Source organism: Thunnus maccoyii, chromosome 10, assembly GCF_910596095.1.
Source record: "Thunnus maccoyii chromosome 10, fThuMac1.1, whole genome shotgun sequence".
Lineage (NCBI taxonomy): Eukaryota > Metazoa > Chordata > Actinopteri > Scombriformes > Scombridae > Thunnus > Thunnus maccoyii.
In genome coordinates this window covers 17,366,530-17,481,425 of record NC_056542.1, presented here as the reverse complement: position 1 = coordinate 17,481,425, position 114,896 = coordinate 17,366,530, and the positions used below count along the sequence as shown (strand labels likewise).

Sequence of the window (114,896 nt, the reverse complement as noted above, 5' to 3'; positions counted from 1 at the left end):
TCCCACCAACAAATTCGTGTCAAGATTCGTGGATATCGATAACAAATGTGATTTTTGTAAAAATGAAGAAGACACAACTAAACATCTACTTTATGTATGTCAGTATACTACGGAAGCCGAGAACGGCCGTGCTCGCATATTTTTTTTAAAAATTTTTTATTACCGTTATCTCGAGAAAGCAGACTTTGTTATCGGTGGCTCACTAACTATACTGTCCAATAGCCAGAAGTCAGACTACATGGCAGAATCTCTGATACGAAAAAAAAAATACTTAGACTAATGTCTAATGTGTGTTTCCATGACAAAATAACATGTAGTTATATTTTCATTAGGTGCATTATTGATATGATAAAGGCACCTAAATTGTTAGTGGTGTAAACTGAACCATCATGACAGCCACTGGAGTACATTATGCAGTGAATGGTTAAGGTTATGTTTATTTATTTAATATCCTGAGGTTTTGAATTGTCATGAAATGGATGACTCATTCAGGCATTCTCACTTCTCTTGTCAAGTAGACATAGCATACCCATGTATTGATATGGCTTGAAAATAAAGAATATATAGACATCCAAGAAAATATGACCTCTCAGCCTGGTAAACAGTAGAAAGATCAGACCTTTTGTTTTCTCGATTGTCATTATCTCGTTATCTTGACATAACAAAGCTTGTTTTCTCGAGATAACGATCAGGATTCTGGGAGAAAAAAATTTGAGGATTATTTTGACACTCAAATCAACTATTCAATTAAGCTTGAAGCCAATGATGTAATATTATACTATGGAAACAAAAAAGCAGAAAGTTCAATGGACTGTCTATTCATACTTCTATTTATATTATGCTTTTTTGCACACACATAGTTTTTTTTTATCATGTCAATATGCAAGTGCATGGTACACTCCCACTACACAGAAATGTAAATTACTCTCCCCTTTTTTACACTGTTATGTTTTTGTTTATATTCATTGTTTAATATTCATGTTTATTGCTTGTTTTTTGCTCTGTTGATATTTGGACCTGATTGAATTCCTTGTACTTGCTACTTGATGAATAAATAAATCTGATTCTCAAACTTTACTTGTTGCATAAAGAAATGCCAGTGGCATTGTATTTAATTTACAAGCATAACTTTACTCCTCACAGGTTTTTTATTTGGAACAACAGATATTTTGTATAAAAATAAATCTATCTTTTTTCAGCAGTGGTTTAGTAATAATATTTTGCTGCTCAGTCAGTTATTCAATCAACATGGTCAGTTCTATAATCATGTTGAATTTAGTCAACACTATGGAATTCCTGTTTCTCCATTGTCTTTGATGCTGGGCCTTCAGGTATTATTTCACTTTTTGAAGGACTTAAGGGAAATGGCATTCACCCTTCACTGTTAGATGTAACTGAAACATCTGTTGGGAAACAACTTGTTTTTCATGGCAAACTAAGAATAAAAATATGACAATCAACTTTCTCAACAAGACATCATAAGTGCACCCTTTGCCTTATCATATTGGTCCACATTTGTCGGAGGCTATCACTGCGTATATTTATTTATTTATTTATTTATTTATTTATTTATTTATTCATTTAGACTAACTTAGTCCAAGAGATATCTTTTAAAATGCCACACAGGTTTTATCCAACTAATCATTATTTGGAGAAACTCAAGAAAGACATTGATGTAAATTATACATTTTGTGGGAGGTCAGAGGAACAACAAAGTAAGTGCTGATCATAACTACCCTCACTTTACATTACTTTGGAAAAATGTATTATTCACTGAACAAGACAGGAATCTCTGCTCGCACTTCTATTTAATTAATTTTCTTACCATTTAGACCAAACTTTATATTCACAAATCAGAATTCTTAAGCAAAAAGAGCTGACTGTGTATATCAGATACATTTCTTCTATATCTGAATATACAAACAAAGCTGTTAAAACTTAGAACTACTGTAACCTTTACAAGATATTTATTTAACCATTTCTTTTTTATCACAACTTTTATTCCCCCTGGCATATTTGTAGACACAAGCTGTAAATTTGTTGTATACTTGTTTCAGTGAAGAAAAACTTTTTTTTTAAAAGATGTTCCTTGTTAGCAATCAGCAGCCTTGCAATATAGGTGAATGGGCCTTAATTTTGTGGAACTGGGTACTCTTAAATATGAATTTCAGAAGCATGTATTCCTAAAACAGTGTGAAAAGCTGCACATTTGGCTTTTTCCAATTAGTGAACTGACCCTCAACTTAGCTAAAGAGGGCAGAGCTTTGTGTTTTGGTTCCTCTATCTGTGTAAATGTCTTTCTCTCCCCATCTTCTCCTCTCTTCTCTCCGTTCTCACCACCCTCCCACCCCAGAAACGTGCAACTAGAACTGATAAAATAGTGTGATAACATTTCTGTGATTACAGAGCTACTGTCACTCTGCGGAGTACAATATTGACCCTCTTAAACACAACTTATCTCACCTGGCTCTTATTTACCCAACATGCAACATGTTCAGGGCAGGAACAGTTGAGGGACAATGTGACCTTAGCTCCATTTTTACTTACTTCTCCTCTGTACAAAATAATATAATATGATTCAACTACAGCATTTAATAGAAGTTTGCTGCCATGTTGTAGAGTGACTTTGAGTATACTGTCTGGTATAAAATTTAGCTATGTTTATGTGTGTGTTTTGGTGGTATATTTCTTAGCCAACAGGCATTATTAATTATTACATATAGTGTTTTGATGGAGTCACTATAATTTGGCTCACTGTATCTACAACAGTGTACCTTCTTTTTTAACCTCTATAAGTGTAATTCTTGCTTTTTTCAGAGGTTTTTTTCAGGTTTTTGATGTCATGTTGAAAGCGCTGCTGACGTATGTCTGATATAATGGCACCCTTAATAGCCTATCACAGCACAGGTTAGTGCTTATCCTGAATGTCACTGAAACAATAGACCTATTTCACAACAGAAATTTGGACCTGCCTTTGCAGGAAACACACAGGTGTAACTAATAACACTAATCATGGCTTCTCTCCATTCAACTGTATCAGTAAACCATGCCAATAGGCCTTTTTCACACCAGACATTTTGACTTGTCATAGAAGGAAAAGCACAATACGGACCCTAAAACCAAAGTAGCTTAAATGTCTGCTGTGAAAAAAGCCTGTCTTTTTCACATTCTTAGTCAATTGTTCAGCTCATTATTTTGGATGATGAGCTGAACATTTGATTGATTTTTGAGTTATTAAAAGCATAACATCCACCAAAATTCATAATTATAAGCTTTCTGATGATTCTTTTGCAATTTTGTCATAAAAAGTATATCAATAAGTGCTGTGACTCAGTTTTACTGCTGGTAATTGATTGGATGGGAGCAGAATGAAGTCGGACAAATTAAACAAATTCTTTCACACTTACCTAATTAGTCATTATGTTGTGTTAATTAGTGAGTTAAAATAATAAAATAGTAAAACAAACAATCATACTGTTCTGCGAGACTTTAATTTCCTTCACCTGTTTTTCTCCTCAGTCTTCCGACTCTAATCAACTCCCTCTGCAGAGCTGAAGACTGCGCTTTTTTACTCTAGTCAGTAGTTCTCAATCACATTCTACAGTCTTAATAGCTTTCTGTCTTATGATGTACAGGTGTTAATTAGATCAACCTTGCATATAAGCAACAGAGTTGAGAACCGGGGCTCATAAACTCCTCATGAGTTTATTCTAGATATTTCTACATAAGTTTCTACAGAACTGAATGCATGGAGTTAGATCATGGGTCAGATTATCTTGTTTGTAGATTTTGGATGGACTTCTTTTGTGTTGACAGAAATTATTATAGCAGTAACAGATGAATTCTGTTTTTAGGGGGTTATGGTGGTAGAAACATGTGGAGACAGCATGACAAATGAGGTGCAGACACCTGCAGAGAGGAGTTTATAATCAAATGTGGTAGCAGTGTGGGGTACAAGCTGTAGAAGGGGCTGCAGTATTAGAATAAACACACAGCAAGTCACTGCGTCACTTAACCTGCAGGTGGAGGGGGTAAACAACCTCAGTGGACATGCTGACACCATTAACCTGCATCTGTGGAGGCTACAGCGCTGCTGATGAGCTGGGATTGGCATCAGGTGTGATAACTGATTAACTCCAGCTGCAGGCAATTTTCTCCCTGATGTCTTCTCCTTGTGTATTTGGCTTTGTGGTGCTGCAGGGCATCACTGGCTGTCTGGCCTGGTGGCACAGCTGTCAAGCTGTGGATTGGTCATGCTGATTAAGTGCTTCCTGTTTATTTTCCTGTGGGTGCATTTGACCAACTGGACATAGTTATAGAGATGGCTGGTTTTCCCTGGATTAGTAAAACCACAGTTTCCCAGTTGATGCATACTTTAGCAAGGCAACCATTCTCAGTTTAACCTCCAGAATGACTCGATTGTCGATGGAAAACTCAAGCAGTAGTGCATTTGGTGTAAACCGATGCAGAGCAATGTCAGACAGACTGGTAGGAGTGACATTGGTCTGTTTTAACCTTCATTGTTCCTGTGCTCTTTACGCCAATCAGTTTAATCAGAAAAAGAAACGTGCTGATGGTAGATAAGAGATACCAAAGACACACTTGCCTACGCATAGCTTATGATAGGAGTGTGTTTGTATGAATGTGTGTGACCTGGCTAGGGGTGACATTGTTGCTACTTCAGGTACAATTTTACGCAGGGCAGCGTATTAAAGTGCGTATTTAAACATACTGTGTGTGTGTGTGTGTGTGTGTGTGTCCATCCAAAAGTGTTAATGCGCATGTGCAAATGAAAAGGGGAGTTTCAGGTATAAAAGGCTTTTCCAGAAAATTTATTCTGTTTCTAACCATTGTGTCTGTGTGTGAGAGAGAGGGAGAATAACAGGGTGTGTGTTTAGGACTGGAAAGTAACTGAAGGCCAAAATTCCGGGGGTGAAGAAGGATCGAGTGGTCTGGACCTCCATCGATTTAGGAGAGCAGTCCCCTGTCACACCAGCAACCATGAGTAACAAGGTAGGACACCCAGCAGATTAGCTGGTGGCCATGCAGTTTAATTATCACTGGTTGTGGGAGAAGGTAGACAAATCTTTTGTGAAGTAAAAAAAAAGTGTTTCTTTTTGCTGCAGCATGTTAGAGGTTTGAACAGATAAGAGTTATCTTAAGTTAAGTTATATTAAACAGTAGTCATTGCTGCAAGTTGCAGTCTCCAGACACAATAAATGAAAAAGGTTCAGCAATATTTATTTTCCCAGTCAGAGTAAAGAAACAGAGTAGAAGGTTTTAATATTGTTTTCTGATCCAATCCTGTATCAAAACCTTTTTATTCTTATTTTAGCATGAAAGCACTGTCTGGATGATGAGTATGAAATGTTTAAGCTCTACTGGGACTCAAGAAATATCTATGAACTTTAAACCTTCTATAATTAGCACAGCATGAGACCTTCGAATTGCTTTAGGTAGCTCAGTTTAATTTTACAACCTAAGACTGGGCCTTACTTTACTGTCACTTTAATTTACCTAATTAATTTATTTTCTCTAGCTCATCTTACCTTTACGGAGACTACTGTCTGTTAGATTTATTTGTGTAAAGTTTGTTTTTCTCATAAAAGTTGTTATAATTTCAGTCAGCCACTAAAGGTAATTCCATTAATGTCAGTGAATCACTTAATCAATCCAGCCAATCATTTAATTGAACAATATTTGATGAGCTGCTGTTAATAAATGTAGTTGTATACAATTTCAGCCACTTACTTTATTTTTAAGATACCAGAGTTTCACTCTATAATGTATTGACAATACATGTATAATGTCACACAAAATAAGATTGTTATCTCCACAAACCAGAAGTGTTTATGTAGATGAGTTCTCAAATATTTTAATTTCATGAGCTGTTGGCGTGATCATTCATACATAATACATAATGCAAACAGTACATATGTCAAGATTTAAAACTACAAATCTACAAGCATTTTTAAAAAGTACATTTTATTTTACTTTAATATCTATATTGTCACAAATATTTATAATTATGACAAATAAAAGCTACAGGACAGAGATTTCCCTGCATGCATATATGCATTCATATAAATATTTTTCCTATTATTTTCCTGAGTTTAGGACACTTATAACATGTTCGAGATGGATGGACAGGACAAGAAGAAGAAGAAAAAGGCGAAGAAGACCGAAAAACTGGAGGGCATGAAGAAAGAAATGGACATAGTAAGTAAAGACAGAATTAACTGATGAAAATTAGTAGAGTAGGAAGAGAAAATTGTATTGAGTGGTGAGACGAGTATTATGTCATGTTAATTCATTGCACAGTATTTAGTTGTATGTGCTGGCTATCTATGTTTAGATTTCATCAACTAACTTTTTTTTTTTTTTTTTAATTGCTGTAACATGACAACCTATTATTTACAGCTGATAGAATAGAGTTGCCAAGTGGTGTGAATATGTTATGTACGGTGAGGAAAAGTAAGAAGGAAGGCTTGTATTCCATCCTCGAATATATATTTTTTTCATATACTCCTGAGCAAATGGCCATGAATGAGGGGGTTGTTTGATAAAACAACTATGAATAAATCACCTTGATTCACCCAGATTTGCCCTTTTAAAAATGTGCTGAATCAGTGATGTCTCCTCCTGCAGGACGACCATGAAATTACAATTGAAGAACTGGAATTGAGATACACCACCAATGTTACCAAGGTATGACTTTTCTTCTGTAATTACTAATGACAGTGTCCCATTATTCTTCTTAAATGTTTGTTTTAATTCACGTCTTTTTTCTACCCATACTGTATGTATCACCCCCATTTTTCTCCTCTGCCTGGGTCCATTGGATTTCAAATCAATGGTGTTCCATAGTTAGTTTTAATAATAATAATAATAATAATAATTATTATTATTATTATTATTATTATTATTATTATTATTATTATTCAAACAGTACGTTTTTCATCTGGTTTTCTGTTCTCCATCCACAGGGTTTGACCACCACCTTTGCCCGTCAGGTCTTTGAGAGAGACGGTCCTAATGAACTGAAGCCTCCTAAAGGAACTCCAGAGTATGTGAAGTTTGCCAGGCAGTTGGCTGGAGGACTGCAGTGTCTGATGTGGGTCGCAGCTTGCATCTGCTTCATCGCCTTTGGAATTGAACTCTCAAGAGGGAACCTCACCAGCTTTGATGATGTGAGTTATATTTCCATTGACAGTATTACTGCTCTAGTGCACCATGGAAAATGATTAGAAAATGTTGAACAGAGAAACGGGAGGAGAGCAATGAAAACCAGTCATTACTAGCTATCTGTTCTGATGGTAATATCTTCTCTCTCACTCCAGCTGTACTTGGCCATCACCCTAATTGCTGTCGTCGTGGTAACTGGGTGCTTTGGTTACTACCAAGAGTTCAAGAGTACCAACATCATTGCCAGCTTTAAGAATTTGGTGCCACAGGTAAGCTACACAAGATGAAAAGAGTGCAACTCAATGTCAACACACAGTTAGAATTTAAGAATAATGGCTTTCTCTCTATTTTTCATCTTCTCAGTATCCATTTATACATGCCCACCTGCAGTCATGACATTTCTTTTCGTCTCTTTCCTTTATTTGCTCCCTTACCGACCCTCTCGTTTCCCTCTTTCATTTGGCATCTTTCCTCATGAGTTAATCCCTTCACTTTTGCTAATCTAACTTTTCTAACCTTCAAAAATAGCAAGCCCTAGTGATCCGTGATGGCCAGAAGAACCAGATCAATGCCTACGAGTTGGTTGTGGGGGATTTGGTGGAAATCAAAGGAGGAGACAGAGTCCCTGCTGACATTCGCATCATTACTGCTCAGGGCTGCAAGGTAGAACACACACATATATACTGTACATCCATACTGTACATAAGGAAGAAAGTTAGGGCACCTGCTAAAACCTTCTCACCCTCTATTATTGTGTCCAAATATGTAAAACTAATTCAAGCAGACAACAAAATAATTAATAATTTTATCATGTTTAAGGGACAAACGGAACCCAATCCATTATCACACACATTCCCTTTCAATCACATTTTATCATGTGGACATATAATCAATGTTTCAATGTATTTTGTGCCAGGTGGACAACTCATCTTTAACAGGGGAATCTGAACCGCAGACCAGGAGTCCAGAGTTTACCCATGAGAATCCACTGGAGACCAGAAACATTGCTTTCTTCTCTACCACCTGTCTGGAAGGTACAGTAGATCATGCAGTACTTACTCTACTCTTGTCAGTTTTTACTTGTATTTATTTTTTATTTTGGGATAAGGTCAAGTAGAGCTCAAGTTTTAACTAAATACTCCCTTCCTATCCTCTTCAGGTGTAGCTACAGGTGTGATCATTAGCACAGGTGATCGTACCATCATCGGTCGGATTGCCAGCTTGGCCAGCGGTGTTGGCAACGAGAAGACACCCATTGCCATCGAAATTGAACATTTTGTGGATATCATCGCTGGTCTTGCCATCTTTTTTGGGTTTACCTTCTTTGTGGTCGCCATGTTCATCGGCTATGCCTTCCTGGAGGCGATGATCTTCTTCATGGCCATTGTGGTGGCGTATGTGCCAGAGGGACTGCTTGCTACAGTTACTGTGAGTTACTGCAACAACTTTGAATTTCTATCTGTATAACATGTTTATGGTATCTGGTTTGCATAAGTCTGCACTGTACTGTCATTCTGTAACAACATGTGTTTCTCTGAACAGGTATGTCTGTCTCTGACTGCTAAACGACTGGCCAGAAAGAACTGTGTTGTGAAGAACTTGGAAGCTGTGGAGACACTAGGTTAGTATACCAGATATGAGTAGCTTTGTTGGCACAGTCTTTTTTTGTTTTGTTTCTGTTTTTTTTTTCTATTATAGCATGCATATGAATATAATGTATATGTAACCTTTAATCCGTGTGTGTTAAGGCTCCACTTCAGTGATCTGCTCTGATAAGACGGGCACCCTGACCCAGAACAGGATGACTGTAGCTCATCTCTGGTTTGACAACCACATCCATGCTGCTGATACCACTGAAGATCAGTCAGGTAAACAGATTAAAGTTAATCATTAAGTATATACTGTAGATGTTAGCTATAATAAGCTAGCTTGTGGTTTGGTATTAAAACTAAGTGATTTTAAAAGGTCGAATAATGTTTTACATCTGGGTAATTCTCTGTTAATCCTGTGACTGTGTGGTGTCCAGGTCAGAGTTTTGACCAGTCATCAGAGACATGGCGTTCCCTGGCGAGAATTGCTACCCTGTGTAACAGAGCTACATTCAGACCTGATCAGGAAGGAGTGCCTATCCCTAAGGTACAAATTCACTGTTGCAATGTATTACAACATTCTACGTCTGTCTTAATTATCCTGCACTGTAACTCTTTGATGTCTTCAAATGCTCAAACATAAACTAACTCCTGCTACATTCTGTTACTCTTGTGTGTCTTATTGTGTCGCACACACAGAGGCTTGTGGTTGGAGACGCATCAGAGACTGCACTGCTGAAGTTCACAGAGCTCACCGTGGGGAACATTATGGACTACCGTAATCGCTTCAAAAAAGTAGTGGAAGTGCCCTTCAACTCCACTAACAAGTTCCAGGTCAGAGCAGGAAGCCTTGTTATACCCTTATGATCAGTTGTTTCATTGTATATAAGCAGAAGAGTGGGCACATTACTACTTTTTTATATTTTATCATTAGCGGGACCATATGGAGTGTTCTACTTTGACTTTAATGTCCAACTTTATTCAGCCTCTTATCAACTATCCTTCTTCCCTCCAGCTGTCTATCCATGAACTGGAGGATCCCCTGGACCTGCGCTACCTGTTGGTGATGAAGGGAGCACCAGAACGTATTTTGGAGCGCTGCTCTACCATTTTGTTAAAAGGCCAGGAGCTGCCTCTTGATGAGCAGGGGAAAGAAGCTTTCCAGACAGCCTACATGGACCTGGGAGGACTGGGAGAAAGAGTTCTGGGTTAGAGAACACTTCTTATGTTTTTTTTTTTTTTTTTTTTAAAACATACTGTAAGAAAAAGCGATCTGAGTGTTGTGTGACAGCCTTCTTTAATTATTGGTACATAGTGATATCCATTGTGACACACAATATATTGCCTCTTGTGTGTTTTTTAACCATCCTCTCCCCCCTTCCAGGTTTCTGCCATCTCTATCTGAATGAGAAAGAGTTTCCTCGTGGCTACCGGTTTGAGAGCGATGACATGAATTTCCCCACCTCAGGACTGTGCTTTGCTGGCCTCATTTCAATGATTGATCCTCCAAGAGCCACTGTACCTGACGCAGTGATGAAATGTCGTACTGCTGGTATCAGGGTGTGTCCACATTTTTCACACATGCGGCTAGTTTGGACTGGTTTTGAACTCTGAAAAATATAAGCAGTTACTTTAGTCATGCAGAATTTAAATAAAAATAAAAATAAAAGAGGCTGCATTTGCATTTGGTGGCTTAGTGTCTTTTTGTATTCTGTCTAATAATTTGTTTTTTGTATCTTGAAACTTCAGGTTGTCATGGTGACCGGAGACCATCCAATTACAGCACGGGCGATAGCAGCTAATGTTGGTATCATCTCAGAAGGCAGTGAAACGGTGGAAGATATTGCCCAGAGGAAACGCATACCTGTCGAACAAGTCAACAAGAGGTACTGCTGTCCACGCTTTGACTAATGCTCATCTCTGTGTCAGAAACTGGCCGTCCATCCATTCCAGTTCAATCTAATGTTTATTTCTTACTGTATAACTACAACTTAGTTACAACATTCTGAGAGACTGACTTGCCTGTTTTTTTTCTGTATGCATGCATATTTCTGTCTATTCATTGCATGTACTGTAACTCTGTCTATCACTGTCTTGTCTGTGTGCAGGGAAGCCCGTGCCTGTGTGATCAGTGGTGGTCAGCTGAAAGACATGAGCAGTGAGGAGTTAGATGATGCACTGAAGAACCATCCCGAGATGGTGTTTGCAAGAACGTCCCCTCAGCAGAAACTGATCATTGTGGAGAGTTGTCAACGTCTGGTACAGTTAATACACACACAAACACACCTTTACTACCTGTGCCCTCTTAACCCTTCAACTAATGATTGAATTCAGTTGATAATTTTAAAAGTTATGTGCATCTGAAGAAAGTTTCCTACACATATAATTTAAAAGTATCAATATAAACACTGTAAATCTAATATCTTATTTCAATGTGGTCCCCTGAGAGGATGGAGTATGAAGAGGCAGCAGGGGAGGAGATATATGCATGTGATCAAACTACATTTTCAGGCTTCTGAGAGATGTTCTCATCTTTCATCCCCCCAGGGCTCCATTGTAGCTGTAACAGGTGACGGCGTGAATGACTCTCCGGCTCTTAAAAAGGCTGACATCGGCGTCGCCATGGGGATTGCTGGGTCAGATGCTGCCAAGAACGCCGCAGACATGATTCTGCTGGATGACAACTTTGCGTCTATTGTCACTGGAGTGGAGCAGGGTGAGATTTAAAGAAGGGAACAATATGCCACATGGATAGTATGATGATGTCAAAGTAAATTAGCTGGATTATTACAGTTATCATTAATGAATTTGAAGTAAAACAATAAATAGAATGTTTATTTGGTTTTTTTGGGGTTTTTTTTATCTTGGTGGTTATTATACTATATACACATGAAAGTGAAAAGAGTCTGTTATTTCCAGTTTGGGACCATGTTGGAAATAAGAGTTTTCACTTTAACATGTTATCCTTTAGGATTTTTTGTTTTTTTCCCCCCGTGTCTGCAATCCATAAAATCAATCAATCAGTATGAAGTCATTTGTTTGTACATGTATCCCTGTGTGTCTGTAGGTCGTCTTATCTTTGACAATCTGAAGAAGTCTATTGCCTACACTCTGACCAAGAACATTCCTGAGCTGACTCCATATCTGATCTACATCACTGTCAGCGTGCCTCTTCCTCTGGGCTGCATCACCATCCTCTTCATCGAGCTGGCCACAGACATTGTGAGTAATTAAGTCATTAGTACCAGTTCAGCAAGAAAATCAATGGTCACTACATTCTCTATTTATTATAATTATAGGTGGTGATTATGTCTAATATTTGTCTGCATTTCACAGTGACACGTACCTTATCCTACGCGACGGGTGATCTGGTGACATTATTAATATTGTAGGCAGTATATATTGTTTACTTCTGTCTCTCCCCTGTAGTTCCCCTCTGTGTCTCTGGCTTATGAGAAAGCAGAGAGTGACATCATGCACCTGAAGCCAAGAAACCCTCGTCGTGATCGTCTGGTAAATGAAGCACTGGCTGTCTACTCTTACTTCCAGATAGGTGAGACTTTGTGTGTGTGTGTGTGTGTGTGTGTGTGTGTGTGTGTGTGTGTGTGTGTGTGTGTGTGTGTTGGTCAACAAAGCATGTATACTTATAATATCTATATATCTATCTGAAGTAATATATTATTTACTTCATGTGGACACAAAATAGACGAATCTAAAAGTTACCTGAACATATCTCTAGTTCAGTACTTAACCAGACAGATTTCTTCCTTCAATGCCACTAATGGAGTGAACCTTTGGAAGAGTGTTAGCCACTTCTTCCGAAAAAGAGCTAGATTGATATACCACTTCATTATAAAAGACCCTTTTGATCTGTGTTTCATTTCTCCTTTCTGTGTTTTAGGAGCCATCCAGTCCTTTGCAGGTTTTACAGATTATTTCACAGCCATGGCACAGGAAGGCTGGTTTCCACTCTTGTGTGTTGGCCTGCGTTCTCAGTGGGAGGATGTTAAACTTCAAGACTTGCAGGACAGCTACGGACAAGAATGGGTTAGTATGGACTTTAGATCCCTTCCTTTGGACCCTTTTGTCTCTTTTGGGTCTCCTCCTACAGAAAGTGGTTGGGTCAAGGGCATATTTGTATTTTTGCGAGTATAGAAACCAAATAACTCCTCCCTTATGTTGTCTCCTCTACAACAGACCTTCACTCAGAGGTTGTACCAGGAGTACACCTGCTACACTGTGTTTTTTGTCAGTATAGAGATCTGTCAGATCTCAGATGTGCTGATCAGGAAGACTCGACGTCTCTCTGTGTTCCAGCAAGGCTTCTTCAGGTTGGTAAAGACCCATCCCTGATGATCACTAGGCTTATAGCATTAACATTTACAGGCCTAATTCTGTTCCTGTATCAGGGTTTCACTAACACCTACTTTCAACATTTTAAATAGCCCAAGTTAGCTACTTTTGCAGTGTTAAATATTTTAAGTGGTTCTTTAGCAAGTGAAACGAGATACAAACTGCGTACAGCTCCTTTTTAATGAGCAGGTCACAAAGGTATCAGGGAACCAAACCATTAACTGCTTTAAACACCTTAGACATATTTTTTGATCTATGAATGTTGAATAAATTGAGTCTCAAAAAATTGCAATTTTGTTATTTCATGCATTAATTTGCAAATAGAGGCATACAGTATTTTGTTTTTGTAAATCTATTTTATATTGAAACATTTAAATCTGAATTTACCTGCTTCTAACTCTAAGAGTGTTTATCTGTGCAGGAACCGTGTCCTAGTTACGGCCATAGTCTTCCAGCTTTGCTTGGGTAATCTGCTTTGTTACTGCCCTGGGATGCCCAATATGTTCAATTTCATGCCTATCAGGTAAAAACCCCACACAATTTCATTCAGATGGTCATCATCTGAAAACAAAGCTCAGGATGGAAAATGTGAAATTTTAATTAAAACATCATAAATGTAGAAATTACTTCTCTACTACAATCATATTTATGGTCCATATTCTATTTTTTTTAAATGCCAAATAAGCTGTGGCCTGTGGTCTCATGTCACATGTTGTTTTCTCTCCAGGGTCCAGTGGTGGTTTGTTCCTCTTCCTTATGGTATTCTAATCTTTGTCTATGATGAGATCAGGAAGTTAGGAGTCAGAAGACATCCAGGAAGTAAGAAAAGATTCCTTATGCTTCCTTCTAACCATTTAACATCCATTCATCAATAATCATCATCATCTCTTAATCTATCCAGTATTCATTAATCAATGGCCCGTTCTCTCTCAGGTTGGTGGGATCAGGAGTTGTACTACTGAGCGGAGAAACTCTTCTATCCATCCACATGCATGCACAGAATGCTGCAGACCTGGAGGATCTTACTTGATTCAACATTCATCTATTTTACTTTGTGATCCATGTATTTATATCTTAACCTGTCTTTTAATATGAACAAAATAATATTCAAGAGTCTGGTAAAATCCTTTTTAACGAAGAAACAATCATTTCTGAAAGTCATCAGTGAATAATTCATGCAGACTTGTTGTGTTCCAGCTCTTTGGTTGTGGCTGCACTGTATTTGTACTAATAAAGACTTTAAGACTGTTGATGACCACAAATCAATAACAAGTAGCTAGTTTTCTGTATTCTCTATTACTGAAGGTTTTATCTCAACTCAACATGAGTTTACAGTTCACTTTCTTTACCAAAAAACACACTTGTAATCCTTGAATTCACATATGCCATTGTATTTAAATGTTGCACTTCATGTGATTTGCTCTGGACAAGAGTTTATCTCTGTTGTCCAGTTTAAGTGCAGAATTTCTTCCCTGTTAAAGAAGAGCCTGGTTCCTCACATAATCTGCAGTGTGTGCAAAAAGAGCAAATTTCAAAGAGGATTTTGATTGTATTCTTTAAACAGTTAATCAATGCATTATATTTGTCTACAATTTGATTAACTGATATTGATATGATACAAAATATGTAAATGTGGATCTAAATGGATTCAGTCAAAAAGAATTACACCTAAATGCAAAACTCTTGCAAAAACTTGTTTCAAGTGAAGACAGCACAATATGCGAGAATGGAAGGCTGAAAAGGAACAGAAATGCCATAGCATGAGCAGACAGTAGTGTCTGACATCTTAATTCAATATTTTCTTTGAAGAACCCAACTTTTCATGTAAGTTTAATCAAGGTTTCAGCAGTGCCCTGGGTTCATCGCTTTTGAACAGGTAAAAAACAGACTGAAGCACTCAGAGAGCAAGCTGGTGCAGGACTGCACCACAGATGCCCTGCAATTGCAGACCTCCTGATATTTTGGACAATTAACTGATCGGGCTATTTTGATAACACCAGGCTCACACATGACAATACTTGAACAAGAAATTTATTCTGAGTGCTTGGTAATGAAACAAATGGCAGCTATAATGTTGCATTTTAGTACTTCAATGTTATTGTCATCCAGAGTAAAACCAACATACAAAAGGCAATGATTTCCTTTTTCACATTTCATGTGCTTGTCTCTAAGAAGAAAAAAGATCTTCATGGTCCAAGACCAGTGTTAGAAAAAATATCTGTTTTCAATATGTTTTGTTTCAAAGGCTCTTTTGGTTATCTAAATGTCCTATTACCGGTTTTGTCCTACTCACGCTTCCATGGGATGATCTTGCTGTAACATAAATACCCAAAAGGCGAAAGTGTGTCATGTCTTGTGTATCTCCTCTCAAGTAAGCGCTTTTTTTCCTTCTTTACTCTCCCGTGCTCCCTCTTTGTCCTCTCTTGCTTCACTTGCACCCAACTCTTTCCATTCTGCTTCCCTCTCATTCTCTGTTCTCTACTCTACTTTCCAGATGGCGATCTTGCCATCACGTTGTGCAGAGCCGCTTAAGACATAGCGATCCTCAGCAGAGCAGAGTGTCTGGACACTGTCTGAATGGGCCTGTAGCTCTTTTGCCACAGTGTGGCTCTCTGGGTCCACAACCAACACCTGACTTCTCAGCTGACCGTCACACTGACCTCCGACACCGCTACCGCCACAACAGCCCACCCAGATCTGAGGAGAGGAAAAGACATTGAGGAAAGGTGGTGGTGGATAAGTGAGGGTTGAAGAAGGAAAAAAAGAAATGTAGGGAGTCCAGAACACAGATTTAGACAAAGAAAAACACTGAGATTTTATTCTAAAATTCACAACTTAAAAAATTAAACACACAGTTCAAAAACTGCCCAATAGGAGCACATTTGCTATGATGTTCATGTTTGTAATCCTTAAAAGAATTATACTATTTCAAAAGAAAACATTTGCACCACACAAAGGCTTCATTGCTAACGTGATTCCACTTCCTCAAAATATCTCAAAATGTGTTCAAGTCAAATCGTTACCAAAACACACATCACATGTACAAACAAATTAGCACTGAGATGTTATATAATTTTGCCACTTGGCATATATCATGGCTCACCTGGTCCTTGACTCGAATCATACATGTGACTCCTGAACTGCCTGTCAGGGAGATTCTCTTCAAGGGACGTCTGTGGTTGTTAGTCTGCCAGAGACACAGCTCGCCCGAGTCTGCACAGCCTGTCCACAGCTGACCTCGCTGGAACAAACACACACAAAAACTGGGACGTCACATATATACATATAGCATGCACAGACATTTTGTTAACGTCAAACAATAACAAAATGCATTTTAACTGTAGCAAACAATCTTTGGCAATTGACTGCCAGACTTGACTTGCTGATTGAGTAGTAGCCTGAACTGAACTGAACTGATACAGCTGCTAACTTGCTTAAGATTGACATATTGGATGAGGACTGCCAAGTTACCTCTGGGATGACAATGAAGCTGCTGAAGCTACTGAGCATGCTCCGTAGGTCATCAGGAAGTGCCATCCTCCTGTGTGGTGTCCCACTCTTTTTCAGTTCCACAATGCTATCACGGCAACCTGCAAAAACACAGGCACTTTTGACAGGGATATAGGTCCTCAACAGTACACATTAAACTATGATGATAACTGTAAAGGACTAGAAATTGATGGATATAAAATTATAGATGGTTATATTCAGGCAGTGAGCAGCAAAAAAATCAGTGGAGCACAAAACAATCTTACAGGAGCTTGCTGTGTGAATAAGTGGAGCAGGCTGGTTTACCAGAGTGAGGGAGCGGTAATTATACAAATAAATGTACACGTGTATTAAGTAAGACTCTGTTTAAGATTAAGAAAAGCAAAGGGGATAGTGTTCACTTACAGCACCACAGTTTGCCATCGTGGATCTGTATGGAGGAGAGATGGTCACAGTTGAGGTGGAACTGTCGCTTCACTTTGAGACTGGATGAGTCCCACTGCAGAATTGTCCCGTCACAGCTGCAGGAGTACGTCTGCTGACTAGGAAAGAGACAAAAGCCTGATTAAAACACTGCAACAGTGCTGCCACATGTCCACTTACACATTTAGATTGCTTTAAATGTGTTATAACTGTTAACTGAATTAGAGATAATCATGTCTCTACCTGTTATATTGATCTCTTGTGTCCACTGTGAGTCCAGTCACTTCATGTCTGTGCTCTGTCAGCTGTTTGTTACAGGTCATGCTGTGAGTGTCGATGATGTAGATCACTGAGTCCTGGGAGCCAATCCACACCTGCTCCTGGACCAATCCCAGCATACAGTTCTACAGAGAGGACGATGTGACATGTGATCTCAGTTTCACTTTCCTTTGAGAGGTAGGCCAACAAACTTGAAAAGAGTATAATTAATAGTATTATATAGTAGTCTGTCTGTAAATACATTGTTTTTTCTGATAATATAAGAGATTACGAGAAGTTAATTAATGTGAAGCATTTTGGAAGTTAAAACATTCTACTTAGTCTCATCAAAACAACATTAAAGCAAAGCTTAGAACAAAGAATGGAAGCAGCTTGCTGAGCTCTGTCCTACCAAAATCCACCTACCAGTACCTCTTAAACCTAATTAACACTTTATATCTTATTTGTTCAATCCCAAAAATCTACACACATGGTAGGTTATTATCTTAAAGTTGATTATATCAAGTTCAAACACATTAACTTTAAACAAGTGTTATTCTTGGAAATAGAGTACTGCATGATTGCACTCACCAGCTGTGACTCTCCGACCTGGATGGAGTCCTGCAGCATGGACCAGCTAGCTGCATCAAATACAACCACTCTGCCCCCACTGAGAGCCACCCACAGCTTCGGGTTCATCTCACCATCTGAGTCATCGCAGGTCAACTGACCTAAGAGAGAAGTGGATGAATGAGGGAGTCAACTGTATGCATGTATGAAATAAATAGGACAGCAGCATGCATGGTGGTTTAGTGTGAAGGGATACCCCCCCAAAAAACACAGATCCCTTCCCCTTCCCTGTTTATTACAGTAGTGCAGTATTCAGTGAGAATAAAAGTCGACAGGATAACATTTTCTTTCACTGAAACCAGATGATAGAGCTAAATGCCAACATGCTAACATGCTAAAAATGACAATGTTAATATGTTGATGTTAAGCAGGTTTAATATTTACCATGTTCTTTGCTACAGTAGTACTAAAAACAGAGTACATTGTCATAAACCAGAATACTGTATTTGATCTGATGATGGCACTAGATGAAAACTTATGGGATCCTCAAAGTGATTTTATCCTGCTGGGGACATGAATGTCTGTACCAGATGTCATGGTAATCCAGTTGTTGAGGCATTTCACTCAAAAATCATCATATGTCAACCTCATGGTGGTGCCCCCTTTTCGCTGTGTTACTCTCTACTTTATCATTTCTTAAAATATTTTTTTATCTGCTGTATTAGGTTCTTTAAACTCAGTTCAAACCAGATCAGTATCCTCAAGATGCAAGATTTGTTCTCTGTCGCAGTGTAAACTATCACATACCATGACAAGGCGGAGCATCTGTTGCCATACAAACATTTACAAGTACACGTGCATACACACTCCCAGATGCATTTTAACGTTAGCTCCTTACACTGACAGTCTTACATGCTGAGCAACACCGGATTCTTTTACACAGTTTTTAGCTTCTGTAATTTACACAGAGAGAATAAAGCTTATAGAAAATGTGAGGCACATGATAATCTCTCTGCTCAGACAGTGATTCAGTATACGAACACTGATTACCATTAAACACATAAACCGATTATCACTGCACAGAGACTTCTTTGATGCGCTGAACTGTAAATAACTTCACAATTAATAGCAGCGAGAAGACATCAAAGAGGAACACTGTGTGAAACTAGGGAGTTATAAAAATGGTAAACCTGTTACCATGATTTATGTCTGTTCCTTTGTCATTAAGCTGGTCTGATGTTGACAAAATTTACAAGAATTAAGCATCTTTCCAGTGATTTGTAGCATTTACAAAATAAGCTCCAGCAGGTGAAGCTACATTATACAGTATGCTATATGTCAATTTGATGTGCCTATGCAAGTAATCATTGCTAAATATCATTATATTAGAATATTTTTATGCTAAACTACTGTATAATGGCCGAACAAACTATGAAACCAACAAACAAAAATTAATATGCCTGAGAAAATAATCACACTGCAATTGCTCTTAACTGGTACCTGGTGTGTATAGCAGCACATGTACAGTCTGAGGTTCAGCCAGGTCCAGTGAAGGATTGATCTTGTGTTTCAGGGTTTCTGATGTAGTTTTAGGCACCATCATTGGCACTGGTCAAAGACAAACACATTGAATGAATAATTATGAGAATGAGGGTAAATGTAAGAGCAAATGGAGAGAAACAGAAACAATAATTATGTCTCTTTAAGATCATCAGGGAAGTTGGAAAGTAAATAGGACAGTAAGAAAAATACAGAATTACACCAGCTTTATTCTTAAAACAATATATGATATTTTATGTCTGATATAAGAAAAGTAGTAGAAGAAACATCTGAAGAGTGAGCCCTGACCTTCATGTTTGATCTTGTCAAAGTAGGCCAGCTTTGAAGCAGCACTGATGGACCTCTGGGTCTGCAGGCAGCCCATGACTGCATCCATTAACAAGACGTTGGTCAGAGCCTGGGTCATGTACTGAGGGTCCTAAAGAGACGACAAATGAGTTATATGATATCTCGATGTGGTACAGAGCATCATTAAAACTAGGGAGTGAGCAAAGTGACAAATATTTCATTACATTTTTAGTAAAAAAAAAAAAAAAAAAAAAAAAAAGTTAGGGACATGGTGTTACAGACCAGACCAGCCAAAATGTTCCAGGATCCCTTTGACAGACTTCATCTTACCTTGTGTTGGTCGGCCATCTTGCGTCCGGCCCACATCTCTTTGACCACAAGATTCCAGAGTTCAGTCTCCGTCTTCAGGTTGGCCTCAAACATCTCAGTCCTGCCAGAGGTCTGGATACGAAGGGAGGGAATCCGAACCAGTAGAAAGGGAGCTGAGGCAATCTTCACCTCCTGCACAGAGATGGGGGAGTTATTTCATAAAATATTAGAGACAGAAGATGAGATTAGATGATGATTTCAACCAACAAAAGACTAGAGATAAAGGGAGAGAAGACCTGTATATCTCTGAACTTTGTGATTTCCAGGAAGCCCGGCCTTCCCTCTGTAAGCAAAAACAGACGTTTCTGCGTCATGGCGATTTTACCAACACCATGAGAGGTCTTCACACAGGACGACAACTTGTAGACACACTCGCTATTGTCAAGATGGTCAATGACCTCAGAGGGAAGGTTGACGTCTTGTGCTTCAACCTCAGTTTCCTTCCAGAAGGTGTAGAAGACTCTGAAGAGTTCGGGGTCCACCTCCTTTTGCTGACCTGCAATAAAAAGAGTAAAAGTATGTATGCAAGCAGACAGATAAACACATACAAAAAAAAAAAGAAACACACATGGAGGGAAAAAAACACGTGCAAGTACAAGCTGAAAAAATGAACCCAAACAGATTAAGTTAGTTCCACAATGTCGGATATCGCAGAATAGTTGTTATTGTTCTTCATGTGTTACTAAATGAGTGTGTGAATTCACAAGGATCCAGTATGTGTTGTGATCAAAACAGACAATAATTACAAGCTATTCATCCAGTCCTGTAACAGTCCTGTCTGTTTCATCTTCCATCTAACTGTGCACGATTGCCTTTCACATCAGATAAAAATTGAAACAAAGATGGGGAAAACCATGCTGAGAAAAACAATTACTCTAAAAGTGGCGCAGCAGTTGACGGAATACCACACCGTGAGATCACAACTTTAAGTCTAAATCCGTGGCATGACGCTTGTCACATGACATCGCCTCTTTCTTCCTCTCATGCTCTCTGTTGCTCTAAACTGAGACTTCACAACAAGTACGTTTTCCTTTGACTTTCTTATTACACTCACCAGCTAGAAATTTGCAATATTTGATTTTTTTTTTAATCTGTCTTTCAAATTATTATGATTTAAATTATAATGCAACATCTTAAAATTTGTGAGTGTGTGTAAGCAAGAAAGAAGAAAAAGAGCAGGCTGTACAAACTGTACTGTACAGACTATCAAAGGACTGTAACAGATGATTAGACAGCTGCTTGATTCCACCGTGTCTGCAGTTATTAATCGATTCAAAATTTTTTACTGCAATGCTGGTGGCGAAAATAATTACTGTGATGTTAGTCACTTCTGTCGGCCACCAGCCTGTCTAATCAAAAGATTTTTGATTAGACAGGGTCAAAAAATGCCTTGAAGATATACCAATCTTTCATCATGGATTTAGATTTTGAATGAGCACCGTAGAATTTTCAGTGGTGACACTGCTGGTTACAGTATATCGTTTTATTTAAGCCTGAGGAAAATCTGATTCACTAGTGATCTCTAATCTACATCTCATCGGTCTTCCCTTCCTCACTTACCGTCAGTGAGAGCATCGAATAAGCGGTGTATGGTCGCTATATCCTTAACAATCCCGCACTCTTGGACGCAACGCACAAACTCTTGCTGATGCAGACATTTTTGTGGAAGTGTAAACTTCTTAACATGGTCATCAGGCTGCACCAGTGGCTTCTCATTTTCTGTCTTCACCTAACAGATGAGAAAAAAAAAAAAAAAGACAACATCACGTCCATGCTCAATGGAGGTAGAGTTACCACACCACCAAAAATACATCAAAACTTAGGCTCCTCTAACCACCACTTGTAAAAAAAAAAAGAAAAAGAAAACTCCATGAGGGTTAATGAATAAGTGAGCTGACTGACCTTGAGGATCAGTCTCTTGAGTTCAGGTCGTCTGTCGGCTTGCCGCCTCTCGTCTCGGTGCAGTGAGTCCACGAGCCATGTGACCAGCTGCGTAGGGAAGATGGCGGTGTCTGTCTTTTGGAGGTTCTGGAAGTCACTCAGAGCATCCAGGCGCCGTGAGCACAGTGTGTTGATGAAACCACGCAGGTAGTAGAATCTACAGAGAAAAAAAAAAAAATGTATTCAATACTTTGGAGTCAGCAAAATCACTGAGTTTTCTAGTGGAATTTGGACAACAGGCAGAGGAAGAGAGGAGCTTGAGAACATGCAAAGGTGAAAATAATGAACAGATAACAGTGTGAGTAACAGGCCAACAAGAGTTCTGGTGTGTTTGTCGGCTGCGTGCTCGTTTTGCAATATCTCCAAAAAAGAACCCAGAACAAAGATGGTTGTTGTGGCTTTTTCCTCTTATCCAATAACTGTCTAACTACCGGTGGTGCAGTGTTGACTGCATAAATGTGATGCATAAATGATGTGATAAAAGCAGAATACCTGGCCAGCTGAGTTGAGTTCTCATTCTGGACAGAGAAGATAGCCCTGCTGAGCTGCTGGATCAGCTCACTGTAATAACTTTGGACAGAGTGGAGGGACAGAGAGGCTGGGAAGTCTGGAAGCTTAAACACCTTTACAGGCTTAGGAGGCATCCTCAGTGCTGGGAGACAAACAGAGAGGCAAAAATGACAGGAGGAGGAGAAGAACAAAAGGAAGAGTGAGAGTTAGACAAGATGTTGTTTTTGTTTTTTTTGTAATCAAAGTTTTCAACTTTTTCAATATAACAAATATATGACACGCAAGACTAGCTGCTACAGTAAATCAATGAAAAATAAGTAACAGGACAAACGAAGAAAAAAAACAAAATAAATCTGGGCAACCAGAATTAGCTACAAGTACAATAAGAAACGAACAAATGATAAACTGTGGAGACAAATGAAAAATAAAAATAAGTGAATAAGTAGCACATTTTCCTTACAACAACGAAAAAAATTGTAGGAATATTTACTTCCTGTTAGGTTCCTTCCTTTATATACATCAGAAAATTAGACCAAACTTCATAAAACTTTCATTGGTAATTGTTAGTCCTTGTGATTAGAGACTCAAAAGAGGCCATGTCTGTCATCAATTTTAACCATTCAGCAAAATCTGGTTTTGTCTGGCTCTTCCAATGGCAGAGATCAATCTTTGAAGCAGCAATGAGGCCAGCCAGTGCAAGTCCCGGTGGTAGAAGAGACCGGTCTCCTAATAAGCACAGCTGGGGGGATTCCAGCAATGGCCTATGTAACCACTCTCCAATATTTTTAATTACGTCCCCTTTTCCAAAAAGGGGAAACAAAAGAACACTCTCACATCAAATGAAGAAGTAATTGTTTCATTTTTATACTTCCAACTTTAACTGTCATCCATGAGTCCCATTTCCTGAAGTTTAACTGGTGTATAATAATACCTGTGAGTTATTCTGTAGTGTGTAAATTTGCCCACTGCATCTCTAACTGACCACCTGATACCTGCCACCATATTTCTCCATTTAACAGCTTCTATGTTTGAGTTCAGATCTCTTACCCATATTTTCCTTAAATTTTCACAGTTACCATACAGAGTGTTTGCCATCGTTTTACTAAAGACTGAAGCTGATTGTGCACTCCTGGGCAAATTAAAATAGGATTATAGTTTGATCTTCTTTTCACTTCATATACTTCCCAAACTCTTCATGCAGCTTCTTATTTGTAGATACCTCTCAAACTCCCTCTTGTCCACTAAGCCAAAATCATCTTTAAGCTCTTGAAAGGATTGAAAAATGTTTGTGCTTTACAAATCACTAACTTTTCTAATATTCTTATCCACCCATGATTCCCACAGGATAGGTTTTCTTTTCCTACTCTGATTAATGGGTTGTTCCAAATTGATGAATATCCTTGCTTATATTGAGAGATACAGTATGTAACAACTTATGAGCTTTTATCCATGTCTCTCTTAGATGCTCCAAAATTTCAGAAAGTTCATTTTCTATCTGCATCCATGCAAGTTGATGAGTATTTCCATCATTCCAAAGTTTAGCCAATTTTGTCATTTCAAATGATATTTCATACAACTCTACACATGGTAATCCCAGCTCTCCTAAATTCCTTGTAGTGTATAATTTAATAATGTTAATGTTGGGTTTCTCTCCACAGAAAGTCTATAATTAACTAATTAAATGTTTAAAAATCCCTGGAGGAATGCTAACTGGCACCATCATTGAGATATAACTGAACTGAGGTGCAACAACCATTATTATTATGCTTATCTATCCCCATAAACTCAGATTTATTTTAATCCTTAATTGCCTATCCTAATTGTGCTAATCCTACTTGTTTTAATCCTTTGAAGTAGTGGAGACATATTAATTTGCATTATACTGGTAAGATCTGCACAAAGTTTTATTCCAAGGTTTACTATTCCTGTATCTATCCATCTGAATTGCAGTGAACTAATTACTCCCCTGTGACAAGTTCTCAATGCAGGCAGTACCTCAGACCTGCACCAAATAATTTTGTAACCTGATATCTTATATGTTTCAAATAAACCTAACAATATAGGGGCCAAAGAGACAGCTTGTACTCTATTCCTCCAGCTCTAACCCCACCAATCTTTGGGTCGGCTCTAATAGCCACTGCAAGTGGTTCAAGAAATAACGTAAACAATAATGGAGAGAGCGGGTTACCTTGCTTTACACCCTGTGACAGCTTAAAGGAGGGTGATATCAACCAATCGGTCAGGCAGGTATCGACTGATGCCTAGACATGATGTTTTTAACATTTCCGACCACTTTGTCTACATCTTAGTGGTGTGCATCTAATTATATATCAATCAATAAATTAATCAACATTTGAGGCTCTACTAAAGTGAATATGTTGCTTACCAGGGTCAGACATGATGATCCTGGTCAGCAGTGTGTTTCTTTGGAAGCTGATAGTTTGGTCGTCTCCAAGGTTTGGGAGGCTCATCCCCAGTCTCTTGTTCAGTTTGTTCTCTATAACGGAGCTGTTTCTCCGGGCTTGAATCTCCTGCATGGTGGGTCTGCGTGGGACTTCAACCATAGCTTTCATCCTATAGAGGACAGAAGATGGAAATTGCAGGGGTACTTCTAATGTGTAAATAACAAAAAACAAAAAATATGTCATTAGAAAAAGCAAAAAACATTTGATACAGTAGCTCAGTGGTTAGATGGATCAAATCAGGACAGATTTTAATGTACACATCACACAAGAATGTCTTCAATATGTCTGGAGTGAGCATTTGTGATCACGTTTCACTTCCCCGCTCACATTTAATTTTAATATCTCTGTGATAAACATCTGTGTGTCTGTAGCTAAACAGAAAAAAAGAGCTCTGACTGGGTCTCCATGCAACTTCAGTATTTTTTGAGTGGATTTACATCTGTATTTTAGGCTGTCTACACACATTTTAGTATCATGTGTGCACGTGCAAATCCACATGAACTTTGTCTATGTCTTTAAAAATCAATACAAGATACTCAAATGTTCTTTAGAGAAATATATCCACTTAGAAAGCACTCAGTTACTGGATAGCATTTCAGGATCTGACTGAAGTGTTGAGATTTGATGAAATGGATGGATTACATTTACAGCAACTTATTATTTAAGGGCATGATGTTGCGTTTTCCATCACAGTATCCATAAATTCATAATAATAAAGATGAACCTGCTGGAAATGTTCTGGTTGTACATTTGATGCAGGGTTACTCGCTGACTTCAGTTCACAGATCAAGTGTTGAACTTATTATAATTAGTTTAAGGCTTAACGGCTTACTTATGCATCACAGAACGAGTGCTGAGTTCCATGCGAGTGAAATTGTCCATTTTCCTATTCAGACGATCCTTGAGGAAGAAATGGAAGATGTGCGTCTCCAACACCTACAACACAATCATGTTAATATTAATGAATACCCAGACCAGCACTTCATGTCTACATCTCAAAACGCTACACCCAGCAGCCAGCATGGAATATTCTTAATGAATTGCTGATATGGAGCAATTTCATATGAATGTAATTTGTTTAGTTTACTGGAACTGTTGAATTCTTGGTTTGCTGTATGGTGGGAATGTTTGAATGATGAATTTAGAAGAGGATAGTTTGAGTCAGTTAGATGAGTGATTAAACTCAAATGTGTAAATGGATGACAAAATGAAAAAAAAGGGAAAAATATGGTATTTACCTTCTTGTAAAAAAGTTGCTCAGCTGGTTCTCTGGTTTTCAGGAACTCCTCACTGTTAAACACTCTGTGCTCATAGTTCAGATGGCTGTTAACGCCCCTGTAAATACATACATAAATGTATATATTAACAAAATATATTTTTAGGAAACCTTTCCAGTGCTGAATACAACACACACAGCACCTGAATATGTTGACAATCAGTTCCAGTGTAATCCTCTGGATGTCGTGGTTGAGGTTTTGTTGCCACGCTCTTTTCTGCGCCCGCTGCTCATTGATGTCAGTGCAGCTTGCAAGGTGGCACTGATCCAGTTCAAAATGTATATGCAGAGACTGACACCTGCAACGAAGACACTTAACACTGAAATAAATAGTGGCTACATCTCCATATCTCTTTCTTAGGTTGAGAAAAGTTTACTATCTGCCAGTGTTTTGAAGTTTTTATAGTGTTAATCGGAGTTAGTAGTAGTTACATTATTCTTGGCATTACAGTGAGTACCTCTGTGTGAAGCAGTCTGCAGCAGGTGGGGGGATCTCTGGTAGGTCAACAGTCTCAGAACAAGAAGTAGAGACGCTTCCATTATCGATGTTAATTAGGATCAGATCGTCTGTTTCCTGGATGGAGGAAGTCAAGATTAAAATAAATCTCTCAGTTCTCTCTCAGTTTATTCTTTTCGTTTGTAAAAATATTCATTAACTACAGACAACTAGAAAAACAAAGAACAAATTACCTAAAACACAATTAAAAGTCATCAGTTAAACCTCGCATTAACACCACTCATAATAATGTAGAAAACTGTATTTAAACCGACAGTGAGTAACAGATTTTGTTGTCTTGTTGGTGGCCAGACATGTAAAATATAACAGAATCTCAGAGACAAATTGTTGTCCAATTCCTCTGATTTTCAAACTGAAATGAACGATAACCCATCAAACCATGAACAGTCTGAAACCTATATTTGATCATTTAATACTAATTTGGTGGTTTGGTGTACTCACAGCAGCAACCTCTTCATAATGGCTGAGATGGCAGCCCATGAGGAAAGCAGTCGGAGCCATGAGGAAGTCCAGCATGCCTCTGGCCAGGACAGGAACGTAAGGATGCTGCCATGACAGAGGCTGGAGGAAAGATCAGGCAGGCATAGATGGACAAATGAATGTGTCAAGAGATTAAAGAATGCATGGCTTGATGAGGGATTATGAAGCATTCAAAACCTTTCGATGTTTTTTAGATATATAAAGTTTTCTACACAAGACTGTTCTTAAATTACATAAATGTGACTGTCAAAATGAATCAGCAAATGAAAAGAATAATATATTGAGGAAATAAACTCAATAGTAAGGCACCATTTAAAAATGTAATGTAACGGCATAAAGTTGTATTAGATTATTTGTGTAGCATTTACTCTATTGTGCTGCAACTTTTGCAGGAAGTCAGCTCACTTCTCCAAGGCTTAATTTAACACGTCCCTCAAACAACTACAAGCCATGTAGTACTACGCTTCTTTAAGACCAATGATTGCATCTCATTTGATATTAAAGTTAAATTCAATTAAAATCAAGTTCAAGTTTAATGCCACTGTGTTTTTTGCACATATGAAGATGTTTACTTTCGAACAGACCTTCAGAAAAAGCAACAAGCTCTCTGCCACCAGTGTCAGTCTGGCCCAATCAGCGGAGAATAACACCACCCGCTGTTCCTGGAGGAGACAAGATAACACCTGCAGAGACGGGGATAGAAAGACAGACAAAATAGAGAAAGAGACACAAGAGTTAATGTGAGCATCCACCTGCTTCACTGAGACAAACACGATAGGTGTGTGTGTGTGTAATACCTGAAGTAGTGGCTGAGGCCTGAAGCAGAGGAAAGGCAGATGAAGGTCTAAATCTACAGTTGGGTGGTCTTTGTCTTCTCTGGATGGTAATACAATGGTCAGAGGACGCAAGGTAAACATCTGGAAAACATACACAATCTTATGGTTTATAAGAATATGCCCATTTACAACCACTATCTGTAGTGGTGATTTATTTTAGCATTTTGAACATGATAATTCGTAGCTTATTATTGTATGATAGTAAATATTTTAAAAACAAGTGATCCCAGACTGAAGGGATAGCCATGTCATTGCAGTTTTGGTAACTCAGGCTTTTAATGAACTACAAAGGATCACATTTGGTTCTACAGTATGATTAAATAGTCTTAAAGTCTGTCCAAGTCTTAACATTACTTAACTACACACTGCAAACACAAACACACACCAAATGTAGTTGTCCAGGAGGGGGGATCGGCACCAGTGCCAACTTGGCTGCAAACTCCTTCACTCTCTCCTCCATGTCTGATAAACGACACGTTCTCAGCTGGATTAACAGACTAAGAGAGAAACAGAAAGAGACAGGGAGAGCCAGAGAGAGAGAACAGAAACAGACAGAGAGAGCGAGAGAGAGAGAACAGAAACAGACAGAGAGAGCGAGAAAGAGAGAACAGAAACAGACAGGGAAAGAGAGAGAGAGAGATTGACGGAAAGAAGACTTATCCATTAATATATGAAACAAATGGATGGAAAGGTTTTGATAACCCTCCTTTTGCAGATTGTACATATTACACTTTTTTTTTTTTTTTTTACAGCTAATCTTCAACAAAGATAAAGATCATGTAGTGTTTCTGGTAAAATAGGTATTACACCTATGCTGGATCTTAGCACTCATTGACAGAAAAAGGAAGCTAAACTGAAAATAAACAAAGAAAACCAATTTGATTTGTTTTATATGGCAAAGATAAACATTCAGTGCTGGCTTGGTACACAGTCTCTCACCATGACAGGCAGTCTTTCAGTGCTGTGAAGTAAGGATACTTAGATATGACGCAGAAACTGTACGCAGAGAAGAAAGACGTCCCTTCCTGTAAAACACGGGAAAGACAATCAGTGGCTTTCATTTAAGGCCACATTTGTTTGTTTTTTTGCAACATGAGTATGCTATTTATTGATACAATAGTTTTATAATGGACACAGTGACCAATAATTATGGCCACTGCGTCTTATTTGGCTTAACAGCATTAACAGTTTAAGAGCTGGTTGTGTCAGTAAAAACACAGCTGGGATTTATGTTAAATGTTGTGTTTTAAATGTTAGGTTTAGTATTGTGTACCCATAACGGCCGGTAACACTGCATTACTACTCCATGGGTCTTGTTTCCAAAAACATCAGTAAAAACCAGGAAGTGAAACTCTTCATCTCTCTGTTCATTGGCTACTTGGAGCCCACCTGGTAAAAAGAGAAGTTGTTACACATATTAACACATCAATAGGATATACTACAATTACAAGAGGTCAATTCAATGCTATTTAATGGCAAAAATATTGTGATTTATGAATTGAATATGTAATAATGGTGATATTGATATGATGTGATATTTAGGGATAACTATTGGTGCTTTCAGAAGATATTTACAAATAAGAATTTCTTGAGAAATTATCTGAATAATGTGGTCGTGATGACCAAACACACACAGGCTCTCATGAATGTGCTAAATCAGACTAGCTAGGTGAACAAATATGTATTACTTTTCTATAATTAAGAATGTAAGACCATGAAAAGAAAACATGTAAGCTTTATCTCAATAACTAAAATCACATTCATATTACATCTAATATACTGCATATACACAATATCACTATTATTACTAAACTGAATAATATAAATGTTTTACTCTGATCACAGCAGCTATCACCCTGCCTCATATTGAGAGATTCACTGTGTGTGTGTGTGTGTGTGTTTGTGTGTCAGGGAATACCAAATACCAGGGAAGCAGAGTTGAGGCAAAGCCATGAGGTCGATATCTTTAGGAACACTGACATCTTCACTCCCTCCTCTTCCTTCTGATGCACCTCCACCTGCAAAAAAGTGAGGGGCTAAAGCAATATGACACAAAACTAGAGGAATTATCAACGATAACCTGAGCAGACCTTAAGTACCAGACCTTGGTTCGGGGTTGCTGCAGCCGGAGGAGGTTGCTCCCTCTTCTTCCTGAGGAAAGAGCGTCGCCTCTTCCCATGTGACCTCACCACTTCGTTCTCAGCTTGCGGTCTGCTAATGAAGGGAGGCGCCAGGACATGCAGTACCTCCGGCTCCAACAGGAGGTGCTCCAGGGTTCCATTAGGAGTGGACTGAGAAAGGAAGAGAAAGAGTCTCTTATTCTTTTTAGCCATTTTGCTTTTCTAAATTCAAACATTCATGTGGTTTCAATGTTTCGACATTTTGAAGTCAGCAGGGTGCAGTTTAAACTTTCCACTGATGCTGCTTTCTTGTTCGAGAAAGAGAAATCCTTAATCTTAGTGGAATTAGCTTGGTTATGGGAGGTTTATGGGAGTTCAACATATTCATTCAAAAACTAACAAATAATTGATATCTAGGATCTTTAGAGGAGTGACAGTCCAAAAAGACAGAATGGAGCTGCAAATACAAGTTATTAAATCTTCGATGACAATACTGCTACCGTTTTTCAGTTTACATCATTCAAAAAGTACAAAAAAACACATGTGTGTCAGGATGTGTTTAGAGGCAAATACCTGGTAGACCTCCTTGAGTTTCTCACTTGATGCTCCTACCACCACGCAGGCTTCCAGCAGAGCAGGAGGCAAATGGTCTGCCATCACTGACCCCAGTCCACGACCCGGTTGGACTCAGACCTGCTGCATCACAAACACTGAGCTCAGGGGAGGAGATGTGTAGATGAAAGAAACAAGAGAGAGAGAGACACATACAGTTAGAGACAAACATAAGAAAAAGAAGACAAATGTATACATGGAGAGTTGCAAATAACAGAAACATTCTGGCTTGTTTATTGAGAAGGAAAAGAGCTGCTCCATTTCTCCCATTTGTCTACATAAAAACAACATCTAACAGCTAAATAAAGTCACAACACATGACAGACTGGTTGTTCCAGCTCATCATCATCACTGCTGCTCTTCTTATCAACAACAACTTCTGATGTCTAAGTCAAGATTACAAGATGCAGGGTGCAGAAACATGTTCTCACTGATTATCATGGCCACAAGATGTCCACAGCACCTGAATCTGAGTTTAAGCTAATTTTAATCACATCACAGATGACATGGTTTTCTTATATTCTTATATTTTCCACATTGCTTCTTACAGAAATCACACAACACTGTTTAATTCATATAAAATAAAACTCAACAAAACTCAAAATAAAAACTCAACAGCAAAGTCTTCTTACAGAAACAATTTTCCAGTCAGACACATATGCCACTGAAACATAAGTGCAATGTCTCAAAACCTCAACAAATAAAACCAAAACTATCTGCATGGACAAATACCACTAAGAATTGAAATATTTTCTTTTACGGGTTCATTTTCCAGTACTCATACCCAGTTATTATGAAGCTTCAACACATCTAAATATCACCATTCATGACAGACTGTCTCTTTCTCAATACCTGCCAAACAAACAAAACAAAAAAATCACTCACTGAAAAAGGCTTCCCTACATCTGGGTCAATCCTCCGTCATTCTTATGAGTGACCAATGATTAATATCTTTTATTCAAAGCACCTCACAGTATCTACAGTAGCATAAACAGTTTTTTTTTCTCCATAACTCTTCTAGCCCTTCTAGCTTTGTGCTCTGAAGCAAATGTCTCAGTAATCAGGACAGGAAAACAGCGAATGGTAGCATGTGACATCACAACTAATTACTGGAGCTAAAGCTGCCCAGTTGCTCAGAAAGTCCTGAGCTTCCACAAAGGCCTGCAATGGTTGTCTATGTCATGGATACAAAGCATACAATCTCCCCTGTATGGAGAGAGGACAAATGCAGCAATACAAACATTTCAGTCCATGTTTTAACTGATCGGTTTACTCACAAGATTCTCACACTTACCAACAGCCGTCTTTCAGTGTGAAAAGAATCCATATGACGACTTAGAAAAATAACTGAATCAATTAAGCTGTGAGGGGAAAATGTTTGCATGAAACAGGATGTCGTTCATCATTCAATTAGTCTTCCTTTCGCTGTACATCCAGATACTGTGATAAAGCACAGGCGTATTATTCTATTTTTTCTCTATCTTCTTTTTTTTCTGTGACCTGCTGCTCAGTAGTTGCCACAGTGAGGAGCAAATGATTGTTAATTACATTTCGCTGTTGCTCCAGACGGTCTAGTCTCTTCTTGTAAAATTAGGTTCATGTGTGTTTTTGCGGACGGACACACACACACATGCACACACACAGAAAATGACTTGTTACTGGGCCACAAAGAGCATGTAGGCAATGTTAAAGAAGTAAAGAGTCGTGTAGCCAGTTGCAAAAAAACAACACATGACTTTCCTAAAAAAAAAAAAAAAAAAGCACTTTTTCAAGCTAAAAACAACTTCAAGTGCTCTCCCTAGGAAATACACTATGCTTTTATATTCTTAACCATATTTTATTAAGATTTCTAAATTTTGTTTAAGCATTGCAACAACTTGGCATCTAAAATGTAATGAAAATGAACCGTCAACAAGAATGTCCAGCATAACTTTACTAATATCCCGTTAAAAGAGTGTGCCACATGACCCGCTGCTCTCCCTCCATCATTGGTCTACAGATGTCATGACATGATCATCATAAAATACAGCACAATCATATGATCCTTGAAAATCAGGGCAAATTCCACATCAAAGCATAACGACACATTCTTTTTAGATCCGAGATTTAGACTCTTGTTATACTTGTTTCAGTGGAATTTTACATCTTCGAATAACATTATAGCACAAATGAACAAACAAACGCTGTAGAGGCAGTCAAGCATTAAAACACAGGAGACTGTTGTGAAGGCACAACATGAAGGAATGAGAAACTTGCATTTACACAAGCAGCAGAGAAGTTAAACTGTCAGTTTTTGGAGCAAGTCTTGACAGAAGCGCAGAGAAACTGAGACTGAATGACACCTCTGACTTTGCATGTCACTCCTTTGATCTGCTGCCATGCAAATCCAGAAAAAAGTTTTTAAGAGTGACACACTTGCTGTTTAACTCATGGTTATCTTTTCTTTGCTTCTTTCAACAATATGTAGCTACTAATATATCTGTTCTGCATCTCACCTGAAGAGGAAATGCCTTCTGAGTCCATAGGTCACTAACTAGAGTGACAAGAAAATCACCCTTTCAGGTAAGACTACACAGTTATGAGTCGAAGCTTTTTGTTTCATTGCAGCTGTGACACGTGACCCCGAGTCACAAGCTGCACAGGTGAGAAGATGCTTTCAGCAAAGTGGGCTCAACAAACGCGACCACAAGTTAATAAACAACTTTTCGCTTCTGTTTCAGGTCACTAACCTCCTCACAAGCACCCGTGCAGCTCCTCATTCATCCTCCTCCGCATACATGATGACAGTCCGGAGCCGAAGTCACACAAACTGCGCAGCTAACTCCTCCACTGAGCTCATCCCACTGTCCATCATGCTCACTGTCTGTCTGTCAGCCGGCTTCCTGTTTCTCTATGTGGAGGTGCAAACATGCGCACTGGTGATTTGAGGAAGCATCATGCTGTATCACAGCACAATGAAAGTAACCTTTAAATATATCGTGTAGGATAACTTAATTAGACGCTACAGTGCAGCATAATCTATGAAGAAAATGATAGAATAGCCTAAATCAAAACAGTAGCCATGAACAGTTGTAAGACCTATATTTCAATACAACTCAAGTCTATTCTAATGTAATGTTTCAAACACAAATTCTGTTAAGTGACATTTGCTAATTGTCACTTATAGTGTCACTTAAAGGACCAGTGTGTAAGATTTAGTGGCATCTAGTGGTGAGGTTGCAGATTGCAATTGATTGAATACCCCTCCCCCTCACCCTCTAAGCATGTAGGAGAACTAACGGAGGCCGCAAACTCGCGAAAAAAGTGAAAGGCCCTCTGTTTAGCCAGTGTTTGGTTTAGGCTACTGTAGAAACATGGAGGTGCAACATGGCGGACTCTATGGAAGAGGACCCGCGCTCTATGTAGATATGAAGGGCTCATTCTAAGCTAACGAAAACACAACAATTCTTTTTTTTTAGGTGATTATATACTAATTAAAACATACTTATGAATATTATATTTCATTTCTGCCAATAGATCCTCCTTTTAATAATATGATAAAAAATAAAAATAATCTTAAAACTCTGATTGGTTTTCCACCTTAGGGACACAGTTGTGTGAGTAACAGTTAAATATTGACTGTAGAGTAAATAGAATATTTTTAAAAAATGCAGTGTAAATTCACTATTATGGTGGATTTTCCCTTTAAGTTTGATTCTGTTGTAATAGCATATACTGGCCTGCAGGTGGCAGTGACTTACTAATAGCATGAAGTCAGTCAGAAAGCAGTCCACTTGTAAGGTTTGTGTATCTTAGTTGACATGAAACAACTGAATTTAGTTATTGTTTTTGATATGTATTACTGCTAAACAAATAAAAATACTTGCAGATTCAGTAAACTTTATTCAGACTGAAAAAATAGAAATTAAATAACCTTCACCCACACAGAACTGCTGTTCTGTTTTGCCCAGATACAATAATACAACATACACTGATGTTTACAGGTTGGCATCATCTCGTTCATCATCGTCAAAGTATAAATTATTTCATACTACAAATTGATTTTTCACTTAGTTTTACAAACATATGAATGAATAGTACTTCATTTTTGTGGTATTTATATTCTGTAACATGGTCAACTAATTTTCAAATAAATTAGCAGAGAGGTATTATTTTCAAGATACTGAAAATTTGTTATATTGAATTAATTGCACACTCTGTTCAATTAAAGTTTGTTGAATTGTAACATGAATTCATGACAAATTAAGAACAGTACAATGTCATGTACTTGGTGTTAATATGGACTCACTCATAGCATTGTACATACTTGGTGGAGTCTAAACACGTTTGGTTGACTATCCGCTGAATATTTGAGAAGTTTGTTTTCTGTTACTTTGAGAGAAAGATATGCTCACTGGTCAAAGTATTTCTTTGTTTCCTCGCAAGACAAGTGAAACAAAATGGCAATGCAGTCTGATAAAAAGGTTAAAACAAATGTAAGTACAATGTATTGTATTGTGCATACACTTTCTATCTCTTCTAAATCTCACTACATCAAGCTCTTGTAGTTTATTGCTTAAATTAACTTTTAAACTTTCCAATAACTATCCCTAATATTTGTAGAGAAAAAAAAGAAAACAGCTGATGATGAGTGCAGCTAGAAATGTGTAATGTGAGATTATCAATAAAACAGACACAACTGAAGGTGCATTCATTGTCTTATTTTAAATTTTTGGTACAAAAATACCTTGTTCTCAATGTACAAAAGTCTGTACAGCAGCAAAAAGATCCAAAAATCACTTTTAAAAACCACCAGTGATTGACCTCCAAACCAAAACAGAATATTATCCTGAAAGTCTAAAAACATTTGTATAAAATCAAAAACACTTCCAACACACAGCCTGTTTCAAGAAGAAGGTTCTTATCTGGATAACTTTGCTGAACCCTAACAGGTGTTTTTAAAATCACTCCATATTTTCAGATTTTAGTGGGCACTAATCTGAGATATTTTAAAATAATGTAATTTTTTAGATACATCAGCTGTCATTTCCTGCTGTTGTTCAGTGAACCATACAAAGCCAGATGGATTCTTATTCAGTAGTTTGGCACTAATAGTGGAAACTGTCTTCTCCACAGAAAAACAGTTTTGGTGACATCTCTGAAATATTTCAACCAGTTGGAATCAAATTACTCACTGAACTGATGTTATTATTTATTATTGTGAGAGGGATGGAAGCTGTAGAGGAAAAAAATGGCCTTTGATTCACCAGTCCTTTTTTCTAGTCCTATAATAAAAAGGTGAAAAGAAAAGTTTAAGTGAATCTGCAGGTTCCACTATGAAACATTCAATTTCTTTTTGGATTTACAGGAACTTGCCATAATGGACAGTGCCAGTCAAAAGTGAGGACGCGCTTTGTCATTCAAAGGAATGGGAAGGTGTGTCCAAATATTTGACTGGTGCTGTAATTTGGAACCTCGTATTGTTTTGAAAACATAATATTTGAAAAAGTGAACTCCTAACACTAACAAAACTTTGTACCCTAACCTCTTATTAAAAGGTGCTTTTGAACAATTCTCAAACACAACAGCACACACACCATGTCACACACTAACCAAGTGTCTGCATTATTTACAGTTAGTGAGTAATTATATAATGCAATATCATGGCTCTCAACAGTTTCCCTTTAATATGTGATGCAAAAGTCAACAGAAAGAGGATGTTCCCTTTTTTGTGCTTGTATATCAGGCTGTGTGAATCTTGAGGTGCAAAGACCACAATGACAGCAATTATACCAAAGAAGACACTTTGTCATTATAGGCAGATGATGTATCCAGTAGGATACATGGTCCCAGAGTAAAGAAGGGTGCAGTAAGACCTCACCATCAATCAAGTCTTCAAGGAACTTTGGTGCAATGTTTCACAATGTTTTCACTTGTGACATTGTTCCCTCTGTGTTGAACAATCCTTTAAGGAGGAAATCACATAGAGGTGGTCACGTTTCATTTTCATCGGTTCATTTGGTCATGACACCCCAGTAAGGCGATTTTAAGTTTGCATAGATCCTTGCATACAAGTGGCCTTCTCTACCATTTTGTATGAAGCATTACAGGTTTCTGGAACAGTTTCAGAGCATGTGACATTAAATCTCCCCAATCAAACCAAAACTAATAATGCTCCTATTAGTAAGCTGAAGACTGCTGTGGCCACTGTGACCAATTACTGTAAGGGGCACTTAGAGTAACCCTCATATTTAATAGTGTTTAAGATTAACTTTGGAGCCAACAGTGATTAGAGACACTAGATTTAGACTATACACAGGTCTGTAGCGTATTACACAGTCTAAACTGTACTGTTAATGACACTCCTAAATATTATCTTGCATACTTCTCAATGTTCACGATTATCCTCCGCAGATTCTTCTCATATTTGTTATTCTGAGGTAAACTGAAACCTGGAAATAGGGGAGCAGGACACAGTTTAAGGCAGGATTGATCAGAATGGCACACCACGCTAATTTGTAAACAGAGCTGGGTTATTTTGCTTCCTATATAAAGTATAATCAGAAACTGCAAATTTTTGCCAATTACAAAGTATTTCTATTATTTTCTGCGAGGCTGGATATGACAACTATGAACTACATTTTTAATTTATATTTGAAAACACTTTCTAAATTCACACAGTAGGAAGCAAAACAAATGCGAACCTGTAATTTACAGTGTAAACTCTCTGTAACTCTTCATAATGGATGACAGTTTGTAATTTGAATATGATCAATGTAGATAACAGATTAATTAATCTGCAGATTAATTACAATTTTTCAGCTACAATAATAAAATGTTGCTTTTGTATCATGGCATTAAAGGAGAATATGGCATTCTGAATTTTTGTATGTTTCCGTGCAGTGGAATTTTTTTTTTTTCTCAAATCAAACAATGGCACTTCTAACCACACACTAGCCTGAAAAACAGATTGCAATGCCAAAAATGTGAATAAAAACGTGTATGAAAATAAATTGTACTAAAAATAAGTATAATAAAAAATAATTGTTTTGTCTACAACAAATGTAGAAGCTTTTACCTACAGTTTGGAAACTTTCTGGTATGTAAAAAAAAAACAATATAATGCAATTAACAGGCTGGAACACATTTTTACATCTCTGTTCAGCCCTGTAATGCAGAGGTACACAAAGTGACACTTTTACAGCATTATGATTGTCAACTAAGCAGTTATGGAACAGCTTCTGTGAAATGAAATATGCCACTGACCTGCCACAGATGTATTTCATATGACAGTCATTATGTCATTCTGCAGCATCTGTGTTATAACGCTGTTACAAAAGTGAGACAGAAAGTGCTATGTGTGCTTCCCATGAATGCTTTTGCAATAAAAGTTTTTGTTTCAGTAGTCTGAACTAAGTTAGTTTAAACAGTTAGACCAAATCATTGCCAGCTGGCTCTTTGCCTTTCAATGGCTCACAACCATCCAAACATTTATTTGGGTTTGGGTTGAGGTAGCTACAGGATAAGCGGAGAATCCCCCCAAAATTAGATTTATTCTCCTTATCAGTCTTCCAAGAAGATAATCTGTCCAAATCCATCCCACCCGTTTTTCTGTAGATGAGATGTCAATTTTCTGCCACATTTGCCCTCTCTCTTTGTCTCTCCTCCTTCAGCAAGACAGGCTGTCAAATGAGTAAACCAGATGCATTTGAAGTAATCTCCATATGCTGTGGAATGTGCTTGGTGAGGATAAACATAAAACCTTATATCCGTGTTAATGCTTAGACAACAGAGTGATTCTCTGTCTTCATCAAACTATTTCTGTCTGTGAGGTCCAGCAGAGCCAGACTCTGACTGGTCCTTTCCCCATTTGCATCTGAATCTACAGGCAAATCCGACAAGCCCTGGTCCTTCTCTGAGCTGCTGGGCTCCACATCAGGATAAATAACAAGGAAACAGGCAGTAAGGAAGCCAAGGAAGGAGCCCACAGAGGCCACTACAGGGATGACACGTACACTGCCAACTGCATCTATGACAGCTCCAAGGGCTGATGCAACCAGAATCTGGCTGATATAGACCTGGAAATAGAGCAAAATTTTATGATGCAGACAAATATTTGGAAAAATGCATCATGTTATCATAGTCCTCAGCCAAAATCATGCTGTTTGTGACGAGTTCAAGTCCAATAGCAAAATATTACACTTGTTTTGGATGTTATCACTTGACCGAATGGGCATTATCAGTGGTTATCACCCTCACAGATATGGGTTAGGAAGGGCCTGCTACATCTACTAGTAGGTGCATATCAGCCTATTGGAATAGGGTCGTGGCACCTATCAGTAGGTAATATGCTGCTATGTTACACTACACAATAATTATGTTTTATGATGTGCTAACACTTTGGTTAAGGTCTGGTTAGGTTTAGGCACAAAAACCACTTGGTTAGGGTTAGTAAAATATCATGGTTTGGTTTAAAATGATCACTTGAAAAGTGGTTAAATGTGACAACCATCAGTTATGAATGCAGTAAAAATGTCAGGTTAAACGGCAGTATAATGCAGTGAAAATGTCCCAGAGGCGAACAATGGTCTCAGACTATTGTCTCTTTGCATGCAACTTGCAGGTTGCCAGCTAACTATCTAGCTATCCATCCAACCCACTTCCTCCTATCAAGGGAAAAATCATCTTATCAAATCATCTTATATTGACGTCATTGGAACTATGTCACTTCCCCAGGTCATAATTACAACAGCCGCTAGATGGCGTCTGTAACTCAAAGGTGACCTCCACCTTACCAATGGATGATAATGCCCTTCTGAACCTACTAGTAGGTGTGGCAGGCCCCTTCCAACCCATATCTATGAGGCTGATGACCACTGGTAACACCCTTTCAATTGAGTCATAATATTAGAAGTGGGTGAATGTTACCTGGATGGATACTGCTGGGTAAGTTTAGAGGGAATAAGGAGGGGTGTATAAAGTAAAAATGAGTGTAAATGCTCACCTGACAGGATAAGATAGCGCAGTCAATACCAAAACCTCTTCGAGTGTTTGCTGGACTGTGGTGAATGTACTGAGGAAAGGAACATGAGAGGAGACACTTTGACTTCAATTGCAAATTTTGTTTCCTTTAGATGACAGCCGTCAGTTAGGAACAATAAGTGTGGGGTGTGTGTGCGTGTTTATGTTTGTGTAAAAATACCTCTTTGATTTCATGGTACTGCCCAAGTAATGCATAGGGACAGTAGGAGATACTCATTGAGATGATGCCCATGCTACTGATCATCACCATGGCAACATAAACGTTAGGGAAGATCGCCATCACAGCAGTTCCTAAGATGAGGAGGTGGGGAGAGGCTCGCGGTCAAGTTAGTGAATACACAGACACATTTTTTTTCCTGCACACATTAAGACAATATGCAAACTCCTCCCAAATCTACTGTATGACATCTTACTGTCGTTAGCTCTGTATTCTATTGTGGCAACTGACCTATCGAGAAGCTCAGAGTTCCAACGATGTAGATGACCCTAATGCTCAGGTCAAAATTATCCAGGGACTTCTGAAGGATAGCTGGTGGAGAGAAATATCAATTATTGGAGGCAGATATGGGAAGAGGGTCTATTTTGTATGTAAATATGACAGTTAAATGATTTGGAATCCTAATTTGAAAATAGAAACTGAGTTTGTGTGTGCGTGTGTGTTTTACCAGAGCAGACAGCAGCAGTAGCAGCGTAGACCACTAGTCCCCAGCAGCCCATCTGTACTCCTCTGTTATAATTTTGTAGTTCAGTGGAATTGGATGGTGCCTGAGAAAACATAATTATTATAGATATATATTATAGACTAGACTGAGATCACAGTGTCTACTGTCTACACAGACGTAGATGTGCGTAACGTGTTGTGTTTATGTGTGCGTTGTATGTCAACAATGATGATCAAACAACATAACACACAAGACCATGAGGGTGTTTGAGTGTGTGTACCGTGGGGTCTCCATGGTAGATCACTTGTCCCATGAAATCAGTATAAAACACAGCCTCAGCTATAATGGAGAACCACGTGACAAGGTGACACACGCACAGTCTCCACAGCTGCCTCGGCATCTATCGAGAACAGAAACAGAGATGAGAAATCGAGACAAGCAGGTGAACATGGAACAGGACTTTCACAAAAATGGGAGGTTTGGTTTGAAATGTTGTGAATGTGTTGCAGCGCAACACTAAAATAGGAGCAAAAACACCTCAATATTTGAGACATTTCCAATTTACTTCACCTTCAACATGGACAACCAAAGCAGTCGGACAGTTGTGCCCCTGTCTGGTCCCCCCTCACTGCTGGAGCCCTCAGATGACAGACTGCTAGCTGACAGCTGCAACTCCCGCCTGTTCGCAGGCCGCTGGAGGTCGCTCAGATCATTCAGACTGCGGGAGGTGGTGATTGGCCGAGGGCTTGAAGGCCCTGTCCGCCGCAGTCTAAAGCGTTGTGATCCCACTCGTCCATAGTAGGAGAAAGTGAAAGAGGGCTGGAGATGGAAAAAATGAAGATCAGCTTTTTTTACCTTTGAACCTTTTCCCTAAAACACTTGTGATTATTGTTAAAAGTAAAAAAGGTAAGGATTGCAGTTGTACTTGTCTGTAGAAGGTGTGTGGGTGCGGTCGTGTTGAAACTGAGGTACTGGAGGGGCGGCTCGCCACCCTGGAGGAGGCGTGGCCTTTCATTGCATTTGAGTATTCAGAGGAGGACAAGCCAGCATTGGAACCATTGGCAACCTTGGTCTGCTGGACAGGAGAGAAACACATATTAAATACACAAAAAGACACTCAGTACATAGGAGTATATATATCTGAAGCACAGTACTAAGATCATCTGTCTTTGAAGAGTTCCACATTATCCCTATTGCAAAAATTGAGATAATAATCACATAGAAAATTACTCTACTTCAGTTCATTTGCTTGTGTGCAAGCAATAAAATGTGTTTCACAGTACTTTCAACATGCATTCATACAATATCTGCAACTGTAGCAGGTGAGTTGTATATCACCTGGGTTTTCAGACTTGAGTCCTCTGAGCCAGAACTGATCTGAAGGTGAGGAGGAAGACAGTTTGTTGGATTCTTAGACAAGGTGGGATTTCTAGGCTCCAAGACCACCATCCCATCAGTAAGGGCAGGTGGTCCATCGGGAGTATTACTGCTATCCAATGGCTTGAAAGCATCTTCTAGATCCGCCTCTGTCTCTGGTAGAAAGCGGTGCACCTCTGGCAGGAAGAGTTGTGCGTCTGGGTCTAGGTCAGGATCCAACTCAACTGTAGCGTCTGGCATAGCTAAGACTGAATCGCTTTTACTCCGCACTCGCTCCACAGCGAGGAAGTCCATTTCCCCTTCCTCGGAATCTGATTCTTGATCTTGAGCGAAGGCATCCTCCTCTGCGATCACATCAAGTAAAGGTGGCGTGTGGCCAGCAGGCCTGAAAGACAACTGGCTGTTCGACTCCCCGCTTCCTGTGGCTTTAAGCTGGCAGGATGGGGCAAAAGGTCGTTCAGGGATACTGAACATGTGCAGTGTGACAGAGATAATGAAGATGATGCCTGCAAACAGGAAGAGGACCTGTTCCTGTGACTTAAATGCACGTCCCAGAGCTGTGCCAGTCCAGTCTAGACCACCCAGCATGTAGCCCACTGCTCCACCGAGACCTGGAGAGACGGGAATAGAGATAGACACACATTTCAGTTAATGTGCAGTGCAAGACACAGGAACTGATGTAAGGAATTTCTGACACTGTACTGTTTACAAATGTAAAACATGTTTAAAACATTCTGAGAAGGGTCTTGGAAATAATTTGTGCATTATGACGATGTATGTATGTATGTATGTATGTATGTATGTATGTATGTATGTATTACCTATAGATCTTTTCTTCCATAGCTGATATTGTCTATGTGAACAGTGTGTATGTGTGTGTTTGTGTATGCATGTATGTGTTACCAGCAGAGAAGGCATGAATATTAAGGGCCATATCTTGCTCCTCAGTATCAGCAACATCAAGAAGGTACGCTCTAATTGGTCCCTCAGAGGCATCAGCACAGAAGTCCAGCACCACTACACCGACTACAGTAAGGACAATGCCAATTGGCTGGCTGTTGGGGCTATCACCAATGGAAAGGCCTGAAAGAGCATCACAGTATAAATACAGTTGCGTTAAACAGCGATTAATGTAATTTTGTAAAGCAATGACTCTCTCTGAAACTCTCTACTCACCTATTAATGAGCCATTTAAAAACAGTGCCACCCCCAGCAGCACGCCTACACACAGGGCCAGAATGAACGGTCTTCTCCGGCCCCACCGCAGTGTACAGCGATCACTGGCTGAGCCAATCACAGGTGTGAAGAGGAGACCCAGGATCGGACTGAGGAACCATGTTAAACTGTAATATTGCTCAGGAAGACCTAAAACAAACAAACACAAAAACATAGAAAACAGAATATTTATTCAGACACAGTAAAATCAGATTAAAACCAAGAGAGGACTTTGTCAGATTATACTTTTATTCTCAGAAAGGGATTAGGTGAAAGCTTTTTTTTCCCAAAAGGTTTGATATGAAACAATGCTTTACCTCATGTGTCTCCACTTCCCTTGTTACATTTGACAACATAGTTAAATAATAAGCTACATCATTACAGTAACATACTGTGTTGCTGTCTGTGCTTTCACAATATTGTAACCAATAAGTCTTGCAAGACAGCATTTCCCGAGCTACAGTTCAATGAAATAAAAAACACCAGAGGGCACTCCAGTGTTGAAACAGTAACAGTTTTATTTGCTGATGTTATATGATTCAGCAAAAAATAACAGATGCAATTAAGACATAATAAAGGCAGAAAAAGTGTGTGTGTTTGAGCTCAGCACTGAGCATGTAGCTTGAAACAAGCTTTGCTGCATGTAATATAGTTACCTTTTGTGTTCATTTTTACACTATTTGCTTTGTATTTCTGATAACGCTAGAACCATTTTTTTTACTCATCATTTATTTGAAAAACATTTTCATTGAATTTCATTTGTTTTCTTTATCATAAACCTTGTCTAAAAGTCAGGTTTCCCTAACAGTAATAGTTGTTTTGATTCTCAAATTAACCACTGACTCAACAACTGACAACAACTGAATTACTTATATACTGGGCTCTGTTTTGCGCTGTTATCTTGGGAAAAAAATCATTGAACTAATCTATTCATACTTCTGTCATGCATGAACTTGCCAGAGTTACTGAAATGGTGAACTGCTTGGCAGAGAAGCCTTTTCCAGTTTTTTTTCTCCACACAAACAGTTTAAATTTTCCTGTGTTCTGTTGTTTATAAAAGCATAGCATAAATCAGCCCTTGCATTCCGATACATAGCTGTAGAAACATTATCGCTCTTAAACAGCTTCCTCCGGGTTTTCGAGTGGCTGGGACATTTCAGATCATGAGGTGGCCTGTTACAACACCACAGACAGAAATATGCGTCAATCAACCAGGGAAATGGTGAAATCAGCTCCAGTTTAGCCTTTCTAAAGAAAGAAGAAGGCTTCAGCATGCATTAATATCAGCAAACACTCATCATTATAGCAATTTCAATACCAATGTGTTTTGGCAATTTTCAACATGGCTCACATATTTATTACATTTATGTGAGACAATGCACCAGCTCTCATTTCTAGCAACAAAAAAAATGTGATGACAATATCCTGATTTTCTACCCCTTATATAGAAGCAGACCTTTAGTTTCAATGTAAAAGTCTCATTGCCTCGAATCCAGTCAGCTGGCTGGACGAGCTGGCTGGTTCTCACGGGAACAACATCTTACCCACGCTGCCTTGCTCCGCTCCTGCCTTCACTCTCCCATATGTCAACAAAACAGCAGCTACATCTACAGTACTTTGCAGTAGCTGACCACAATCACTCTTGAGGTCACAGTTTGGTTCATACTGGAGTGTCACCTTTTCTATCAGTCAATTGTGGGTCATATTTGATAAATACATTTTTGCTGTGCCACTCTCCACAATGAAAAAATATAACAAATTCTGTTTCTCAGAATCCTCAGGCATTCAATGGAATAATCTGATCCTTCTTTAGGGGAGCTTGCTGTAGGAGATTCTTGCTGAACTATTGTTTTCTTTCTTTAAAAACAGGAAACAGACAAAGAAGGCGAATTTTAAGGGTTTCCTGGGTGTTCCTTTTAAAGTGCAGAATAGTATCACTGCATTATTAGCTAGAGTATGTGAGTAGATATGTTTCACATTCCAACTAAGTACAGCATGTTATAAAATCTTTTACTAAATAAAAAACAAACAGAAATCTCTGTGTAGCTTTGAAGGGGTGATTAGTTATGTTTATGAATAACAGCGTTAGGAGTCACTGCCCTAGACGTGCTTTGGATAAGTGTCCACCTACCAAATAAGGTTCCACAGCATATTTATTTGGAGTTAAGAAGATGTGTCCGTGCAACAGAGCTGCTCCTGTAACAGAGCCTTAAAAATGTGCATCTACTGTACTCACAGATAATCCAAAAGAGAGTACAGCAATAAATACACGTTCAAGCTTGAGGAGCTCCAGGAAATTCAGCTAACTATTATAGATAGACAGATTTATTTGACAATAATATACAAGACTGAAATCACCCAGTCCTGACATACCGTTCAACTGTATTGTACACATACATATATATGTGTGTTTTTACAAGGGTGACTCAGAAGTCAACCCTGTTAAAACCTACTGCTAATGAGTCACCTGCTCAAACTGGTAGTACATCATTCAGGTTTAACATGTTAATGTTTCTGAAGGTGATGTTATCACAACCTGGGAGGTTGTGAGTTTTTAAGCATAGTCTTTCCTACAATATTGTGAACAGGGAGGAAAACAGTGAGACTGAAATGCGCTGTGTTAGACATTCTTGTCATACCTAGCCAGGAGAAAATGCCTTTGTTCCATTTCTGCTATGGTGGCAAACCTGACATCAAGCTGCATAGCCCCTGGGTTAGGGTTACTGCTGGGAACACAGGTTACATGACACAGTGGTGCAGCCAGGGAAAGCCAGAGATCCAGTCTGGCTATTGCAGTGACAGTCAAGTTCCACAACGTTGCTACTGTCGCAGCTGAAGTTAAGACTAGGGGGGCAATGTTCTTGGTAAGGCTGTGGTGGGCATCACCAAACCCAACTATGATGTAGAAAATAAACCAGCAAAAAGATGATGAATCTGGCCCAACTGTCAATGGGCCTCCCAATTTCATGACACTAACCAGGGGCAGACTGCCACAGATATCACCATGATACCTGACAGAGTAAACAAAGATTGATATACACCAGCTTTGCACTTATATAGCAATACTTATAACCATTTCCCTACTACTGATGTTTCTGCTTGCTTTGAACAAAGCATACAGTGTACATATTAGACAGACAGGTGCACTTGGCCGTGGTATTCACTCATCTGTGAATGCAAGTTGTTGTAATACAGGTTCTGCTAATGTCTGTACCCCATACTTATCTCAGGTTGAAAAAGTATTCTATCACAAATTCACCTTGAATACATTAAAATGTGCTGGCAATACAAAAGAATGGAAATTCCTGTGCTGCCCGTATTGCTGAATTTTCATCTTTAGGTACCTATGACATCACCAACAACAGTTTAAGTGTGAAAAGGGCGAGAGTGCGTCTGTCTCCACGACTGTACTGTGTCTCCTTACCTATCTGTAGCAGCACTGGTGTCACCAGGGCTGTTTCCATGGCGTAGCAGAACTCACGGCCAAACATCACTGCCCCGTGCATTACCCAGCGATGCAGAGGGATCTGCATACCTCTGCCCTCTTCAACCATGTCCTCTGCCTCGTCCTTCTCACTATCACTGTCTTTTGCTTCTTCCTTAGGTTTCCTCCTCTCTGGAAGGCCTGAGGCCTCTCCTTCCTCTGCTTCTCCTCCCATTAAGGTCTGATTTAGAGGAACCATTTGTTTCGCTGGATGGTTGGTATGTTGATATTATTTTCTTATATGTGTAAGTACAACTGTAATATGTTATAATGTGCTAATAGAGCATGTAATGTCCATTGTTTTCATCCCGATCACTCCCAGTGAAAGAAGAGTCCAAGATTATTATTCAGGGAGCATCTCTGCTGGTCAGCACCTTCTTGGTTCAAAGCTGAACTGTGACTGTGATCAGTACAATGCCATAGACTTGCAAATAATTGAAGAGGAGGAGGAGGTAGGAATCATCATTATAATGAGATGAATGTGTCCAAAAAAATGATGTGGTAAAAATATATTCCATACATTTTATCCTGTGGCCACCATGCTGATATTTGATCAGTGTACACAATTCAGTAGGTCAGCTCGAGAGCGGTGGTGTTCCTCGCTGTGGCTTGCGCTGTGGCTTGCGCTGATTCAAAATTCAGCAAAAGCAGAGGAGTCCTGGGCTGCTCCAGAGGTATGTAGATGGGAGGAGTGGGAAAGAGCAAAAGAGGTGGGAGGATGGGGGTGGCGATATGTTTGTTATGGGTTTCAGTAACTGTGTGTTTGTGGTGAGCTGCTGCTAGGGTTAGAGTAGGTCTGTGACAATGATCGCTGTGGCTTGTCAGTGTGCGTTGGAGCTTGGTGCACGCAGCTTTTGGATTGTGTAAGATTTGAGTGTGTGTCAGCAGAGAAAGTCAGAGTCAAAGCATGTGGAAACTCCTTGGCAAAGAGTCACACAGCAAGCAACCTGCAGAAAAACAGACACCAGTTAGTCTGTAAGCTAAAGCTACAAAATAGAACAGAGGGTAGCATTGCCTTGCCTTTCAACATGTCTGTACAGATATAGAAAGAAACATCAAAGAAGACAAAGTATATATCTTACTATCCATTTTTTTGTAACTATCCAAAATAGGTCAAGGGAAAAATTCTGGACAGCTTCCACGTTGAAAAATGTTTTAGTGCAGCTGGGTCCCCTGACAGGAAACTAAAATTCTTTTGACTTAGGAAAAATGCTGCCCTGCACTAATGAAACAACAAATGCAAACTCAATTTATTTTACGCTACACAAAACTAACCATTTTATGAGGGAGTTGAGGGAGTAGACATCATGTGACAGAATGAGGTAACAAATGACCAAAGCATTTTTGCCACACCTTACCTATCAGAGATTGCTACACAATTTTCCAATGATGTCTTAACTGAGTCTGTTTCAATTAAGTGACATTACCTGCAGCCATAACCTTTGAACCACATGACTAGCAGACAAAAAAGATCACATGGGGTTTTCATGGGGTAACGGTGTAACCTGTGTGTTATGTAGTAACCACTCTATACAAGTTTTAACCTCCCCTGAACAGGGTTGAAAATGTGTTTTGCACACCGAGGAATGAATGATACTGAGGTGTGTGTGTGTGTGTGTGTGTGTGTGTGTGTGTGTGTGTGTGTCTGGGGGTGGCTTGTTGAACCAGTCGGGACTTGTTTTGTCAGGAGCCACTGTACTAACATTAACAATGACTTACCTGTGCTACCTACCTAACAGTTACCTGCTGTAAAGTCTAAATAAATAATGACGAGGCATTATGAGCGGTTTAAGTGTCTGAGGATGTTGCACATGGCAATAGACACATGTGGTAAGTCCGACTGACTGAAATCACCTGACTGGGTGACTCAATGTACTGCTAACTTTAAACTGGCTAACATTACCTCAGCGAGCTAACCTAGGCTGGGCAATGAATCAGAAAGCTAACGTTAGCAATTTACGGCAAAGAGACGCACTCATAGTGAAAAGAAAAAGACGTAATGTACCTGGAATTTTACTCCCGTACGTTAGAGTCGAGCCATTTCCGCCTTCTGTAAATTTTCGATACCGAAGCAGCAAAACTCTCGATTTGGGTTAGCAACCTGGCTAACCTTTGCCAGCTAACCGAGTGGGCATCTGGTTTACTACACTAATCAATCTCAACGGGTTTCCACAGTAACAAAGCGAGGCGTGGTCTGGGGATAACGCGGATGACGTCAGCAAAACACTCACCTACTGTGGGTCAGAAAATCACACTGATGATGATACTTACAGTATATTCCTCATCGATTAATAATGACACCAGTAGTAATCAATTAAAACAATAATGATTGTGTAGGCTTGTCAACAATAATTAATAACCATTAATTTAAAAGAGGTATTATTTCAGAGGTATATTTCAATTGTAATCATTGGTCGGTAATCATTTAGTTTTTTTTATCCAAATTTCATCCTTCAAATATAAAATCATCAGTAAATCAATTCGTAATACAAAGCAAAGCATTTCACTCGCTTGAACACCTCTTTATTTCTCCCCTAATTCCCCTAATATACATTTAATATGTCTTCTTTCCTGCAAACAGAAGTTCTTATGATGCTACAGCACATAATATCAAACTTTGTTACGATAAAAACATTATTGCAGCCAAACAACTGATGTCCAAACATTCACAATGTGTGTGTCATCCAAGCAAGTTTCATTTCAGTTGTTAACATTTTTCCTCTGTCTCTGATGCTCCTCAAGGGTGAGCAATGTTGCCCTCTGCTGCACAAAAGTGGTTATCATTCCCAAACAATGGGTCTTGAGAAGGGGTCAAGATATGACTGTGAACATGTAATCCAGGCCATAAAACATATCTTTTTGTGGGAAACAGGAACGGGTGTGATCTGTTTTACACTATGTTCCATCTGTATCAATCACCTTATTTTCACACACTTCTTTTGTTAATACCTGCTATTATTTCCTATCCTGTTAAAGCTTTCCTGCAAAACAAAATTCACAGCTATTTACTCCTTTTGCAATGGAAATTGTCGACATGCTCAGCCACAGGATTTATTTAGGGATTACACAACATGATAGGTAACTTTAGTTTGGATATGGCACATAGTCTCTGTGCTCACACACTTTAAAGGTAAAATATGAGTTGAAATATGATTGTATAAAGAATTATAGCACATATGGACGTATGATTCCTACATGCAATAATACTTATAAGTCAGCTTTGTATTGTGTTGTATTTGGCAGCAAACTAGCCCACTAGTTAGAGAGATTGTCCCGTGGATGAAAAGTTGCAGGTCCAAAGTAACAGGATGGTATTGTTTAAATGTAGATTTGATTGTCTCTTGTCAAAGTAATTCATTCAAGTAGTTAGCTCTGTTGCACTGGTATATCCCTTTTTAAAAATGGGTAATTTCTCATTAATAAATTATTAATAACAGCATTGGCTGTCAATCCTGAGCTCTTCTCACTGTGCCATCACACACTAATGCTGTTATCACTGGTCAGAGTCCAAAAATATCGCAGTATCTCCCCAGGCGACTTTCAGCTGTCCTCACCCCATACAAGAGGGGATTTACAGTGTATGATTCTTCCCCAGATTGTCTCTCTGCAGTGAGGTGGTAATCTTGGTCATCATGATCACATTACTAGAGATGGCGTTGACTGTTCCTCCTGAGGCCTTGGAGCTGTGCTGCATGCTGATGATGTCACCACTGGTCTGCTCATGATCTGCACGACGGAAAATATTTTTCATTGTAGTCTGGGGAGAGAAAAGGAGAGGACATTATGAGTAAATAACTGAATGAATAATGGAAGGACAAATTATGGCTGGAGGAAAGGATGGGTGGAGAGATGGATAGGTGGCACAGCAAGGATGTATAGTGGATGAAAAAGGCAAGGAGGGGCTTTTGTATATACACATATGCTGTATATACACACATATATAGTAACTTCAGTTTTACCTGGAAATTGTTTGTAACAAAGCAGTAGACAACGGGATCCATACAGCTATTCAAACTGCTGAGTGTTACAGTCAAGTGGTAGACTATCACATGATGAGGCATGTCGGGGTAGAAGTACACCACCACCTACAACACAAAAATACACAAAAAACACAACAGCACAGTCACATAATTAGACATAATCCTTTAATGTTTGACAAAAACATGTCCATTTCATAAATACAGAAAAACAGCAACATATCTTGTGTTATCATCATCTACCCATCATTAAGTTTATCCTACAACCTTTCCACTGTTAAATCTGTACATATCTCATATTAAAGTCTCAGTGAGAGTTTCAGGGTTACAAAAATATGATGTTAATATTTTATGTAAAACAAAGTGTCACTGTCTCTCACTCACCTGTCTGATGTGGAAAGGTGTGAAGCAGACAGTGAAGATGATAAGCACGGTGGTCAACAGCTGGACAGCCCTCCTTCTCCTCTCCCTGAAAAACACACAGGGAGAGATCCTGCCGTAACATCCCGTCAACTGTATGCCAGCAGTGCTTTCAGTGCTACAACTTTTCATTGTTTCTTGTGCATATATGGTATATTCTTGTACCAAAAGCATGTAAAATGCTGTCATTTTAATTTTTTTCAATATCTGATACAGGCAAATAACTGACCAAAACTCAAAAACTCTTAGTATTCTGGATTCCTTACTTCTTTACTTCAGTCTATGTGTTTAACATTGGTTATACCTGCTTTGCTGCATCAGGCGGCGATCAGCAAGGGCCCACATTATCCGCAAAGTGAAAGCCACAATGACGATGAGGGGCAGAAAGAACTCAGTGATGGTGAGGAACAGGAGCTTTGAGAGGCAGCAGCCCGTGTGCTGGATAGCACTGGAGAGGAAGGAGTAGGTGACCACGATGGCAAATACCCAGACAGAGACACACACACATTTGGCCACACTGGAGCTCCGCCACCGACGGGATGCTTCAACCTGCAAGGACAAAAAAAAAAAAAAAAGTACTTTTAGCTTCCTTTTGTTTATCCAGCATCCAGCATGTTGTGAGGGGATAGTTTACAAGCCCTCACCTGCACTATGGCGAGGTAACGGTCGACACATATGCAGGTCAGGAACAAGATGCTGCAGTACATGTTGACAAAGTAGCTTAAGATGTGCAGGTATGAGCAGGTGAGACAAGCTCCTCCACTGTAGTAAAGCAGGATGCGAGTCGGCAGAGAGAGATTTACCAAGAGGTCTGACACTGCCAGGTTGATGGTGTAGATCACCGAGGTGGTCTTTTGCTTGGTGCGGAAACAGAAAACATAAAGCGCCACAATGTTGAGCACCATGCCCACCTGGAAGAGATTGAATTTTGTCAATTTTGTTGATCAGAGAGTTATTATTCCTTCGATTCACAAAAGGGATTCATGAAATATACCTACTAGGAATATGAGAGAGTTTATGACCATCAGTGCAATCCAAAGGCCGTAGAAGTCATTGTAGAGTCCTTCATCTAAATGAGCTAGTTTTTGAAGATATGCTTCCATGCCACTTCTGTTGCTGGAACTGGCTGTTACAGTCAGGAGGGGAAATGAAGTATTGATAAAAAGCCAGGACTCAGTACTGTTGGAGTTCATTATAATGGTGACTGATGCCGATGTTGATGATAAAGATGATGACGATGTGGATTGGTGAGGACTGGGAGGATGATACAGATGATGATTCAGTGTTGGAGTAGAAACTGTCAGACAAAATGACACAATGTTTAAATTTCAACAAAAGGCTGATACCTGCAAGATATGTAGTCTGTATTTTATTTAAGGATGCTGATGTCCATCCAGATTCTCTATACCCATTTATTCCAGCATGGCAACAGAAAAACACCACAAACACATCTGCCATAGAGCTGAAACAGTAACAGCCAAACTCATTCACACTTACAGGGAGCATCATGGGTTTTGAAATTGTCATTTTCGCAACTTATGTGATAAATGAAGCAGTTTTCTCGTTCTTCTGTTTTCCGACTAGATTGATGCCTGATCAAACCCAAATAAACTTAAATCTTTCTCTCTATCACACACACAAACACACGTCCATCTCAATTCTGCTCTGACGTACACTGAATCCCTTGTCTCTAACCTTAGTTGGTTGTTGCTGTTGGCATGACCACATTGACAAAGCCACTTCGAGCAAGTATTTGGTTTATTTAGACTATCTATTTATATGTAACTGTATTTATTTATTGCTACAGAAATGGGCTCCGAGGGATTATGAGTATATTTATTTCTAGTTTTATTCATTAAGACTAAAAAAAATGTAGATTTTAACTCTTATATGGCACAGATCTTATCCTCATCAGAAACACAGAAAAACCACATTTACGTCCTTCTGGTCAAGATGTGACCTTTAAATGTCAGTCATATGAGGGAAAAGATTCTGTGTGTGGTTTCAGTCCATTTAAATAGCTCAGAGCAGATCAGATCTGTACTACAAAGAGTGGTATAAAGCAATCTTGATCTCACAGCTGGCCTGTTTATTTACCACCAAGATAGATGGGGAATTTTTCTCATAAATCACATACACATACTGGATTAATTATGTGTGTGGACAGGACAACAGTTCTTTTCCAAGGATATTGACAATCTTAAATTTGGTGTCATTTCATAAATCAGTCCATACATTCATATTCAACTTGCAGATGAACATTATAAATGATATTCCACACAACAAGAGAGTAAAAACATTTTCCAGTTTTGAAAATACTGACATAAAATGAAATCCAGCAACTATCCTAATAAAACTGTTCAGTGGATAAAGGTGAAATAAATGCTGCAGTATGTACTGTACAATCGCTACTTACAGGTGCAGATGACAGTTAAAAATGCAGACTATTTCAAAGGTGAACAAGAAAGAGTTAACAGATGTCATTGTGACAAAATGCAACATGTCATTTTCATGTTGTGGTGATAATGTTTTACAGTGCACAATCATAATCCTGCTGTTTATACAATTAGACACTCTAGTTAACTATGTGACCCTATCCATATGGTGTTTTCAGCTTAGGGGAGAAAAATATGTAAATGTGAACTGGAATCTATCAGGTAGGAATCTTATAAACAGCAGAGGGCAGTCTCATGCACACATTTATGTAGTTTTAGACAGTTCTTACTGTTAGTGACTGCAGCATAGTTGACCCATTTAAAACAATGATACCTATAACTGGCTTTATTGTTTTGTGTTGAGTCCATTGACTTCAATACACTAGACTGACTTCAATACACTGAGAAAACTGGAGGTGAAAACATTTTCTCTCTTGTAGCGCCCCAACGAGTGTGAATCCAAAATTGGCTGGAGGCTGGTATGCCACTGTACCCTTCCACGACAAATGTAGTTTAATTGCTCATGTGCATACCAGAATGGAAAAGTTTAGGAAGTGCTCAGCGTAATTGTGTTGGGTATGCTCACGGCTCAAAACTAATCTCTCACAACAAAATAATCATCCAACTGATGAAAAATGTAGTCTATCCAGACTAATGAGAATAACATGCTCAGCTGAGAGTGAGGCATGAATAATGTGAGTCATCTGCATTAACAAGACCAGTCCGGCCAAAGAACATTAAGACCACTGAAGGAAATAAATGGGTGTTTTCACAGTAACATCCTCTGATATTATTCAGCTTACAGGAGCTAGTTCATCATCATTAACAGCGATAATGAGTGTTATGAGCGTTGCTGTGGGGTAATTGTGTGTTAAACCACGTACTTCCTCTGTTCAGACACAAATGATAGTGATAAGTAATACATTCAAGTGGTTTCCATGATGTGTTGTGAACCAAAGCTGGGTTCTGAGAAGATGAACTTTGAACACAAATGTATCTTAATCTGTTATCCAAAGCTACGGACTGTCTTTCTTTGCCAGCTAGGCTTTAGGGTTCATCCTTATTTGGTATTCCCCTGACTTTTCCTCATTGGTGGTTTGTGGACAATGAATTGTCTGAACCACTTTCAGATGGACTGCCATGAAATTTGTTACAGACATTCAAGTCCCCCATGTAATAACTTCTGTTATCCCTTAACTTTCCCTTTAGCTCAGGTCAAATTCTTAATTTATCCAATACTTTGGTTTGTGACCAAATACCTAATGAAACTAATGAAAAAAACATTACAAAAACAATAACATTCCCATAATTTTCAGTTACTTTCGATTTAGTGCTAATTAGCAAATGTTAGCATGCTAACACGCTAAACTAGCATGCATGGCTGTCGACTCTTTTTTTTTTTTTTTTAATTAATCAAAAGCTCATTCCTGCAGTGTGCATGAGGATAAAAGAAAAATCTCAGCCTACATTGATATAGTCTTTCATTTATAATCACTCAAAATTGTTGTAGTTGATAATTTGGCCTTAATAGTGGCCAGCAAAATTAGTTTTGGGCAACATGATAAAACACAATAATGCAGATACTGAATAAAATGCTTATACCAACTGTTGGAAAAACTAACTGCATTACTATCAAATGTTTGATGTAAAGTTGTTTTTCATACAGACATACAGTGTTTGGGTTATGGTAATTTTGAAAGCTTATCATCATAAAATGTGACTTTAGGCGTCCCAGAACATTGTCCTACATGCTATTTCTTTGCTGATAAGACACTGCATCTGCATATCATTGACATTAAATCAACAACTCTGAAATGTTACATGTCAGTGAATCACTTCTGGTGATATAAACATGAAAAGCTACAATGCTTCAACTGGACACCACATTTATTGGAGCTGTTGTAATCCTAGAATCCTAGAATAAACTGACTTCAGAGGCACTAACTGAAAAAAGATTGAATTCTTGAAAACAGGCTTGTGTAGCCTCTGATTTGAGTCTGCACAGATAATATGATATCAATCCAGTGCATCACCGTTGCCATCCTATTGTTGCTCTTCCTCTTTCAACATCAAAGACAGTGGTGATGCAATGACTGTAAAATGATACTGAGAGGAGAGCAGAGGGCTCAGAGGCAGATCACAAATAACACTGTCCAAATAAATTCCAGCAGCGTGGGAGTCCCTTTTGTATGTGTGTGTGTGTGTGTGTGTGTGTGTGTGTGTGTGTGTGTGTGTGCGTGTGTGTGCCTAAGATTGTGTGAAAGAGAGAAATACACAGAAAGGGATAGAGACAGGATGGAAGAACAGAATAAAGATCTCACGCTGTCCGGCATCAAATTATAGCTTTAAAGAAAGCCCCTCAAGGCAAATGGAACATTTTTCTGCTGCTGTAACTCTAATTTTAGTGATAGTTGTACTTACAATAAAAGTTCACGGGGGCTTTTCCATGGACTCTGATTGTTTAACATACTACAAACATGCTCTGGAGAGGAGACTGTTGGAGTATTTGTCAAACACTCTACTAAATTTTCCCTAACTGTATCCATTTGTGGAAAAACTCATGAATGGAGGAGACAGTTGTACTTGCATGCACCCAGGTTTACCGGATGAAATACAACTGTGAAAGCTGATTTATTTTTCTTTTATTTAATCAAGAATAAACTGTACGTAGCCACATTTTACTTGTTTTTTACTTACCTCTAGGGGAAAAAAAACTGACTAGTTAAACCAGTAGACTAACTAGGGAACAGTCAGAAGTTGGAGTTCATCTCGTTGCTCCTAATCCACAGGTCCTTGGTCTGTGTCCAACCAGGTGATGCTGGATCTCGTCCAAGCAAGGATGCTTCAACTTTCAGTGACCTTTGCACACTTGCATCATCTCTTAACATCCACTTATGTCAGTCGCTTGTCTGTCTATAGCGGTTCAGTGAGAATTTCATGCCTTGTCCGTCAAGCCAGTTGGCTGCAGTAATCAGCACGCCTCTTCAGATCTGTGCATCAAGAGGTATCCCTGTCATTTGTCACTTTGTCAGCCTGTCTTCTGTTACTCAGCGTATTGTTTTCTCCCTCTAGATTACTCAAACATCTTCAGATCCTTCTACCTGTTTGTGTTGTATGTCTTTCTCCCTTCAGTGTGACACTGGATGTCTCTCTTTTTCCCTCCATTAGCATCATTTTTAGCCCCTCTCTCTCTCGCTCTCTTCAATGACTCTGTCGTTCTATTTCCCTCCCTCTCACTCTAAATCTCCCCTTGGTTTGGTCTTCAGACAGGAAGTCTTAGTATGTGTTTACATTCTGCTCTGACACACACATGCATGCCCATGTACACCAATGTTAGAACACACATGCACGAAAATGTCCATGTGTTCTGGCACACAACATCATAAACACAACTCATACATTAAATATGTGATATACTGTGCAGGTCTCTCCAGCTCTTTTCCAAACCATTAAATTTTGTTAAAGTTTAGTCTAATAGGACTACTGTAAAACAGAAATGATGGAGGTTCTGCAAGTTCTCTCATAAAATAAAGAAAAACCTCTTTCTAGTGTAGTAGTTTTTTCATTCATCCTCTTTAACATGATTAGTCTCATTAGCGTTCTTCTTATAGCCTTTATATTGTGGAAAACTAAGAGAGAATTATGAAGTTTGATTTCACTCAGTATTTGCCACATAACAAGCTCTTAAAAACCTCACATGGAGCAGGTTAACAGTTGGCTTATCCAAGTTGGTGTATTTAAATTTCAGTCTCTATAAAGGAGAGCTGTCAAACCTATGTAAGTCTATTAAAGGGCTTAGCTTTTGCTTATAGAACTAGGATTATAGTATTATCATTGTTGTGTGAGATACAATTGAATGTACATTTACATTGCAATAGACTCTCATAACAAGAGACGTGAGCAACAAATGATCTCAGACACTGTAAATGAGGAAAATGCAAACATGTTAACCTACCTTCTTTTCATGTTAAACAGTACAAGTTTATATTCAGAAAATAAACATTTTGAAAACCAGTTGGGGATAAATGTACATGTACATGAATGGTCTGAATATTGTTATTTTAAGTCAGCAACCTTGTATCCTTAAAACACTAACATTTACAGTAGGTAACTGTGAGGGGTTTCATTCATCCCAATCTGTAACTTATGATAAATGTGAATATGAATGAAAAGTGATATATGGGAATGTTGTAGAAGATGAAGAAGGTGACTCACAAAAAGGCATCTGTATCTGCACACTGGAGCACCTTATGTTTTTATGAACATGTCTATAGAGCTACAATGATTAATTGATTAATTGATCAGGACTATTTAGGACTATGCAACTATTTTGATAATTGATCAATTGTTTAAGTAATGTTTAAAGCGAAAATGCCAAATTTTCCCAAGTTCCAAACAGTCATTTGTGAGGATCTACTGCTATTCTTTGTCATATATGATAGTAAAGTGAATATCTTTGGATTGGATTTGGACTGTTCGTTAGACAAAAATTGCCTGGGAAACTGTGACAGACACCGTTCACTGTTATCTGGCATTTTATAGGCGATTAATCAAGAAATTATCAGATTGATGAAAACCATTTTTTAACAAAAGGTTTTAGATCAGATATGATGCATTTCAACTGTCCTCTCATAACTGCTTTCACAGTGATATATTAAAGATGAACTCATATTAAAGTAATTCTCACTCTGCTGAGCTCAAACTACAAAACACACCAGGATTATCAAGGGATTTGATTCTCTTTTTATCCTGAGAAATATTTTTACTAACAGTGGGAGAGAGACAGACAATATCATCTTTTATCAGTCTCACAATATGATTAAACTTGTTTCCATCCTGTAATGTATGAAAGAAGTAATTGGAGTTTGATACTGAATATGATAAGAGGAAGAGAGTGAAAACAAAGTTAAATACTGTGTTATGGTTGATATATTTTGCATTGTGGATGTTATAACAAGGAGACAGACAGTTTGACAGAAGAAGAAATGTAAAAAGCGTCTATTTATACAGACTTTTTCAGAAAATGTATGAAAGTGATGTGCAAGAAGTCTGTTTTAGATACATGACATTAAACCAAACTGATGTGTCATTTAATTGCCGCTGCCAGACAGGACTAGGCCTATAAGAAATGTTGTTATTCCTTGTAAAATGGGGGGAATAAATGACTGTTTAAATTTCTTGACAAGCAATACGCTTCACATGTACAAAATGTAAATGTTATACATCAAGCAAAACTCGAATGCTAAGTTAAAATCACAAACACCCGACTAAAAGTTATATTCAAATGTAAGGCTCGGTCTGTCTCTTTATAACTCGTCCCCGGACCTGCACTCCATCCATCTTGCAGAATGAGACAGGTTTGTGTCTCCTGGTTTCCTGTCTAGAGGATCATCATCACTCACAGCTTGTCAGCATTGCTCGGAAAGATCCGGAATAACGGATGTCAGCAGAAGAGCCATGGATCAACCTGTTACTGAGGATGAACACAAAGAGAACGTGCAGGTTGGGAACAGAAAAGAGAGAGAGAGAGAGAGAAGGGGACATGTGAAAAAGAAATTAGACGAAGCAAACAGGGACAAAGACAGAGTGAGTACAGTATGTCTGTCTGTCTGTGTAGGCGTAGAAAAGCCCGAAAGATCACTATATGACATATGTCTGTGTGTGTATATGTCTGTAGGTACAAAAGTGGTGCGTCAGTGTCCAACAAGGGGAACTGGAAAACTTTGTTTATGTCAGGAACAGTCTGAATATTGATGATGGACGAGAGATGACGGGGTTTCTGCACTTTTTTACTCCACTCCCCCCTGTTCTCTCATGGTTATTTGTCAGGAATGAGACGGGGATGGATGGAGGATTACTGCTGTCCTACAGTAAAAACTCTGCTCACCTTTTGGCACTGGTTGACATTTTCTCCAGTTTGATGGGAGCTATGAGGAATAGATTGCTTGTACAAAAAATTACACATACTCTTCTTATTAAGATACAAGAGGAACATGTGAAAAAAGACACGTCTTGCTCTTGTAAAGCATTTCCCACCATTAGAGTATTTATATTCAACAATGTGAGACTATAAGTGTGCACCTGTCAGTTAAATGATCCCTAAAGAAGACTTCTCTATATCTTGAACAACAATGAACCAGCTCATTATCATACAGTCAGTATTTCCCAAACCATAACAAAAAATGGCCATGTGCTAGTTTCCAGTGGGCCCTACATGACTGAAGCTGGGTTCCCCATACACTGTCTGCTAAAACAGAGCATCAAGCCCTTTTGTGGAGTAAAAAAAAGAAACATCGGTATACATTTCTACTGTGGGCTGTTGCTCTATATCGTATTGTGTATCCTGCAAAGCCATGTCTGCTGTCACATCTACGCTCTAATCTCCGCTGACGATTGTTTAACTAAATGTCACAATCACAGAGCACGTACAGATGCGCCCACAGACACTTTGTGATTTGCCGTAGACTTGCTGTTTAATTTACTGTCAGCGTGACAAAATACAGATTCACAGACCTCGCCTCACATCTCTGGATGACAAATCTAAACACACACACACACACACACATAGATTTTGTGCCCCTGGTTGAGATGTCCGGTGGTTAAGTGGTAAATGTGTGCCACTGTCTTAAGTTTAAAATTTAGCCTAATTAAGCCTAAGCCTAATAGTGATGAATATCACTGATTATTGATGGTGTTAAGTCACGAAATGTGGTGTGGTAAAGGTCTTTCAATGTAGTAGAGACATGGTAAATGTCATTTGCATTTTATGTTTGATGATGATCTTGTATTTTAGGTGATGTTTTTGTCCAAACTGACTTTGGTTGGGTGATTTTTACTGTTACTGTTATTACTGTGATCTCAGAATAGCAGGCAAGCAAAAATACCTTGCAAAATAAATACAATAAGGACAGGCAATAGAAGAGACTTTAGGCTTTTTAAAACCAGTTTGATACAGTAAATTTTACATGATTAATAATGTGGGGTTGAGGTGAAGTGATATTTGATGGAAAAAAAAAATGTTCAGCCAACGTTTGCAGGATTGGATTTTGCTTTGGGCAAAGATTTGACTGGAGCACAAGGGTCACTCTCCACCATTAGGGAAGGAGGAGTCACGGCCTGATGAAGCACCAACCTTGATGAGAACCAGAACACAGATTAACAAGTACAGATGTGTAGAGCTGAATCACTGCCTGAAGATATATTGAGGGTATGAATTCCCCCAGAGCCCCCAGCAACATGTCAGTAACCAGTGGCAGAAAGATCTCTGTACAACTACAACACACTGGATCAGTGTTAAGAGGCCAGTATACTCAGCTTTTAAGGGCTGAAAGTAAGGTTTTAGAAACCTGCTAGGAGAAAATGGTAGTTGTTGCTACTTGTACAGGAAAATGCCTGAGAGAGTGTCTTGTGAGGAAAGATCTGATTCACTGGATGGTATAGAGAGCAAAACTGTGAGACTGTGGATAAATAACAGGTCCATAATGATGGCCAGCTTTTCAACTTTTCTTACACCAAGGTTATTTACAGTCTGAGAAGACATCATTGTGGTCTGATTTATGATATTTCAGCATCTAGAGAGGTGTATTTTTCTCAACAGTTCTGTCTGATATAATGCCATTTGTCTAACATGCACTATTCATATATTTACAGGCCTACAAAGTCTGTAAATACAGTCTCCTCCATCTGCACCTATAAGTTTACATGTACAGGTGAAAGAAAATTGGAGCCTGATTGAAAATTGCTTAGTCAGTGACTGGAAAGCCTGAAAAGAGACTAATCTAGACTGGTTTAATATTCAAACAGGCAACATTCACTTAAATAATGTTCAGTTCACAGTATCAAATATCTGCTAAAAACACCTTGAAGTAGACTGTGGACTACTGAATGGAAAACTCAAATGCAGGAGGAAAAGGGAATACTGTCCAATCCCATATGGATGATAATTAACCATGAACTGTGACAGGGTTTCACACTGGAGCAGTGTAGCTCAGACTCACTTACTTATATATGGATCAGGGACTCTCCTCTAAAAAATAGTTCACCAGATCAGTTATGTGATAACTTCTCAGTGCTTGTTCACCGAATGACTGTTGATGCTCCGGACCTGTAACTGACTGAAGTGACTATATGGGAGCTAAGGAGATGCACCTGCAACCTTACACACTTTATAGGACTGCAAGGCACCAATGGGCTAAGTGTACTTCCCTCACCTTGTCTGTTTATCCATGTAAAAAATATTGGAACTGTAATCTGGTTTACTACACATGGTACATGCATTTACAGTCCCTCTATTTTTACTGTGATGGGTTGACTGATCTTTTGGTTTCATTTTAGTTAAAAATGTTTACTCACATGAAAAAAATGCTTATTGACATGAAATAACAGACACTTAATAAGAAGACTTAAATATAACTCTTTATTTTCAGACACATGTTGTATTTAGATAGACATCATTACTTGGCAGCAGTCCACTGGGATACTAACATAAAAAAAAAATGTGCGTACCATGCTTTTTTTGTTTGTTTGTTTGTTTTTTTGCTGATCAAAAAAAAAAATTTTAAGTGTTGAAGTGATTGTATTTGAGCTGTATTAATGGCACTTCTGGTAGACACACACACACAAAACATAGACATAACATTGGTCTTTTCATGCCTGACAAAGTGAAACATCATTGAAATAAAAATCATACATCAATAAAATCCTAACTGCATACATTCATTTTTTCTATTGATGTTCTTCCTCGCAGTAAAGCCTGATGGATTAAGGCCCCTTGGCTCGGAATAAAGGAAGGAAGAAACACAGCAGAGAATATATCTCTATCATAACTTCTACCAAGGCACTTCTATCATGTTGTCAACTTCACCTTACTGTCCACAAACTGAAAAGGAACAAAACCTATATTGTAAAAATCAACAAAACGCTTCAGTCTGCAGTTTTTTCAGTACAAAATACAAATAGATAGATTATCCATTCAACTAACATTTGAGCTCAAACTGACCGCCTGAGGATTTTTCCAGGACGCTGGAAGAAAAATCACCTGAGTAACACGCTGCCATATTATTGTATATCACTTGATACAGAAGTGAAACCTTCCTCTCTAAGTTACAGTAGTGCTTCAAGATTAACCTTATTGTTTACACTGTCCACTTTAAATATTATACCATTTATCTTTCCCAGCAGGGTGAAATTTCGATCCAATGTAAACAGGTTTATGATCAGGATGTAGCTAATCCTGCCATATAGAAACTGTTAGTTTGCACTTGATTCTAGTGATATTTATGTGTCTGTTTGTTTGTTTGTGTGTATAAGAGAGACAGATAGAAGAAGAGTTTGTTTGTGTGTGTGCATCAGTCAGCCTCCAGTCTGTAGTGCAGGACATAGTAGTCATGGACGTACATCAGGACAGCGAATGGCTGGCCAATGATGAGTGACATCCACACTGCTGCATTGCCGTAGTTACCACGCAGGAAGCGGCTGACAAACCAGGCTAATGGAAGCTGAGGAGTAAATAAAAAAGGTAATTAATTCATTAATTATTCATTTATAGAGGGTGATTGTGTTTTGAATGAATAATTAGAGTCTCATATGTATATGTTTTATTTTTTCAGATTTCTGTTGTCCGTGTTGTGCGACTCAGCACAATACAGTGAATAACACAAAGTCAGCAAAGAAAAATATGCACTTAAGTTGCCTATTGTCCTGCAAAAGTACCCCATGATACATCAAAAATGCCCTCCTATGCTTACCAAGTCATTAATTAAGTTAATGATACTGGGGGCAAGGCCAAATACTGAGAACACCTTTTAAAATGTTCCATAGGATTCAAAAGGAACATCATCCACGTCTTTGTACACAAATGAACTATTTTTGCCACACTACCCTTAGATAATGTAAAACCCCAGTCCAATTTTTCAATCTTTTCAAACATTAAGGTGGAGTTACTAACAAAAAATGCTCTAGCTCTATCACAATTCATATAGCACAGTTGTCAGTGAGACATTTTTAGCACAGTGCAGTCCTAATACTGCTGTATTTCATAAGCGATACAATCAGTTGGGTCTTACCTGAGCCATCATGCCCATAAAGGCCCACAGTCTGAACATCCTCAGAGGAACACTCACCAGGTACTGAGACAGACAGACAGACAGGAAAACCCAAACTATTAAATCACTTTAACTGAAAACATATGAAGTTCAAACAAAGGTGAAATTCTAATATTAGAAAGATGGTGTTGACAGCTTGAAGACTGAACGTACAGCATTTACTACATTGTTCACATAAGCAGAGAGAGCGGTCTTACCTCATGGAAAAAGGCCGACAAGAAGAAAACTGCTGATTGGCTGACTATTTTACTAAACCCCCTCCTCAGTAGTGGCTTGTAAAAGTGGCTATAAGACAGACAGAAGAACAGATGATGAAATTTGTGGATGCATAGATAGAAAGATGAGTGGATTGATGGGCATATACACCAGAAAGTCAAATACACTAATTGCAAAACTGTTATTTAGTATTTGTTTTATTATTGTGTAATAATGTATGTTGAAATGTCTTACATTAACATTATCTCTTTAATGCTGTGTTTCTCCCCCCGGTAAAAACTTAAAGTAAATCGGTTTTAAAGCCTTTAAATAGCCTTTCATTTCCTTTGTCTTGTTCAATATAACCTCACTGCATTTACTCCTGCTGCCGAGTTAGTGTATGTGGATCTTGCTGCAGGCAGGCGCTGTATTTATTACTAACACTTACTGACACAGTCAGATGAATCGGTTTCCCAAATACATCAGTGTGCCTTGTTAAGTCTGTCTCACTGTGTTCACTTCTATGAATTTCATTGCTCCGTCTCAGTCTGTTAGTGTGCAAATAACTCACCGTAGACACCACTTGTGAACAGGGATGTTCCAGTTCTGCCAGAAATATGTCACCGTCTCAGAGTTCCTGAAAGAAAAGCATTACAGTGTCTAAATAATGGATCTGAGGCAGTTTCATTAATATTCATGAACACGAAAAAGGTCTAGAATCTTTACTGTCATACATGATAGTAAATTAGTAATTATCCTAAAGTTATTATCCTATACTGACATATTAATATCAGCAAATAAAAGTGCAATACACAAGCCAGCCAATCCCACAGACATGCAAAATTTGCTCCTTAAAAACATGCTTGACTTTCCCCATCTATCTGTTTTCCAAAGTACTGAAATAATGCTTCACATGTGCTTACAGACCAGTACACTTCTCAAATTTTCATTTACAAGTATGCACGCACATCCAGGCATCAACCAATTCCAACCTGCAGACATCCAGAAAGTCCTTCCCCACGCTCCACCACACCTCATAAAATTCATAAACAACACAGACACAACCACACACAGGTACGCACCACCAGTCATTGTAGAACTGTCTGTCTCCGAAGCGCAGCAGCTCAGCTGAGAAGTTCAGAGATGAGTGGAAGAACCAGTAGAAAAACATCAACCACAGCAAGTGGTTAGGGACCTGGATATGGAGAAATGTTACTGAAATAAGGATCCACATAAACAGGAATAGGATATATGACTGCTGCAACAGAAAAATAGGTGGTGATGCTCAAACTAGCTACAAGCAAAAGCCTGGAGCAACTTGTTTCCAACCCACACTGTCAACATAGTGCTATATACATGGCAATATGCAAACTATGGTTCAAGAAATGCTGTCATTTGTGTAACGGTAACATTAAAACTAATTGTAGGTAAATGCTAAGTCAATGAAGGTGAGAGTGATTTTGATAATATATATATTTGCTGTAACAGTGACAAACGGTCATTGGAAATGAATATGAACAATATTTATATATAAGTCCAAAACACTAACTATCAGAAGAGGTAAAATTCATCCTTGTGGCCTTTTCTTTGTCGTGATTACTGACACTACTGTTGTGGTTTGTCATGTCTTACTGTATGTTTGCTGTTTAATCCTTTAACGTGCTTGTCATCAACTAAAGACAACAGATATTAGTAAAAAGGTTCTTGCATTGTTGTGTGTTGTGTTTTTACTCACAGCTAATCTCAAGAGTCTCTCAGTCATCCTGGACAGATCCATGTCCTACAGGAGGGCAGTGGAGGGGAGGACGGAGGAGGAGAGGGGAGGAGAGGAAGTGCGACATGTAAATTAACAAACAACACACAGCAGCACCTCACATTTGAAAACAACATGACACCATGTTGGTTTGTGCAGCTCAAGCTTCTCTGTCATTCTGTCGTCCTCACCTCAAGTGGTTTCATGGAGCTTTGAATGATGGGAATCATCCACTGATAGTGAGAGAAGAAAAAACAGTGTTCAATTGCCTTTAAGCCGTGCACTGTAATCTATACATTTTACATGTTGTCATCATCTTTTAAAGGGACAATAAAGTATTTTTTTCATAGCAGCCATTGCTACATGTTACAACATTTCAATCACAACTTTATCCCCATGTAATGAGGTTTTAGTCACATTTTAGTATTGATTGAAATTAAATTTTAATGGATACATCAGTTTTGGTTTACATCATAAAGCCGTACCTGTTGAGTAAGACCAACTAGCATCTGGATGAAGAACAGCTAGGGACAAAGACACAGAGAGTGAGTGACACAATCTCGAATTAGCCTATAAATATTAATATACTTTTGTGGGCATTATGTATTCACTCTCAAAGTCAGTACACCAACATTTTGGAGGTATGTATCATTACTAGAGACAGAGATGGTTTACATGTCTGGCAGATCATGAATGATGCCCAAAACTACAAAAATAAGACCCAGTATTTTCCCTTAAATAAGAAATTAATTCATCTTTCTTTTCACCATCATGGACAGCAAAGTTTGAGCTCTCAACAGCAGTGCGGCTGTACTTTTAAGTATAGCCTCAAAAAACAAGGCTCTAAGTCTATGCTGACTTGACCACACAACTACAGTAAAGGTAGTAATCCCTGGCTGACATTTCCTCACCATCTCAAACAGTCTCCTCAGCAAGAAACTCATGCGAATCTTGGGGGAGCGAGGAAAGTTGAGCTCGTAGCACAGAGTCGGAGCAAAGACAAAGTAGTACATGTCTATAGAGATGGAGAGGAGGTAAATGTGACAGAATTAATCAATGAAATTCTTGAGGCAGTGGTAAAAACATGATGAATTTCATTTCATACAAACACTACAAAGATGTGTCTGAGTACCTCTGATGGTGAGGTTACCAGGATAACACACCTTACGGTCGCCTCCATTGAAGTGCTGTGCTGAGGGACCTGATGGAAAAAATTCAAACATGCAGGCAAATTATACTACATGATATGTTTTATTGTACTTATGACATTTAGATAGACAGAAAACAGGCCAAACACAAAGCATTGTTTGTTTTATAGTCACAGGAGTCAAAACAGAACTGTAGTGGTTACCATGTGTTTAACTGTCCTTTTTTTTTTTAAAACCTACTAGCTGCAGTAACAAGTGTCTGCCATTAGATGTCACTGTAACAACATGAGCAAAGGACTGACTGATCATCTAGAAAGGGACTTACTCATTTTCAAATAGGCTGAAAGCATACACAGAAACTGAACTTAAAATTTGGTCACTAAAGTTATTTATTATAATTGTAAGGGGTCTGTATAATTCCCATACCCTTATCTACTATACATATGTATGTGTGTGTGTGAACTTGCTCTCACATGTGTTTGTGTGTATGTGTAACTTACAAGACAGTGATCTGGCCAGTTTCTTGGCCTTGACAGTGCTCAGCTCCCTACACCACATGTTGACGTCCTTATAGGAGTACAGCTTCAGGAACAGAATGGTGTAAGTACCAAGTGCGAACGCACCACCAACTGATGGAGAGGGGGAGAGAGATGATAGTTAACACTGTGATGAGGATAAAGCTGTGGTAAGAGACCATGTAACCAACTGATAAACAAAAGGTATTCATAATCATCAAGCTTTATTTCTGTCTGCAGCACATAAAGAAAAACGTATATGTTATCAAACCAGAATACAGACCAAAAAAGATCATTTAACAAAACAGTCAACAAATCCTCTTAAATAAGACAGAAAACATGGAGGCTGAAGCCAAAGCTTATTATGTCTTTCGTTCTACTCTTCCACATTCACCAAGACACCAAGTAGTTCATTGTATTTGCCACTTCATACTCATTCAAAGTAAGGTAGAGCAGCATTAATGAAAATAAATCAATAAATAACTGGAAAAATCTTCAAACCAAAGATAATACTATTACACTGAACATTGTAATGTCCATTAACACAAAGTACCATGTTAGATCATACTCCTGTACTTATTCAATACATTATTTTTGAACATTTTCTTATAGAACATAATGATTGTTTTACACATTTTTAATTCATCCTTAACTTTGTTCCATAAATTTACCCCTTTAACAGAAATAGGCTACATCTGTTTCTCAAATTTGTTCTGGCTCTGGTTTGAGAGTTGATTGAGCGGTGATTAGAAAAAAAAAATGAGGAAAGGCAAGTGAAAGGAAGAACAGATTGAGGAAGAGTTGGTAGAAATGAAGAAGGGGAGCAAATGAACAGGAGAAAAAGTGTGAGACTGAGGATGGAAGACGAAGACACAGGGATAGACTGGAAGGAAGGGATGAGAGTGAAAAAGGAAGGGATAAAGGGATAAAGAAAAAGAGAGGTTGTCATTTCATCTTGAACAAACAGTTAAACAAGTCCAATAAAATAAATCATGTCAGCTCAAAGTCCACACACACACGATACTTACATACAAGCACACAAATACAGACCAACTGAGCAGTTTGCCTACAAGAGCTTTATCAATAATCACCATATGCTTGATAGAAAAGGATCATGCCGAACAGAGAGGAAGAAACACACCAACCTTTACTAACACACTCATACACTAACACAGGCACACAGAGACACACAAATAAAAAATGCCTGTTGTGCCAACAGGGTGAGGTGGAGGTCAGCACACCTGGCATCAAACCCCAGCAGATCTTATCCATTAACCATCTGTCTCTCTGGCTTAATGTAGCTCCTAGACAGCCACTGGAGATAGTGATCATAGAAAAAAAAACACACACACGCACACACACGCACAGTAGAGGAGCTTACTGTAAGTGGTAAAAAAATGCCAGAGGAGCCAGCCATCAACCACTCACAATTTTCCACCCAAATCATAATATATGTCTGTGAACTCACAAACACTTACTCTGATTTTTTAAGAGTCGTAGCTATGTTGACTGCACGCTATTTGTTGTTTTGTTTTGTGAACAGAGTCTGCAATGGCAAGAACCATAATTGTAATGATTCATAGATTAAAATCAATATGCTCACAGTAAATATAAATGCTCTTAGTAAAGACAAATCTTTAGTAATGAGATTTATCTTTCTTTCCTCTGTGGAGAGTCCTCTGATCAGAAAAAAAAGTTCAAACAGGTTCCACAACATGAGATGCTAGGTCCGGCTGAACCAGGTAACATGATAGTTGTGCCTTAGATTAGCCAATTCGACACACCTAGCTTTCAAGAATGTATAGGTTTGTCTCTAATATGTGAACTGTTTGAGTGCCTCCATCCAAGCAAACATATGCATTTGTCTTTTATTTAGAGTCCTTTCCCAAGATTATCCCACATATTACACTTACTGCTCTGTGTGTGGGTGTGTGTGTGTCATCAGGTGCGTCACATACCTGCAACAGCAAGCCTTATTCTATTTGGTAAAGACAGGAAATGTACTAAAAGTGTGCTAGTGTGAGTGTTCCTGCTTGTCCCAGTCTTATATAACTAACATCAAGAAAGGTACCAGACTGTTCAACAGCTGTGCACCTGCACGGTTGAAGTATGCAGGACTTCACTGTGACATCCAGTTTGTATGACTAATTAAATATTTTACTGTCAGTTTGCAAGATTTCTAAACAGGATTTATTATCATTTTAGGCTATATATTAGGCTATATTAAATACTGTATCATTGAGTTGAATGCTTTTGCACTGGATCATATTGTTTTATTAAGCTTACAAAATATGTATACTTTCGTTTATGCACTGAATAGTTTATACTGAGATGTGCATAGAATCAGAACCAGATATACATAGCTCTTTCTATTTTTTATTGTAATCTCAAAAATCCCTTGTAGCAGACTAGTGCACATTACAGGACATCAAACGCAGTGGGAATAATGAAATAATGGCAGTAGAGAAAGTAGAGAGTAGAAAAGAGTTTCCTCTCATTGCTAAAGTATTCCTCAAAAGAGATCAAATAAGATTTTTAATTAAGTTTGAGATCAGATTCTTGCACTGTGCTTTATGAACAGATTGAATACTGGTTGCATAAGAAGAATCCAGTAAATGTAATAGCTCCCTTCACACACTAACACACACACACACACACACATACACACACACACACCTGCCCTCTGTCATTGCCCTTCCTGTGTGAACAGCAGCGCTGAGAGGAGAACAGACAGACAGATGGACTGACTCCTTTACTCCTTCACCTCCCAGTGAGAGAACAGATGAGAGGAGAGGAAGAGAAAAGAGGAAGAGGAGAGGCTAACAAAGTGAAAAGAACAAAGAGAAAGAAATAGATGCGACACATTAAACCTTTTATAATACTTGGGCTTTAAAACAATGAGTCTCTAGGCCAAGTCAACATTTAAAAGTCTAATAAATTCAAGAGGACAACTAAATTAACACTGCTTACACTTGAAACTCACTATCTGTCTCATAACATTATAAACGTCCCCACTAAAGCATAGAATAAAGGACAGAGGCCATGCCAAAAATCTGAACTAAATATACTATGTTAATGGTGTGAAACACTCCTACTGCAGAACGTTTGTAGGTTAAGTGACAAATGTGACCTTGTCAGTGAATTATTTTACATTTTCAAGTTCATTATGGTTAAGGACACAAGAGAAGAGCATAAAACCATGCAAGAGCATTGGTTCCCAACCTAAGGGTCGGGACACGTGTGGGGTTGTAAGAGGAATCTAAGTGGTCACAAGATGATTACAGGAGGAGGGGAATAATAAAGAATGATATTCTACTACATAATTTTAGTTTTTTTTTCTTCCTATGAAATGCTGTATAGTTTTACTTTCATCCTGTAAAAAGGGGTCACAAGTAGTCAAAGCTTGACATGGTGTATTAAAGGGTCATCAGCACAAAAGGCTGGGAGCTACTGCGATGGAGGACAAAATTGATCAGATTTTACCACAATATAAGCAAGTTCGCCTGGATTAATGCTGGAAGTTTGATGACTACCCGTCACACCTGTAGTACGCACATTTTCTTAATCATCTTAGTACCCCAAAACGAGAAATGTGCTTCATTTGGGAAATAAATAATTGTTGACATGCCAGTAGAATTTCCTGTTGAATGCGACGAACAACTATTTTTTTTAAATATAAAACAATGTACATTAGGTAACAAGGTTTTCAAAAATTGAATCTATATATTGACATGAATGATGATTGAATGATGATGAATGAGGCACATAGCGTGCTAGTGCATCATGTAGTGTACAGTATGGCGAATTTATCATGCATGAATTGTATGGTTTGTGGAGGGCGGCCATAGTCTCTGTCAGGCAGCCTGATGAAGACAGAAGACTGTGACCCTTGGATGACCCTGTAATGTAAACCACACCCACTTTGGCATCACTCTTTTTTCCTCTCCTCTCTTCCCCTCCCATTTCCTCCCCTCTCCTCTCCCCCTTTCTTCCCCTCTCCTCTCTTTCCCTCCCCTCTCATGTCCTTTCTTCTCCTCTCCTCTCTTCCCTTTTCCTCTCCTTTCTTCTCTTCTCTCCCCCTTTCCTCCCTTCTCCTCTTCTCTCTTCCCCTCCCCTCTTCTTTCTTCTCCTGTCCTCCTTCCCCCTTTTCTCCTCTCTCCTCCCTTCTCCTCTCCTTTCTTCTCCTCTCTCCCCCTTTCCTCCCCTCTCCTCTCTTCCCCTCCCCTCTTCTTTCTTCTCCTGTCCTCCTTCCCCCTTTTCTCCCCTCTCCTCCCTTCTCCTCTCCTTTCTTCTCCTCTCTCCCCCTTTCCTCCCCTCTCCTCTCTTCCCCTCCCCTCTTCTTTCTTCTCTTTCTTCTCCTCTCCTCTATCCCCCTTTCCTCCCCTCCCCCTCATCTCTTCTCTCCTGTCTTCTCCTCTCCCCCCTTTCCTCTCCTCTCCTCTCCTCTCCTCTGAGCCAGCTGGATATAATCCAGTCATGGACCAACTGGTCCATTACCACTAACAGACTCCAATTATGACTGGGTATAAGAGATGTCTTTTAGTGCACTATCAAACTCGTTGACTGTTTCTCTGAAGGGCAAAGATATGAATGTCCTCTTAATCTTTATTACAATGACACTTCCTGTTTATACACATGGCTACATTTTCAAGTATAAATGAATGGAGAGTAGTTTAGCAGTGTAATATTTAAGTCAACTGTTTGTCTCTTATGCACAGTAGTTAGTAGTTAATTGCAAGCCTACAGAGGTAGTATTTTAAACATTTTACCTGGGGTCATAGAAGGGACCAATAGTACCACTGCAGCAGGGAATGTTAGCATGATGGCCATGTTGATGCAATGGACCAGAAAACCCACAAGTTCACTAAATGAACCCTGAAAAGAGAGAGAGAAACAGTAAGTTGTCCCATTTTCAACCATCACCACCCAACTAACTGCCACTACTTTGGTTGTATTTTTTTAAACTTCCCTATTCACTTGTTCTTCAGCTTATTCTAAAATACAGCAGTTTAACATTAATATTTTAAGTGCTTGTTTACTGTGTGTTTGAGCAGATCTCTACAACAGAACTACATTTTGAGTTACGGTGGCCTAGTAAAGTTTTTAAAGGTTCATGATGTTCCATATTCATAACTGAATATGCCCTAAAAATGCAGATGGTGAAACTAATTTCTCATTTTACCATTTTACTGTAACATTTGCAGATGAATTTGGAGAGGGTCAGCTAGTCACTCAGTTTCAGAGGACAGTTTTAGAAAAATAATCCCTCCTGGGAGTTGTGAAAGTGCTCTGAATTCAACAGTTGAGTTCAAATCCAAAGTGGTCTGATGTTTAAGTAGGGTTTCTCCACTCACCTTTGACAATTGCCTTTCTGTGTAAAGAGCCACCAGAATGAACACATTGCACACTGTGAAAACACAATGAGAGATTCATGTCAGTTCCTCTTAAACAGTCCATGTTTACATCTTTATTTTCCTTACAAGCTCACTTCTGAAGGATCCCTGCAGGGTGAGAGTATGAACACGAGTCCAAGAAAAAGAAAACAAATCTGAATTTCCGTTCAGTATAATATATTTATAACTGTAAATGCAAGTTTTTCATCCTCCAAATCATGAAATTAAGTGTCAATTGGTCACATTACATCAACATTACAGACATTACTGGGAGGAAATGCGTGCGGCAGAAAACAGACACATTGTTGTGAAAGTCACCTATCAACTTCCTGAGACAACTATATTGACAGTGATATGTTGTCATCTGTTGGATGAAGACCTTGTCTTTCCAAACTCATTCATTAGCCTAAGACTTAAAGTAAACACATAGAGGAACATGTGTCAAGTGAAAACATGACTTTTACCGAACTGGATCAACAAGCTTCTTATGTAAATATACAGGGGAAATAGTTGGTATCTGTGCTAAGCAGAACATAGGAATTAAAAACATGTGGCAGAATTAATCTTTCTTTGAGACATGAACTTATTAATAGAATGAACATTGTTGGTTTCAAGTTTTCGACTGGTTTGGTCTCAAGTTGAATTTTTAGGTGAATTAAGCTTTTCTCCTGCTTTTTTTAGCAAGACTCTGCTCTCTCACACACAAACAGACACAGTCACAGACTCTCACACCATTAAACAGCAACACCTGATGAAAGAAATGAGGCAGCACTAACAGAGCATATGTGTTGCACAGCACACACCAACTGCTAGATACATGAATGTGCGTACACAAAACATATTTCATTGTTGCTAATTTGGTTTCCTGCACAGAGCTTGTTTTATATAAACTGGCATTTAACACTTGTGTCACTTGTGTGTAAAATGTGCAGATTAAATAAATGGATATCAATTGCACAAAAATCAGTTTTTCTTAATTTCTTATTTCTATGGAGCAACTGGCTGCAAAAAGAATCTCCACAGAGCGTCTTATAAGCCTCATAATCAAGAGGGTGCTGTAGTGAATGCAAGAAAGAATATGAATACAGGGTTTGCTTTGCATTTAAAGGACTAGTGTGTAAGATTTAGTGGCATCTAGCAGTGAGGTTGCAGATTGCAACCAGATGAGTAGCTCTCCCCTCCCCCACCAGGTGTGTAGGAGAATCTACGGTGGCTGTGAAACTCACAAAACGTGAAAAGCCCTCTCTAGAGCCAGTGTTTGGTTTGTCCATTCTGGGCTAACTGTAGAAACATGGCAGTGTGACATGGTGGCCTCCATGGAAGAGGATCTGCTCCCTATGTAGATATAAAGGGCTCATTCTAAGGTAATGAAAACACAATGATCCTTATTTTCATGGGATTATATACTTATTAAAACATACTTATGAATATGATATTTCATTTCGGCCAAGTCCGTTCCACCAGATGCCACTAAATCTCACACACTGGTCCTTTAACACCTACAATATTCACATTCTTAGAAAAAAAGGGCTAATTTTCGACATATTTAGACCAAAAACAGTGTTTCTCTCTGATTCCGTGTCAAGCAAATTAGGCTCAATTGTATATATTTTACCATGTTATCTGGCAGAAATGCAGGGTAACTCACAGCAGAGCAGACTTAAGGGAAGCTCTGGTATGTAGATTGCTCATTATCTTGACTAGACTAGGCTGGGACACACTGATGGCACATAATTGCAGCAATTGTTCCATTTTAAGACCCTAATCAGGTCATTAGCATGTCAATCCATCTAATCTAGAGTTAACAAATGTGTAAACTGCCAGACATTTAGATTAAAACTATCCATCAGCATTGCCATACCAAATAAACTTGTTTAATGTTTAAGTCACATGCTTATTTTGGACTTCATGGTATATTTAGTGCTATGAAGACACAAGACAGTTTTAAAAAGCAACAAATCCCTTGTAGGAAAAAATCTTTTTCATGTGACGACAACCACAGAAGCACAGTATTTAAGCTAATTATGCACACGTGAAAACTGTGAAAAAGTGTGTTAGTGAACATTTCATTCAGTCTTTCGTCATTTGCTGTTGGTGTGATATTAAGTAGACCTCACTTCACCAGGTTTTGCACCGATTTAGTATTTTATCTGTAGTTACATCTCAGCAAAGCAACTCTTTTAACCGGGTGGTTTTTTATGTAACTCACATTTTCAAATAATATATAAATCACAGTAAAACATTCTTATTTTTTATTTCTAGCACACATTCTAGCATTATTTGTTGCACTGAGAAAAGGTCCAAAAATAAAAGAAAAAAGAAGTCAACCTCAGTTTCTGCAATAGGACTGTGTATGACATTTTACTGAAGTAAGATTTGGATGATGTGTTTCTATTTTACTTTATTTTAAACAAATGGCTTGGTTGCCAAATAGCATGAAATTGGTGACACTGGTCCAACTTTGGTTTCCCTGGGCAACTGGACAAACTAAGGAGAGGGTTGTTCTTTGTCACAGATCAACACTCAACCATATGAAAAGCAGAGACCACGGGAAATGCATAATATACTTCTGCTATTGTGCTTTCTGATCTGTTTTGGAAACAGGCCTGTTAAGCATCTTTAACAAACAGTAACTATTGAGGCTGCATGTGCATCAAACTGGAACAAACAGCACAATTTACCACCTGTTTTAAAACCTTTCATCAGGTATCTACACAGCAGCTTTTGGGAGATATTATGGAAGCAACAGACTTGTACCGTAATGAAATACCTGACATCAGTATAAATTTCATTTCATTTTGGTCACTCAACTGGCCAGTTGCCTAAATGAAAAACTGTCTAGTCTTGTTTTCCAAACTTCACCCACTTAGCTGGCTATCACAAAATGTAGGCTTCTCACTTACTCTGTGTTGCAGTATTTGTGTGTGTGAGCTGCTGCAGTAACTCTAAAAAGTACTGAATGCCCTCTGGGAATGAGCTGCTTTACTGTCCATGCTACTGTAAACAGACTCCCATTCTCACCTGTCTGTTACCCATCGTCAGTGCAGTCATTTACCTTAACTCCATCCATCTCTCCCTCCCTCCCTCTATTCTTCTCTTGTCCTTTGTCAATGCAGCACTTTACATCGGCTCTCTCCTTTTTCTCTACCCTGCTCCTCTCTTCTCGTCCCTGCATTCTTGCCCTCTCTCTAACCAATCACTTCATTTTCTCTTCCATTCACTTCTTTCCCAACGCAGCTTCTCTCCTTTTCCTCTACTCATTTTTCGCTCTCTCCGTCGCTTCCTCACGCTGCAGCACAGTACCAGTGTGCAGTATATCAGTATATAGGGCAGGTGACTGCCCCCCCAGAGACAGTGTGAGCTGCACCACTGCAGACTTGCACTGCGATGTACCATAAAAATACTGAAAAGACTTTGAATACAGCATGTACAGATAAACATGTTAGTTCGATGGTTCAATCTTGCTTTTATCATCTCAGAAACATTTCAAGGAATAGACCATTTATTTCTGCCAAAAATCTGGAAACTGTTATTCACGCTTTCATAACCAGTCGATTGGACTACTGTAATTCCCTGCTCTCTGGCATCAGCAAAAAATCCTTCTCCCGCCTCCAGCTCATCCAAAAACTCTGCTGCCAGGATTTTTACTCCATTGAGGAAACATGATCACATTTCACCAATCCTGGCTTCCCTTCACTGGCTACCTGTTGCTTTTAGAATAGATTCTAAGATTTTGTTGATTACTTACAAAGCCCTGAGAGGCCTTGACCCAAGTTATTTATCAGATCTCCCATTGCCCCATGCCCTGTATGTTCCTGCTCCCTGAGATCATCGGATGTGTCGCCTCTTGTTGTTTCAAGGTCCAAATTTGTACATAGAGGGGATGGGCTCCTAGACTTTGACATGACCTGCCTCAGAAGATCAGGGCTGCAAACTCTTTCTTGTCTTTTAAATCACTGTTAAAATCCCACTTATTAAAAATTGCTTTTCGTTGAGCTTGTTATATTTTATGGCATCTTAGTTCATTTTACTTTATTTGTATTTTTATAATGTGCTTAGTTTGTATGGCTTTCAGTTTGTTTTTGCATTTTAAATGTGTTCTGTTTTTATTATTTTACTATTATTATGCTCCTTTGTGTGTCTTAAAACAAGGAATGGCTTGAAATGAGGCAAATAACATCACCTATTTAAGGACAAAAAACAAAAAAAACTTGAAACATGTTCACTGTTTTAAAAGGAGTTCAATTAATTCATCCAGTTATCTAAATGTTATGATTTATTTTCAGAAAAATCTGATTTTCATACTCAAAATTTTAAAATTGTGTGTGTTTCATGAGTTTGAAGTGGGATTGTATGAGTGTACATCACTTGAACTGGTTCAATGATTTATTATTGTAAATAATCTGTACTGAGTTACATAAAACTGAATCTGACATATTATTTTTGGACACTTTTTAAACTTTATTCTTTTCAATCTACTGTAGTTTAAATAATGGTCACATTTTCCACCCCCACCACATTTATTCATTAAGTAATGATTAAGTGTTCACAAATTTGACCTGATATTCAACAGTTTTCATCTTAATTGGTGGAGTTATGTTGTTTAATTATGTCACTGTCTGTAACTGTGTTATTACTTTAATCACAGGTGACTTATTTGACGATGACTTTTGCCTCCCTCCTAACCCTCACTGAAAAGTTTCCTTAAATGTTTACCTACCAATTACAAGGCATGCTGCCGGCCAGCTATAAGGATCCTTCAGAAACAAGGAAACCACTTGAATGGGGTCCACCAAAATACCGTACCTGGCAAATCCAAAATTGAAAGGACTGATTAAAAACTGAGATCAAAATTAAAGATGCACTAGTCATACCAAACTAGCTAGAAAAATACATTTCAAAAATGTAAATACACTTTCTTTTCACTGCAGACAGTTCGACTTGTTGTAACAGGGAAAGCACAGGTGTGACTAAATAACATTAACAAATGGTCAGTTACATTAAATGACAGTGAGCCAGCTACACAATAGACCTTTTTAACAGCAGAGCTTTTGAGCTGTCATAGCAAGAAAAGCACAGGGGTAACTGATAATGCTAACAATGGCTGACTTCCTTTCAAGTGTCCAAGGAGGCAATTCTGGTGAACCATCATCATTGTACCGGGGTCGTGACTTTGGAAAAGCTAAATGGGATTCAGCCATCATTAATGTTGTTAATTGCACCTATGCTAACCCTACTTTGACATGTCTGCTGTGAAAAAGGTCTGAAATTGGCTCACCTAAATGAAATGCAGTTGGTTATCGTTGTATCAATTACACCTGAGCTTTTCCTGCTATGATACGTCAAAACGTATAAAGTGAAAAAGATCTATTGTCAAAATAAAGTAATAAAGAACAGTTCAAGGATTAGTAAAAGCACTCTTGTAATAGCAAGAGGAAGTTTGTGACAATTTGAAGACCTGGTATTTCTGTTTGGTATAATTTAAACCCCCTAATTCTAACAAACAGTACAGGAAACCTCCTGGAATAAAAGGTAATAATGTGAAAAAGGAATAAAAATAAATAAATAACATGCTCCTCAAAAGACTCCAAACTTACTTACCTTAACAGGTTTTCTAAGAAGAGGCGAGCATTACTCAGCACCTGTAATAAAAAGCAGGCGTTACAGATATTTATCAGAATGTCTTTCAGTTTGTTGCACAATAATATTCCCTACTCATTTCTCCCTTTTTATGCTTCTCTTATCATTCCCTTTGTCACTTCTTCCCTCTTAATTGAATAAACGCATTACTTCATATCACCTCTCTCCTCTTTTTCTTCCCTTTCCCTCCTCTCCCTTTTTCCCCATCTCCTTCCTCCCCTCAATACTTTCATCCTGTCCCTCTCATCATCCTTTTTTTTTTATCTCTCCTCCTCACTCTCCCCCTTTCTAAATGGACTGTAATATCTCATTACCCGACACAAAGGCTCTATGCCTGGGGATGGGGAAGAAGTTCAGTGGGAATGAAGGAAAACCTCTTGCGATGAACACAACGATCTGTGTTCAAAGCCTGGATTAGCAGAAAGCAGGCTTTGCTAGCCTCGTCTCCTCTCCTATTCTCTCAAATTCTGTCGCTTCTCCCAAGTATGGAGGAGGAATTTCTGCAAAAGGTGTTGAGCTTGACATAAACTCATGATACTCAATCATATTACATATAATCATACATTTTACTATAGTTGCACATCATTTGGATATTTTTGAGAAAATTGACATTTGACAACAGGGTTTTATGATTACTCAAGATTTTTGTGTTTTGATTATTTCTTGTAAAAAGCTTTTTATCTTAACCCCCTAGAAAGCATCTGCCTTCACTGTAACATGTTTAATTTAAACTATCTTAGCATAAGGTTGATATTTCAAACAAAACGTCATGCTGAGACTTACATTTTTGTGTTTAAGATGGCAGGAAACCAGATTTGACACAGAATCAGATACGGTGAGTCTGCTTGAAAACAAGTGGGTATTTATGGAACATTCTGGACTAATTCTTCTTAATTTCATTTCATTTTGATTTATTCAATTTTATCAATCCGCGCCAGTGGATTATCTGTTTAGTGTCCATATTCTCCTTCTATTCTATAGTCGAATCTATGATGCAAAAGACATGATGAGAACCAACTGGATACAAATTGAATTAAACCAATAATGCTACACAAGTGATGATTTGTTTTCACGTTTTTTTTCTTACGAAAATCTAAATGAATGACACGAGTGTACGTGTTATATACACATGCATTACAGTGTATTAACCTGCAATAATTTAAGCCTAAAATATAGTAAATTACATGATTTCCATAGAAGTAATGAGTAATGTTGTATAAAACATGTAATGTAGAACAAAAGAAGGCACAAAGATACAGACAAAGAAGGGACCTGCCAGTGTTAACTGGAGATTTCATGAAAATTATCTCATTTTTGTTAAGTAATATATTTAAAAGTGCTGTCAGATTGTTTTCTAAAAAGACAAAGAACTTTAACAAATGGTTGGATGTTTGGTTTAAGCAGGATAAGATCTTTCTCTGACTCTCTCTGCAGTTCCTTATCTTATGTTTTAATGAGGGCCGCCCCCTAAACGTTGATGATTCGAATCATCAGTTGAGAAGCCCCTGAGTCAACTTGCATTTTGTCAGACACTTGACTGACTCATGTTATGGGAGTTTAGTGTGGGGTGGTGTGCTGGATTGTAGGCATCTGTAACTGGGTGGGAGCTGTAATTGATATATTTCTCATAGCTGTAGATAAGGTGTATTAGAGAAAAAAACATCATTAATAATGAATGAATATTTCTAAAAAAGAAAAATAACTATAGATAGAAGAAGAAAAAGCATGAACCACAAAAATACTGAAGTTGCCAGACAACAGAAATATATGTATGTATTGTGTGGTAGCAGCTGCATTGAAACACAAAACAAAAAATCAGTGAGTCAAAAGCGAAAGAAACTTGGCTTCTTAACACAGCTAACAACAGGAAGAAACTTAAACATTCGTCTAACTTTGAGAGTGTCTTCCAAAAGCTGTTTTTGTTATGGTTATGTTTGCAGTCTGACTCTGTGTCCCTAGATGCCATTCTCCACCAGTCCTCCAGAGGCCCTCAGACTTTTTTCCCCTTTTTGTTTGGACTGGACTGAGTGGGAGAAAGTTGATTTGAGTTGTGTCTTTAAAACACTATCTTGCATGATGATTATTCGGGTTGCCTATAATGGTTGGTCTGTCTTTGTTTTCACTCCGGTCTGAACTCACACAGCATGTAGTCTGTCTCAGTGATAAAGAGGATTGTGTGTGTTTTGAATGTGCTCTGGGTTACAAGTTGTTTGTGATAACTGCTTGTGCCTTTTGTGTTTCTTTGTGTAGTGCTCGAGCTTGGTATTGTTTTTTCCTCTGAGTCCAGGGTTTTCTTTAATTTTATCTCTGCTTTGCTTTGGTATTATTCTTGTCAGTTGCTAACCTCTTGTGTTCCTGTAGCCCTGCCCAGCCTGCTTTCCCCTGCTCACCTGTCCTGTGTTAGCCTCATAAAGCCTTGACCTGTGTTTTGCCTGCCACACCCTCCCGATCACCTTGTTACGCAATCATCATGCGCTCTCCTTATTCTGGTCCCTGCTTACCCCAGCTGTGCCTTGTTTTGTGATTAGTCCCTGTGTATAAATACCTGTCTGTTCTCTTAGTTGTTGTTTAGATCGTTGTCTATGTTTGAGGTGTTCCAGCTTGTCTTTGTTGCTTGTTTCATGCCATCCTGTTACCTGACTGCTGAACTCAAAGTAAAAGTCTGAAATCAGTAATTCTGCCTTAGTCTCTGCATTTGGATCCAGCTGCTCCGCTACCTGTGGCATTTTTCAGTCGTCAACAATATATGTTCAGTGTAGATGGAGAGTCAAAACAAATGTGTTTTCAAATGTATCCTTGTGTATCCAATAACTTGGTTTTGTGTGTGTGTGTGCTTGTAAGTAATTTTTTTTCTTTTGTCTTACCAGCATCACCACACACCAGTTGAGAATTCCTCTGTAGTTGTTGTAACCACTGGCTGAACTCAGCAGGGACTCCTGGGTTTTGTGACAGCTTGAGAGGTAAAAACAGTAGATGGTTTTGATGGAACAATCAAGATTAGTTAAGTTTATTTTGCACAACAAATGAGGAATATTATTAAAAAGAGGAGACCAGTAGAGCTGCAAGGATTAATCAATTAATTGCCAACTATTTAGATAATTGATACATTGCTTTTAATCAATTTATAAGAAAAAAATGTCCAAATTCTCTGATTCCAGCTTCTCAAATGTGAAAATTTTCTTGTCTTTTAAGGCTTCTATGAAAGTAAACTGAATATCTTTTGGTTGTGGACAAAACAAGACATTTGAAGAAGTCATCTTGAGCTTTGAGAAAACAGTGATCAACATTTTTCACAATTTTCTGACTTTTTATGAACCAAACAACTTATTGATTAATCGAGAAAATTAATCGTTAGTTGCAGTCCTTGAGACTGGCAAAAACAATTGTCTATGCCCTGCAATACAATTGCAATGGTGACAGCAGAAAGTTCAAGAAATTCAAATAGAGTTACAAAGTGGGAGGAGCTATTTTGAGTGACCCTCGTTCAGAAAGTAAAAATCCCATTCATTTTTCCCATTGACAACCTTACGTGACTCACAGTTTGAGCATTTCTATGGCTTGGATCGGTATGCAGCCTAACTCGCTGAGTAAAATCATCATTACAAAGGACGAAAAGTTGGAGGTACAAGACTGTGTACAACATAATTTAAGGTAGAAGTTATAACTACAACTCCCAGGGTGTATGTCAGTAAAAAACAGCCAATCATCAAACTTACAATTCTGTTACGTGCACAGCTAACAGCAGGTTGAATCTAAAGATTACAATGTTGTGAATCAGTTCAGTTTTAATTTCTGGGTCACTTTTGAGTGAATACAGCAACTATGGCGCCACGTCTTGTTTATAATTTCAAAGACGAAGCGTTTTGAATTAATTACCACTTCTAATTCTCCATAGTAGTGGTGACCAAGGCTCATGGGTATTGTAGTATTCTTAGCCGTCCACAAGGGATGCCATGGTGAGGAAATTTTCCCGCTGGTTAATAAACTCATGGCGGCACCGTTGTCCACCAGTAGATCTGTAGTGTGCTTACTTTTATTTTTAACCTTAGATCTTTAGATCTTCTTCTTATTTCTTATCTTCTTCTTACTTCTTATTTACGAGTTAGGGACAGCAGGCTTGAGGCTGGTGATGGTCAGGATCACCAGCGGGTCCTCTCCTGTGTACAGCTGGGCTGCGGCCCACACAGACATGGGGACGAGCCAAAAGATGACCACTGCTAAGAACTAGAATCGGAGCAAAACGCATTCCATCTGAAGAGAGACACACCGAGTTTCTGCCGAAAACAAATACCGAGACCCGGTGAGACATAAGAGCAGCTGCTCGCTAACAGCTACGTGTGTTTACAGCAGAGAGCAGGAGGGAGGACAGACATTCTCACTCTGAAGGAGTTTTGTATTTCTCTGTAATGTAGCACAGTGTTAACAATAATTAATATAAAGTCAACTCTGGAGCGTTCTTTCTCTCCTCACTCTCCACAGACAGAGCAGACACTTGCAGTTCATAACTAAGTGTTAGTATTTTACAAATTAGTTTTTTATTTGATGAACATGGGCGCTGATACATGAAAATGAACTAAATGGGTTTTATTTCTATTAAATAAAAGAAAAACAACAGTGAGGGTTGTGGGTAAGTAATGTAACTGGTGTATATCCAAACACCAGTAACACCAACTACTGCAGCAACCTACCATGCCCCATGTCAAAATCACAGACAAAACATGATTTCGTAATTGAAACTGGTGGTCATAATATAAACTTACACGATTGTGACATTTTCTAGGATTGTCATGTGTTTCTATGTTAAGGAATACTGAGGATATCGTTTAAAGAAATAAATGAAATGGGACTACAGACTGGGGAAAAAAACACTTCTGGAACCAGTGGCAGCTCCCACTTTGCAACTCTATAAGAAAAAAATGTTCACGCTATTAGTGAAGTTTTCACATTTGAAATTGATGCAATTTTTCAAACAGGTGGTTTAATTGGTCTCCCTTGACACAATAGCAAAATACCAATGTATTTGTATTGTTTTAGTGTAAGATACACAGTGCCCCCCCCCCCCCCCCCATTAGAAACACCCTTGAATAATCAGCCCTCAAGGCACAGTTTATTACAGACACACACATTCGTGGTCTAGCCATGTAGGTTAAGTGCTGAAGTTTTTCTTACTCTATCATACAGTAGTGAAAAGTATGACACAAAATGAGAATGAATGGGTGACAACAGAAACAATATCAACAGGTTTGTTTGGTACGACTCCAAATGACCCTGGCTGTCAACCCTTCTCTGTCTGCTGCACGTTTAAACTAGCTAGCAAGTTAACGTAGTTTACCACACTAGCTTAATAATACGATAACACTAACTTAATGTAAATATAACCTGCGCCTTTTGAGGGTCAAGGTATAGCATTTGGACAAAACAAACATTCCTGAACTTTCCCCTGGGGAAACCACACCGTGGTAAGTTTTGAAACTCACCTCAGTCCTTCACCAACGTCATTCCTGCGTTTCTTTTTCTCCCTTTTTGTTTTAGACCGGGTTGTCTCCAAAGAATGATCCCGTTTTTTCAGGCCATTGTCTCTGTTAATGTCAGCGGTCACTGTGCTCTGACACACCGCCGCAGACCTCCCGTTCATCGGCTGCAGACACGCACCTCTCCCCGCCGCCGACGTAGCCCTTCTCCTGCGAGTAGAGGCCCCGGCTGCGTCCGAGTTATCCATCATGACTGAGAGAAAAACACAAATATAAATCCAAAACTTCACCTCAGCCGCTGACTTGGGATAGTTGCATGCCTGTTGCTACTGATTGTGTCACACAGGCGTAATAGCCTGCATGAGGGGGAAGTGAACTGGTTAAACAATCCGCCCAACGCTCAGATTTCCGCACTGTTGACATGGAGGGAGTGTACAGTTTTCATGACGCCACATCCAGAGAAAGCAGCGTAGTATTACTGTAATCTGACTGTTGTGAACTGTGACCGACAGGTGAGTCAGACCCTGAAGGTTTACTCAATGAAGACATACGTGGAACTAGTATGGATGCAAGAATAGAATAGAAAACAGAAATGCATGCAGCTGATGCATGGTGAATGCCAGCAGGTTAGAAGAGAGTAAAACAGAGCTGCAATTATTATTAATTAGTCTATTAAATGATTTTGGAGCACAAATACCAGAAATTCCCTGGCTCAGGGATATGCAGTGGTGGAAAGTAACTGAGTACATTTACTGAAGTACTGTACAGTATTTAAGTACAATTTTGAGGTACTTGTATTTCATTTTTTGTGCTACTTTACACTTCCACTCCACTACATTTCAGAGGGAAAGATTGTACTTTCTACTGCACTACATTTATTTGACAGCTTTAGTTAATTTTCAGTTAATTTTTTGACACAATGGATAGTGTAACAAGCTTTTAAAATACAACACGTTGTTAAAGATGAAACCGGTGGATGAGGATATCATGATCAGAATTTTTCATGATTTTTTGACATTTTATAGACCAACCAGTTAATTAATAGAGAAATGTAACCAGCAGATTAATTGATAATAAAAACAATCTTCAGTTGCAGTCCTACAGAATAGAAAAGAATAGTTGACAAAGCAATCTCTCCTCAAGGTCCAGTAGCAGTTCTGGAGCTTATGATTATATCGCACAATCTTCATTAGCATAGGTTGTTTGTTCAATTGTCATAAATAGTAGATGTTCAAATTTCCAATTTCTTTGGAGCACTTTAAGGACTTCTCATCTTTATTGGATTTAAAAGCTGAGTTTCAAAGTAAGTAAGTGAGCAAACTCTATCTGCTGATGAAGATCATGTGATTTGATTGAGGACTCTAGAACAGCTACTAAATGGACCTTGAGATGAGACTGTTTTGTCAGCTAAAAAAAAAAGAAAAAAAAGAAAAGTTTCTATTGTTTATCCATCTATAGTTTTCCAGTGTGTAATAAGCTTTGCAGGGCCACCAGTGTGACTAATATGGACTGTTAGTCTCGGTAAAGATGCAGATTTCCTTCAACTGTATGGCCAAATGACCTTAACAGTTCAATTTTAGGGATTACTATAATGTCCCTTCTGTCTATTCCACTTCTGTGTGCTTATCCATACCTTGGTGGGAGCTGATCAGTGGCATTGATCCAGCTTTATCAGTCCTTACTGTCTATAAGGTTGTCTTTAAGAGTAATGAGCCTGTCTGCAGTTGTTGGGATAAGAGACCTTGGGAAAGGGATCAATAACAAACTTATGACTAATTGTTTTAACTCTTAAACACCTAGCTGGACTTCATTTCCCTTTTTCTTTCTTTGAAACTTTTTGTGAATTTATTAAGCTCCATCTCAACTTTACTTTTTGATTGTCATCTTCTTTTACAGTTTCTTCTTTGTGGACACTTTAAAATTATATAAAAGCTAGTCCATTGTCTGATTATAAGGGACAAAGTCTGCATTGCTCCCCCACATTCAGAGATTCAGCATTTTGTCTGGAGTCTCTTTTCCAACAACTTATAATAATCTTCCTCAGGGAGGCTGTGCAGTGTGATTCCACTGAAAAGATGTCTCAGCCACGACAGTGCAGTAATATCCACAGCCTTTTCTATCAGCCTGCTCTATGAACCAGTAGAGGGAGTCCAAGGCTTAAATCCTGTTTCTGCCTTTTGGTCAGTCAGGCCATTGTTTTGTATCTTATTTGAGCATCTTAGCTGAAAAGCCTAAAGTGTGCCTAAAGTGTAAAAACTTAAGCATCTCACAAACATTATCTGCCTCATGCCCTGGTGATGAGACAAAACATTTATTATTATGATGACAAAATGCAATAAATGCATAAGTGTCAGAAGTTTTTTCATGTCTTGATGAGCAGTCAAGAAGCTTATGTGGGCCAGAAAGTTAGAAAAATATGAATCTAAGTTCAACTTTGGTCCAATGCTATAGCATAGAGGCCACTGTTGCGTGCGAGCCTCCTAATGCTCCACAGATCAGGTTATTTTTGATAACAGCCATTTAAAATTTAGAGAATACGAGGTTTTAGCCATGCATTATTCATGCTTTCTGTAGGGCCTCAAAAAGCGCTCTGTCTCTGAGCCTTTAGCTGCAGGTGGGAACACAACAAATGTCTCTCTTCATATGTGTCTGTGTCTCTGGCTCGCTATAGAAACATGAGCTATAAATTACATATTTTTACCTTGTATCTCTTCATGTGTCTATTTACACTATGTAGCCAAAAGTATGTGGACATCTGGATATTATACCTATATGTGACTGTTGAACATTTCATTCTAAACACATCTGCATTAATATGCTGCTATAACAGCCTCTACGTTTCTGGGAAGGCTCTCCACAAGATTTTGGACCCTCACAGTTGAGTTTAGGTCTGGGTTTCTAGCAGGCCAGTCAAGTTCTTCCTCACCAAACTTGAAAAACAATCTTTTTATGGACCTCACTTTGTGCACAGGAACACTCACTTTGAAACAGCAAATTGTCTTCCCCAAACTGCACACTATTGTCTAAAATGTCATTGTATGTATGTATTCTCTTCTGTTCTGCATCTTTCAGTGGGTTAAAATGTTTACATCAAGCTGCTTAACCATCCTGGCACTTGCTCAAGGCTAGGTGGGAGAGGAGGAGAGAAAGACTGTGTGATTGAAAACACAGATATAAGGTGATAAATATAGAGACAAAGGAACAAGAGAGAAAGAAAAAGATGGGGGGTGGGGGTAGAAAGAGAGAGGGATCTCACTTTGTATCTACTGTATCTCTCTCTCTCTCTCTCTCTCTCTCTCTCTCTCTCTTTCTCTCTCTCTCTGGAGAGGCAGAGGGAGCGAGAGATAGTGTTTGCCCTTGTAGGTTGTAATGAAGCTGTGGAAGGATAGATGACTCACTTTAACACAAGCAGAAGAGAAATACACACTCCAACATCACTCAGCTGACCTGTGTGTGTGTGTGTGTGTGTGAGAGAGAGAGAGAGAGAGAGAGAGAGAGAGCTTGTGTGTTTGTAGCGGTGATAGGTAGGAGTGTGGTCAAAAGAGACTGATGCTGATTATATAGGAGAGTGGATGGTGTGATAAAGGTGTCACTAGATAGGCAGACAGTGATAGAAGGGAATGTGTTCGCCTGTTAATGTGTATTTGTGCACACACTTGTGCCTATTCATGTGCATTTGCGTGTGCAAGCACATAAATCTGTGTGCAGATACTGTATGCAAGCATGCAAGCTCTCATGCCTCTGTGTGTATGTTCAGCCTCACGTTTATATGTGAGTGTGCATGTTTTTGTGCAAGCACCAATCTGCATATGCACCTGTGTTCGTGTGAGGGAGAGTGCATCGTGGAGAGACAGATAGAGGCGTCATCACGCTGTTAGAGGGCTTGGCGCCACATCAGCACTTTTACAGTTCAGCCAAGGACTCTTGCACACGCTGTCTATCCATCTCCATGGGTCTGAGGAAGTGAAAGGATGAGAGAGAGAGGTGGACTGCCTCTTAGATGACTGGAATCAGGAAGAGAATGTGAAAAGAGTGGATGGAAGAATAAATGATACCACACTTCCTCTTGTCGAGAACCTTGAAATAGATCTGTGGCATGTGGCTGCTTGTATCAAACTGAAAACTCAACCAGTGGATCATACAGCTGCAAGCGGAGCTGCACCAGACTGTATATAAAGATGGACGTAGCAAGGTGTGACATCACCTATCTGTTTGCATTAGAGCTGGTTTGAAGCCCAGAATTACTGCTTATGTTTGGCGCCATCTTTTCCGTTTGGAGCCAGGACCCTACACATAGAGAGTGCCTTTCATGCTCTGGAAACATGCCTCTTTACCTTGGACCAAAGCGAACACTGAGTGGTGCATCATAATCATTAAACTTACCAAAATATTGTGACAGTAGTCCAACTCAGTGTGAGTCCCAGAGCAGCAGGTGAGCAAACAGCTGTCAATTAACGTTCACACGGCAGACATCAAAGCCTACTATGAGTCTAAAAATCTTATTGATGGAGTAGTCATTAACAAAATGGCCACCTGCACACTTATTAGAGGGCCTGAATATAATAATTGAGACCATAAACTTATTGAAAAAAATGATTGAATTAGTATTTAGAGTTGACGCTTTTTGCATAGGAGTCAATAGGAGCCAGGGATTTTTTGGAGCAAGCAACTAGCAGCACTTTAAAGGGATAGTGCAGGTAATACACTGACTATGGATGACTACCTCATACAAACCCACTTCAAAAATCTGAACTATCCCTTTAAGGTATTTTCGCATTGGCTTCAGCCTCAAACTGTGGTAGTTGCCACTTGGAGCTGCACCCTCATATGACCAGATCATGGTCCATGTTAGTGTTCTGGCCAATGCAGCATGCTGTATTACTGGGCTCTTATCTCATCCTTTCCTGAGGAAAAAAATAGCACCACTCATCCACAGGCCTTTACCTCTCTTGGCTTTTTAATGGTAGAATAACTGTCCTATGATAGTCAGAATAGCAGAGTTGTTTCCTGTGTTGTGATATATCTGAAAGCTTATTCTTTAAGGTTTCCTTCCTTGCTGAATCACACTCTGGAAATCCTTCTGTCATGTCAAAAAGTGACCTTTTCATCTTTTTGTAGTACACAGTATATAGCATAATTATTGTGGGAAGGAGAGCACGGTGACTCAGACTAACAAGTTCGTCACCTATAATAATTGTTTTTTTGATGGCTCTCATTCAATAGTGTCACCTGTTTGCTGAAAGTGTTGAAGTGCAATTTCTTTTAGGATATTTTTGCTGTTGTATTTGACTTAGTATGAAATTATATCATAATCATACAGCAGTAACAGATTGTTCACTAGTTTACAAATGATTGAAAGGACATTTTGTAGCCTGAGGACAGCCTTTGCGTTTTGTGCAATCAGGTTATTCAGAACAACACCTCATTTGCATCAGAGCCTCACGGCCAGTCAATAACTTTTCTGCTTTCTAGTCGGCTTCAGCAGTTTGGTGTTTATTGGATTTGGACAAACACAATCTCAGAACCCATCGGCTATCTGTCTGACCACGATTTAGCCTCTGGGGGCAACGGCCAATATTTCAGGGCTTCCGGTGTAGCCAGCAGACATCCGGATAACGGATATCCGGGCCAAGACTTCCTCTTCCGTGTGCTGGTTGTTGTTTACAGTCCAATTAGCAACTTGAGACGGTCCAGACAACATTTTGGCTAATTTGTATAGACAGATATATGTATATGAATGCAGATGAATTAAAAAACGCTAATTAAAAGTGAAATCATCGTCAGGTGATAGCCAATGGGTTCTGTCCAATGTGTTCTGCCTCTTTTGTTCTCCACACGGACTGTATACCCACTCAAACTAATTGGTCAGTACTACTCAGACTACAAATGGACTACAAACAGAAACCAGAAGGCTTCTGGCACCAAAATCTTGTCCCATTGTGTACAGATTCTGCATTTATATGCAGATATCTGTTTATAGAGGTTTGGACAAACATATTGCAAAAATACCTTAAACAGCACTTTGGAAAAAAAAAAACAGCTCTTGGTGAAACACACTGTCAGCCTCTCATCACAATCATTTTTTTCCACAATGATTTTAATAAAATAACCATAATGTTGGTTTTTCATGAAACATGTAACATGAAGGAAAAGGATGATGCAATGCTGGCTGGCTACAAAGGCCGCTTTCTGAAGGACTTGAACTTGAAAAATTGAATTTGAACTCAAAGATAATTATGTCATGTAGAAGGTTACAATCAGAGCAGTTTACAACTGTTGTGATGTGCTTTGGAAATAAAACAGTTTGACTTTGCTTTAGAATATTAAAAGGGCATAAGTGGGAGTTAGCCAGAGAGAGTAAGCTTAGATGGATGAGATGGCATGTGTTTTCATATACATCTTTATCTGTGTGTGTGTATGTGTGTGCGTGTGTGTGTGTGCATGAAGCAGACCATGTTTAACAGTTGGCCCGGGGAAATGTCATTCAGCGCTTGTTATATGAGGTGTGTGATGTGGGATGGAAATGATTTTGTATGAGACTAAATGGAGAAGCATTTTATCTGTGTTTTTATTTGTAGCTTCAGTTCAGCTTCACCTACCGTCAAATAAGTGGCCTCCCTGCCTAAAAGAATTTCACTACATGTGGTTTCACTGGAGAGATATTTAAACTTCCATGCAGTGTGGACTTGGAAACTTGTTTGCTTTTGGCCATACCAATATGAAAACACAATCAGGCTTTGTACTTTTGAATATTTTTTTAATTGTCAAAAGATTTTGCTTGCAAGAACCAATTTAGTGCGATGGTAATTGGATTTGTTTTGTACTGCTTCTAAAATATCTGTCCAACAGCTCTACTTTATGTTAGCCAATGTGAAGTCTCAATTTGCAAAGTCTGGTACAGACTTCGAGGATTTTGATTACGTAAAGAGGCCCTTTGTGTTTAAATTTACAGTATATATTTAATGAGCAAAAACTGTACTGCAGCCATATAAAAACCTTTCGACATATACTGTATGTATATGAATATCTTAGTACTAAAAATTACAATTCACACTGTTTTGATGCAAGCATGGATGTTATTTGGATTTTATACAGCCAATATGCAAAACAGCCTGATGGTGTGTGTGGCAGCATTAGTCATTCTACTATTGTGAATGAACACACACACACACTACCTGGAAATATGGCAATATGCTGATCTGCTGGAGGTGACACTTTGCACTTGTTATTTCATATTCATGAATTTCCAATGGGATGTCACATTATGTTGTCATAACGTCTTCCAAAGCACACACAAAACTCCAAACAAAAAGCAACAGTTTCTTTTCTTTTTTTTTTTTTTTTTTTACATTTTCCGTCCATAATTGCAACATGATTTACGTGTATTTCACCCCAGAAGATGTTTTTTAATTTTCTCACAGCTGTGAACAGCTGTGATTCACTCACATTCATTTCATGGAAAACCTCAAAATCAGTGCCCTTAAAGGTAATGTTAATATACACAATTAAAACACTGATTGATGAATTATCTACATTTTATATTTAGTTATTCAGAAAAAAGCTTGTTAGAGTTCATAATGAGAAACAAATAAATAGGGATATGCTGCAGGAAATGTACTGTTTCTACAGTAGCTAGATGGTTTAAAATACTTTTTCCCCCATAATGTGACAAGTGTGTGGTGATGGAAATCAGACTCAAATTCAAAATGTCAAAATATGCTTTTGAGGTTTCAAGAAGTTTCAGGAGGCCAGGGGAGAAAATCAACTTAAGTCAGTGTGATATGCACATCACCAACTCATCATTTGAAGTGCAGCATAATCATATTTAGTGATGAAACATAGAAAATGTATAGCATTCACTCTGTATATGGGGTTAATGTAAGTGTAAACACCCATCAGAGTTAGTTTAAGCCCTTCATCTAGTTTTGAACATTTGCTCCTGAGCTACAGTACATAACAACTGAGGGAACAAACAACACTCAATCAACTTGTCAACCTCAATATAATTGTCACTGTAAAATCAACACTCATTAGCATTGCAAAATTAAACGCAAGATGCTAATTTGTCAATTGGTGACATCCATATTAAAACTCAGATTATCTGAAGCCTCTAAAGCCGCTTTTCCACTACATGGTACAGCTCGACTCGACTCAACTCTACTCGCTTGGAACCGTTCTTTTTTGGTTTTCCATGGGCAGAAGTCATGGAGAGTACCTGGTACTTTTTTGGTATCACTTTGTCGAGATTCCACGCGAGCTGAGACAATACTAAAAGGTGACGTGAAAACACTGCAGACAACTGATTGGTCAAAGAGAATCATCACTAGAATCATCACTTGTGCAACACAGGACATCCTGCACAAATCCGCCATTTTAAAATAGCCAAACTAGCATAGCGGCTGCATCCTCTGTTTGGATGCCAATGGAAGGATCGTAATGAGAGGGTCTCCTAAGAGTCTCTGAACATTAGGCCACACAGGGCTGCCAAAGGTCATTCCAACAGTGTAGGGAAAAGTAAAAAAAAATTAAAAGTGATTACAGATGTATTAATGACCACAACGGCCAGAGTGGTTTGAAACAGAAAGAGTTGGAAATGGTTTGACCAGATGGGCGCTATACATGGACCTAGGCCCCTTTAGCAATGATGCCCCATTGGTACCAGCAGCAGCGTCACAGGTAGGCATGGCAAAATGCCTGGAAGTGTACTATTTTACTTTTAGGATAGGATAAGATCAATTAAAGAGCAACTAAACTCAAACTACAGACGAACAAATTACAGACAATAGCGGTACACATACAGTACCCACAACTAGTGTTGTACTTGAACTAATAATGCAAAAATACCGTCTCAAACAAAGTGACATAGTGGCGTGATCAGTAGCAGCAAATCAGCGAAGTATAGTATATGTAAGAGTATAATGATACCGTCAGATATAACTGTGTACACCAGATTATTATATAATATGATTATGTACTTATACTTAGAGTTGTCTGGATTGATATTGAGATAACAACATCGTACATCATCATTTCTCAATGGTACATTGGTTGTTCTCAGACCAAACTCCAATGCACTTAATATAAAAGGAGGAAAAGCTTCAACTCTTCAAGCCTGTAGTCTGTGAATCTATTTTCTGCACTAATATTAAGAACCTGTGGTAATTGAACATAATATACTTGCATAACAATGCTTTAATTGAAAAGTGAATTGTCTCAAGCTCCAAATTGAGGTATTTACCAATACAATCAATATCAAAGAATTGATAAGCATGCTTTGGTTAACCACCTTCGTTTTTTCTTAATTATTGTCCAGGTATGAGGAAACAGGAACGGCAAAAGGAGCAGTTGACTGTCCTGAGGGAGATGCAGGCGACAGATGTGGAGCAGCAGGAGTCGAACCTGGTAGAGCAGGAGCTGAACCCGGCACAGTAGGAGCTGAACCGGGCACAGCGTGTGTATTTCCAGATGGCCATTGATGATGCGGTGCGAGCACGGGAGCTGGAAGCGGTCTTGAATATGGAGGAGAATGCTGAAATTGCAAGCCTTCCTTGGTACACTGAGCCAACTTGTGCAGGCGTTGAGTGGCTGGCGTGACCTGGTTCCTCCGCCCCTGGACTAGACCCATTTTGTCTATAGTTTGTACTTTGCACTCATTTGTATTTGCACTACATTTACACTTATGTACATAGTTAGCTGTGTTGCACTGATTTGTTTGCATTTGAACATTTAAATTGTTCTATTTATGTATATAGTTTGCTTTTTTATTTGCACATTTGTTTGTTAAATAAACTGTTTTGTTACTTGTAACACATGCATTTTTATCATGGTTTCCTATTTCAAAGGATTCCTGATAACCTTTAAAAAAAAAAGTTTTTATAGGTGGTAAAATAGTAGGGGTGGGAATCTCGAGGTACCTCGCGATTTGATTTGATTCCGATTCAGAGGGCTACGATGCGATGATAAAACGATTATTGATGTATCTTGATGAATTAAAATTTTCTAGACATGATTTATTTTTTCTCACTGTGTGACTACTTGCTACTTTTAAAACAAAGTGCATTTGTAATGATCCATAATTAAAATAAACAGATTAATTTACTTCTATAATCTTTTATTAATACAACAAATGGAAGACGTGTCAAGTGGAAGGTTACATTTGCCAACATATTTCCCAGCACTGCAAAGAACCAACAAGAAAAGAAGCAAAAGTCTGCCTGTAGCAGCATCTCTGTAGTAAATTAACAGACTTCAGCATGTTCTGAATCACCTGATAACATAAAAAGCTGCCCTTATTCACAAAAACATTTTGCTGTACACCATAATCAAAAACAGCTTTCATACAAAAACAATATAGAATTCTGTACCAGCAGCTCTCATACAAAAATAATGCTTGTGGAATATGTGGTAAAACAATAAATAATGGAGAAACTACAAATAATAGGCCACAATGAAATTATGACAATGCATGGAAGTGCAACATAGCAAATGTGCTTAGCTAGTGAGTGCTGAAATGAATGTATAAGTTCTTGTGTGAGAACAGGAGCTGGTCTACATGCTCCGGTGCAAGTGTGCTCCGCTGTGCAGTTACTATATCCCCTGCAGTAAAGAAGACTCTCTCTCTGCAGAGCAGGCACTGGTGCCTGGAATACACAAGTATCTCTTGGCCAACTTGGAAATCAGAGGAAACATCCCCTCATTCTTACTCCACCAGCTAAGAGGGTCCTCAAAGAGAGACAAATTTATTAACAAATGTGTTAATTTGTCAATTGGATAAGTTAAATAAATGTCTTAAACCCAGAGTGACATTTTACATGTTTTACATTAGTTTTTACATAAAATAAAATGGCAGATATTACCACTAGTGATGCTGCCTCAGCAATCACTCTTCTATACATCCCAACTCTCTCCTCCTCAGAAAGGAGAGGCAGTCCCTTGAAACGCGGGTCATGAGCAGAGGCTGTGCGACGAGTGTTTCTCTCCTGTTCATTGGTGTATCTCTTGCTGAGGTCCCCATTGATGGCCTGCTTTATCTCCCGGACCATTGACAACTCTTCAGTACTGTCCTTTGGGTCCTGGATGAGTTGAGCATGCAATGGAGCAACCAAACACATGGTGCAGCGGCCCTCCTCTGACATGAGAGTAGTGGCATCTTTCATTGGCTTTAGGCCTTTAATAACATCCTCTACATTTGAGACATCTGCTTCACTGAGAGTTCAGAGGCCAGCCTCAAATCTCCTCACCTGAGTAAGGTGGTGCAGATCACAGGTTGTTGCCCCAGAAACCTGTCAACCACCTCATAAGCACTGTTCCACCTGCAGCTGACGTCTGTTTTCAGTTTGTGACATGATAGACCAAGTAGCTTCTGCTTCTCCTCAAGCTGGTATTTTGCAGTGGTGCTGGGGTTCAAAAAATACAGTAATAAATCTGACCCTCCCCAGTAGCCTTGATACACTGGGCAACTTGAGTGCTCACTGAGAAGCCAGGTTTAGCATGTGGGCATAACATCTCAAAAGCAGGAATTTACCCAGTTGAGAAGCAATGACCATGTTGGAAGCATTATCAGTCACTAAAACTTAGTCTTTGGTAGTGAACTGCCATTCCTCTGCGACATTGTGTAACAGCTCAGCCACATTTGCACCTGTGTGGCTCTCAAGCATTGCTCATTAGCACATTAGACACTAGCTGCCAGTCATTGGGGATAAAGTGCACAGGTATGGTGACATACGATTCTGTGGCAATGGATGTCCATGCATCACATGTTACTGCTATCCTACCTACTTTCTTCAGTGATTCCAAGACTTTAGTTTTGGTTTTGTTGTAGAGTGTGGGTATCGCTGTGTCAGTAAAAAACTGTTGAGATGGGATGGTGCAGCTTGGCTCCAAAGTGTGCAACATAGCACGAAAGCCCTGGTTCCCAGTGACTGAGTAGGGGGGCAAATCCTTGGCAATAAAAGTTGTAATCGAGTTTGTGATTCGCTTCGCCTTTTCCTTTGCCCTAGCTTTAAAGCCAGAGGGTGCCAGTCGGATTGTATCCATCTTCAGTTGCTCAGCAAACTCAGGTCAAGACTAACATGTTTTCTGTTACATCAGTTTTAAATTTCTGATCACTGAACTTTCTGCATCGAGACATAATATTTCAAGAGAAAATTGATTATCTCCCCTACCCCTGTAAGATAGTACAAAAGATTTATTTATGTTCAATATAATTTACGATAGATGTTCAATACAAATGACAGGAAAGACAAAATTAATATTTAAGTATTCAAGTAGTACATCAGACCCTCTCGTACATCCCTGCTCTCCTGCTCTACACCCTGTGACAGTGCCACCACAGGCTCTGCTGCTGCAGGTGGATCCCACTCATTGTCATAGGCCTCTCCATGACTCTCGCAAAGGTTATGCAGAGCACAACAAGTCAGCACCAGTGGAGGCTGGTCCATAGAGGCAGAGGAGGTTTATCCTCCTCTATTTTTTGAGAGGTAAAAGGGAGATCAAAATATAAAAAAGAATATTTGGTTGAAATAAACCATTACCAAATCTCAGTATTTATAAAGTATTTTTTCTCTCTTCTTTGGAAAAAATCCATTGCTGAAATTCTATTTAAAATGCTTCAACAGCGACACCTTTAGGGCAGGAGGAGAAAGAGCAGTGTGTGAAGTGGTGGTGGGGGTGCAATTGGTGGAGGTGCAGTGGGGGACAGAGGAGGACGGGTGCCTGCTGACCTCCGCAGGGCGGGATCTCTTACATTGGACTTTCTGTATTTCATTTTTTTTCATGCTAATCTGTGATTGGCCATGACACGTAAAATGACGCTCCAAGGGAGGACATCCTCCCTTACCAATCAACAACCAGAATGCAATATTGACATCGATATCGATATCAACTAACAATCAAGATGACCAACAGCTACAAATGGACGTTATGACATGAATACTTCATCTCCATGATAGAAAGAAGAAGACGTCAGATAACGTGAGTCAGATACAGCTTCTCTCTCTGTGTCTCTTTGGTCGCTAATTTCATCTCTGATGGTTAAATGTCTCTGTGTGGCTTTTTTGTGTTTTTTATCTCCTTAACAAGAATGCAGCAGAGATCATATAATGTGTTGTGGGTAACGTTAGTTTGCTTGTTGAAGTTACAGTGAGCTGTCTGGACTCATTCATTCATTCGTTTTTAATTGAGTGATTGTCACCTGTTGATGTTGTATGGTTAGTGTGCAGGAGGTCTGGCTGCTTGCTTCTGACAGTTTCTTTAGTTCGTTTTAAGCTGAGCCGTATATTGAGTAATAAGCTTAAAGTAACCAGAATAACAAGTGTTAACTAGTGGTGTAACTGATTGTAGTTGATCCGTGATCCGTACAATCGCCCCCCACGGTTTGGCAGGCATATGAACTGCGGATTAATTGCAAAATTTAATGTCTTATTTAAGACAAAGTAAACAAACTGCTGTAAGTACAAGTCATGGACAGATAGTGTGTTGCTCACAGGGATTTTGAGGAGCAACGATCAAACCAGCATTTAACGGGTCCGATGTGACATTTGAGTTATGTTTTCCTGCTGTTTAATGTGCTGCAGCTGAGCAGCTAATTAGCATCTAGCTGCTAACTGACGTTTAACTGAATGTTTGTTATCATCAAGTCTTGATGATGTGGACAGAAGCTGTTTCATTCACTGTTTAAAAGAGGAAGGTCTCGTGCCTCATATTGCAATAACTGAGCATTGAATATTTTATATATTTTATTTTATTTTATTTAAACATTGGACATCTTAAATGTTGTTTTCATTTAAGACCATGGGCACCCCATAGTGTTAACATGTCAGCTTTGTAGACTAGGCCTATATTTTGTATATCGTACATATAGATAAGAGTGTGTAAGTCATCTATTTGATACATGCATTAATACTCTTTGATGTGAACCTACACTTTTAGATCTGTGAATGTTTTTAGTGTTCAATCTTTCTAGTATTCAGCACTGATCTGAACCTGTATCACATTATAAGCTTTGTGCTACTTTATATATTTCTGTATTCTAAGAAAGTACATAGGAAACACGTGTAAATCATGTGATATTTTGTCTGTTTTTAATGAGAACATAAATTTGTTGTCACAATAGAACAGTGTTATAAATTTGAATTTCACTTTGTTGGTAAAATGACACATTTGAACCACTCCATGGCTAAAATGAGCACTTTGTTGTTAAGAGACATTATGTATATCCTAAATGTCTTTAAAGAAGCAGCCTTTTCACCACTCAGAGGTTTTTGTTTTTGAAAGCAAATTGTTTTATTGGCATATAAAATTGCCCCCCACCCCTCGGATTTCATCAGGTGGGGGACAATGATGTAGTTTGATGCGGTGTGTTGTAAGATTCCATGTTGGTTTTCCTCCTGTCCTCCCCAATTTTTTGAGTCACCAGCCGCCACTGGTCAGCACCATAGGTTTCACCAGTTTGACATCACAGTCATTTCTTTTCATGAGGTATTGCCACCTTTCCCTTCAGTCTACAAAAAGCATTTTCAATTACTAACAATGCTCTGCATGGTTTTAAGAGCCAGTTCTGCAAGGGATGGGCAGAGTCTCCTAGGATGTAGTAGCCAACATTGACTCCACCAATGTTCCTGGTGTAAGCTGGAAAGTGGTTGCCACAACTGGCCAACTCCCACAAAGTGGACAGTCTGAAAACCTGAGCATCATTGAAGCTCCCAGGCAGTCCTGCAAACACGTTCCAGAAAAGTCCCTTTCCATCTACAACACCTTAAAGGATGATGGAGTGCCAGCCTTTACAGTTGAAATAGTCGCAGTGATACTCAGTGTAGGCAGCCATTTCTTCAAACTTCTCCTAATCTGGGAAACAAATTTGTTCCGGTACTAACAACATCTTTACAGCAGCACTGAACTGTTGCACACACTGGCACACAGCTGTTATGCTTACTCCAAAAAGATAGCCAACACTTCTGTACTTTCAGCTGGTTGCAAGCTTCCACAGTGCAATGGCCGATGTCTTCTTTAGAGATACATATCCGCAGAAGTTTGTGTCTTGTCTCTCCATCACTGGATGCAGTTTGTTGCAGATGTAGATAAATGTTTCTTGGGACATTCGAACATTCTGCACCCATTGAGGGCTAGTGAAGCTGGGAACAATCACATCCCACCACTCAGTAGCTCAGTTGAACACACAGACAGTCTGCGGCAGCGACTTTGCAAAGGGTGAAGATATGAAATACACATAAACAGCATGGACATTTTAATACATAATAGTGGTAGCTAAAGTTCATTAAATATTTTGTAACACTGGACTTAATTAGTATATAGTGACCTTGACCCTAAACAAATATGCTAACATTAGCTACCAGGTTAGCTTACCAGAGTTGTCCTGTCATCTGAGCGCTGATGTAGGATTTCCCAAACTCTCTTGTTTTTTTCAGCAGTCTTGTGTCTTGCTGCCTTCAGCCTCTTCTGAAACAAAATTTGTCTCCTTGCTGTGACAAACAAATATCCTCCGTTGTTCCTGTGTGTGTTGTGTTGAAGATGTTGTCACAGCAGTTTCATGCTGTGTTGCCATGATGACCAGCTACATTGAGGAGGTACTATCTGCAGTGGAAAATGAAATCCAGAAAAGTACCTGACTGGTACCAAAAGCCCGTAGAGTAGAGTCGAGCCAAGTCAGTACCATGTAGTGGAAACGGTTTAATTTCCTGAAATCTTGCAGTTTCAAAAAAATAAGAGGCTGCAATGCTTATGCTTTAACTTCAACTTTTGTCTCCCCCCTTTATCTTCAACACAGTCTGGTCTTCTGTGACGGCAAAATAAGATACTAATACAACTGTTTTCATACCTTAAAGGGTGCTCAAGGGTAAACTGTTGGAAATGGGAAAGGTGGGCAAAGATTGAGATTTGAAGGGTAACAGGAAGAGAGGATAGGTGTCCTTGAGTCACAGGGTTATGAAGCATTTTATCACAGCCTTTCTCTGACTCTGCAGCTCGTCTGACATTATCAACCTCATTTTGTGAAAGCAAAACTCTGTGAAAAAACTGCAACACTGCAGTCTTCAAACAAACGCCTCAAACATTTGCACATTCCAAGCATTTTGTTGCCAAATGTCTTTGTATGCAAATCTAGGATCAATTCTGTTTTTGATGAAAGAACGTACAAGTTCAGTGTGGCGGTCTGCTGTTGTTTACATTGTGTTCTAGTTTTTAACAGCTTCGTAATCAAAGGCTTTTTTCTCTCTGCACTGTGTTGAACTCTCTAGCCATAATGGAGGAATAAATTGAAGTGCTGAGATTTCGGCATATAATTATGTTTTATCTCCAGCTCATTATTTCACACACACACACACACGCACTGTTGTGTAGATATACAGTATGAATGCAGAAGGACATACAGTGTGTGTGTGCACTGACACAATTGTATGTTGGAATAAACACAGTTTTAAGGCATGTGTCTTGTCCTTAAAGGACTTTGAAGCATTTACTCGAACAATTCTGATGTAATTCACCCCAATTCAATGATTTGTCCACACTCAGCTCTTTTGTAATTACACACTGACTGCAGACTCAAATTAATTGAACCAGATCTTCAGTTGTTGTCTGCCCTCTCGCCGGCTGCTGATAAATCACATCACTATCCAATGTTCTCTCCTGATGCAGTCAAGGGGGTGGATATATTGTGACTCTCCTATTATCCATACAGTGAGTTAGTGGTCATGAAGTTAATAAACGGGTGTAGGACAGCTTTATCCACCAATATGAGTCTGTGATGTTGGCACAGTTCAAGTACTTAAGCGGTCAGTGCCTATACAACTGTGAGGGTTGAGGGTGTTACTGTCTCCGTTTGTTCATGCATTTGTTCGCTGCCATATCTCTTACAATGTCAGTATGATGCTGATGAAACTTGGGTAGGGCTGCAACTAAATTATTTCAATTATCGATTAATCTTTCATTCTGTCATTACAATTTCCCAGTGCTCAAACTGACACCCTCAGATATGCCTCGCCATTGATGTCCACCATTAATAGTCATGTTTTCCAGATAAGAAGCATTTTTGACACATAGGAAAATGGATATTCTAATGAAGAAAGTATCGTTACGCTAAACATACTGTGTATTTCTAAAACTGCTCACCTCTACGATAAATAGATGTATATTCAACAAGTTTGCATCAACAAATGAAAATCTGGCATCTTTATTCTAAGCATAGATTACTAAAAGGTAAGATAGAAAACAAATGGTAAATGTAAACAGTTGGGAATACAATCTCTACAAGGAATAGTAGATACAGCATATTATATAGTGTTAACTTTCTACACTATTAACGGTTTATAATATATTTCCATACTTATCCATGTCAGCATCAACAAATATATCCAGTTTAAGCATGTGATGATGCTGCTGTGTTTGTGTTAATGAAGGCAGAAGATGGTGTTTATTTGGAGCTGCTTAATTAGCAGCAACAGTAATGAAGCCACATGGGACACAGTGTTGGTGTCTGGACGGCCAGGATAGGATGATTATTTAGACAGGATTTGTCCAAGAAGCTGTTTTTTTTTTTTTTACTCTCCATCCAAGCACAGACACACCACACACACACACACACACACACACACACACACACACACACACACACACACAAGCTTTCTTCTCTTGATCGACTGCCAGAAGAGGTGTATGTATGAAAACTTCTAAGTGTGAGTTTCATGCACAGGTGTTTGTTTCTTCCTTTGTATTAAGATATGTATCTGTGATTATGTGTGTGTATACAGTACCAGTCCAAAGTTTGGACACACTGGGAAGGGGTGTCCAAACTTTGGACTGGTACTGTATGTATGTGTGTAAGCGATTTGAAGCAGAGCCATAACAGGGATTATTTACTGCATCTTTATGAAGGGTTACTTGATTGTAGAGGTTTTACTACTAATTGCTTCAAATCTGTAGGAATTTCATTTCTTTCTAACTTTTATTCACTTAATTGAACAAATGTGAACCAACTGGGTTTTATGCAAGATGTGTTACAGTAAAATATAAACATGGTGACAAAAAGATATATGGTGATAATTATATATATTTGCTGTAACAATGAATAATGTTGCTCCAGAAAGGAACACCAGATGCATGAATCTCAATCATTCACATGAAGTAAATACTCATGTATGAACAACCACATATGACTCCATGTCCACGTAGGTATTCAGAATAATGACAATTGTTGACTGTATATTTCGTTAAAGAATTGTTGATGAAACTGAACTTCTTCATTTTTAAAGGGGAACTGATTTGTGATTTCTTACTAGTTAGCAATAAAAAAATAATATATTACAAATCACCATTTCAAAGCTTCTCAACCTTTCCAGAGTAGAATTAACAATCCTTGAATGAATCTTATCCTTGTGGAGTTGAGATCTTCAGTCTGCAGCGTTTTCAGGCTTTGCTGATATGCACCTCTGGTTTAGCTCCTCTGCTTTTGCACTTGCAGAGAAAAACACATGCAGTGCAGTTCAGTGTGTGTGTGCATGTTTCATTCTGCCTGTTTGTGATTATCTGTGTGCATGTGTGTGTGTGTGTGTGTGTTTTTATTCCAGGGAAAATGCCAATTTCAGCGTTTCAACTGACGCGGGCCGACAGTGAAGGAGCAGGAAATGCAACAAGACTGACAACATACACTTCCTCACTCACACACACATAGACACACATTCATGCACGTACACACACACTAACACACATACACAAACCTCACTTACCATGAGCTCTCAGTTGCTCCCTTCTCCCTCCACTGTTCTCCTCTTTTACTTATTCCTTGTTACTGAATCACCTTCTCTGATAAAATATTAAAGGAAGCAACACACACACTGGATAGCTAATAAAAACAAAGAGTTGATTAATGACACCAGCCTTGTCCATGGGTTCATGGCCATCATTATGTAAAGTTTTTGTAAAAAGCCTTTTTTAAGGAAAACACATTGAGTTCTGTTGACTAATATGTATGTTTTGCGGTCTTTTGTCTTGACCAGTCTGGCCTTTTGGCATGAGATATAATGGGGAAAAATGGGTATATAAAGTTATATTACAGACCTCTGTAATTTTTATTACCACAGACCCTGAATGTGGTCCTCGTTAAGAATACTGTTAAAAGATCAATGGCTATATCTGATCCCTTTTTGAGAGTTATAGTTAACTTATAGTTATAACTTATAGTTATTTTAATTCAACCAAGGTCCCATGGCCTGTAATGGACCGTGGTGCCTGCAGCTAAGGGAATAGTTCTGCATCACTTTGCCTTGTTCTGCTTTTACTTAACATATGGGCTGTTTGTTGTTGTGTTTTGTCTCAGTGTAATTATTATTCATTTTTATTAATATTAGGCTATGCTTGCACATGTGGAAAATCACAGATAATTTATTGTCTTAACAGCAAGAAACTCCATTGAGACATGGCTAATTTCAGATGTTGACTTGATCAATCTATCTATCTATCTATCTATCTATCTATCTATCTATCTATCTATCTATCTATCTATCTATCTATCTATCTATCTATGTATCCATACTCTGTTGGCTAGAAGCTGACCTGACCTGACAAAAACTACTTCTTCAATTTAAAATCTGTACAGCAGACAGATTACATTATTGTATTTCAGCTGCACGTTTAAATTAATAGCTTGAATAAAAAGGTTTTTAAGTTCCCTTCAAAGTCTTCAGGTGAACAACAGAGACTCATGAAAACAGCATCCTGATGCTATACATCTCTGTCTGCATAGCAACGATGATTCTGTGCCAGGGTTTATGAGGACGATATCTTAAAATGATTTACAGCCCTCTACAACACTGCTGTAAAAATCCATGAATCATCAAGCTTTGATTTTATTACAGTCAAGCTGTGAGAGAAAAAAAGTTTGCCTCATCACCTGAAGGTGGAGGTATTGAGCTCTGCATCGTTGCCTCTTTCTCTGTTACTCCAACCCGAGGAAACTGCGCTACAAGGTTAACATCTGTAGGAGTCAAAAAGAGAGGGATGCAAGGGGAGGAAAAACAGCACGAGGGGAGGAGGTGCTGAGGATAGGATTGGGGAGAATTTGAGAAACTGAGCAGGGAGAGGAAAAGAGAGGGAAGGAGAGGAGAGGAGGAAAAGGAGTAAATGGAGATTAGATTTGGGAAAATGTAAAATAAATTAAAATATAAAACATAAATTAAAATGGAATTTCATAAAACACAGTGGCAATGAAATGATGGAAAAGAGAGGGATGAAAGAGAAACGGAAAGAGTGATGAGAGAGAGAGATGGAAAACAGAGAGCTGCTGAAACAAGAGATCAATACTTTACTGCTGGGTGCTGAAATGGTGGTGGCAACTGTCTCCCTGAGTTTCCTCCTCAGCAAGACACACACACACACACACAATAGACACATGCGGAAGCTCACGTACACAGACTCTTGCACACATACACACATGTTTCAAGCTTGAGCAGAAGAGTGTCTACAGTGGTTAAGATGACAGAATTGCAGGACGCCTGCTGAATTGTAAGGAATGAATGTGAAGGATTCTGCCTTTTTCACCTATAATCAATATAAGTTAAACATTATTTCTATAACACATTTAGAGGCAAGAAAGATCAATTTCAAAATGAATAAAGCCAAAGCAAAAGCAAAATGAGCTTAGATATCGAAATATATGGATATGTCATTTAGAAAAAATGGTAAGGCCACTGTGTAGTTTACATGTGAGTCCATACAGTATGTGGGAAGAAAACATTTATATTACTGTAATTGCTTGGCTCTGTAGTTTCCTCTTACTCTCACTGATTGAAAATTCCTCACCCATCCTCATCACTTGTCTCCTCCATCACCTTCTACCATGAAATGTGCTTGTGGTGATGCCCTGGGCAAAAACATGTTTGTGAAATACTTTAAAATGCATCCCTCTATACATATTATATCTTCACCAGTGTATATAAAGACCTGCTGTAGTCTGAAACTCACAGTATGTTCGGGCAGTGCTACAAGATACATTAACTAGCTGGTTACATACTGTAGAGTTTCAAGCAAATGATTGTTTTGGCGGGTCAAGAATATTCAGTATTAATTATAATCACAGTAAATACGCACGTAGTTGCTTTTAAAGTCAAAATAAAAAAAACTGAGTTCATGTGTTCTTGTTCTTAAAGTTTTCTGAAATTCCTGAAGAAGATGCTGATGAGACAGATCCACAGAGCCCATCACATCATGCACATCTGCTGCCTGTATGAAGACAGTCTAACCTTATTAGTCAGTCAGTCCTGTCAGTTCATTGCATCACTATACTGTAACTATGGTTGCATTATTGATCTTAAGCCAGTTTAGAGTTATCAGAGAACACTGCAGCCTCTTCCTTTTAGTGTGCAGAGTTTACAGCACCTCTTTCTAATTTGTGCTTCGAAGAGGACTTGAAAGCGAAACACCAACTCATCCTGTCAAAAGTTCATGAGCTGGAAAGATGAAGGTCAAAAGCACACACCGCCCTCACTGGGCCGGTGTGTGAAGAAATGCCCACCTGTGGAGAGAGCACTTTGGCAAGAGTGTCACAGACAATATATTTCACAACAGTGTGGTCTGACACTTGGTCTACAGTTGTTCCTCAAAATCAGTGTGTACGAGTTTATTGTAACATTTCTTCTGGAGGAAAGCTTCTTCGTGTGCTTTATTTTGTGTTTTACATCAATTAACCATACTGAAATTATGAATATATTGTACATGCTACAGTACAATGATATATTATTTAAAAAGTATAGACACCAGCTTCAGGTTTGGGGGGATCTTTCCATTTGTCCATATGACAAACACCTCACATACTGTTCTGTCATTGGCAGTTTGTGTCAGTTGAACATGCTGTTGCTAGTAGCAACCTCTACTTTTAACCTTTTAACTGACATAAGGTGCGTTCCCATCACCTTTTTTTATTTGCATTTTCAATTTGCACATAAATAACCTGAGTGGAAACACCAGAGATTTTAAAAAGTCTCAAAATATAACAAAAATGGGAGGTCGAAAAGTTGGTGTATTATGTGTCCTGTGTTTTTTTGCTTTGTACTGTTTGTTCTTGTGCTGTTATATGTTTTAATTGTGTCCTGCCTAAGGAACTGCAGATGAAAATTAGCTGTAAGCTAACTCTTGTACAGTACATGAAATGGTAACAATTATGTTTAACACTGTACATGGTCCCAATAAATACATTAATAAATGAATAAAAGCAAAATGTGACAAAGTACATGGAAACAGATTTAGCAATTAAATCATATTACAGTATACATGGAGCATGTGACTTAAATGTCTACTTACATTTCCTCTCCATTAAAGAGATGAAAAATAGCAGCAGACGAAAACATCAAATCTGTGTGGACCACTGAGGAGACTGTAATATCCCTCAAATTAATACAAGAAACAAAGAGAAATGTCATCATGTTTTCCATGTTATTTTTCATCAGTTTGAGGTTTGACTGGTGTTCTTTTAATTACTGGTTTAATGGGCCCAACTGGAAAAATAGTGCCAACAGATATTTATCTTGGTAACTCCAAATATTCGAAAAATGGCAGCGGATGGAAACGCATATTAAATCACATTTTAGTGGTTAAATCTAAACACAGAGTTTGGATACTCAAATAAAATGGTGTAGTATAAGTATAGTCTGGCACGTGCACAGGGCAGGTGCACAAAGGGACCTTGAGCACCTGCCCTTTTGGCCTCCTAGAGGGAAAGTGCCCCTTTTCAGGGGTGTTTTTTAAAATAAATAAATAAATTCCTGTTATTCTTCCTACATCCAGCATGACATAACAGTATACTCAATATGTCATCTTGTTTCTGAGTGTAGCTGACAGAATTTATATTAGTATATGTTAGTGTTAATAGTTTGCCGTGAGGTTAAGTGACTCTAGGTGACGGAACTCAGTAGCGTGGAACTAACGTTCAGTGGGGCGGGGAGGAGGAGGGGGAGGGGGGACTATTATTATCATCGCACATCACATTTAAAGCGCTGTCACTTAACATGTTTCTCCAAGTTGTCTAAGTTAGTTATAAAGTTGTGAAAATGGTTTGCATCCTTATCCCCCACAAGCTACAGATAACGATGATATGATAAATGTAGGAGATACGACGAAATTAAGGACGTTTTCCTCCTAGCAAGCAGCCAATGAGGTGCGTTCAATGACTATGTTAACTGTTGATTAAATGTCATTATATATTTAGGCAAATAGTTAAGTATAAGCACTTTTTTTCAGTATTTTTGGAGGGAGGGAGGGAGGGAGGGAGGGGATGAAGGGATTTTAACTGTTAAAATCTTATATAAACCAGTGTCTAATACACCTCATCTAAATGTGGCTTAAATGCATGATGTCTTCCAGGCCTCAATATTAATATATGATATGTGAATTGTATTAAACTAATTTGTTGGCACATAGTAATAGTATCTCAGCCATATAATATCAACATCTTCTTATTGCCCGTTATTTCTGAAGCAGTTATGCCTTCTATGGAGAGGTGGTAAGAGACGAATATGGAGGCAAGAGAAGCAGCCATGCAGCCAGAGGAAGTACAGCTTTGTCAGCGGCAGAGCTTCTGCAAGTGAGGATGTCAGTCAGAGGGCTACAGTAGGTAAGAGTTGGGCTGGTTAACATGTGCTTGTCATTTAGCAGTGTTTGAACCAACCTCAGTCATGGGTTTGTTTTAAATACATACATTTTAATATCCCTTTAACAGTGTCATTCCGGGCATATATTTATTTCATTATTTGCTCTCTAACATCCTCTGCACATCCCTGAATAACGTGTACAATATAGTAAATAGGGAGTGATTTAATACACAGCTATTGTTACATCCACCATTTTGTCAGATCTGTAACCTAGCAAATTTTGACAAGCATATTTATTCACCGTCTAAATGCTGTTGTTGGACCATTATTTGCAGATACTCCAATTAGGCTACAGCAACTATTTTATAACTGTTGGTCGTAAATTGAGAAATTAAATTTGTTTTTATGCCACCAGTTTAGTGCTAACCATGGTAGCCTCATAAGAGTTGTTTGAGGCTGAACCATACCAAATCTATACTTTATAACTTTATAATGTACAACCATTTCTGAATGTATAACCTACTGGTTTTACAAGCCAGTGACAACACTTCTGTGGGTTCCTCAATTGTGTGAGAGTGATATTAGTTCTGTAAGCACTGTGATAATAGCATTTGATAAAGACACTGAGGAAAACACCAGATTGCAGGAAGGCGTTGACGATTGCCAGTGCTTAATTATAGGCAATTAAAACCGCATGCTGTATATAAAAGGTTGTGGGAAATGAACCAAAGGGATAAATGGAGGACTTGATCTGCAGCATCACTCAAGCCTTTGGATTTTATCATTTTACTATTACCAGAACCTAAACAGACACAGCTTGTGTGCTTGTAATAGAGGAGGGAGAGGTTACTATCAGGGTAAAGATAAGAAATGCAATGTTATCATCAGTAATTTTAAAGAAACCGATCACCATTGAAGTTTAAATCTCTTGTTGTACATTGGCACTGATTTTGTGTGATACCCTCAAGCCTTTTGCCATTTACCTCAAGCACTAATTGCCTTTATGTGGTCATTTTTTATCAGTCTCATGGCTTCCTTAAACTCCCAAGGACTTTTCTCACTTCTGAGCAAATGCTATTCTTTCATTTTCTTTACTAAATGTCCTCACAAGATCACATGTTGAAAATATGAGCAGTGATAACTTTTGAAAGCCACTAGCTGCCTTGGTATTGAAGTGATGCTTTGATGGTTCAAACAGTGACTGGCTAATGCGGTATCCAGGTCACGACTAAAATACACAGAGTCAGAAACTATAACATCATTGATATAAGATGTTAAGTAATGTTAAGGTCTTCAGAGATAACCTAGACTGATGCATGGCCCTGTCTATGGGCTCAGAGATGTATTGAAAGAAATTTTGCTTGCTTTGGTTTATAAATGATTTTGCCTCTGAGGAGCTTGAGGAGCAGTCAGTGTGAATGCTGAAGAAACCGTTAATCATAACACCAAGTCCAGGAAGATTACAGCAGTTCGTAAAATTATCCTGCAAGCATTTAATGTTTAGAAAGGTGGCGAATATTATGAGGTGGGACAAGAAAATTTGCATTTTGAACAAATCAGTCATTTTCTGCAAAAGACTTGTTTAGTCCTTATAAAACTGTCCCTCTGTGCTCACAAACCTTGACTGGCAGACTGATTACAGCTTGACTTTTTCTGTGCTCACTCAAGTTTTGTAATTAATAAACTTCTGTATTATCTGTCACTCTTATTTAGAAAAAAAAGAAAAAGACAATAACTGCCTCTCCCCTGTCTCTTTTCAGACAAAGACACACACTGACACTGAAGTGCACGCTCATGCACAGTTTCTATCTCTCGATATCGATCCTGCTGTCTTGAGAGGGCATAGAGAGACCAGATGCAAACATCCCATTTTCTAGTATTACAAATTTAATTCGCACGTCCCACCTACAGAACCACAAACAGGTGACTTTTTTGATGAAAGAAAAACTGCTTCACTGGGGGGGAACTATTTAGACATTTAGACATCCTGTGTGAGTGCATTTGCATGTGTGTGTCTGCTGATGTGTCTCTTGACAGTGAGTTGTCAGTCCCTGCTGTGCCTTCTGGCTTGATGAGAACATCAAGAGGCCTTTCTGACTCATGTCTGAGTGTGCGTGTGTGTATGTTTGTGTATGTGTGCATGTGTGTATTTGTGAATGTTTTGGTCCGTCAGTCTCTCCTAAGTGGATGATGCTTCATAAAAGTCCAGATGCTTTTTGTGTAAATCAGTCTTCCTTGTGATGTGGGAAGATACTCTTTGAAAGTGATAGTGCAGCTGTGAGTGATTGTAATTTTGAGTCATGTAAACCATTGATTTCATCTGTGTCAAGCAGCAACTACCATGGTTTGAGGCTGAAGCTGATGCTGAAGCACTTTTTAAAGTGTAATGCCACCAACAGCCACTAGATGCTGGCTCCAAAAAATATTCCTTGCTCCCATTCAAAAAGTGTCAACTTCTCTTTAGAAGTACTAAGTGGTTATTGTTATGGTCTTAGTCACTGAATTTGGGCCCTTTCATTGGTGTGCTAGTGGTCATTTTAGAAATATTGCTCTGTTAATAAGATTTGAAGACTTATAGTAGGCTTTGATGCCTGTCCCGTGGGCGTTGATTGATAGCTGTGTTCGTTCACTCACCTGCTGCTTTCCCAGGCTCTTGGACTCACACTAAGTCGGACTGTCGTCACAATATTTCGGTAAATTTAATGTGACTTGACTAATATACCTGCCCTCTTAGGACAGTTTAGCTAAAGTAGCTAACGTTAGCCCAAGTGTGCACAGGTCAGTGTTCCAGTAAGCCAGACCTTTGGTCTGAGGTAGGAAGGCGACACTCCGCACTCCTTATTTGGAAGTTCCTGGATCCAAATGGAAAAAATTGGCGCTATCCATAAACAGCAACTCCAATGCAACCAATGCAAACCAACAGGCAATGTCACACCTCGCTAAGTCTGTCTTTATATACAGTCTACGATTTGTATCATTCATTGTATTTTTTTACGATGTCCAGTGTTATTTTCTTTTCCTTAACACATTATGTGTTAGTCCTCAATGGTGACATGTCAATTAAATTAAGCAACTGACTTTCAGCACACTCTGAATGTTAATGGAATATATAGTGTGTTCCATTAAAAAAGGAAGAAACAGCAATATGGCATCCCATTGGAGATCTCTTTTTGACCACCAGTGGAAAGTCCAAAAATCACTAATGTTTATGCCCAGGTTTGGTTCCCCAACCTCTGGCTTTGACTTGCTATATGACTTGCTTAAGTTAAACTTTCTTCACCAGTCACTTTGTCTAAGTGTACATCTGGTGTACAAACAGCTTGTGTGAGCTTGTGGGATGAGAGCACCAGTCCTTGATATGATATGAACAAGTATTGTTTTGATTGTGTTGGTCTGGCAAAGCAAGAGAATGAGCTGAAAAAGTGGCTGAAATCTGCAGAACTGCAGCCTGGGTTGTTGATTCAGGGAGCCATTTGATTCAATGTTAATGTAAAAAAATATTGCTTAATGCAGCTTTAATGATATTGGCTGCCACAATAAGAGACTCCATTTTTCACTTGTGTGCTTAGCTGAACAAGCTGTTGAGCCACAGTATTAGAGTATGTGATTCTTCCTCGTTTTCTCTCTGTATTTCTTTCATTTTCCTCCCTTCTTTTCACTTTAAAGCAAATGACCCTTGAGAAAGGCTCGCAACTCACCCCAAGACACTACATTTTCCTCTGCAACCTTATCAATTAAAAAGGGAAAATAATGTACACCACCTACAGTTATTTGCTGTTCTGTAATTCCACGCCATTTATCAATACAGCTCTCTCGCAGGGTGCATTTACATAAACCTGTAACAGCACTGCTTTATCATTTAATTGGTCCCCAGTGTGAGAGACACCATAACATGCAAATAATACAGAAACTCTGAATTAAAAGCTGAATACACAGACGGAAATGCTATTGAATTCACAAGTGGTTGACAACTGTGGGGCTCTTTGCTTAAAGAGTTTTCAATTTTCTTCAGGTTAACAGAAAACCAGAAGTCCAAGCTGTAAGCAAAGTGCACATTTCTTCTTGGTGTTGATGATTCTCAGGTTATTATTAATTATTCAGTGACAACAAGGCGGCAAAGTAAAGACACAAGTCACAAAGCAAGCATGCAGCAAGCAAAGGCTAATGTTTATTGCCTAAATAAAGATTAATATTAGCTTGCTTTGTTGTACTCTAAACTCTTTGATTGGTATTTGCTAACTTAAGCAGATGACATTTCTAAAATTGTCTATATTGTATAGGTGCAAGTTAACTGGATATAATAGTTTGATTTTAAAAACAATATATATGATGTTACAAAACTAGAGAGAGAGCAAGGTTCTTCTACAACACTGCTAGAAACCAATTACTTAATACACTTTCTCAATACATTAGAAGGACAAAAAGAAAAAGAGATACAGGTGGGTTAACAACATGAGCACTAACCTCCACAAAATACTGTTATGCTACAGAAAATACATGTCAGACAACATTTTAAAAGGCATTGTCTTCCATGAAACCTGCAGGTCAGAGGTTGGCCTCAGGTCATTGTCAAATTCTGATATGACATTGTTACATGTTCTCGTTGCGCTGTGTCTACATGTCTAATAACTGTATTTCTGCTACATGTAACCTCTGACTCTGTATCCCTGAAAGTGACAGTGACTGGTAGGGCTGAGGTTGGATGACTTTGTTGTTTACTCTCCAGGGAGAAGTCCATTTATCATACTGAGAGGAAAGGGGTGTGAGTGGGAGTAGTCTGATGACATGGGCTGCTGCACCACAAAGAACTGCTGTTATAGTGTATATACTGTAAGTACTGTGTGCAAAAGATGTATTTCAGTAAAAATTATAACGAGATTAACAATGTTACAAAATGATACACATGTAAGACAGGTAAAAAAACAATGGATGATCAGTGAAACTGCAAAGACAGTGAAGCTACATTACTGCACACACTGGGCACATTAGAGCTATTCTACACATTTATAATCCTCCTTTTATCATTTACATTCAATATCAGGCTCATTTTTGCAATGTTTTTAAATAGAAATACATGCCTGGAAAAGTTTTTAAGAAATGTTGCTCAAAACGAAGGCTCAGGTCAGATAGGACACTTAATTTCCTGAAGGCCAGCTTAATAAGTAAATTGACCCCCAAAAAGTAATCATTGTCTGTGATTGATTCCTCTAATCCTTTCTGTGATACAGCTGTACCCACTGGCATCATTGTCCCAAGAGAAATTGTTTAGATTCCACTTGCTCGAGAGGGTTGCCTGATCGCAGAGGTGCTTGTGTGAGGGTTAAGACTTACTGTTCATTTGCACTCAAGTATATCCATAAAACTCTGCCATAATTAATTTTATTAATTGACAAGCTTTAAACATTAATACTGACATATGATCACCTTTTGAGTTGATATGGCGAATTTGTTAGCTAATAGTTGCCCACACATCCAGCAGACAGAGCAGTATTAGCATTCATTTGTAGTCGTTTTTGTCACCCTGATGTAAATCCAATACTCACTCACCTTTAAACTCTGTTTTTTGTCTCCACCAACCCCTGAGGGAAATATGTAGCTGTTTACCATGTTCACCAGCTAGACGCTAACTTTGTCTGTCGGCTGTTTGGCGCTGAGCAGGTAGCGTACAGTGGCTTTATCAGAACTTTTTAGCTGAAAACAGTTGCCTTCTGCGGCTGGAAATGAGTGTGAAAAGCAATAAGACTGAACAAAACAACACATTCGAGGGTTGTTAACAACAAAATGAGTTAAATGATGCTAAAAAGCCGAGTAGATCAGAGACTGGTGATAATTATCTGTAGGTTTGTCACCACGAGCAACACTGTTCCTGTTACACGTGGTCATGGAATCCACTGTTCATCTAAAAATATTGATTAGTGCTGCTTTAAATGATTTTATCACATTCACTGGAATGAGGTGTATGGTTTTAAGGCACTTCTATTATTTAGGACCAAGTTGGATAAGAGCTTGAGGGAAAATCACTTGAATGTTAATGTGAATGGTATTTACAAGTCGGGAACTGTTGATTTTAGTGAACACAGTATTAGCCCTGAGGTTAAAGTCAAAGGGTTAACACAGTACAATAACTCAGCTCACAGTTAGCTGCTGCCACGTGAGAAGGGGCTACACCACCTCAAGGCAGCCTCTACTGTGAGTGCTACAGTGTGAATAACCCTGGGTTAAGAGCATGTGAAAAGGGATTCACAGCGGTAGACGTTTAACAGTGTCTTTGATTACCTGTGTGGACAAAGACGTGCTGACTTAGTTCTTCTGCACTCAGACTGATTGGCCCCCACGGACACATGGAGTCACTGATTGGCCCTCGACATACAGAGGGCAGCAAGCAGGAAGTCCTCATAAAGAGAGAGGGATGTTCAATCTTCCGGCTCCCCAGACAACCAGAACCTGCCTTCTGCCGAGCCTTATCTATTTCTCTGAGTGTGTTTCTTTCTGTTTTGATTTTTTTTTGCTCTTGTTTGTCTCACTGTTAGAGCTTGTCCTCTCTTTTCCCCACCGTCAGTCTCCCTGCTCCCTCCCTTCCAATTGTGTTTTTATCTTTTTCTTTCAGTCTCTATAACTTTCTCACTTCCTCTCTCTAACACCGTCTCAGACCTCACACCCTCTCATATCTCCTTCTTTCTTTCTTTTCCCTACAGCAGCTTTCAGAAAATTGTCTTCTGTGTGAAATGAGACAGAGGAGATTGGCTTGCAGTATTCGAGTGAGAGAGAGACTCTGCAAGGAGGTTGTAAAAATGAGTCCTCCATGGGGAAATACCCACAGCTGTATTAAGATCTCCTCGTCTCCTCTTCTTTTAAACGGATCCCATTCTCCAGCTAATTGTTTTGAAGCCAGCCCTGTAAATCCCCAGTGAGATCTGGCACTACTCATTGAATTAGCCCGGAGATACAGAAATATCTCTCTTTTATCAATCTTTGAGAGAGAAATATGTCTTTTCATTCTCCCCCTTCCTTCCTCAATCTGCTACAGTCCTTCTGTATGTCTCCCTCCATTTTCTGCCTCATAAAAGCATTTCTGCTTAATTCATTTCACTGAGCAACAGGAAAAAGGACAATGTGACAAAGATTGGGAGGATTCACATCATGTCACAGGACTTAATCCACTGAGCCGTGGGGATTCCTTCTAATACTGCAGTATCAAAATATGCTTACTCAGAATTTATTATTTTTAGAGGTGAAGACCCCAAATGGCAGATACCATCCCTCCTTTCAGACAATTTGTCAGCTCCACCTAAGAATTTATGAAACCAGGGTATAGCTTTCCAGTGAGTCCAGGGTTTGTAGGAGAATTTGATTGAAGTTAAACCCAAGCACACTGGAAGCAATTTACTGAAATGCGTCATTTGTAGCTGCTAATCTGCGGCTTGTATGACATGCTGCACGTGGTAGATTTGAAGTGTCAGCAGCAATGACACTGCTTTATTTCAACGCAATAACAGGTACCATTACTGGATACTTTTTGTAGACAGACTAAGTTTCACAGGCCATTTTGTTCATGCTTCAAAACTTTGTACAATTTTAATAAATATTAAAGAATATATACATGTGATTTGCTGTTCTTTTAACATTCCAATATTAAAGTTAAAGCAGGCTTCAAG

General features: G+C 38.8%; 5 protein-coding genes and 2 long non-coding RNA genes across 24 annotated transcripts in view; 3 read left to right on the top strand and 4 right to left on the bottom strand.

The window, feature by feature from the left end:
- Window positions 1-3,815: 3,815 nt before the first annotated feature.
- LOC121905909 (potassium-transporting ATPase alpha chain 1) lies at window positions 3,816-14,377 on the top strand. Of its 4 annotated transcripts, XM_042424501.1 has the most exons (26): window positions 4,170-4,488; window positions 4,771-4,808; window positions 4,899-5,013; window positions 6,118-6,219; window positions 6,649-6,708; window positions 6,987-7,190; window positions 7,341-7,454; window positions 7,714-7,848; window positions 8,102-8,219; window positions 8,345-8,613; window positions 8,728-8,806; window positions 8,934-9,053; window positions 9,212-9,321; window positions 9,474-9,608; window positions 9,790-9,982; window positions 10,159-10,334; window positions 10,524-10,660; window positions 10,883-11,033; window positions 11,322-11,490; window positions 11,842-11,996; window positions 12,204-12,327; window positions 12,676-12,821; window positions 12,972-13,105; window positions 13,549-13,650; window positions 13,855-13,946; window positions 14,061-14,377. In XM_042424501.1, the coding sequence occupies exons 3-26, from the start codon at window positions 5,002-5,004 to the stop codon at window positions 14,087-14,089; spliced, it is 3,066 nt and encodes a 1,021-aa protein (XP_042280435.1). In that variant the 5' UTR covers window positions 4,170-4,488; window positions 4,771-4,808; window positions 4,899-5,001; the 3' UTR covers window positions 14,090-14,377. The 4 variants fall into 4 exon arrangements, with proteins under 4 accessions (XP_042280436.1, XP_042280435.1, XP_042280437.1 ...); XM_042424502.1 differs by lacking the exons at window positions 4,170-4,488; window positions 4,771-4,808 and adding an exon at window positions 3,816-4,117; XM_042424503.1 differs by lacking the exon at window positions 4,771-4,808 and having other exon boundaries at window positions 4,170-4,285.
- Window positions 14,378-15,140: 763 nt separating this feature from the next.
- On the bottom strand, window positions 15,141-33,656 carry LOC121905908 (DENN domain-containing protein 3-like). 5 transcript variants are annotated; one of them, XM_042424496.1, is made up of 28 exons: window positions 33,571-33,656; window positions 30,803-30,944; window positions 30,214-30,400; window positions 30,035-30,127; window positions 29,383-29,498; window positions 29,049-29,134; window positions 28,495-28,606; window positions 28,071-28,190; window positions 27,858-27,956; window positions 27,235-27,354; window positions 26,735-26,850; window positions 26,420-26,575; window positions 26,239-26,335; window positions 25,833-25,936; window positions 24,922-25,109; window positions 22,518-22,677; window positions 21,987-22,182; window positions 21,645-21,813; window positions 20,321-20,580; window positions 20,046-20,216; window positions 19,716-19,845; window positions 19,368-19,475; window positions 17,889-18,028; window positions 17,283-17,443; window positions 17,022-17,158; window positions 16,599-16,717; window positions 16,231-16,368; window positions 15,141-15,824 (listed from the first exon to the last, which is right to left on the bottom strand). In XM_042424496.1, the coding sequence occupies exons 2-28, from the start codon at window positions 30,884-30,886 to the stop codon at window positions 15,606-15,608; spliced, it is 3,786 nt and encodes a 1,261-aa protein (XP_042280430.1). In that variant the 5' UTR covers window positions 30,887-30,944; window positions 33,571-33,656; the 3' UTR covers window positions 15,141-15,605. The 5 variants fall into 5 exon arrangements, with proteins under 5 accessions (XP_042280430.1, XP_042280429.1, XP_042280432.1 ...); XM_042424495.1 differs by having other exon boundaries at window positions 30,803-30,939; window positions 33,571-33,655; XM_042424498.1 differs by having other exon boundaries at window positions 30,803-30,922; window positions 33,571-33,642.
- A 1,864-nt stretch (window positions 33,657-35,520) lies between these two features.
- On the bottom strand, window positions 35,521-48,774 carry slc45a4b (solute carrier family 45 member 4b). Of its 5 annotated transcripts, XM_042424508.1 has the most exons (15): window positions 48,606-48,774; window positions 46,541-47,547; window positions 43,078-43,266; window positions 42,805-42,984; window positions 41,863-42,512; window positions 41,450-41,599; window positions 41,095-41,343; window positions 40,805-40,924; window positions 40,528-40,627; window positions 40,311-40,391; window positions 40,023-40,153; window positions 39,825-39,893; window positions 38,836-38,898; window positions 37,206-37,272; window positions 35,521-36,785 (listed from the first exon to the last, which is right to left on the bottom strand). In XM_042424508.1, exons 2-14 carry the CDS (start codon window positions 46,797-46,799, stop codon window positions 37,222-37,224), a joined length of 2,292 nt encoding a protein of 763 aa, XP_042280442.1. In that variant the 5' UTR covers window positions 46,800-47,547; window positions 48,606-48,774; the 3' UTR covers window positions 35,521-36,785; window positions 37,206-37,221. The 5 variants fall into 5 exon arrangements, 4 of the variants coding, with proteins under 4 accessions (XP_042280442.1, XP_042280440.1, XP_042280438.1 ...); XR_006098485.1 differs by having other exon boundaries at window positions 37,206-38,898; XM_042424506.1 differs by having other exon boundaries at window positions 35,521-37,272.
- A 1,375-nt stretch (window positions 48,775-50,149) lies between these two features.
- Window positions 50,150-52,217, bottom strand: gpr20 (G protein-coupled receptor 20). The gene is made up of 6 exons (XM_042424509.1): window positions 51,996-52,217; window positions 51,642-51,908; window positions 51,302-51,546; window positions 50,962-51,046; window positions 50,560-50,685; window positions 50,150-50,357 (listed from the first exon to the last, which is right to left on the bottom strand). The coding sequence occupies exons 1-6, from the start codon at window positions 52,188-52,190 to the stop codon at window positions 50,172-50,174; spliced, it is 1,104 nt and encodes a 367-aa protein (XP_042280443.1). The 5' UTR covers window positions 52,191-52,217; the 3' UTR covers window positions 50,150-50,171.
- Window positions 52,218-61,829: 9,612 nt separating this feature from the next.
- dgat1b (diacylglycerol O-acyltransferase 1b) lies at window positions 61,830-84,149 on the bottom strand. The gene is made up of 17 exons (XM_042424594.1): window positions 83,657-84,149; window positions 81,044-81,131; window positions 78,141-78,181; window positions 77,260-77,345; window positions 72,501-72,553; window positions 71,916-72,021; window positions 67,132-67,260; window positions 66,616-66,684; window positions 66,395-66,498; window positions 65,969-66,007; window positions 65,675-65,716; window positions 65,466-65,510; window positions 64,813-64,925; window positions 64,302-64,367; window positions 63,733-63,820; window positions 63,497-63,559; window positions 61,830-62,929 (listed from the first exon to the last, which is right to left on the bottom strand). The coding sequence occupies exons 1-17, from the start codon at window positions 83,899-83,901 to the stop codon at window positions 62,780-62,782; spliced, it is 1,527 nt and encodes a 508-aa protein (XP_042280528.1). The 5' UTR covers window positions 83,902-84,149; the 3' UTR covers window positions 61,830-62,779.
- Window positions 80,734-93,659, top strand: LOC121905977. Of its 2 annotated transcripts, XR_006098507.1 has the most exons (4): window positions 80,734-80,833; window positions 81,047-81,139; window positions 82,286-82,479; window positions 92,964-93,659. It is a non-coding gene; the product is annotated as an uncharacterized LOC121905977 (long non-coding RNA). The 2 variants fall into 2 exon arrangements; XR_006098508.1 differs by lacking the exon at window positions 82,286-82,479.
- A 12,961-nt stretch (window positions 93,660-106,620) lies between these two features.
- Window positions 106,621-114,896, top strand: part of LOC121905150 — a 142,813-nt gene continuing 134,537 nt past the window's right edge. For 5 of the 6 annotated variants that reach the window (XR_006098363.1, XR_006098362.1, XR_006098364.1 and 2 more), the window contains exons 1-2: window positions 106,621-106,808; window positions 107,132-107,264. This is a non-coding gene — a long non-coding RNA (uncharacterized LOC121905150). Of the gene's footprint in view, window positions 106,809-107,131; window positions 107,265-111,967; window positions 112,072-113,560; window positions 114,788-114,896 lie in introns of those variants that run through there. The other variant, XR_006098361.1, reaches the window with a different exon arrangement.

Bases quoted from the DNA above. Each gene is read 5' to 3' on its own strand.
- LOC121905908 (XM_042424496.1), bottom strand. From the start codon at position 30,886: ATGGCAGACCATTTGCCTCCTGCTCTGCTGGAAGCCTGCGTGGTGGTA. The intron at 21,814-21,986 runs GTCAGTCAGCTC...CTCATCTGTTAG, and splicing joins TCAAGAGACTGATCCTCAAG to GTGAAGACAGAAAATGAGAA. The intron at 15,825-16,230 runs GTGAGCCATGAT...TCCTCTCCTCAG, and splicing joins TGATTCGAGTCAAGGACCAG to ATCTGGGTGGGCTGTTGTGG.
- LOC121905909 (XM_042424502.1), top strand. The intron at 6,709-6,986 runs GTATGACTTTTC...CTCCATCCACAG, and splicing joins ACACCACCAATGTTACCAAG to GGTTTGACCACCACCTTTGC. The intron at 7,191-7,340 runs GTGAGTTATATT...CTCTCACTCCAG, and splicing joins ACCTCACCAGCTTTGATGAT to CTGTACTTGGCCATCACCCT.
- dgat1b (XM_042424594.1), bottom strand. From the start codon at position 83,901: ATGATGGATAACTCGGACGCAGCCGGGGCCTCTACTCGCAGGAGAAGG. The intron at 78,182-81,043 runs GTAAGACAAAAG...TTTTTATTACAG, and splicing joins ACTGGTGTGTGGTGATGCTG to GTGCTGAGTAATGCTCGCCT. The intron at 67,261-71,915 runs GTAAAATGTTTA...CCTCTCCATCAG, and splicing joins GGTCCCTTCTATGACCCCAG to TTGGTGGTGCGTTCGCACTT.
- gpr20 (XM_042424509.1), bottom strand. From the start codon at position 52,190: ATGAACTCCAACAGTACTGAGTCCTGGCTTTTTATCAATACTTCATTT. The intron at 51,909-51,995 runs GTAGGTATATTT...AATCTCTTCCAG, and splicing joins TAAACTCTCTCATATTCCTA to GTGGGCATGGTGCTCAACAT. The intron at 51,547-51,641 runs GTGAGGGCTTGT...TTGTCCTTGCAG, and splicing joins GTTACCTCGCCATAGTGCAG to GTTGAAGCATCCCGTCGGTG.
- slc45a4b (XM_042424504.1), bottom strand. From the start codon at position 46,799: ATGGTTCCTCTAAATCAGACCTTAATGGGAGGAGAAGCAGAGGAAGGA. The intron at 42,985-43,077 runs GTGAGTAGAGAG...ATGCTCTTTCAG, and splicing joins TTTAAATGGCTCATTAATAG to GCCTTTCCATTGGTGATAGC. The intron at 38,899-39,824 runs GTGAGCATTTAC...CTCTATTTCCAG, and splicing joins GCGCTATCTTATCCTGTCAG to GTCTATATCAGCCAGATTCT.